Here is a 144,179-nt window from a genome sequence, read left to right on the forward strand (position 1 = left end):
AAAGAACACGCCGTACTCAGAAACTGGAGTAGATCTATAATTGGACTGAGCATGGGTGGAATAATCATTAACCGCTCCAGCGCTGACTAGAACCTGATGTACACAGAAATAAATCTGCTCTCTGCTATGAACACACAGCCGATTGTATCGGGGAAATAATTAAGACAGTTTGCAGCAAAAGATTAGGGGAGCTCTGTACGACAACATACACACACACACACACACACACACACACACACACACACACATACACACAAACAAACACATAGTTAAAGAAACAAAGCCCTATAGCAAACAGGGCTCGGCATGCCTTAACTCTACTGTTCGACCAGCGCACATGTTTTTTGTCGGCCGCCGAGTATACAACGCATACCGAGACGTTCCATCAAATCCCTCCCGCTCGAGGGTGTTTCCTAGTTCCCACTGTTGTGCAGTCTTCTGCGGTGCTCAGCGTTCTCAAATTCCCTTTCCTTACATAGAACCTCTGTATGTTCCTTCCACCATTCAACTTTCTCTTCTTTACTTGGTACTGGCTTGCCATCTTAGCATTTGATATTCATGTAAGTGCCTCCCTTTTGTTCAAATATCTCTTCAACTTCCTAGCAGGCAGCATCTATTTATTCATAGCCAAGCATGTTTCTACAGCTTTGCATTTTTCCTCTGACCATTCCTGCCTAACGACTGTGCAGTTTCAGTTAATCTCATATTGTAGACGTCTGTATTCTTTTTCGCTTGTTTCATGTGCTGCACCTTTTATTCAGTTAAATTGAGTATCTCTTCTGCTATCGAATCATTGCTGCTAGGCCTTGCCTTTTAACTTACTTGATACTCCACTGCCTTCACTAGTTCATCTCGTAAAGGTATCCACTGGTCTTCAGTTGTTTTCCTTTCCCGTGTTTCAGTAAAACGTTGCTTAATGCCCGTACTGAAACTTGTAACTACCAGCGGTTCTCTCAGCGTATCCAGGACATCTCTACTTACATTCCTATCTTTCTGCCATTTATTTAGTGTTAATCTACAGTTCATAACCAAAAGTTATCGTCTGTTAAACCATGCCCTCTTGTCTCCTGTTTCGGTAAATATCCTGCTACCGCTCTCTATGTCTAGTCCTCTCTTCTGTGTCTTTGTGCATTCCTTGCCTCCCCCCCCCCCCTCTAATTCCATTTTCTCTCCATTCTCGCTATCCACTTCCTCCTTCCTCCCCATCCCTATTTATGTAGATCTCCTCCTCTCCCTATTTATATCCATCTCCCCCCGTCTCTCGTTCGCCTCCCTTCTCCTATTCTTTCAATCTGTTCCTCGCCCCTCTCTCTGTTAGCCTCTTCCTGCTCCCCCATCTCACACTCTCCCTCATCCTCCCTCTCTTTGTCCACCTCCTTCTTTCCCTCATCTGCCAATCAACCCGTTACCACCCATTTCAAGCCCAATCGAAGATTGGTGGTCTTTACCCCACAGTCTTTCTTTCTAGTTAGTAACTAGCATGTGTTTGGTCTAAATCGAATTAGAGGCTAAGGAGTAGATGTTGAACATATGCTTACGGTGCATATTTTGTACACATATATGTCTGATTCTCTTCTCTGTCTTCGCAGTCTTTCGCGGCGGCATGTCTGAAGAAACTCTTCGCGGTTTTCAAGCCACGTCAACTGGAATAAAATTCTCGAGCACTTGAGGCAAATGTTCGAAGAAAATGGATATAGCAAGAGAGAGATTGCAAACGCTTTCAAGTGTCACCGAAGAAGGTCGCCTTCTGAATCGGCATAAGACACCAAGCCAGCTGCTTTCCTGCCATACTGTGGCATAACGAACAGCAAGTTAGGACGTGTGCTGCAGAGACATGGACTAAGACCAGTGTTCCCGCCTGCCCCCAGGGTACGAGATATGCTGCGTCGTGTTAAAGTCTACATAGCTCTTCGAGTGTCAGGTGTGTATGGTGTCCCTTCGGAGTGCAGCAGCATTATGTAAGTCCGACAATCCGCACAGTTGCAGAGCGTTGTTCTGAGTACAAGAGACATTTTAAACTGATGGAGCTTGACAAGTTGGCCAAATATGAGCATCGCCTGGAAAACGGACACAAGATACAGTTTGAAAGTACGAGAGTCTTGGCTCATGCGTCGACAAATTGTGATCACAGTATAAAACAGGTGGCTGAGATCGTAACGAGCGGCATCAATGTTAACAGGACCACGGTTACATAGCAGGGCGTGGGGACGGGCTTTGGATGTCAAAAGGAGGCAACGACGAAATGTGTGATTCTTTTAGGGAGGCGGAAGTGGCACTTTCAAACGTGGCGCCGGCCTCTTGCACCACCTGACGTCACTCTGTCCCCGGGTGGGCAGGGGCTGCTGTGAGCTGATCAACTCACCTTTCACGCACGCGTCGTTTCGTCCCTCTCTGATTTGTGCCAGAAGCGACAATCGTGGCTATATAAGCGGAGAACCGTGTCAGCCTCCACATTCCCCATCCCGTGGACCAAACCACCATTTATCTCAGGGTCAAGCTAGACCACAGACTTACATGTCTACCGCACATCCTTGAAATTCGAAATAGAGCTGTGTGGCGCCTACGGGCCCTCTATCTCTTCCTAAGCCGTAAGTCGACCATTCCTCCTTGCCACGCCAGTACGCTGTACTAGACCTGATACTGGTTCCGACCACTGCTGAAGTATGCGGCCGTGGTATGGAGGAAGCCCACGGTTTCTCCCATCGCCGCCCTCGAAAGGGAGTACAATGGTGCGCTGAAACTGGCACTGCGCCTCCCCAGAATGAACCCCTCCGATCAACTACACGAGGATGCGGGCCTCCTCCTGCTGCGGGACAGGTTCCGCAACACTGCTCGTGCCTTTTACGAGAAAGCGGGTCACTCAAGCTATTGACTTCGCAGTGATCTGAGTCCTCGGCTCACCACCGACAGACTACACGCTGGCCACACCTGTTGCGCGAGATACACTCCTTAACACCTGAGAATCAGCCTGCACATAAAATCCAAGGCCAATCCACAACAACCGCCCGGGGTGGCCGAGCGATTCTAGGCGCTACAGTATGGAACCGCGTGACCGCTACGGTCGCATCCTGCCCTGGACATGGATGTGTGTGATGTCCTTAGGTTAGTTAGGTTTAGGTAGTTCTAAGTTCTAGGGGACTGATGACCTTAGAAGTTAAGTCCCACTGTGCTCAGAGCCATTCGAGCCAATCCACAACGCCTTGTTCCACCTCACCATCCTACCAGGAAATGCTGGAATAGCACTTCGCTGTTTAGCCTGCCAAAGGACGGGCTCAGTTTGCTCGCCGAACCAAGCGAAGTGAAGCGGAGCGGCCCGGACAGTCAGCGGTCTCACGCCTGACAGCGATGGCGGGGATAGCCATCAAAAGCACGGGAATTTTATTGGAATTGACGCGGCTTCAAAACCGATATTATTTCACTCTCTGCTGTTTTCCACCATACGAATCCTGAGAGGCAGTTGCATTTATCTGGGTTTTCGGGCTCGTGGGTTGATCTTAGGCCCCAAATGACGGTGACACAATTATTTTCTTCCTGTAGTGCTCATCCTCAAGATCTGTTTGTTACACGGTAATTCACAAATAAGACACAAATTCACCTCATACTTTTAAAAGTATTCCACGAAAATAAACACAGTGAATACATACCAACAGGTCGTTTTCGAATGTTTTTAAGTCATCCTTTCTCAATCACCCCTGTCCCCAACCAATTCCACGGAATTTTCATACTGTGGCGCAACCGGTTTATAGCATTTCGTGACTTTAGTTAGATGGAACCGTGGTGTAGGGGTAGCGTCATTGATTCATAATCAAACACGTCTTCGGTCCCGGGTTCGATCCCCGCCACTGACTAAATTTTGATAAATAATCAGCATTGGCGGCCGAAGACTTCCGGCATAAGAAGTCAGCCTCATTCTACCAACGGCCTTGTCAAAGAGGGCGGAGGAGCGGATAGAGGTTCAGGGCACTCTCTTGTCCTAGGGGTGGGAAATTGCCCCTAAAGGCGGAAGAATCAGCAATGATCAACGACATGAGAATGCAGAAGGCAATGGAAACCACTGCATTAAAGACACGTAACGTGTATCCACAGGACATGTAATTGAAGAAGTGTCATGATGTTCTCTCCATTGGCAAAAGATTCCGGAGTAGTCCCCAATTCGGATCTCCGGGAGGGGACTGCCAAGGGGGAGGTTACCATGAGAAAAAGACTGAACAATCAACGAAAGGATAACGTTCTACGAGTCGGGACGTGGAATGTCAGAAGCTTGAACGTGGTAGGGAAACTAGAAAATCTGAAAAGGGAAATGCAAAGGCTCAACCTAGATATAGTATGGGTCAGTGAAGTGAAGTGGAAGGAAGACAAGGATTTCTGGTCAGCTGAGTATCGGGTAATATCAACAGCAGCAGAAAATGGTATAACAGGTGTAGGGTTCGTTATGAATAGGAAGGTAGGGCAGAGGGTGTGTTACTGTGAACAGTTCAATGACTGGGTTGTTCTAATCATAATAGACAACAGACCAACACCGACGACGATAGTTCAGGTATACATGCCGACGTCGCAAGCTGAAGGTGAACAGATATAGAAAGTGTATGAGGATACTGAAAGGGTAATGAAGAATGTAAAGAGGGACGAAAATCTAATAGTCATGGGCGATTGGAATGCAGTTGTAGGGGAAGGAGTAGAAGAAAAGGTTACTGGAGAATATGGGCTTGGTACAAGGAATGAAAGAGGAGAAAAACTAATTGAGTTCTGTAACAAGTTTCAGCTAGTAATAGCGAATACCCTGTTCAAGAATCACAAGAGGAGGAGGTATACTTGGAAAAGGCCGTGAGATGCGGCAAGATTGCAATTAGATTACATCATGGTCAGACACAGATTCCGAAATCAGATACTGGATTGTAAGGCGTACCCAGGAGCAGATATAGCCTCAGATCACAATATAGTAGTGGTAAAGAGTAGGCTGAAGTTCAAGACATTAGTCAGGAAGAATCAATACGCAAAGAAGTGGGATACGGAAGTACTAAGGAATGACGAGATACGTTTGAAGTTCTCTAACGCTATAGATACAGCAATAAGGAATAGCGCAGTAGGCAGTACAATTGAAGAGGAATGGACATCTCTAAAAAGGGCCATCACAGAAGTTGGGAAGGAAAACATAGGTACAAAAAAGGTAGCTGCGAAGAAACCATGGGTAACAAAAGAAATACTTCAGTTGATTGATGAAAGGAGGAAAACAAACATGTTCCGTGAAAATCAGGAATACAGATATACACGTCGCCGAGGAGTGAAATAAATTGGAAGTGCAGGGAAGCTAAGACGAAATGGCTGCAGGAAAAATATGAAGACATCGAAAAAGATATGATTTTCGGAAGGACAGACTCAGCATACAGGAAAGTCAAAACAACCTTTGGTGACATTAAAAGCAACGGTGGTAACATTAAGAGTGCAACGGGAATTCCACTGTTAAATGCAGAGGGGAGAGCAGATAGATGGAAAGAATACATTGAAAGCCCCTATGAGGGTGACGATTTGTCTGATGTGATAGAAGAAGAAACAGGAGTCGATTTAGAAGAGATAGGGGATCCAGTATTAGAATAGGAATTTAAAAGAGCTTTGGAGGACTTACGGTCAAGTAAGGCAGAAGGGATAGATAACATTCCATCAGAATTTCTAAAATCATTGGGGGAAGTGGCAACAAAACGACTATTCACGTTGGTGTGTAGAATATATGAGTCTGGCGACATACCATCTGACTTTCGGAAAAGCATCATCCACACAATTCCGAAAACGGCAAGAGCTGACAACTGCGAGAAATATCGCACAATCAGCTTAACAGCTCATGCATCGAAGCTGCTTACAAGAATAATATACAGAAGAATGCAAAAGAAAATTGAGAATGCGCCAGGTGACGATCAGTTTGGCTATAGGAAAAGTAAAGGGACGAGAGAGGCAATTCTGACGTTACGGCTAATAATCGAAGCAAGGCTAAAGAAAAATCAAGACACTTTCATAGGATCTGTCGACCTGGAAAAAGCGTTCGACAATATAAAATGGTGCAAGCTGTTCGAGGTTCTGAAAAAAGTAGGGCTAAACTATAGGGAGAGGCGGGTGATATACAATATGTACAACAACCAAGAGGGAATAATAAGAGTGGACGATCAAGATCGAAGTTCTCGTATTAAGAATAGTGTAAGACAAGGCTGTAGCCTTTCGCCCCTACTCTTCAATCTGTACATCGAGGAAGCAATGATGGAAATAAAAGAAAGGTTCAGGAGCGGAATTAATATACAAGGTGAAAGGATATCAATGATACGATTCGCTGATGACATTGCTATCCTGAGTGAAAGTGAAGAAGAATTAAATGATCTGCTGAACGGAATGAACAGTCTAATGAGTAAATCGGAGGAAGACGAAGGTAATGAGAAGTAGTAGAAATAAGAACAGCGAGAAACTTAACATCAGGATTGATGGTCACGAAGTCAATGAAGTTAAGGAATTCTGCTACCTAGGCAGTAAAATAACGAATGACGGACGGAGAAAGGAGGACATCAAAAGCAGACTCGCTATGGCAAAAAAGGCATTTCTGGACAAGAGAAGTCTACTAATGTCAAATACCGGCCTTAATTTGAGGAAGAAATTTCTGAGAATGTACGTCTGGAGTACAGCATTGTATGGTAGTGAAACATGGACTGTGGGAAAACCGGAACAGAAGAGAATCGAAGCACTTGAGATGTGGTGCTATAGACGAATGTTGAAAATATGGGTATTGATAAGGTAAGGAATGAGGAGGTTCTGCGCAGAATCGGAGAGGAAAGGAATATGTGGAAAACACTGATAAGGAGAAGGGACAGGATGATAGGACATCTGCTAAGACATGAGCGAATGACTTCCACGGTACTAGAGGGAGGTGTAGAGGGCAAAAACTGTAGAGGAAGACAGAGATTGGAATACGTCAAGAAAAGAATTGAGGACGTAGGTTGCGAGTGCTACTCTGAGAAGAAGAGGTTAGCACAGGAAAGGAATTCGTGGCGGGCCGCATCAAACCAGTCAGTAGACTGATGACCAAAAAAAAAAAAACAAAATTTAGATCAAAATTGTGTACAACTGTTGTGTGTAAAGTCGTGTGAGTGGCACTACATTGCATATCATTTATCAGATTTTACACAACTGTTACTTAAGATGGAAGCACTTTTCTCTAGCAAAGGGAACATTTAGTCACAAAATACTACCCGTGCACAACACTGACCTATGTCTCCTATTAAAATATGTTATTTAAATCGTCCGAAATAATTAGGCTTCATACATCAGCAAATAAGAAATTCATATTACGTAACGTGCTGTGAGCACTATTTTTAAAGATTCAATCTGAGTTGAATTCTGTCTTTTAAAGCAGATGCGGGACCACCAGTGCACATTTACTTCCATTCATTTATATCTAACACCATCTATGTTTGTAAAAATTCTCGATTCAAAACTACCGCGGAGATATTTTTGCTAAGATGGCGGCAGACATACGATAGTCAATTTGTCTATTGTTGTTCTCGATTCCTTTGATATCAAGTTAATATATTTAGATAAAAGTCTTTCAGCCTTTTGGTCTCTATTCTTTAGCATTTAAATTTATTCTGAATGAAAATCACTTCATATTTTTTATACCAGCTACTAGTAAACTCCGCTGTAAGTTACTAGCGCTAATTGCTGCGCTCCTAATTGCGGAGCTGAAAATTAACACTTAAAACATTAATTAGATTGGATTACAATTGAAATAAATACCAATCCACGTGTAGACAATATCGACTCTATTTTTCAAATAATAATTAACAATATAGTTACAGGATTCCTCTTTACAGACCTCACATGTCTCACGTCCGAACTCTTCATCGGTTAGCACAGGAAGAAGAATTGAACCACAATTATCACAGATAACCAAAAAGATTATATTTGTCGTTGTCTATGAATGTAGTTCTCTGTTAATAGTTTTAATGCATACAGAAATTAAATTATTACAGAAGTAATGATATAATTATCTTCATTTTTACACGATACAGTCTTTTTGATACGTAGTATCGATAATATTTGTTGAAGTCTGTACACTTAGTTCATTTTAACATCTTCTGGCTAGAACATTGTGTCGTGGATACTACAGTACAAATAACAATTCATGAGACTGGATGACTACAGTTTGGGTAATTTGCACTCCGTTTTAAGGAAGCCTACTCTGTCCAGTCACATTAAGGTGACCCCACGTCAAAAGCCTAATAAACTCATTTTGAGAGCTTAGTGCTGCGAGACGTGCAGGTTCTGGAAGGTACCGACAAGGACCAGCTGTGCTAGACTTCTTGGTTGGGCATCCAAGTCACAAACAGCACATTAGAGGTCGTCTCACAGATTCTCGATTTGATTTAACACCTAGGAGTTTGGTGGCCAAGGGTGTTAGATAAAATCATACTGCTGCTCTACAGTCCTCGCATGTATGCTGCGATCTGCGTGACACGTTACACTCTCCTGCTGTTAGGTGCCATCGAGCTGAGGAAAAGCACACTCCATGTAGAGGTAAACATGTTGTATGGGTATACTTATATGGATCCATTGTGCATTACAGAATGACAAGATCACCCATGGAATTCCACGAAAACTTTCTGCGTACCACAATGCTCGATCCTCCGACCTGAATTCTTTCGACGATTGTTATATGGTGTTTACTTTCTCTCCGATGAGGCATAAAACAAGATTAATCTGAAAAGGCCACCTGTCGGCACTCAGTAGACATTCTGTTGTGTTATTGGCGTCCAAATTCCAGTCTTCGTCGCTGATGAACAGCAGTCGAACCAGGCGCCTGCTAACGAGGCCCATACACGGCAACGTTCGCTGAACGGTCATTGACTAAACACTATTGGTAATCCCTTGGTTCACCTGGGCGGTCAGTTGCTCAACAGTTGTACGTACATTCGCCCGAATACATCTTTGCAGCAGTCGTTCACTACTCGTGTCATCTACGGCCCGTGGGGCATGAGAATTGCCTCGGGCCCGGATTTGGGTAACGCAGCTTTGCCACGCATGGCATTCCTCAACCAAAGCTGCACACTAACACCTTCGTAAATGCTTCCATCCTTGCCAGAAAGTCAATGATTAAGGCCTTTTGGATGATGCATAAATCAATTCGTTTCCTCATTACTGCACTGTTGCCCGCGTCCCCTGATATGCTTTACATACCGTCCACAGCTATTGCTGCCAACTGCAGTCTGTGGCGTTGAATGTGGGCGGAAGCTCAGATTAATGTAACTTGACTGTGTAGCTTTTCATGCATCTCAGTGTTTTTACGTCAAATTCCATGAACTGTGTTCCATACAATGATATAATTTTGGAGTTATAATCAGTGGTAAATGTGCATACAGTCCGCGAAATGTGTTGCGAATAGAGTTAGTAGTAAGGAAGTAATAAATTAATACATAATGGCAATTGCTGGCAAATTTAATGGGATATGTAGATACTATCTGAAAAGTGTTGCAAATACAGTTAGAAGTAAAGAAGTAAATAATTAAATTTTTTTGCATGATGTGGCACTTTTACTACGAGGGTGAGTCAAATAAAAACCCTAAATTTGTAATATCAAATCGAAATTTCGCGCCGTTATCCTGTAAGTTGGTAAGCGTGCTACAAACAGCATGCAGAATGGCCTGTAGGTGGCAGCATAGTGCAGATGCACACATACCGTGGCAGTATCAGAGTATAAAAATGGCAACCCCACATGCGACTTGCACCAGGGGAGAACAGCGTTCTGTTATTCGGTTTTTAAGTAGTGAAGGTGTGAAATCTATTGAAATTCATCGACGAATGAAGGTTCAGTACGGTGATGCTGTTTTCACAGCAGCAAGTCTATGAATGGAGTAGGAAGTTCGCGAATGGTGTGACTTCAATGGGGGATGCTCCTCGTCCAGGTCAGGCACAACGAGTTGTGACCCTACAGAACATTGCAGCAGTTGAAGCCATAGTGAAGGAAAACCGCCAAGTGACACTGAATGACATTGCAGCACGTTCATGCCGGTTGCTGTCAGCAGGTGTCCTTTTGCAACATGACAATGCAAGGCCACACACTGCCCGCACAACAGTTGCATCAATCACAGACCTGCATTTTGAGCGCTACGGTCGCAGGTTCGAATCCTGCCTCGAGCATGGATGTGTGTGATGTCCTTAGCTTAGTTAGGTTTAAGTGGTTCTAAGCTCAGAGCAATTTGAACCTTTTTTTTTTTGTTTCTTTTTTTTGTTTTGTTTCTTCCTCATCCACCATACTCTCCAGACCTTGCCCCAAGTGATTACCGTGTGATTGGACAGCTCAAAGACGCAATGGGAGGAAAGAAGTTCCTTTGTGATGAAGAGGTACGCCACACGGTGCATGAGTGGTTGCGCGGACTACCAAAAGAATTTTTTTACTAAGGAATTTATGCACTTTGTAAGCGCTGGAGGACTTGCATTGAGCGTGGAGGAAATTATGGTCAAAAGTGATACAGCTTTGTACGACTTCTGCTCAATAAATAATATTTAAAACATATTTAAGGTTTTCATTTCACTCGCCCTCGTATATGAAAAGTGGAAATGCAGTAAGCAATATTTTTTTTTTCTTTCATCATTGTGCTTGGTGTTAACAAGAAAAGTTCTGTAAAGGTTTGAAATTCTGTGTTGCAAGTAGCTAAGTGATCTCATTCTCAAATACTGAAGGAATACGTTCTGGGTATTTGCGCATAGTGAGTTACGCACATTTCCACCCCCACCGCAACCCCCACCCGAGGGGTAGATGCTTCTTATTTCCTCAGTGGTTCTTTCCAGATACCAAGTGACCCCTATTCCCAGTTTGCTTTAAATAGATCAAGTAATTTAAGAAGTGATGTTGATTACTACACCGTGCGTCGAAACCTTCAGAAAAGTTTATTATTTTTGGACTTTGTGCCTAACTGGTGGAATCGCTGGTTGTACAGAAGATGTTTGCCAGAGAGTCGTGCGGTCCGAATGTGGTCCGTGAAGCGGAGTGGCTCGGGCAGCGAAGCAGTCTTAAGTCAACTGCGGCACGTGGAAGGTGACGAGGGGGTTCAAATGGTTCAAATGGCTCTGAGCACTATGGGACTTAACTTCTGAGGTCATCAGTCCCCTAGAACTACTTAAACCTAACTAACCTAGGGACATCACACACATCCATGACCGAGGCAGGATTCGAACCTGCGACCGTAGCGATCGCGCGGTTCCAGACTAAAGCGCCTAGAACCACTCGGCCACCCTGGCCGGCGTGACGAGGGGGACCCCGTGCTGTGTGCTGGAAAATGACTTGGCCGCACCATGAGTGATAGCGCAGCTTAGTTGTAGCTGAGAGCCGTTGTTTGGAAAGCCGTAATTTGCTTAGGAGCTCCACTTTGGCATACAAGAGCGTTTCGGTTGCACAATACTTGTGATGCCCGAAGGAGATCTGCTGTTAATGCAACGGTTGGAGCCGTCACTATACTGACGTTGCTCCCTGGTTCAATTACAGTATCATTTCACTTGGAACTGAGTAACTTTATTACTGAGTACTTGTCCATCTGTGTGTTGTAGTTGTTCGTACAGCAAAACTGTAATAGAGTCTGCCCTTGTGGGTGCCGTTACTTCCAATATTTCGTGACTGGTCATTTGCTTTTAACTGTTCACGTTACAAGGTTGTCATTGAGTTTGCCCTACTGGGAGGCCATTATTTGTGTGCATGTGTGGGATCAGTGGAAAATGATTTATGTTTCAGGCCTTATACGCGAATACAATGATGTGTGTACTGTATTGCCGGGAAGTGTGCGGAAGACTGACGTGTGACGTAAAATAAGATTAAGGTTTTGCAAACGCACTGAGGTTGCAACGGATGCAGAGTTGTTCTCCACTTCATTAATTATCTTTTGTAATTTGTTCTGTACTCCTGTACAGTTATTGAGCAAATTGTAAGTTGTATCGCGACAAACTGGTGAGTACAAAACTTGTGACAAAAGGGTTCCACTGTAGTTTGGGTATTTCAAACGCTTTTATTGTACTGATGTGCAAAATTATGTTCACATGCATATAAATAGCAATGATAATAAAAAGGGTACATAAATAAAGAGATTAATAGAAATCAATTATTCTCGATTAATGCCCAAATTTCGTATTTTTATAGTTTCTTTCCTTTGAGTCTGTTTTAACGTGAACTTACTTCTGATGTCCTTGGTTATAATCATCTTCTTCCGCCATGAATATTTATTTGTTGACCATGTCTATAACAGTTCTTAATCGGGCTTCTTCTTCCGAAGGCAGGCTTGTGGACCTGACATTGAAATGATGCGCGGAGAAAAAGGAAATTTTCGTGGTTTTGCACAAATGATAATTATTATTCAGACAACACAAATGGCTACCACACACGTCTTACAAAAATACATCTTCTCCATCCGAGAACTAAAGACAGAGTCTCTCTATTAATGGACAAAAAAAAAATTGAATGGAATTTTGTATCATTTGTTAACAGCCTTCCGGCGTAGCAAAATATACCTTTATCGGCGCTGACAGCGGCCGCGCTAATGATTATTATCATTGGTTTTAAATTTTCGTCGTAGCTCGTTGGGGCTTTTCCTTATGTGCCTATACAAATGCCCCACACTGTACAGTGACATGCAATGAAGGCACACAGTGTTCTGTATACACTCGTACAGCTTAAATTTAAGTTTCGGCCGAAGGGGGTACAATGACCTTTATTTGTCGGCGTATTTCTCTTTGTACTTTTGGGTTGGATAAGTCAGCTTGTTTTGATCATACATTATCTTACAGAAAACACATAACTTACATATGGAATGATAATTTACCAATTGTTTACATGACGGCGCTGCTAAAAACGACTACATGTCATTTTGGCAACAGTGCCAGTCTGTGCACATGCGCGCTGTGGCGAAATAAATAAAAAAATTTAATGTATTGATTTTTTGAAAAGAGGAAAAATTATAGGTATAGAACAGTAACTTTCGAATTTTTGACAGGCTTTTTTATGGATTGTATTGACCGGCTTGAACGCGGACAAATTCAGTGCAGCGTTAATTTTGCCTATAATATAATTCACAATTCTGATTAATTACATTTTTGAATTCTACGTCAGTGTTGATTTAATCAGAGTTCTCTCCTTAGACGTAGAATTAGTCCTTCTGCCACAATATTAATTCATTAGTCGCCATCGATGTCCTTCTCTTTGTTGACCGTGTGTATCTTCCTGAGTCGACAGCGGTTCACTTCACGAAGACGCTGGAAACCAAGGAATACAATGCTATGTCGCTTTAAATAATTCTCGTAAAACTTAGATCCTTCTCACTATTTTTTATTCACAACACAGTAAGACTTGCTCTGCTCGTCGTACAAACCATAAATACTAACGAGATGGCTGCCTTGTAGCACACATCAAAAATTACGTCCATCCCCTACAAGTTAACAATCGAAAAGTGTCTCTTAACTTCTTCTTGGGGTATGAAACAAAAGAGAATCCAATATGAACGTTACAGAAATTATGTTCCACATCCCTCTCAATTTAATCTGTGGCGCATCCTTTAAGGTATTGTATATCTTTGCGTCGGAATGTATCATTACAACTGCCCCCCTACTGTATACTGTCACTAGAAAATTTTATTTGGTTGACAGGATACAGTAGTCGACCTTGCAATTGATAAGTTTGGGGGGGGTCTTTTATTTACAAACTTCATTTACACTGTCTCGTTTTCATGGCACTGTGAATTCTTTGGTATTACTGAGTGTGTGTCAGGTTTTTGGCATACTTATGCTAATATTTACAAACCTTAATCCTAATACACAAACTTTTGATTTCTACTAAGAAAACGACGTCACGCAGTAAAGTTTGTACAATAAAATATGCAATGAATACAACGTTATTTACACATGTTTCCTTCCTCATCAGAGGTGAAAATTAAGTCCTTGTATTGCTTTCTGTATTTATTCTGGGGCGACGAGCTTTGTTAGCTAGCCCCAGTGTTGAATATGGGTCGGCGATACGCGCGCCTGATTCTTTGGTCGTCCGTTAGCGGGCGACGTTGGTTGAATGCGTGCGCCAGTGCAGTAAATATACACAGACGTGCGGGTACCGTCTAGACTCAGTACGCGTGTGCTTTTTGTAGTTTCTTCCAGTACTTAGACTGGATACGACGAGATACATTGGAATATGGGCCCCGAAGAACACACCACACTATGTGCGAGGTGGAGGACGATCCCGTCGATGCAGCTACAGGTAAGAAGCGTACCATATCAAACTTGTTTGACATTGTCTTCTCTTATTGTGTCGCCATGGTCGTTTGACGATACAAGCTTCAATTTTCGATGTCACTTGTTTAGGCTCGCTGACACTTGCAACGTAGCACTACTTTCCACAATTTTAATTTCTATACACACCACTTTAACCGGGAGTATTACGATCGAAACTTTCTTTTTCACTACACTTTTTTCTTCGCATTAACCCCTTTTACCTATTGTACCGAGATTCATTCCCCTCAATACTTCTGGTCATTGTACATAAATATTCACAAATTTGTAAGTTACGGGACTTGGCATGAAATACAAAATACATCACATACAATGGAATAACATGCAACACATATAATACATTGTTTACATTAATTACAGGAAGAAACTATCGACGAAAATTGAAAAATTTTTTGAGCACTCATAGTGGCTTCTTTGTCTTGGATTTTACTGACACACACACCTTTTTCCATTAATCTGTTAGAAGGAACAAGTCCTTTGTTTTCATTCTTGAACTCGAGGGTAAGTAAAGGTTTACCTTACGTTACGTATTCTTCGTACGCAAGGACATGCATCAGCATGCAGAGAATACACCTGTAGCCGCTCCACTGAAGCTTGGGAAGGGAATTTTATAGCTTCTACTTAGGGTAATGGCAACGACTACGTGTATGCTACGGTTTTTACGTATAAAATCTGATAATGCACGAAATAATCAATTATATGCAGCATAACCCTAATATGTACAGTGTTTTGTGCTTAAGCACGTTCTGGTGTACTTGCAAATCATTACCCCTAATAAAATTTCCTACATTAACATGGACATATAAACATAAAATCTTGAAGTTCAGGGTGTAACTACCATTACTACGTACAGTGTTTCATAATAGCGGCACGCCCTTGTGTCCGTGTATCATCTTCAATTAAAGTGCGCTTATAGGCGTCTTGTGTTATCACGAGAAAAAATGTACAAACATTTTAATGCAACGGTTCTCATGAAAATCTACGTACACGAATAATCCGACTTTTATAGCTTCAGTGCAGCATAAAATTATGTATGACGTTTTTGTTCCTAATTCATTTTATAGACGATTCCTTTGCTTACAGGTCGTCGATCAAACTACTTACCTGTTTCTCGTACAGCGGCGATATCATTTTCATTCTTTGTGACTGTGAATCGTGATATGTATGAAAGATCTAATTTTGAAATGATTTATGATTACATGTTTCAAGTGTGTAAAGTAATTCATACCTTCCTTCTGCATACATGAGTGAAGCACCGTTAATGTTGCACTGTGTATCAGGTTTTTCGTATTTTCTCTTAAACTCGTAGAGTCTTACAGTTTTAATTAAGTTGTTTCTAGACGTTAGGTATACATGTTTATATCAGATTGTCTTAGAGTTTAATTTTCCTTATACACATCTATGTTGTTTAGGTTCCGTACATGTAGAGCTTCTTTCGCCTTTCACATATTCATACATACGTTTATACACACAAAAAATTTCTACCACTATAATATACACTTTGCTGGTGGAGCCCTTTTTCGGTACCCTGCACCATTCCCTCAATATTGCAAAAAATAATTCAGGGTCTGCTGAGCATCGTCCCCTCATACTAATAATACTTACAACCAAATATTTCTTCTTACATACATAACTGCCTTTCGGTCCATTAATGCGCAATCACTCCATATTTTCCTCCTGTACACTTTAGCTTTCGTACATGTACCCTCGTGTATAGCTTATATATTCTACAAAGTTGTTTGGTGAGTGCTTTAGGTGTTTCCTAACGTTAATTTGTTTCTCTCTCTATAAAGCCTAGGTACTTGTTTTGAGGGCGGTTCAGTTCATTACTCACGTTGCATAGATCTGTTTGTTATATTCCTATTTTAAAGCTTATGTAATTCTCTTCCTAAGTCACAAAAATTCACGCGTTTATCCTCTTGTTCATTCTGAAAATCGCTCGCTACTGTGTAATGTAAATGTATGCGTTATCTCTTTGCTTTCCTCTTTGCTGCTAGCCCTATATGTAATTGTGTGTTGTTCTCGTGTACATAGCCTTTCTTCCGGTTATATATCTGCATTATTTTTTTCTATTGTGCTATTTTCTTTCTCCTTTCATACAAGCTAAGATTTTACTGAATATAATATAAAATTACAATACCGTCCATGACCAGTATGTGCTTGTATGTTCAGTTTTATTACGTAGTTCCAGCTTATAATTAAATTTTCTTTCTTGTTTTTGAATGACTTTCGTCACTGTGTCTCATAGTAAGCGTGGTCTCAAAACTTTTTAACATTCCGCGCATGCGCGCTTATGTACCACGACTGGACTGTAGGCGCGGGGAAAACTCTGCATTGTTGGTAAACATTATTCGTGATAGCCGCCATCGTGTAATACGAGTCACGGATCGTCTGGACTCGACCGCGCATGCGCCTTCGCGCTTCGTATACACTCAGCTGATCGGACAGGGCAGGGGGAAGATTTCTCCCCGGCTCACTAACTACAGCGCGGCCAATGCCCTCGTCTTCCCATGCAGCTATCGCATGCTCATCAGCTGAGCGTTGGATTGCAACTTCGACGACTGGTTTGTTGCTCGTCTCAAGCGAACAAACTCTGACCTTCGCGCTAATTTGTCTTTGTTCCTCTCTCTTAAATAACTGAGTTAGACTACAAAAGTACCGTATGGTTTATTTTATAGTGTTAAGACTCACAGTAACACATGTTTCATTAGGTGTGCTTAACTATGCGTATTTAAGCTGGCATATGCCCCCAGTTGGTTACTAGTTTCGATGTTTAATTGAAACTTCAGTTATGTTTTCCAGTTTAATGCATGTTTTTCACTAACTGACTGTCTTTTTGGATGTACTTCTTAAACTACGAATACCGTACATAGTTCTTTTCTTCGTGTTCTCAAGTTTCTTAGGTTAATGAAAGCAATTTTACTATGTGATCCAAGGTTGTATAATTTCAGTTTTGCTAAAATAACATATAACCTTTAATGAAAAATTTCCTTGATATCCTTGTGAGGGTATAACCCTTTCACCTTGCCCGTTCGTGTGTTACCTAACAGATAACATCCTGGGTGAGGTTTGTCTATTATAATGAAAGGGCCATCATACAACAACTGCCAATTTTCGTTTAATGCCTTAATTTCAGAGGATTTTGGGTGGGTACGTAATAGTACTTCCTGTCCAATGTTAAATTCTATAACCTTTCTTACCTTTTTGTTGAACTGTTTTCTCCTTATTTCTGCTTGTTCTTCCATCTGTAGTAATGTTTGACGTACCTTTTCGTCTAGTGTTATTTCCTTTGTGGCTAATTTAGGTAAAGGTTTAGCCCATTCGTCAAGTTCTGTGCCTTGAAACATTAACTCTGTAGGTGTAAAGCCTGTTGAAGTATGAATTAAATTATTTACAATATCCTGAAATGGGGCTATGTATTCTACCCATTTTGTCTGTTTATTTGGTATATAAGTTCTTATAAAGCGATTAAATTCTTTAAAATTTCTCTCAATTGGGCTCGATTCTGGGTGAAATTTGGCTACTAATATATGTTTTACGTTTTTAGACTCGAGAAATGTTCTCCATCTATTACTGGTGACGATTATTGCATTATCAGTTAATATAATTTTCGGTTTTCCCACTAGTGGTATGCAGTCAACCATCATGCGTTTGATTATGGATCCCGACAGTACTGCTTTTATAGCATACATTTTTAAGTACTTTGTGAAGACATCATAAAATGCGATCACATATTTAACTCCTCCCCTAGCTCGTGGATATGGTCCTGCTGCGTCAACGGAAACTAGTTCTCTTGGTCTAGTTGGAATGATAGGGTGTAATACGTCCAAACAAGATCTATTGAGATGTTTAACCTTGTGGCATATTGTACACTTTTTTGTTATTTGTTCAATCCTGCGTCTGAGACTCGGGAAGTAACAATACGTTGATATTTTTGCTGTACATTTTGATACCCCGTAGTGTCCCCATACTCTGTGTGTGTGTCTTATCAAATTGTCTATGTATTCTTCCAGGATGCATACACACCAGGTGTTGGATTGTGGATTGCGCCTGTAGAAAAGAACATCGTTTGACAGTGTGTAATATTGTTTCAATGTACTATTGTCATATGCCTGCAGTTTTTGTATTGCTTGTCTCCATCTATTGTCTTCTTTTTGTAGTTTGCTCATGTCTTTACACATCTTTCTGTAATATTGTTGAAATGAGCCACCATGCATCAGAAAAACTCTAAAATCGGAAGTCTGCTCGATCAATTCATTGAAGTCGCTCAAGCCTTGTAACAAGCGCGAGAATGCTTCGGTAATTACATTCTGTTCACCCTTGATGTAAACTATCTCGAAATCAAATTCCTGGAGGAATAAACACCAATGTGCAACCCATTTTTGCAACAATTTACATGTGAGTAAAAACGATCATGCTTGATGGTCACAAAACTCGTGTATGCCTTCCCCAGAGATAGTATTGGAACCTGCGGAAAGCCCACACTACAGCTAACGCTTCAAGTTCAGTTGCCGAATAGGTTCTTTTACATCCCGTTAACGTTCTACTGGCAAAATTAATTATGTTTACCTTCTGTTCTTTATTATCATTTACTAATTGGAACAGACAAGAGCCTAGTCCCTGACATGAGGCGTACGTGCTCAAACAAAAGTTGTAGTTCAAAATGGGTGCGTTCATGAGTGCCTGTTTGAGTTTTACGAAATCTTCCTCCCATTTTTCTGTCCACAACCACGTGTGGTTTTTCCTTAAAAGGTTGAGTAGGGAATCACTATGCAGTAACTGTTTGGGCACGAATTTTCGAAAAAATGACGTGACACCCAGGAAAGCTTTCAATTATTTACGTGTTTCTGGTGAAGGGAAATATTTTATGGCATCAAGTTCTTTTTGTATCTGGTAAAATTACGCCTGGTGAAATAATGTGGCCTAAAAATTTTATTCGATCCCTTCCGAATTCGGACTTCTTAAAATTTGTTGTGACGTCATATTCTCCGAACTTTTGGAACACCTTGTGTACCAATTCTACATGCTCTTGTCAGGTCTCCGTGGCTATGAAGAGATCGTCTACATACAACGTCACTTTGCTAATCAGTTCTGGATCCAATACTCTGTCTAAAGCCTCTATAAATACCCCAGCACTCACGTTGAGTCCAAATGGCGGTACTTGGAACTGATAGCTTCTGCCAGCATGAATGGACGCAGTGAATTTTCTGCTATCACTATGTAGGACTATTTGCCAATACGAAGCCTTCATTTCAACGGATGTTAAATACTTCACTCCATGAAATTTAAGCAATTGCTCATCTAAGTTTCCGGCCTAGTGCGTATTGGTACGATGATCGTATTAATTTCCCGAGCATCAAGTACTAATCTGACTGATCCGTCAGGTTTGCTGACAGCTAGGATGGGACTGCAGTACGGTGAATGCGAAGGTTCTATCACCTTCCACAGAACCATTCTATCTATTTCTTTGCGAACCGCATCCTTCTTTGCCCATGGTATCGCATATGATTTATGGCAGTACGTTTTATGTGGGTAGACTTCCATTTTGTATTCATAATTTTTGATTATTGTCGGCTGTTTTCTAAAAATGTCTCGGTTTTCATAAATAAGATCTGCTAGTTCATTTTGTTGAGTTTCAGAAAGACATGTGGATTCTCCTACCTTCTCGTGGGCGGCCTGTTCGTTAATTATTTCCGTGTCTAATTGTTCGGGGAAAGGAATATCTATCAATAACACTTGTGGATAAACTAATTTTACTTCAGCTTGTTTTCGTAACTGGCCATTACGCTCTATTGTTGACTTTACAAGATTGACCTTCACACTACGACTGCCCACTTGGAAATAGCAAAGTCCACTGCCTATGTCGATGTTTACTTTATACTGCCGTAAAACTTCCATACCTAAAATACAATTGACGATTAATTTGTCAACGATTAAGAATGTACAGTTTATCGTGACATCGCTAATGGTAACAGGTATTTGCGTCTGCCACTTAATTCTTTTTGACTTATTACCTACAGCTGTCAAGATTTTACAATTTTCCGTTGGCAACACTGGTACTTTTAATGCTTTCGAAACTTCTTTAAATAAACTGTTAGAAATAATATTCGCAGATGCACCTGTATCTAAAATTACGTTGGTAATTATAGTTTCTATCTTTGCTCTTATTACAGCCTGCACAAGGTCACTTACATTGTTCAGTGCTCTCATCTCTTCTTCACATAGATCTTCTACGGTAGCATACGGGCTCATTCCGACCGATTGTTGTTTACCGGGGGGGGGGGGGGGGGGACAACGGCGTTGATTGATTACTGTCCGTTACCTCTACGAAGTGTACTGAGTGGTTATTCTGTCGCCAATTAGTTTCCGGACCGCTGCGTGCAACATTGCGGCCGGCCGTCGCTATTTCTCCTTGGTCGGTCATTCCTATTACAGTAAGTATTGTAATTTTCATTTGTGTACCGGGTTCATAACGCGGACCTTACCAATCATTCACGTGATTTCTATCATTTCCATACCAGCGTGGACCGTAATCTGTATTATATCTTCGGTCTTCACGTCTCTGTCGCGCCGAATGCCTCCGATTTCCGTAATTCCAGTTTCCATTATTTGGCCTTGTCGCATACGGATGCCAACGGTGTGGGTTTTGCCCACTGCCATTAAAATGATTCCCGTTACCGTTGTTTTGATTGGTTACGGAGTGTTCATTGCGATTACTTGTGCTCGGCACTTCTTCATATATTAGATCAATTGAGTCAAGCACGGAAAGAAAGTATTCAAGGTCGTTCTCCGGTATGGTTACCAATTTTTCGCGTAAATTCGCGGGTAGTATGCCTTTCAGAACATCTACGTGCGGTATTGGATTGTTCCAGTAGCACGTCTTATTCAAGTACTTTTCGAAATACTTCCTAAACCCGCCGTTTTATAAGTTGAACGGTTGTGGGTTGAATACCTCACGTCGCAGTCTTTCTTGGACCCCAGTAGACCAATATTTCTCCAAGAAATCCCGTTCAGATTATTCGTAGGTGATGCACTGTTCAGCCATGTCTGTGGCCCACAAAAGTGCGTCGCCTTGTGTGAAGCCTACTACATATCTAATCTTCTGTGCCTCAGTCCAGTTTCTTAGTAAGACATTTTTGAATGCTCTTGCGAATACGACTGGATGGGTTTTTCTGGATTCTGTGGAGAAAACTGGAAACTGTCTACGTTGTAACAGGCTCTCATCGACTAGAATCGTCGAGATGCAAGGAGGCACGCCTACTGCCTGTTGCAGCACCGCGTTTAGTGAATAGCCATTGTTTGCCTGCGCCGGTGCGTGCGCATACGCCGGACTGGGCGTGTGAAGTTCTGCGTTATTGACATCGCAATCTGGCACGGGCGAATAAGTGTCGCTCTGTCTGTTGCCTGACGTAGGCAAGTCATTTGAAACATTCAGTCTACCAGCAATTTCCTTGCGTATCCTTTCTTCGACTACTTTGATTTCATTAACTAATTTTTCAAAAAGTTTTGTTTCCCGGTCAGTTATTGATTCATTTACATTACCGGTTTCTGGAAGTTTCATTTATTTTGATAATGTCCGCCTTGATACGTCCAGTCTCCTGTTTCAGAAGACCGACTTCTTCGTTAACTTTATTAACTAGGTCAAGTATTTCTTCACATGCGGACTGTACTCTGGTTAAATTTAATTGAATAGCCTGTACGTTTTCATGTATTTCTTTTTGTACCGTTTTTGTTTGGTTGTGTGTCTCTACGATTTCTGACAGTTCCTGTTCCTGTTTGTTTGTAAGATCTGACAATTTCTTTTCTACATCATTTGCCAATACATTGTATACACTATTGACTGTTTTGATGTCTTTGTCTTCGATCTTTTGATCGATTTCATTGGTGAATTTATTTAAGCGTTGATCGAAATGTTTGTCCATATTTTCAAATTGCGTGTCACATTTGAAGACTGCTGTTGGAACCCAATTTCCATGTTTGACAATTTTGTGTTTGTCACTTTGTGGCTGATTTCTAGATTCGACACTTTTGTTGGTCGTTGTGTTGTGGCTGATTTCTAGATTCGACAGTTTTGTGTTCGTTGTGTTGTGACTGATCTTTAAATCAGATAATTCCTCGCTCACGTTTGACATCAGACCATATAATGCCTCAAGCGTAATTGACGAAACCTGTGTATTTGTATTTATGCCATTATTTGTAACCATTGTTACTCTACCACGGTCTGATTGAATCTAAACCGGGCTAGGTTCACTGATTTCACGCGAAATATATTCATCTGATCTGGTAATCGATGCTTCATCGACTGTGCACAAGGTTTCATTTGCAAGTGATTCGTTATTGTCAATCCCTGTGGAGTGCAATTAAATTGTATTTACTTTTACATTATGTTGTGCTGAAAAACTAATTGCGTCATCATTTACGTCACTGATGTCAGAATCGGTGACGTGTCAATGAACATTTGTCAAATTAAAATTCTCCGGTTCCATTGTGAAGATATTATTTTTATCTGGACTTTACTGTTAACTAAATCTTAAAATTCTCTCGCAGTTGAATTAATAAAGATATCTCGCGATTGTTATTTGTTGTGGGTCGGAAATTTACAAGATGACGCACTAGGTCTTCTAATTCTGCGATTGTTTAACATAAAGAAGTAATTATCAAAGTGTAATTGTGTGTTGCCACCAACCCTATCAGGATTTTAACATGGAAAGGGAAAGGTTCTGCTTCAAGTGGAGCTAAGCCAAGGTGCAGCCGCTGCACGCGTTTGCGCTTTCCTACCTTAATTCCGCCTGAGCTGCGTCACTCACGATTACGTTAGTTTTGTAAATCCTTGTCCTTGTTCCTTCTGCTTATTGTGTCATCCGTTTGTACAATTAATTTGTGATACCTTATTCGTCATTTTCCATGTGCGCCATGTAACAGAGAAACAGTAATTAGTACAAGCATATTTGTAGTACAACAATCAAGTACTTACTCTTTGTTCCACCAGCACTGTACCTGTCAGCGGTCGCCAGTGAGGCTTTATAAATTAAAAAATTAAATTTATGGATTTTTTAGAAAAGAGGAAAAAATTATGGATATGGAACTGTAACTTTCGAATTTTTGACAGGCTTTTTTATGGATTGTATTGGCCGGCTTGAATGCGGACAAATTCAGTGCTGCGTGAAATTTGCCAGTAATGTAATTTACAATTCTGATTAATTACATTTTTGAACTCTACGTCATTGTTAATTTAATCAGAGTTCTCACCTTAGACGTAGAATTAGTTCTTGTGCCACAATATTAATTCATTACTCGCCATCGATGTTCTTCTCTTTGTTGACCGTATGTATCTTCCTGAGTCGACATCGGTTCACTTTACGAAGACGGTGGAAACCAAGGAACACAATGCTACGTCGCTTTAAATAATTCTCGTAAAACTTAGATACTTCGCACTATTTTTTATTCACAACACAGTAAGACTTGCTCTGCTCGTCGCACAAACCATAAATACTAACAAGATGGCTGCCTTGCAGCACACACCAAAAATTACGTCCATCCCCTACAAGTTAACAATCGAAAAGTGTCTCTTAACTCCTTCTTGGAGTATGAAACAAAAGAGAATCCAATATGAACATTACAGAGATTATATTCTACTTCCCTCGCAATTTAATCTTTGGCGCAGCCTTTAACGTATTGTATATCTCTGCTTCGGAATGTGTCATTACAGCGCTAAATATGTTTGTTGACCTCGCAACAACCGTTAAATGTTCCACATATTATTGGGTACGCGCCTCCACTCGCACTTTCAGTGTCATTTTCACTGTGAGTGCCGTACTATCCGTAGAATAATATGCTGTGCCGTAGTCTTCTATTCTGAGTGCGGTGCATGTGCGTTTATTCTCCAAGAACCGATGCTGTGGCAGATAATTCACCTTTCATACAGCCCGGGAAGGATCTTCTCCGTCGTATCCACATTTTCAGTTGGGTACACACTGCACATCAACACCCGACGTCAAGGTCAGTGATGCTTGCTGATTAGTATATCAGACGTTGCGTAGCGTAACATCACAAAAAATGATTCGCAGCACTATTGCACACGTGTTTGTGTACCACTATATGTTTCGTCGTTAACTTTGGTGTGATAATCGCTTTTAGTCCTTGAGGTTTTTTTCCCTTTTAGATAGTTCTTCAAGATCATCATTTACATATGGCTCGATACACACACAAAATTCACATAAATATTTTGACATAACAATGCATATTACAATGGCTTACATCTAAGGCTGACACTCCACCCATTACTTGCATCAAACATAGAGAATTCTTAAATACTAAAACATTACAAAATTCCTTTTCAATTACAGTTACTGGTTAGTATAGTTTGTGAGCTCCAAAAAAATTTTCTTTGTACATAAATACAAAATATCCATTAGATTCTGTTGCCACATACGCATTTAATGCATCCGCATTTTATTTTCCGGTCATGCATGCATCAGCTTTGAGAGTTTCATATTTTCGGAGAAACATGGAAAAGCATTTACATCATGAATCTAAATTACGCGTTGCTAGCCTAACTACGCTTTGGCGCCGCCTCCTGTATTGGAGAAGGAATAAAGAATTCTACTCTACTGGTTTATGGATTACTAAGGAAATGCTGTTCGCCCTTTGTTATCACTTGTCAGGGAACTCCTGTTTTACGTGTAGCTTTGAGTTCGTAACGTAAAAGTCTTTGCATCACTTCATACTAATAACCTAGTCATTTGTTTGAGGTGCGGCCCGTTTATTCATTTGGGACCTATAGCACCCGTCGTAAATGTCTTTTTCTGCGCCGTGGCGATGCACTGGTCGCAGCAGTACAAAAAAACTTATAACTAACTTAAAAACTACTTGTGTTTCATAGCTCATAAGCTGCTCATATACTCGGTCATCACCTTCGCTGGCAGAGGTTTTTTCATAATTCATTCTTATTTGTTCATTTATATATTCACTTGCATTTTTATTCCTCTTATTCCTTTACCATGCTAAGAAAGTTATTTTGACATTTCCTACGGTATCCCATCCTTTTGTTAGCTAACAAGTCCTGTATGTTTCGTTGTAATGATTCCTTTTAATTCTAGTTACAATGTATATATTTTAGTATTGACGCAACTTCGCATGTTGATATAGTAAATATAGGTGTTAGTGTTATTATTTATTTTGAAATTGGGCTTAATACTTGTGCAGCTTCACGTTTCTATTTGGTTGTGCCGCGAATTAGCCTGTTGCGCTTGTGCAAGGTCAATGTCTCTTACCTAGTACTAACGCAAACATGCATTGTTGAGCGCGCACAGCTGACTCGTACGCTGCTCCAGTTTGCATTTCGCTTCGCGTGAAGCTGTGTTTTTTTCACTCCTTCCGAAACAAATATTTATCTTTGCTTGCAAAACAAGAAAATTACGCTACTCGTGAAAAGCTTTTAAGTCTTTGTAGGGGTGGAGATCTTTGTCTCTCCCTGTTCTTTCATATACCAACCTATAAGTTCCCGGATAAGGTATTTTCGCAATAATATATGGCCCTGAGTATAGTAATTGCCATTTTTTGTCCAACTTACCGATCTTTGTCGATTTGGGATGTGTTCTCAAGAGGACTCGTTGCCCTTCGAAAAAATGCTACCTCTTTTTCAGTTTTGTTGTACATTCTTTCTGTATTCTGCTCTATTCTCTAGTGTAATTACTGCTTGTTTGATTTTATCCTGTAAAGTTAACTCTTTAGTAGGAAAAATTTGGTATGGGTGATTCCCATTCGTCAGTTTGCTTTGTGTTAAACATAAGTTCATTAGGAGTGAAACCTGTGGAAGAGTGGGGGAGATTGTGTACTATTCGCATAAATGGAGTCACATATTCAATCCATCGTGAATGTTTATTATGAGAGTATGTCCTTATAAATCTACTGAATTCTTTAAACACCCTCTCCACGGGACTTGCATCTGGGTGGAAAAAACTTACCAAGGTGTGTTTAATGCCCTGTGTACTCATGAATTGTTTCCATTTTCTTCCTACGAAATAAGCTGCATTGTCTGTTAATATGACTTTGGGTTTCCCTACTCTTTGTAAACAATCCTCTTCAGTTCTCCTTATGATGCTACTGGCTGTAGTGGTTTTGATAGCATAAAGTTTGATGTATTTTGTGGAAATATCATAAAGAGCTATTAAATATGTCACCATATTTGGTCTAGGATATGGCCCTGCGATATCCAGAGAAACCATTTCCAGTAGAGCTTTGGTTAGTATGGGATGTACTTCTGTAAACTTTTACATACTGGTTGGTTTTGTTCTTTGGCAAATAGCACACTTTTTTAATATTTGTGAAACACGTCGTCGTAAATTAGGAAAGTAACAAAGTTTGGAAATCTTGTCTGTACATTTTGTTACTCCTTAGTGCCCCCATACTTCGTGTGTGTGTTTGATAACTTCGTCGATATTTTCCTGTGGAAGGCATACATACCAATGGTTAGAACTTTCGTGCTTCCGGTGGATTCAAACGGCTTCGTATAACTGATACCATTTACTTACCTTGTGGTTTGCATTCCGGTTAAGATTTAGTATTACCTTTTTCCACCTGTTGTCTTGCTGCTGTATTATTCCCATCTGTTTATAAATTTTTTTGTAGTCTGATTATTGTGTACTACTTTGCATCAGTAATGTACGGATTTCTGAATCGTGTTCAGACAGTTCACTGAACTCGTCTAGTCCCTGATAATGCATCTTCAATAACATTGTGACTGCCCTTTATGTATATTATTTCAAAATTGAATTCCTGCAGGTACAAACACCACCTCGCTAGTCTTCGGTGTAACAGTTTGCATGTTAAGAGATAAGAGAATGATTGGTGATCACAATAGACTTTACTGTTTTTGCCCCAAAGAAAATACTCATATTTCTTGAACCTCCAAATTACTGTTAAACTTTCCAGTTCTGATATGGAATATGATCTTTCTGCCTCTGATAAAGTTCTGCATGCAAAGCTAATGACTTTGGATACGGTTTTTTCTTCTTCTTCTTCTTCTTCTTCTTGTATATGGAAAAAACATCCCCCCAGCCCCTGAGACGAGGTGTCCGTGCTTAAACAAAAGTTCTTAGACATGTCAGAATGACTCAAAATGTTTGCTGACATTAAGGCATTTTTAATTTGGGTAAAGTCCTCTTGGCATCTCTCGTCCCATAACCAAAGCTTATTCTTTCTCAACAGGTTAAGTAGGGCATCGCTGTTCATAAGCTGTTGTGGTGTAAATTTTCGGAAAAAGGAAGTTAGTCCTAGATATGCTTTCAATTGTTTTGTGTTCCTTGGGGATGGGCAATTACGTATGGCATCTAGTTTATTTGGATCTGGTAATATACCCTGTTCTGATACGATATGTCCTTAAAATTTTACTTGTTCTTTGCCAAAGTTAAATTTCTTTAGATTTGCTGTTACTCCGTACTTTGTAAATCTCTGAAATACCTTTTCTATTATACTGATGTGTTCTGCCCAAGTTGATGTGGCTATTTACATACCGTCAACATAAATGGTAACTTTACTGAGCACTTCAGGTCCTAAGACCTTGTCCAAGGCTGATGTAAATACGCCTGCGCTAACGTTTAAGCCAAAGAACTTGAAATTCATAACTACTGCCACTGCAGACAGATGCTGTGTATTTTCTATTCTCCTACTGTAACTTTATTTGCCAGTAAGATATCTTTAGGTCAAGGCTGCTGAAATATTTGGTGTTATGAAATTTTAGCAATTGTTCATCTAAATTACCTGGTTTTGTTCTTACTGGTACTAGAATTTTGTTTATGCCTCTAACGTCTGAAACTAGTCGTACTGATCCATCAGGTTTGTTAACAGGTAATATTGGGCTGCAATATGGAGAAAATGGTGGCTGTATGATTCCCCATTCGCACATTCTATTAATTTCCTGTTTAGCTGCTTTACGCTTTGCCCACGGTATGGGGTAAGACATAACGGAAAATGTTTCATGAGGATAGACATTAAGTTTATGTTCATAATCTTTGATTACGCCTGGATTCTTATTAAAAACACTTGCATGTTTAAAAAGTAAGTCAGAAAGCTCTTGTCGTTGTGTAGCATCTAGAATATTTTATTCGTTCAATTTTTGTTCTACTAATTCCTGACTAACTTCAGTGTCGGACTCATGTTCGTTATCACATTTGTTCACAAAATACACGGTGGGATATGAATACTGCACAGTGACATGGGGTTCTGGGTTTACCTTGTCATACCTCTCCGGTGTCGTAATCACGCTGATAGAAAACCTTTGGTCCTTCACAAAGAAATGGCACTTACCATTACCTATGTCTATTTGAGTTTTTTAGGTTCTAAATGTGTCCATACCTATCAAGCAGTTGACTATAAGTTTGTCTACTATTAAAAAATTACACTGCACAGAAAATTGTTCAATATTCACGGTGATAAGAGCTTGGTGTTTCACTAATTTGGTTTTGCCGCCTGTAGTGGTTTGTACTTTGCAGTTTTGCATTGGCAGAACAGGAAATTTATTCCATCTTTTTAATTCAGTGGAAAATGCTTCAGACATTAAATTAGTCGTGGGCCCTGTATCAAGTATTAACTGTGTCTCTGTACAAATTATTTTCAGTCTGCCTACTGCCTGCACATGTTCCTCCAGTGTATTTTTCGCTGATTTTAATTCATGTTGGTGTAGATCGTCCTTTGTGTCTCATTGTTCATCGAATCGTACGAAACATGTTTGCAAATCTGGTTTTCCCCCATCGCTTATGAGGTCTATAGTATGGACTCAACTACGACTGATTCGGGTTTTCCTATGGTGTAGTCTGATCTACTTCGGTACACGGGACAGGTTCTGTCAGTTGTACTGTGTGATTGTTTCTCCAGAGTGTATCATTTCCAGTTCGCAACATGCCTTCTCGTGTGAACGTATGGATGTTGTGAAATGTTGCCGTACTGTGATTTTGCTGCGCAAAGGTTGGCTGCGGTACAGCGTGTTGTATGTTATTCTTGTTGCCGTGCGCCGGCCACAGATGCGGCTGGCTGTTTTCATTTGCACGCGGTGCGTAATTTTGAGAGTAGGGATTGAAATTAGCTTGTGGATCGTAATCGTTCCTGTTATACGGAAATTTTTGTTTAAATCTCTTGTTCCTACCATTTCCATTCCCGTATCCATTACCACGGTTAATGTATCCTTGCGGTTGAGGGCACAAGCTTTGCTGTGCGTTCATGTCTGGCTTTTCGTATTGACCATTCAAGTTACGTTGTTGCGGTGTTTGGCTGTCTGACGCCCTATTTAATACTACTGTCTCTTCATATATTAGTTCGATTGAATCTAAAATGTATAGAAAGTATTCTGTGTCGTGTTCAGGTGTAGGAATTAATTTTTCACGAATGTGTGGTGGCAAACAACTTCTTAAAATTTTAAAAACATCCATATGAGAAATAGGATTCGTCCAATAATGTGTTTTGTTGAGATACTTCTCAAAATATCTTCGCAGGCTACCATATTTGCCATTAAAAGGGGCGGGGTTAAGAACCTCTCGCCTAAGCCTCTCCTGTACGGCTTTTGACCAATATTTGTCAAGGAACGCCCGTTCAAATTGTAAATATGTGGTACAACGCTCAGCTTTCTCGGTCGCCCACGAAACTACATCGCCTTGCATATACCCAACAACATACCTGATTTTTTGTGCTTCCGTCCAATTTCTAGGAAACATGTCGCAAAGTACTAATAAACACAACAGGACTGATCTTCTTACATTCGCTCGTGAATGTTGGTAACTGAGAGTGTCTTAATAGACCTTCGTCAGCAAATATAGTGCACAAGCTGTGTTTGCATAGGTTTCATAATTATTTACATTTATCGCAGGTACTGGTTCTGGTGTCATGCCACGTAAACTTACACTTTGTGGTCTTTCATTACTATTGGCGTTGTTTGTAGTGATTGCAATGGTCCGTGTACATACATTACTTTGGTTTGCTGTGGCTGGCACTTTGTTTATGTGTACAACTTGTGTCTCTGTATCAGTTTCACCTAAGTATTTGCGTATCTGGTGCTCTGTAGCTTGCAGATTGGTGTTCACTTTGTAGATAATGTCATTTCCCTTTTGCTGAATAACCTTTTCAACTAGATAATTGATTAATTTACGTTCCTTCACTACCTTTTCCGCTACGGTACAGGTTTTATCTAACGTACCTGCTTCAGCTTGTGAAATTACGTCAGATAAACTTTTATTAATTTAGTCTCTTTCAAGTGATGTTACTTTTAAAGTGAGTTCATCTATTGCTGCTGGTATATTTTCGTAATCCTGGTGCAGTTTGTTTACTACGGTAGAGATGTTCTTTACTGTGGAAGTTAATTGTGTATGTGTAGCTTCCAGGTTCGTGTGCGTGTGTGTCTTTCATCGCTTTTATTTGCTGCTATACTATATCATTCTGCTCGTTAAATTTCACTTTCATCTCCTCTTAAAACTTGTTTTTGTTCTTGTTTTATGTGATTTCTGTCATGTGTCACTACGGTAAGTTTTTGTGACAAACTGTCAAATTTTGTTTTAATGTCTGTTCGCAAATTAGTGTTTATATTTTTTTATTTCTACACGCAAACTCGTGTTTATATATTGTATGCCTGCACGCAAATTGGTGCAGTTGGTGTTCATACTATCCAGTTTTTGAAGTATCACGGCAAATGCGTCATTTTGGTTGCTATTTAATGTACTTTGGGTGTTGACAACCTTGCTCTGCAAATGAATATTTGAACTTCGTGTGATGGGTGACGGTAAAGTGTCGTCAAAAATCATGTTATCTTCCCTTTCTATGTTTTCCTGTGCGAATAGAATGTTGTTCGCGGAGATACGTGATGCAGTGTCATTTATTGTCATCAACGTATCATCAAAGTTCGAGCTCGCCGGCCGGTGTGGCCGTGCGGTTCTAGGTACTTCAGTCTGGAACTACGTGACCACTACGGTCGCAGGTTAGAATCCTGCCTCGGGCATGGATGTGTGTGAAGTCCTTAGGTTAGTTAGGTTTAAGTAGTTCTAAGTTTTAGGGGACTGATGACCTCAGATGTTAAGTCCCATAGTGCTCAGAGCCATTTGAAAAATAAGTTAGAGCTCTGTGTAAGCTCACTAGCGTTTGTCATTTCGGTCATGTTCATCTCTGAACTATTTCATACCACCAGTTGTGGAAGACTTCAGATGTTCTATCCTGAAATTGTACGCCATCTTGGCTCACTGCGCTTTCGCCATTGCCAACAATAATGGGAACAGATTTTTGTGCCATCATGTCTGAATATTTCAATTAAAGTTTTTGGAAAACAAAGTTGAAATATATTATTTTCTGAATTTAAAAATACGATTTATGTGTCGTCAAGCGTTATTTAGCTACTTTTATGACCCACAAAATGTTAGGCTATGACACAGAAACTTTGTTCTTCTCTCTCTACTCATTACTTAAAATTTCTGAAAAATGCACTACAATGTATTTAGGAAAGGAAATTAAGGAAGGGTCTTCTAATTATTAAGCAGGAGACGCTACCAAACATAGCTAATCAAGCGGTTGCGTAGGGTCCTACCTCTGCTGCGATGAAACAAACATGGTATTTCCAAAATATCCCGCAATTTCCGGTTTCTTTTTGCTTCCTTTCTGAATTGGTTTTCTCCAGAAGAATTTTTGGTTCTGGCTATTTTGCTCCCAGTCGTGGTGTTGCACATGAAAATTTGAAACTACCTAGTACAGGCAAAAACAAATCTCATGCATTGTCATAAATAATTTTGGATAATTTACACAACTGGTTTCATGGCTTTCTCAATGTCCTGTCATGGTCGCCAGTTGTTCAAATTTATGTACATATACATACATATATACATATATATATATATATATATATATATATATATATATATATATATATATATATATATATAGCAATGATAATAAAAAGGTACATAAATAAAGAGATTAATAGAAATCAATTATTTTCAATTAATGCCCAAATTTTGGATTTTTATAATTTTTCTTTTGAGTCCGTTTTAATGTGAACTTACTTCTGATGTTATTGGTTATAATCATCTTCGTCCACCATGAATGTTTATCTGTTGACCGTGTCTATAGCAGTTCTTAATCGGGCTGCTTCTTCCGAAGGCAGGCCGCTTGTGGACCTGACATTGAGATGATGTGCGGAAGAAAAGAAAACTTTTGTGGTTTTGCACAAATGATAATTATTATTCAAACAACACAAATGGCTATGACACACATCTTACAAAAATACGTCTTCTCCGCTCGATAACTAAAGATAGTCTCTCTATTAATGGACATAAAGATTGAATCGAATTTTATATCATTTGTTATCCATCTTCAGGTGTAGCAAAATATATCCTTAACGGCGCATACAACGGCCTTATGCACCTATACACTGGATTTATCTGAATACTGTTTTTAGTTTTGAATTGCTAACTGTTTGTTATTATAAATTTGTTTAAAGGATACTACATACATTTTAAAATAGCCTCAGCCATTTTAAACTTTTGTCGCATATTGTTACCGAGCTTGAGTTGAAACATTTAATTGATTTGGGCTCAAAGACAATGTTTTGTAATAACTGTTTGGTAAGAATTGTTGTTAATAAATTTGTTTCAATGGATGTCTGAATTGATGTTATCCCGGCACCTTTCCGCTCTTTCACGGCAACTACCATAACAATCACACACAGCCCTTGCTGGGCTCGAAACCCGAACTAGTTCGTCAGGATGTAGACTGGGGACCTGTGTAGCGCCAGTAGACGTAATACAGTGAAGAGCCAAAGAAACTGGTACACCTGCCTAATACCGTGCAAGGCCCCCTCTAGCACGCAGACGTGCGGCAATGCGATGGTTAAGGACTCGACTAATGTCTGAAGTAGTGCTAGGGGGAACTGACACCATTGATCCTGCAGGGTTGTTCATAATTCCGTAAGAGTACGAGGGGGTGGAGGTCTCTTCTGAACAGCACGTTGCAAGGCATCTCCGATAAGCTCAATAATGTTCATGTCTGGAGAGTTTGGTGGCTAGCGGAAGTTTTTAAACTCAGAAGAGTGCTGGAATGGCCCAATTCCGTCGGTACGTGAATGGATGCTGGTGATCAGACGGGATGCTTACGTATGTGTCACCTGTCAGAGTCGTATCTAGACGTATTAGGGCTCTCCTCTCATATCACTCCAACTTCACACGCCTCACACATTACAGAGCCTCCAGGGTCCATGTATTCACGAAGCTGTCTCTACACCTGTACACGTCCATCAACTCGATAGAATTTGAAACGAGACTCGTCCGACTAGACAACATGTTTCCAGTCATCAACAGTCCATTGTCAGTGTTTATGGACCCAGACGAGTCGTAAGGCTTTGTGTCATGCAGTCAGCCAGGGTAAACGAATGGGCCTTCGGCTTCGAAACACCGTATCGACTATGTTTCGTTCAATGATTCGCACGTTGACACTTGTTGGTAGCCCAGCACTGCAATTACTAGCAATTTGCGGAAGGGTTGCACTTCTGTCACGTAGGACGATTCTCTTTAGTCGTCGTTGATCCCGTTCTTGCAGCGATCTCGGAGATTTGATGTTTTACTCGATTCCTGATATTCACGGTACACTCGTGAAATGGTCGTACAGGAAAATCCCACTTCATTGCTACCTCGGAGATGCTGTGTCCCATCGCTCGTGCGCCGACTTTAACTCCACGTTCAAACTCACTTAAACCTGATAACCGGCCATTGTAGCAGCAGTTAGCGATCTAACAACTGGGCCAGACACTTGCTGTCTTATATAGATGTTGCCGACCGCATCACCCTATTCTGCCTTTTTACGACTCTGTATTTGAATACGCATGCCTATACGAGTTTCTTTGGCGCTTCCGTGTAAAACCATAGTGAAAATTATTCCATTTATTACCTTAAATTTAAGTAACTGTTGTTTCTTCTGCGTCGACTGGCGGCTTCGTAACCCGGAGAAGAATCCGCTGAATCCAATAACGGACTCAGGGCTGCCGAGGTAGCTGTATCAGCTCGGAGTGATAATCGATGAGCAATCGATGACACCCCGATGCCGCGGTTCTGTCGCCTGCTCGCGAGGTAGACACGTGCCGTCGATAGCCTTGGTTGGAGAGGCGGTCCCAATGACGTGTGCGTTTTGATTCACAAGCAGTTTCCGAGATCGTCTTGAAGGGCAACAAATGCAAGATCAACATTAGAACAAGCTCACACACAAGACGTTACCATACCACAACCAGACACGTGAGTGAAAGCGGCATGAACGTAATCGATCCTACTAAGAGCGAAACGTTAGTGGGAGTGGAGTATTTATGGCGCCGAGGTGAGGCTCTGCTGTATATCGTCATTCGCAGTGACCGAAATGATTCTGCTCTTCAAGAGTCGACAGCGATCTTCAGTTCCGCTACATTTGCTTAAAGAATCTGTACAGGGACTTTAATGTTTTGTGAAACAACATTCTAGAAGTTGTTGCGTCCTACCTTGTGTCCCTTCTGAAATGTAACGGGAGTAACGAAGGTGGTTCGGTGTGAACTGTTCTAACCACTTTCTGCTGAGTCGGTTAGAGTTTCACTTCCTGACGCAGTAACGGTTTTGATATGTTCACGCTTCCTCCTGTCGGCTGCGACAGTCCAGAATGAATGAGTAACGTCGGATGTTCGAACTCTGAAAAAAAAATTAATTTTTATCCTAAGTTAGGTATAACTATGAACAGAGACGAGATAAAAGAAAATGTTTTAAGGGGGGTAGGACGTCAAGCGGGCCGACTTGGAGCAGGAGAGGCACCACAGGACATTTTAGTTTCTACTGTCTATACTTTTACAAATAAATTCATAAAAGTTTGTCATCATGACCAGGAAGGATTCAGGATTCACACTCATAGCAGTGGAAGTGCAAAAACATAACAAAATAAATTTTTTTATATATGAAGTTTCTTCAATTTTTCACTTACTGTTGGCTGCACTTGTTGTTATAGGTATATTTTTCTCCACAAGTAAGATAGATTCTTTGCTGAATTTAGCACAGCATACAAAAGATACTTACAGGTGTATGAAACTCTAGCATTTTCCAAATCTTTTAAAAACTGTGGTAAAAATTGTGATAATCAACTACAAAAATTGATTTTTTTCTAAACATAAAGTTTAAAACGTAACAGCTCATTCATTTTTTCATAAATTAAATAGATTCTAGAGTTTCAGACACCTGTAAGTATGGTTTGCATGCTGTGGAAAATTCATCGAACAGACACTCTTACTTATGAAGAAAAGTGTACCTATAGCAACAAATGCAGCCAATGGTAAGTGAAAAAATGATGAAATTTCACAAGTAAAAAAAATTATTTTGTTATGTTTTTGAACTTCCGCTGCTACAAGTGTCAATCCTGAATCCTTCCTGGTCATGCTGACAAAGTTTTAAGAATTTACTTGTAAAAGTATAGACAGTGGAAATTAAAATGTCCTGTGGTGCCTCTCCTGCTCCAAGTCGGCCCGTTTGACGTCCTATCCCCCTCAAATAAAAATTATAGGCCGCAAAGAGGGTCACGCATTGCTATTAATTGCCGTGATCTTGAACGTGATTTTCAAGGTTATGTGAAGGTCTAAGTGATTTTTTTAAAAATAGGATCCCTAATATTTGAATTGAAAATTTAAAAAGAGGGACAAATTTTACATATTGATACATTATAAAAGCTCATGACAAGGTTCAATGGATGTCAAACAAGCAAATCGGTTTTTAGTTCTAGAAGGGGTTAACTTGAAATAGAGGAGATATGCAGCAAAATCCAATGTTAGACACAAATTGGAAGGGGTATCCTGAGGAATGATAGGCGAGGAAATTCACTCGGCGACTTGTAAACCAATGATCGACGTTTCATTTATGTTTATTGTTTGTTGCAGATGTCAATATAAAATTTATAAGTCCCGATATGTTTATTTTTGCCAATTCACGCGTTAATTAAAATTTTAAATTCAGATCACTCTTCGCTCTTTTCAAATGCGACGTCACAAATATGGGTTTTCATGAAACAAAACTAAAGTTTCGAATGACGTTTGGTAATTAGCGTTAACTTCATGATTATTGGTAGTGATACATGACCCCTTACGCCCCTTCTGTTTTTTGTCTAACATTGTTCATTGCTGTGGGTCTCTTCTATTCGGAATTAATCTCTATTAAAATTAAAAACAGGGTTTCCTTCTTGACCTTCATTGAATCTTACCATGACGTTGAATAAAGTATCATTTAACACGTAAAATTTGCCACTCTTTTAAAATTTTGAATCAAATACTTGGGATCCCATTAAAAACATCGCTTCAACCTCCAAATCAGCTTAAAAAACGCATTCAAGGTCACAGCCACTAGTAGCAATGTGCGACCCTCTTTGCCACGTACAGCTGTAATAAGAGAGAGAGAGAGAGAGAGAGAGAGAGAGAGAGAGAGAGAGGTTTGATACCTGGCTCTTCTATGCAAAGAGCATTCTTCCAGCCAGCCGCTCTGGTGGAGCGGTTCTAGGCGCTTCAGTCCGGAACCACGCAGCTGCTACGGCCGCAGATTCGAATGCTGCCTTGAGCATGGATGTGTGTGATGCCCTTAGGTTAGTTAGGTTTAGGTAATTCTAAGTCTAGGACACTGATGGCCTCAGATATTGAGTCCCATAGTGGTTAGAGCCATTTTTTGATCATTCTTCCATGCTGTCAAACCAAATGTGCTCCAGTTCTGGTCCCAAGACTGGTGAAGAATTCATGTTGGAAGGCGTTCCCTTCCTGCACCAGCATCGTTTAAAACAGCTGGATAATCGTCGGTGCATGGAGATATGATGCAACACATCCTACACGTGCTTGGTGGCTATAAGCCGGTTTAACTAGCAGACTAGTCCTGCCCCTCGCCATGTGAGGGTAAGTAATTCACCCAGGTACGCTTAAGCACATGATCGTTTCATAGTCTGGATGTTATGGATAAGGGCGGCATAATGTTGCATGGGCGTACTGACCTTCAAATCGCTGAATGCGGTACACTCCCCAGTGAAACTATATTATTGTGACACGGTACTTCTTCCCTATAAATGTCTTTTCTGGTTCTGCATTCGGTCCTTGCTTCATTCTTAGAACGACAGAATATTCGGCAAATGGCTTGGCCAGCCCATTCCTCCGACGTAAATCCCATTGAGCACGTTTGGGATGCATTGGGAAGACGTACTGCTGCACGTCCACTTGTGTCGACGATGTCCCAGCAGCTGTCAGCCGCGGTGATAGAGGAGTGGAACACGCTACCACAAGAACTTCTTAGCGACCTTGTGGCTAGAGTGAAGCATCTTGGAGACCATGCAGTTCCATCCGTGGTGACCAGACATAGTATAAACGACAATATCCTGCCCTTTACAATGTCCAAGGGGCCATCAGAAACCACTAAAAGTGTATTTAAAACTGCGCTGTGTGTTACAGTGACAGGTGGGTTCGAGCTGTTTGGAGGTCATAGCCAGTCGCCTCTGCTTCTGCCATCGTCCAGCCGACCCACTATCTGGAAGGCCATGTATTATAGAAACCCTTACCTACAGCGAAGGTTTGGTTGATGATGCGCACTCACGAGGGCCCACTGGACCAACGCAGAACAATTTTCTTTGAGTAGAAGCGTTATTTCTGTTCGTATCAGTGCGCATTTCTTTCAGTTACCTGTAACAGGTCTTTCTATGTATGGTCCAAGTTTCATGGAGATGCAGTCACGCTTCGTGAGAAAGTTACTTTTGTCGTTAAGTTTTGCACAACTTTGTGGACCGTCGATGATTGTGAGTTCACGACGTTGTGATAATGGTTTCGTTGTTTTGACCAACTCCAACGCCGTTAATAAAATAACTCGCATCCCTTGTGAGGTTCGACTACGTATCTTAACAGTCTGCCTAAGTCTGAATATCCGAGTACCGCACTGTAGACACTCATTTCTGTCGGCAGAACCTGGTGAAGACTGCCGCCCCGCCTAACACTGCACTGGGAGAAACTACTCTGAGTGGAGACACAAAGTTAGAATATCTTACAGAGTTCGGCGATATTCTCCAGTATGTTGGGATCCACCTGCGACCACACACAGACTGTAGTATAAGCACAAATGAGGTCAGTGCCGTGGACACAGCGGTAATGACATTTGTATGGGGAGAGTTTCTACAAATAGAGCTGAAACCTTCGCAAAAACAGACAATGTCTGATGAGATACCGCAATCACTGGTTATACAATGTTACTTATAATCTGTCTTTTGCAATCAAGACGGATTATAAGTAACATAGCTGAAACAGACGTAAAATACAATACCTGACCAGCCTGTTACCAAATGATTTACAGTGAACGTAACAGCACATACGAAGCAACCGACTTTGAACATGAGATTATCATTGGCCCTTGACTCAGGGGTTATGGCACGTCGAGAGATATTTCAGACTAATTAGATTTTCGATATCAAAAGGGTCTACTGCGGCTCCTTAGTATTGCAGGGATAATATTTCCATACACGTAAACCTCCGCACAGGACTCCGTAAAACCTTAAAGAGTGATCAAAGGCGTACTGTGAGTTAGATTGATACCGGTTTTTATGTCGGTCATTGGGATCCCATTTCCGCCAGGACTGTGCTGAGATAAAGGCGCTGTACAATTCTCTACAGGCGACGGTCTACAACAGATTCAGTGCTGCAGATAACTTTTAGCCACTCGAAGTATATAGCAAGGCATTTTTTTTGTTTGAAGATGTAACATGTAGGAAGCGCAGCTTCGTGTAATGTCAACAAAAGACAGTGGAAACGGGGTACCATTTTACGAGTGATTTATCGCAGAGGAATTGTAGTTTTCTTTTCTACAGTCACTTGATTAATCTGCAGTTCATGCCTAAGTGACAGGAGTTTCATGGAAGTATTTTCAGACTGTTTCTCGACCGTTCCACTCTCCATTGGCACATACGAAAAAATGAACGTGTAATTCTTCCTGTTCAGGCACCTATCTTTCTTATTTCATTACAATGCTCATTTATTTCAATGTAGGCAGGAGTCAAAAAATTTTTTATATTTTCAGTGATGAAACTAAATGATCGAAATTCCGTGAAAATATGTCACAGCGACGAAAATCGCCTTCGTTTCAATGACGGCCATCCCCCTCACTTGCCATATTCGTTACATTCTCTCCCCTACTTCGCCATTAGACGAAACGAGTTGCCCTTCTTTGGTGTCTTTGATGCCACTCGTCAAACCTAAAAATTCTATACCGCGCGGGAGGACTCGAAAACAAGACGGACATACGTAGTTTTCTTCAATGGTTTGCTGCTTATTCGAGCGTTCTGCACAATAAGTCGCAGTCTTTTTTCGCCTTCCGCAAAACAGTTCATACGTGAGGGTTCCAATCTAGATTTTTCGTCCAAAGATGAGTCAATAAAAAAGCTGCAAACGCCAGAATGCCGCAGAGCGTTTTACATTTCGTGCCGATACGTATCTAGAAGGTGGCAGCTCACGTCACGTGGAAGGTAGCCGATACACAGCATTCTGTCGCGAACGCTTCACGATCAGGATGAGAGGTGAGCTATTAGTGTGTATCCGACTAGAACAACACATTTTTTGCGAGTCAAGGGACTGTCGAAAGAGTACGTCCATCGTGAGATTCGTCACGTGTGTGGTTAGAACTGTATTTCAAGGAAATCTGTATTCAACTGGATACAGGAATTCAAAAAAGAAGAAGAAAAGAATCCCAGAGATGGAGCGTCCTGGTCGCTCAATGATGGCACATTGTTTCCACGTCTAGTAACGTTTCGCTATCCCCAGGATACAAAAATCTCGTGGATTCAACAATTTAAGGAACCAAACAAACTTGTTATAACCGAAGAGGTCACCCGTTGGATGTGAACGCTGCAACAAGAATTTTGTGTTGGAGAATTTTAACTAGTTCTCGAAGGATGGGACAAGTGTTTACTTTTTACAAGGGCTTATAAGGAAAAGGAAAATAAATTTCAGGCTGGTACGCGTGTCCCTGAAGTCTTTATTCCAGTTTTCAAATTATTTATTGACTCATCTTCGTATATAACTGAATCGAAATCCTTTTAATTTATGTGAGTAATCGTGCATCCAAAAATTTACGGAATTTTTTTAGCACACAAAAATCCAGTCGTGCGCTGGCGTTCCGCTCAATAGGGGCCAAATTTGATTAGAAAGCTTTTGATGTTAACGTTGTCATTGGAATGTAAATGAAGTCCCATGCTTCTTGACAGAGCGTAGGGGATCGATGCGCAAGACCCGCACCGCCGTACTGGAAGTGGTTTACCGCTGCCTTCCTCCGACCGTAATGGGGATGAATGATGATGACGATGATGAAGACGACACAACATCCAGACATCCAGGGGCAGGTGAAAATCCGTGACTCCGCCGGGAATCGAACCCGGGACCCCTTGCTCGGGAAGCGAGAACGCTAAATATAGATATATCATCTGAACAGGAGACAGTATCTTACTCTCGTTCACTATTACGATTCACAAAAACGATGTTTTCTTAGTCCGTGCTGTCTTTGTGTCAACTGATGGTTTTATTCGAGGTACTTCGTAATGCTGAAAACAGTACACGTTCCAAAATCATAGTACGGATCAATGTCTGGGATACGGTCTTTAACTCGGAGGACTGCTTCTGTTTCATTTCGTGTTTGTAGATGTCAGCTGTATAACTATTCAGTCTTACGGTACAGGTATTGCGTTCAGAGAGAAATTACATATAATTGTTAAAAACGAAATTATTTCATTAGCATACTCCGAAAGGAACCTAACAGGTATACAATGGACCGAAAGACTTTCGCTTGTTAAGTGACTAAATTGAAACTCTCCAGTCAGATTACAACTGTGTGCTGGACTAGGATTCCAACTTGGCTTTCACGGGCAAGTGCTCCAGCAAATGAGCTACCGAAGTACGACTCAAGACCTTTCATTGGAGCTTCACTTCTGCCAGTACCTAACCTTCTACCTTGCAAACAACAAAGAAGTTCTACTAAAAACGCATGCCGGACTAGCACCCCTAGAAGAAAGAAAATTGGAAAGCTATGGCTTATCCAGGGATGATTCGAAGAACTTCTGTGAACTTTGCAAGTTTGGGGATGAAGTGCACTGCTAAACCTACAGGCTTTACGAAACATATGAAATTGTTGCGAATACGAACAGCCATTAATAGTATAAGGGAATGACAACAATGGTAATTTGTGCCATACCGGGACTCGAACCCGGATTCACGATTTAGGCGAGCTCTTTGGGTATACATGCAAGAATCACGGCCAGACCCTAACCTCCATACGTCGTCGCCCTGCGTCACAACATGTACTCGTACACGTATTATGTAATTTGCGTACAGGCGAGGACATTGTAATCGAAGGTCGCTGCCTGGTATCGACGGATACATGTGATATTAGCAGTGCCTGTATTGTTAAGAAGAATGATGCAATGTTCCTTCAGACGTGTTAGGCAGCGACTTTCAATTAAAATGTTCTCCTGTGTGAGGGACTTACATAATTTATGTAAGAGTACAGGTTGTGATGCAGGGGCGTAGGTATATGGAAGTCCAGGTCTGGTCGTGTGTTATGCACGGATAGCCAAAGCGGTTAAGGCGACTGTTCTCGTATCGCGGTATATCTGGGTTCAAGTGTCGGTCTGGCACAAATTTTCATTGTCCTTATTCCCTTATAGCATTGATGGTTGTTCGTGTTCACAACTGCGAATATCTATCACGTATGAACATGTTTCCTTTCATGTATTATTGTGGGAGTGAGGACCGCCTGAAGTTTCGTAAAGATATCAAATTATAAGTATGTTGGAAGCAGCTGAGGGCTCTCATTATGAAATACTAGATGAATATATTCGGAATAATTTGCAGGTACTGAGTTACGCTGCCCCAGTTTATAACTAATACTTGCCTTACTGTGTTACACTTTCGACATAAGTCTATGGATACTTTGTGGCAATATTTTAATTTCTAAAATTCGATCAACAATTATATAAAATACTGAAAATCTAATTTTTGTTGAAAATCTAATTTTTGTTGCCCTTGGAAGTAGTTAGATAGATTCTCCTTAGAGTTTTCAGTGACTGTTACCAGAGTAGTGGGAGAGGATAGGGATGGTAGATAAAAGTAATGCTACAATTTTATTCCTACTGTTGTGGAACGGCGGGTAGAAAATAAGTTATTATTTTATTTGTTGTTGCATGTATTTGTTACCGTTGTCAACACAGGCTCTCTAGCTGTGATGCCTGTAATTAGAGTTCACTGTGCCTACTCTGATGAAAATAAAAGTTGTTGATTATTGAAGTTCGTTACTCTGAGAATTTAGATGTCTGGGATTCATAGATTATGCTCTGTCCTATAACAATTTTCACTATAGTCTGAAAACGATATAATGTAAAATTCCAGACAAATGATTACCCAAATCAGCTATTGTACTATCAGAGCTGTTCATAGTTTATTCCGCAGATCCTATTAACCCTAGATAACGAAACTGTTCAATAATCGTTATCGATGGAAATGTTCAAAGTGAAAGCTTGGCAAAATTTTATGTTAATACTCATTAAACGCCACGCTAGTAATGATAGAAGGTCTGTCCTGTGGCGACACATGAAAATACGACATACGCAAACTGAGACTAAATCACTGGAGTCGTTCTGTAATTAACACTTTACCCCAATGCGAACTCATTGTTAAGTGCATATCGAGTTACGGCATCCAAGGCTGTTCCTGGCAACTGCACAAACGTGATGTGGCTTCCGACACAGAGTGCGCGCTGATGTAAATCTAGAAGAGAACTAGGGCCTTACTCTAGCTCGCACGCTCTTATTTATATAGCTGTGGTGCAGACCGCCAAAGGAGCAGCCGAAAATATATGCCTTACTGTCTGGCCGCTGGGCCAGCAAAACACCAGTTCAATTTATTAAATAATCAGTTGCTTCATTCGCTAAAGGCCAATGAAGCTCTCGATTTAATTGTGCACTCAGCACACAGGTAAGTATGTGTAATAAAACTGATGTGGATAGGTTAAATACTTTTGGCGAGAGAATTATTTTAGTCGTACTGCATGCAATAGATGAGCTCTGAACTTGCCCTTTGGAGAGACGCTACACCTATAGTTTTATAGCTACCTTTTTGAAACTTCTCACATCTTTGTTATTATGGCGTAACTCTATTCTACCTCAATCTAAACATCCTAGCTTTATCTAATCACTTACTTAATCAATCTTGCTTCCGAACTTTTAGGACACAAAAAAAGAAAATCACGAATTTCAACCAAAATATTACTTTGTGAGATCCAGCATGCTGTTTCCATTAAATTACAATGAAAAAGGAATCCCAATATAAATTTTGAAGTTTCTAGCTCCTTCCTGCTGCGCCGATGAATCTTACGTAAAACGTCCAAATTTCGAAAACTGTTTAAATTACTAAACTGAAACTTAACACATTATTATTTTAGCTTCACTCCTGACAATTCCGATTATTTGCTTTACATTTAAGGTATTGCGCAACATTCGTGACGTCATAGCTAGTTACAGGGGAGTAGGCTGGTTGCCCGCATCTCGTGGTCGTGATGTAGCGTTCTCGCTTCCCACGCCCGGGTTCCCGGGTTCGATTCCCGGCGGGGTCGAGGATTTTCTCTGCCTCGTGATGGCTGGGTGTTGTGTGATGTACTTAGGTTTGATAGGTTTAAGTAGTTCTAAGTTCTAGGGGACTGATGACCATAGATGTTAAGTCCCATAGTGCTCAGAGCTATTTTTTGACTAGGCTGGCACACAATGGAAAGCATATGAAATTTATACGGCGTGAGTAGCCTGCTTCCCTACACTGTCTACATTTTCAACGACACAGCTTGTTAACGTCATCCAGTTTATAACGAACCAACAGCTTTTTCACTCTTTTCGCCAAGGTGTGTTGTGTGCTGGTGCCAAACATTCAGCCCAAGTCTTCCGTTCTCTGCCCTACTCGCCCGCCTCCCTGTGGAGATAAGCGCGGGCAAATCTCGGTGGGATTGCGCTACCCGGAATAAACCTGGTCCTGCAGGAGGCCGCCGATTGAATTTTGCGAGCGGTCGGCGGCGCCGTTCTGGTCTTATTCCGGGTGCTAGAAAGGGGGCTACGGCTCTTCCAAGCAGGAGCAGAGTCAAGTCAAGTGGGAAGACTCACTGCCGATGGAAAGGTGCCCACTACCCTCTCATATGCCTCTCACCGCCTCGTCCATGAATATCCCTCGCCCACATTTTTTGTTCACATGGAATGCTACCTAAGAACACCCAAAAGGATATTTCACTCTACACCGATTTCTGGAAACTTATAAGAAATAAAATCTGTAGCCTGAACTGGTACTCGAACACGACACTGTCCATGAATAACACTTTATGCCTGCTGGGCAATCTTAGCTCACCATCACAGCTTCAGTTAAGCCTTTTGCTCTCTACTATTTCCCAAACTTTTTCCAATTTTTACCAGAAATTGTTTATGGTGGAATGTACGAGATTTCCATATCACACGAAAACTTATAAACAGGAACAAGGTAAAGACCACTTTCGAGATGGATATTGAAATTTGTATTATATGACATGAATAAAAGAGAAACGTTGTCAGTGATTTTTATTTAGTTCCTCGAAGCGTTTCCGGTGCTTACACCCCCAGCTTCAGGTGAATCAGTCGTCGTCACGAATAGTTTATTTCCCGAATGTAGTCATTCGTCGGCTTCACACTTTATTTTTAGATAGTAGGTGATAGTTTTTGTCTTAAGAAGGCGTAATAGGAACACCAACATCTACATTTACGTGATTACTCTGCTATTCACACTAAAGTGCGTGGCAGAGGGTTCATGCTGTCTCTCTACTGTTCCACTCTCGAACATCACGCGGGAAAAACGAGCACTTAAATTTTTCTGTGCGAGCCCTGATTTCTCTTATTTTATCGTGATGATCATTTATCCCTTTGTAGGTGGCTGCCAACAGAATGTTTTCGCCATCGGAGGAGAAAACTGGTGATTGAAATATCATGAGAAGACCCCGTCGCAACGAAAAACGCCTTTGTTTTAATGATTGCCACTCCAGTTCACGTATCATGTCTGTGACACTGTCCTCCATATTTCGCGATAATACAAAACGAGCTGCCCTTCTTTGTACTTTTTCGATGTCATCCGTCAGTCCCATCTGATGCGGATCTCACACCGCACAGCAATACTCCAGAATAGAGCGGACAAGCGTAGTGTAAGCAGTCTCTTTGGTAGATCTGATGCACCTTCTAAGTGTTCTGCCAATGAATCGCAGTCTTTGGTTTGCGCTACCCACAATATTATCTATGTGATCGTTCCAATATAGGTTATTTGTAATTGTAATCCCTAAGTATTTAGTTGAATTTACAGCCCTCAGATTTTTGTGACTTGTCGCGTAATCGAAACCAACAACGCCACTTACAAAACATTCCAGCAAAAGCACACCAGAGATCGTTAAGATACATATTTGTAACACTGCAAGCCGCCACTTGCTTTAATCATAGATATATATCTAAATAATGCTCAGTGTTATTATTTTTACATAAAGAAAAGTATTATCTTCTCAGTAACCTTCAAATCGTGAGATACGCCCTTAATTTCTATAGATGAATTAGTGAATTTACTTATGTCACATCCGTTGCTTACGCCTGTGGTCACTTTCAGAACTCAAATTCATAATCAAATTAATTAATTTAATAAGACTGAACCATAATTTGCTGGTGTACCGATGTACCGCCACAATCAGAATAAAAGTGAATGTGTGAGGGAATATGAATGAAAATTGTTGTGTATTTAAGTTTACAAAATAATGATAATTTTTTATTAACCCTTTTCTGTTTACAACTCGCTGATAACTATTACACAAAAATGACAAACACAAATCGAAAAGGGACACTGACTGATATAGCATACATTGGGGTGGAACCTATACAAATTATCCCCTGAATTAATCTCTTTTTCAACGCAATCTGACTTTGTTTACTTGAATCCACCATGAGGCCCAACTCTGTTCAAATGGAATCAACTAGTACCATGTACACCACAGACTTTGGTTTACCTGAGAACAGTGAAATGTGAGAATCTAAATGCTAAATGTGAGAATCGAAATGCTCAAATGTGTGTGAATTTCTAAGGGGCCAAACTGCTAAGGTCACTGTTCCCTAGACTTACACACTACTTAAATTGACTTCCGCTAAGGACAACACACACACACACACACACACACACACACACACACACACACACACACACACACACACACACACGCCCGAGAGAGGACTCCAACATCCGGCGGGAGGGGCCGCGCAGTCCGTGACAGGGGGCCTCAAACCGCGTGGAGTGAGTATCATTTAACATCCCTACGCCGGTGCAGCAGTATTTTTACCCTTTTACCTTGATTCACACTGCAGCAGTGAATGGAGCGCTGTGGTGTGGGAGTGGTACACTGCGGCAGGTGTAATGTTTGGCACGTCAACGAAAATATGCAAAATAGCAGGCTGGCTTTCTGATTATCAGAACGCAGGAAATTACCCCATTAGAGCCCTGAAATCCTGGCAGATTTCAGTGTGATGTGCACCAGTTCGCTGGTTTAGCCAAATCAATTTGACTCAGAGGCAAGACGGTGCGAACCAGAATTATCAAAAGTCAGATGGCTGACACAGGATGAATAAGTTCACCCTTCTGACACACGCTATGTCTGCGATGATATGCAGTTTCACTGTCCATACAGTTGGAAATTGCCACTGGCTCTTAGTCCACCACAACATACAGACCACAAGTCTCATCCACTAGAGAAAGACCCGAAGGGCGGACTAGGGGAAGACCAGAAGACAAAGAAAGCCAAGAATCGCTACCATTTTCCACCAAATCTAGGTACGGCAGCCGAATTAGCAATAACGAAACCACCTCTCCTCTACTCATTGAATCTCCTCTCTTGACTGTTCTGTGGGCCTGGTAGCCAATCCAGACACAGCACCAGAGTTCAAATCCTGGGGAAGTACCTCCACTTTGCTTATCCTGAGAGGAGTGAATCAGTAACTCCAAATCTCTTTTGTCTGAAAAAAGATTTTCGAATATAGAGGCGTCGTTCTCGCGGTAAGCGTGACCATGTTTTAGGAAAAAACATCTACTAATAACCTGGGCCACAGTCCTTCATTTACAAGGAGACCTAATCTTTGTTGGCTGATCATATCAAGTTTCAGAAAGAAGGCTGTTTAACTTTCCAGATAGTCGTTCCCACGAAATATATGTTTTTCCGCTCTATAAAAGAGCCTGGTGACTTAATGGCGTCAGGGGGTCACAGTCTTGCCTCCACTTAACACAAGCACCAGCTGCCTTGTCCACATTGTCCCAGCTTGTAACACGAGAATGTAGGAAGTTTTGTGACCTTCCCACCATTTGCATAAAGGCTGAGTTTACAGCAGTGTCTCTTAAATGGCTTCCTCTACCAACTTCCCGCCAACTGGCTGCCTTCACGATGCACTGCCCTTTGGGCCAAGTAAAATGTCTTGTAGACTGGCATACTTCTGTCCACCTCCAAATGGGATGGAGGAGAGGGCTTTGGCAAGTAGTCCCTCTGCAGGTACGATCCACTGAATACTGCTTCCCAGAATCACACACACAGCCAGGTTGCTGCACCCAGCATTTATGCCCCCCAATTAATCTCTCCCTGTCCTCTGACACCTCTACTATAGCCCATTGGGTGCTAGTTCTCTACAGATTATACGTGCAGGTATAAGAACATTCTGCCAAAAAACGTCCTCATATAAAAAGGTAACAAACCACACATACCAAATATAGTACTGGAGAACCCCGAGATCAGGACGTAAAATGTGAACATTAATCTGACTGACAATATTGTTAAAGCAAGAGAGTAGCATGCCCACTCTCAACAGTGAATAGCAGACATGATCATAAATCAAAACCAAACAGAATCCAGAGATCACACAGCATCACAGTGGCAATGCCTTTCAAGCTAATGAGCTTTAACAGCTCGTGTTGTAAACCAAAGATAAAGACAACATTCTTATGTGTGTTTAGGTCTCTACATCTATCTCACATGAATATAGCCTTATATTATATACAAAAATAGATGCTGATATATCTGTTTGAGATTAATAGACTTCGACACTGTATGACCCACTGTCATCAACGTTGCCACGTATATGCATCTTTTTTTGTGGAGTATGATTTTTGTGCTGTCTTCTTTGCTGTAACGCTTTACTAGATGGGAATTCAGCACATCGACTTCTACACCATTCATCCGAGCCGGCTGTTGTGGCCGAGCGGTTCTAGGCGCTTCAGTCCGGAACCACGCGACTGCTACGGTCGCAGTTAAAATCCTGCCTCGGGCATGGATGTGTGTGATGTCCTTAGATTAGTTAGGTTTAAGTAGTTCTAAGTTCTAGGGGACTGATGACCTCAGATGTTAAGTCCCATCGTGCTCAGAGCCATTTGAACCATTCAACCAATCGGTGTAAAGATTGGTGTACGTAATTATTTGAGCAGAGATAGAATTTTCCCACAATTCACATTGTTGAAACTCGCTAACGGGTGGCGCTGCAAGATACAAACGTCTATACTGCCCAGTCGATCGCAAAAATCATATCAACGCCACAATCCTTAGTAATAATAAATATTGATTGTGACTAAGATTACTACTTGGTGACTGAGTTTGAAATGGAATACCATTGTCTATTTGTTGAGTGCTGGACGTCGAAGTGAGTAACTATGATTTTTTTGTTTATAGGCTAATGATGTTGTATAGAATATTCAGATATAGCGATCATTCCTGTGGTTTTTTAATAAAAATGTATGTAGTTCATCTGAAATTTATACCAATAAAACAACAGAATCTGATCAGTATAACTACTATCAGTCTTCCACATTCTTCTGCAACGAATTATAGATTCTAGATCACATACAGATCAACCTTATAAGTATTGGGGGAATACTGATAAAACCGACAAACTGATGGGACAGATTTCTCACTGGAAATGGATGACCGAAGGTCCTATGAACTGGAGTCTAGAAATTGAGGGTGTGTGTGCAACGACAACAAATCGTCCCAGAACACAATACAGAGCTGCATCTCATACATGTCACAACCGGTGTTAAAGTACCCTGCATGAGATTTCAGCTGATAGGGACAGCAGCGGTTGTCATGCAGAATATACATAATAGTACTTCGGTTTACATCATGTTGGGGGCCCCTTTCCTGAAGCTTGTTCCAGGTTTCGTCTCAATATACTGTATAACCTGGCCCTCTAAATCTGGTACACGCACAGTCCGCCTACTCTCTTCACGTTCCTCTGTCTGGAAGGGCCCATTTTCACACAAACGCCCAAAAATGTTGTGTGATGTGATTGGTATCTGTGAGGGTACTTGTTTTGGTATAGTCATACTGCCTATAGACCGTTTCTATCTGCTTGGCCATACACGAACACCATCTCAGCTTCTTCCCAGCATGCACACCGGACAGTTCTGCTGCTTACAGTACACTATGTCAATCACACAGCCTGCAACACACAAGGAACATACGGTACGTGGTCCGAGGAACTGTCTTCCTCAGCGGCACGTACCGTGGCAACGATTCATTTCCGGACGCATGTTTATATGAACTTTTTTCCCTCCAGTTCCGTAACACATAACACCCCATTTATTTCGTGAACAGTTTCACATAACGCGGTTTTCAGCAAATGTTAGAGCGTCGAGGGGCGTGTATGTTTTTGTTAGGTTAATATTTTTACCGTTACTAAAAAACTAACATCTTGTAGCCGGCCGAAGTGGCCGTGCGGTTAAAGGCGCTGCAGTCTGGAACCGCGAGACCGCTACGGTCGCAGGTTCGAATCCTGCCTCGGGCATGGATGTTTGTGATGTCCTTAGGTTAGTTAGGTTTAACTAGTTCTAAGTTCTAGGGGACTAATGACCTCAGCAGTTGAGTCCCATAGTGTTCAGAGCCATTTGAACCATTTTTGAACATCTTGTAGTAAGTACGCTTTTTTAAGTGCCACCGTATACTCTTTATAACTGTACTCGAAAGCTGTTGAGAAGATGATTACAGTGATGTAGTGTTTCTTACTGTTGACTTTAAAACCTGTCGTAAAAGAATTCGAGAAGTTTGTTGGAATGTGAGGACACTGGCCGGAAACGGTATTTGCGGTGCGAACAATGCCAAGCAGGCGTCTTGGACTGGACTGTGTAGATGTATACTGTACGGCGGGCTTCCGCTACGAGAATAAAGCTTTGTTTCCCCTTGAACCAACTTATGACCTTCATTAGGTTCGCATTTGAATGTTGTATATGGAAATACGACATAGGCTAGAATTTAGTGTTTCACAAATGGTTTATGAAAACTATTTCACGTTTGAGTATCCTCCCAGATTTACGTGAGCTGAGTCAACAGGTCATTATTCAAAAATTAAGGGGTCTTACATGCTTCGAAAAGCAACTGCTCTATTAAATATCTCAATGTTAGAAGGAAGCTTTGACCCATTTTTTCTGTATGTGGCTGTGTGGTTCTTAGAGTTAAAATATATGCTGTCGGACAACTGTCTCTACCTACACGTCTCTAAATTATATCGTATGGGATATATTCGTTGAACTAAACACTTTATTAAAAATATATTGACCTCCTGTACACCGCAAAATAAATATTCTTCTTAACCAAACGTCGTTTCGTGCTGAACGTAAGTGCGTAATGACGGTGTTATTAGCTACGAGCAATAAACGCTGTCGACTTATTTGACACTGCATTGCTATTTCGTACACACGCAAATTAAAGAAACAATTTACTATCTAGGATTTGGTAACCACTCACATCACATAACCTAAACTCTGTCATCCAAAAACATAGCTTCTCCTTCATTTAAGATTGTGTTCGAACTGTTGGCCATGATTGAAAGGCACATTTTCAATCGCCGTTCGAAAGAACGATGAACAGATATTACAGTCGATGATACGCTAGAGCATGCAACGGCGATTCGACGACACATATCGTCTGGCGAAGCTGAGATTTCGTCATAATTTCTGAATTCTCCCCAAACGAGGAAATGAAGAGAAGTCAACACGGGGTGAGTGAGCTGCACAACCGTTGTGTTGCCGCCACATACACTGTCTAATATCATGTGGTACCTCTTCCAGAAGAACCGGCAGAACGTTCGTTAGAAAGTGCGCGTCAGAATGTCCATTTAGAACGTATGAGATGAAGTAAGGTCCCACAATGCTATTTTCTATGATGCCGCACCGAACGTTTACGCTCCACGGCCGTTGATGTTGCACCTGACGAAGCCAGTCTGGATTTTCGGATGTCCATTAGTGCATGTTAAGCAAATTTACTTTCGTGTGGTTAGTAAACATTCCTTTTCCGGTAAAGAGCACACCGTGGAAAAACTTAGGGTAGTCTCTCAGTTGCTGTTGGGCAATGCGACCAAATTCTGTACGACGTTCGAAATCACAATCGTCGAGTGCCTGATGTAGTAACAAATAATAAGGATGGACATTCTATTGATACAGGTATTCATTAGCGTTACAGCCACAACAGCTTCATCATGTTCTCTGTCATTTGAAGTCTCTTTTCTTGTCCTCCTTTTGACGTTCAAGCAACCTGCCTGAACTAGGTTCTTAATACTTCGTGCATTTGCCTGGTGCGTTGGATATTGGCGGTCGGGATAAATAGTCCTATTCTGCTGTACTGTTTTTACGGCATTTCTTTTACATTCACTGTATAAAAGTAGTGTAACCGACTTCTCCTCATTGGTGTCCATGTCTGCACGCAACGAATGTTGAAGCAGAAATGGGCGACCTGCGGTACAGACAGGTAAACAGGCAATTGTGTTGACATTCTGACACAAAGTAGTACGAGAGCTCTGCTTGGCGGTGTTGGCACCGAAAATGCCGATTCCGGCCACAATACTCTCAAATTCTGGGACATTTCTCGAATTTTTGCGAGAGATTTCAATGTCAACATTAACAAACGCTATATCACTGCAACTGTATGCTTCAGAGCTATAGTATACATTTATTAAAAGGATAGAGTTCAATTTTTATAAAATGTACTTATTTCAGTATCTCCGTTGATACCAGCGCTAAAAACATTAACCAAACAAAAGAATACGTGCCTCTCGAGGCCCTAACATTTGCCTGAAACTGTTCACGAAATAAAAGTGACACGCCTTACGGGACTCACCATATATGTACGAGGTGCGACAATAAAGTAGTGAGACTGATGTGAAAAACATGTTGCTTACCGTGCTAGTCAAGTTTAGTGTTGTCTCCTTCAAAGTAGTTCCCTTCTGATTGTACACACTTTTTCCAGCGCTTCTGCCACTGACGGTAACATTTCTGGAACCCATCTTCTGTATTATCCTCCAAGACCCTCGTCACAGCTTTTTGGATGTCTTGTGCTGTTTGATAATGGTGTCCCTTGACCGCCGTTTTGACTACTGGAAATAGAAAAAAGTCGCACAGAGGGATATTTAGAGAATAAGGAGGCTGTGGTAGTACTGAAATTTGTTTTGAGGTTAAAAATTTCTGTACTGACAGAGCAGTATGAGATGACGCATTATCGTGATGCAGAATTCAATTATCAGCAAAGTTGGCACGGACATGAAGAACTGTTTTACTAAGTATTTCTAAAATTTCTTTGTAGTAATATCGCTTAACTGTTTGTCCAGGAGGCACCCACTGTTTATGAAGAATTCCCTTGGAATCAAAGAAGCACACAAACACTTTTGACTTTGACAAGCGAGCTTTGTTTGGTCTGGGTGATCTCTTTGAGCACCATTGCGAACTTTGGCGTTTTGTCTCTGGATCGTACTGAAAAAAACCAACTTTCATCACCAGTGATAACACGTCTCAACAATTCTGGAATGATTTCCGTTTGCTCTAACAGATTGGCTGCCACATTTCTCCGTGTTTCTCGCTGTTGTGGTGTGAGATTTTTGGGGACCATTTTTGCACAAATCTTTCTCCTATCAAGATCTTCAGTTAGTATTAGACGAACAGTTTGTCGATTGATGTTCAGTTCTTCTGCAATAATTTTCACGGATAATCTTCGATCAGATCGTACGAGTTCACGCACCCTGGCCAAGTTGACATCCGTCCATGAGGTTGATGGTCGTCCATTGCGGTCTTCATCTTCAACATTCGTTCTGCCTTCACTAAACATCTTATTCCAACGAAAAACTTGAGCTCTTGGCATAATCTCCTCTATTCGTACCATAAGTTGTCGTCGCGTTTTCACCCAATTTAACACAAAAAGAAATGGCACACCATTGCGCAATATTATGTGGTTCCATTTCCATTAACTTATTACAGCACAACTCACGACTGAGCAGTTGCATCGATGTGCCGCTTGGACTAGAAGCAGCTTATAGACCAAGGTCAAAGATATTGTGCCTACACAAGCCTACAGGTTTGCCACGTCTTGCAAAGAAAATCAGTCCCATTACTTTATTGTCGCACCTTGTATGTATAAACATCTGCCGGGTTTCGTTAGATATAGAAGAAACATGTAAATAAATTTCAGTGTATTTGGTTTATAATGAATTGGTTTGATGATATAAGAACTGAATTACGATTTTCAAAGTTTCAGTCACTACAGAATGTGTGCAAAAACGTAAGGGACCAAACTTCTGAGGTCATCGGTCCCTAGACTTATACACTACTCAAACTAACTTACGCCAAGGACAACACACACACACCAGTGTGCCCGAGAGAGGACTCGATTCTCCGGCGGGAGAGGCTGCACACTCCGTTACATGACTCTTCAAACCGCGCAGTCAGTCCGCGCCGCTCAGTCACTACAGAGTAAATTGCAGTAAAAGTTAGTTTATATCGCTCAGTATGCTTGAGAAGTTTCTAAAACATTTGACTGACTCAGGCTCAGTTTCGTCACAAACTACGTGCTGTCCATGTCTGATGTTTGTCTGAAATGAATGAAAACGGGGCAGTAAGCATTTTATCCTGTAAATGGCCAAGTTAAGAAATTTGTCTAGGCAGTTATTTAACTGTATATGGCACCCTATTACATCACTTATTTCTAAAGAACGGAAACAGAAATGAGGGAAAATGGGATATGATTTCTCTTAAATGACATTCCGCATTAACGAAATGAGTTAAAATAATTCTCTATCCTCGCTCTCGTCACCCTCGTATTTGAAATATTTATTCAACATATTAGACGTGTGAACGAGAGTACGGGGCTAAAAAGAAATTTCTGTTAGATATCATTGAGCGTTTAGTTCCTTTAGGAGGTAAGAAAAGAGAGATTCTAGCCTCACACAGCAGTTAATCCCAGCCCTAAAACATTACAATTTACAAATAAATGCCAACAACAAAACAGTTAGTGCTCGCGCCATTATCCTGTAAGTTGGTAAGCGTGCTACAAACAGTGTGCAGAATGGCTTGTAGGTGGCAGCATAGTGCAGATGCACACATACCGTCGCAGTATCAGTATCAAGATGGCGGCCGTATGAAACGCATTACGCCCAATGTGTTAGGTAGTGCCCGTTATATTAAAGGGCAGATATATCTCTCGGGGAATCAAGTTATGGGTTTTAAACCGGTTTTACAACACGCTCTTACAAACACATGTGAAAGCAGTTCTCTGCAAAAGAAATGAGGGTGCTTGCAGGATATACGAGAGAAAACAGTACGTAAGATACCTGGAGCACTACAAGACCCTATGAGTGGAGGATAGTGAATCTTAAAAAATGTTCAACATATGACATAATGGAAGGAACTGACGTTGTAGAAAGTATAAACGCAAAATGTTTAAGTTTATAACTTACACAGAGAGTCCACAAGATGAATAATCCAGATTGTACTAACAGAATCCACAGAAGGAAGAACGTTGTCAGGACAGTGAAGAACGAAATTTATGGATGAAGAGAGAATGAGCCCAAAACATGAGACACTAGTTAGAGAGGACCCAGTAACTTATCAACTCGGCAGATTACTGTTGGTCATCAACGACGAGCTTTCGTAACTTGTAAATGTTGTAAAGAGGAACTAGTTTCATAGTAATAATTGTAATTTGCAGCCCTCTCTTAGTTTTATGAGTGAAACTGTAGCTAAGTCATATCATCCAAAATATTACATTAATAAGGTTTACAAACGATAATCCCACTCCAAACTGTAAATCCTATCTTTTGTGTAATGAATACTTTTTGTCCAAATGAGGAGTTAACGTCGAATATTATACTGTACGATATCAGTGAATGAAAATATGCATAATTTTCTAACGAACGCTGTGCCTTCGAAGTAGGTAATTTTTTTTATGGTAAAACTAACTGAACGTATACTTATTGGAGGTGAGCTGTATGATTTTCCCAGTTTAACTTTTCATCAACATGCATCCGCAAGAACATAAGTCTACTCAGTCTATTATTTTTTGTTGGTTGAAAGAATCTAGTGTATTTTGGAAGGCAAGTAATTGTATGAACTGTGTTTTTTTTCTAAGCTTAAAAATAGTCAATTCTTTAAGAGTACTTAATGACCACAATTACGTAACTCACTGTTCCTTGTCGGTGTTGCTCAGCTTAGTCTATTATCAAGAGACCAGGATACACAAGCGAAACTTTCGCTTTTATGGTTCTCACAGTATTACTAATACGTGTAGTCTCTGAGATAAGAGTAGTTGTGTGAATGAATAGAAAATATCTTTAAAAATGAAATGAACGACGTGAAATAATGTTTATGAATTTGCGATATATCCTTGTACATACATTTCCATACACTTAATTCTGAACAAAATGTTTTTAGAGATGATTGCAGTATCTATTTCTAAAAGATATTTGACATTGAAAGTAATATTTATGTACTTTTGGTTTCTCATTTTCTTTAAGGAATACAGTGATGTGGAAGGCGTAGTATGCCGTTAACAGAGCCTGTTATGTTGATTGTGCGAATGGAGCGGTCTATTGCCTGTCGAATCTCTGGAACAGTACTTAACCGAATGCCACGAAGTGGTTCCTTCATCTCTGGACTCAAAAAAGTCACTAGGACTTACGTCCTGGGAGTATTATGGGTGGTACAGTACTTCCCAGTCCCATCGACCGAACAGAGCAGCCACTGCTTGCGCTGTATGCGCCCGCGCATTGTCGTGCAAAATGATGAGTGGGTTGCCACTGTCCTGTACGGCAATGCCGGTTCCCCGCACGCCTCTTGAAGACCTTGAAGACACTGTCGTGCTGTACGACCTCTGGGGCATTCAATCTTGATCCAACTCCGTTGTTCCTCTTTCGACAACATAGTGACACTGTTACGTTAGACCACTCGCTCACAAGTGACTGTGTTTCCCTCGATCGCGCGCCCGCCGGTGACGTAGGACGGGCGAGTCCATTTGCTCGGAGGTAAGTTACGTATGTCAACAACGTGTGCTATCAGCGACAATAGTAGATTCCATTGCATAGTGTCTCCACAGCAGTCTTGCCACTGTTTAAGTTCCAACCTACGTATTAACTGATTTAGCTGCCGTTGAAAACGCAACGAACAATTATCCGCGAGAAAGGACGGTATCTGATAAATACAATGTAGTAAATAAATCCGAAATGTATGGATTAGAAGGTAGTGTTCGCTTCTTACACGGTATATCACTACACCCACAGTAACTCTAAATGTATTTAGAGATTTTAATTGCACTTCATACTTCATGTAAGCACGTTAGGTAGTAACAGCAATAGGTAAATCACAATTCAAAGCGACGACGGCCAGACATATTTGATTACCGCATTGGTCACGGTTATTATCTGTGACTATGCTGTATACAAATTATCCAGTTAGTGAGTACATTAGAACAAACAAAATGGTGTTTGTAATACGATAATATGAAAAGGGAGTCCCTTACTTGTGATTAATACGTGAGTTTCGTAAAATGTAAGTATGAAGCTGGACATCCATGATACCTTTCTGCCTGTTGTTGCTGATGTTGTGGTCTGCATTCCAGAGACTGGTCTGATGCAGTTCTCGATGCTACTCTATCCTGTGCAAGCTTCTTCATCTCCCAGTACCTAGTGCAACCTACATCCTTCAGAATCTGCTTAGTGTATTCATATCTTGATCTTGCTCTACGATTTTTACCCTCCACGCTACCCTCCAATACTGAAGTGGTGATACTTTGATGCCTCAGAACATGTCCTACCAACCGATCCCTTCGTCTAGTCAAGTTGTGCCACGAATTTCTCTTTTCCCCAATTCTATTCAGTACCTCCTCATTAGTTACGTGCTCTACCCATCTATTCTTCAGCATTCTTCTGTAGCACCACATTTCTAAAGCTTCTATAGTCATCTTGTCTAAACTATTTATCGTCCATGTATCAATTCCATACAAGGCTACACTCCACACACATAATTTCAGAAAACACTTCCTGACACTTACATCTACACTCGATGTTAACAAATTTTCTTCAGAAACGCTTTCCTTGCCATTGCCAGTCTACATTTTATATCCTCTCTACTTCGACCATCATCAGTCATTTTGGTCCCCAAATAGCAAAACTCGTCTACTACTTTAAGTATCTCATTTCCTAATCTAATTCCTTCAGCATCACCGGATTTAATTCTACGATATTCCATAATCCTCGTTTTATTTGTGAATTACAATGTCATCGGCAAACATCAAAGTGTTTATTTCTTCTTCATGGATTTTAATTCCTACTCCGAATTAGTCTTTTCATTCCATTACTGCTTGCTCAGTACACAGATTCAATAACATCGGGGATAGGCTACAACCCTGTCTCACTCCCTTCCCAATCACTGCTTCCCTTTCGTGCCTCTCGACTCTTACAACTGCCATCTGGTTTCTGTACAAATTGTAAATAGCCTTTCGCTCCCTGTATTTTACCCCTGCCACCTTCAGAACTTGAAAGAGAGTATTCCGGTCAACATTGTCAAAAGCTTTCTCTAAGTCTACAAATGCTAGAAATGTAGGTTTGCCTTTCCTTAATCTATTTTCTAAGATAAGTCGTAGGGTCAGTATTGCCTTACGTCTTCCAACATTTCTACGGAATCCAAACTGATCTTCACCAAGGTCGGCTTCTACCAGAACAGACACACATTATATTATTTAATGACATATAAACAAATTTCACTGAACCTGGTACCAGCTAAACAAGCGTATGCAAGTGACAAGCTTTTCTTTGTTCTAAATTCATAAAACATTTAACTTTTTATGTATACAGAAATTTCAGCTACTTAGTTGTTTTACATAATTAATACATTTGAATTCAGTTTCCTCTGAACATTTTCCACAAACCATCTTCTTACAAACACTGCACTTGGAAATAGTTTTTTACATTTGCAGAATTTGAGAAATTTACATTTACGGCGCTTGCATGGCATTTCGTCTTATTCTTCATTTTCAGCCTTTTCATACTTGTCTGTAGTCATACGAGGAAAGCTACTCTTCACATACTCAAAGCGTAGTTCATCTGCAATCTGCTGAATAAAATGTCTTCTTTTGATCTACTTCCCAGTAAAAACACTAAATACCACATATGCATGTGTTTTTGCTAGGTAAAGGGTATTGTAGATGGAGTGCATTGGCCATCTTCTTCAGGAAGCCTTGACTCAATACTACCTCTCTATTTTGTCTAGTATCTCAACCGCAAACTTTTTGTTGTAACAATATGCAGTTTGTGGAGTTTTTTCCTCATTTGTATTTATAGTAACACGCGGATGAAGAGAAGACATTACTGGCACACTTCTTGCTTTCTTTTCCTGATAGACCGTCAAGCAAATATTATGTTTTAGAACTTTTGTAGAATACAGAGGACTCTTCAAGGGGTGGAGTATTTCTCTTCTTGCTCTATTTACTGTTCCTACTATGGAGGTTGATTTTTCTTTCAATTTTTTGGCTAGTTTGAGTGAAATGAAGAAATTGTCTGTAGTGACATTTCTGACTTTGCCGAGAAATGGTTCCATAACATGCATCACTACATAATCTGGAGCCCTTTCGTCTTAGGACTGTGCAGTATCCTTACCAAGATATGGAAAACAATTGAATATATACTTGCTTTCAACATATACGGCTAACCTATATTTTTGCTCACACTTGTCAGGCTTCGAAGCCATGCATTGTGTGAATGGGCACCTGGTTTTATTTCGGAAGAGCTGTCCTCTATTGTTATGTCACCTCCATGTTTTTAACGCACTGTAAAATTTTCTATGAATTTGTTCCAGACAGCAGAAACAATGCAAAATTATCATTTTGTAATCGTACAGAGCGTGTAGACTTCTCGTCTAACCTCAGGAATCTCATAATCTCTCAGAATCTATTTCTACTCATGGTTTGAACACAAAATGGTCGGCCCCAGGAATCTGACCATAAGCTGTGAAGGTCTGTACTTCGGCAACTACTCACACCACGAGCATAAATAATAGCAATAAATGCTTCTAGTTCTTCGTGGTCATTGATCAGCTGTCATTTCCTATCACTCCGGATCCCTCTGTTATAGTACATTTCAAGATACGTTTGGTTATATAATTGACTATGAACAAGTGCCAACTTGATAAAAGTTCATCACTTACATTTCTTTTTGCATGTGGTGTAGGTCCGGGAGATTCTCTCAAAATATTAATTAGGAAGAAGCACACCTTGAGAATTAGGCACTGCTTCTAGTCAGACTGTCCCATTAGGAGTAACTTCTTTATGTCTTTCATTAGACGATGAAGAAGCAGCCACTTGTTCTACATTCCGAGGAACAGGATCATCTCCTCTTCTGTTACATGATTCTTCTCGATCTGTAGAGCACCAATAATAGAACAAATGTAAGAAAGTCACCATAAAATCTAAGTTAAGTACACTAACATTATATGTACATAAGAATATCATGATTATAAATTAGCATAATAATAATGATATACTTACTAGACTGCAAAGTTTCATTATCTGTATCTGAAGAATCAGAATCATTAGTATTAGATGCTTTGTTTTCTTTCAATGTCTGCAGTGAAAACCCTTCCTCTGAATCGTCAGAAAAAAGTTCGCCACTCTGTGAATCACACTCTTTGTAACTCTGCGGGATCTCTTCATCTTGTAAGTACCCTTTCCGATTCATTTCAATCTTCAGCTCACAATCACCTGTGAAAGACTGATTCTTTCAAGCGAATTACGAACAATGATGAACCGAGTCCAATGTTGTCATTTCATTTGGCAATATTATGAACGAAAGTAAATTACTGCACTACAGATTAAAGTAGCCGAGGCTTTAGAATGCATGAGATAATGTATGGCATAACTATAAACAAAATTGTAGCTTTTTTCTAAAGAGGTCAATATGACTCCTCTGGCTGTTAAAGGTAAAACTGGAGAAAAGTGATAATCAATTAGGCGAAATGCACTGTTTTTAAATATAATGTAAGTACATGCCAAATAAATGAATGACACGAAAGTAAATGTCGCTTGAATCATTCTTCAAAACATACCTAGCACTTAAAAATCGAAAATAGTAAAAAAAGGGTTCAAATGGCTCTAAGCACTATGGGACTTAACATCTGAGGTCATCAGTCCCCTAGAACTTAGAACTACTTCAACCTAAGTAACCTAAGTACATCACACACATCCATGCCCGAGGCAGGATTCGAACCTGCGACCATAGCGCGGTTCCGGACTGAAGTGCCTAGAACCGCTCGGCCACAGCTGCTGGCTTCGAAAAGAGTCATTTTGACCCCTCTGGGCGTTCGAATGTTAACAGCAGCAGCAATGGAAAAGGCTCACACCGCGGAATCTGTCAGAAGTCTTACAGAAACCCAGGTTTCCATAACTCTCACACACAGTTGCTTTTGCCGCCCACCAACGGGAGGAAGGCCGCATTTCCTCGGAGGAACACTCCGCTCGGCGATTATCTCGCTCTCGTCGGCGGACGCGGAAAGAGCCGTGCTGCGCCCATCCCCGCCCACACCTGCCGGATCGCCACTAAAAGCTTCCTGGCTGCCAGGTGAGCGGAAAACCACGCCCTTTCAGCATTACACCCACACCCGGAGTCGAGCACAACTTTCTCCTGGCTTGAGAAACACTCGTAGCGTACCAGCGTTTGTATCGTTTACGAACACAATGTTTCTCTTTGTCATATCACTCAAAAACATGAGGGTAGCAGATCACTTCGTTTATCTCGTACGGAATTTATGCTCTGACCAAGAACTCACGGTGAAATTAATATACGGAGCAACTAAATGCGGCAAGATTCAGAATGAAGTACGATAGTCTGCGTATTGTCACCTTATTTATTAACTTTGTATGCAAAGCAAATTACGAGGAATGTAGGGATGGATGAGGAAGAAACCGGAATTAAAATATCTAAGATAAGTATTAGTAACTTTAGGTATACCATCTCACTGATAGAAAGTGCAAAGGATGTTCGAATGCCGAATTTGAAAAAAGAACAAACGAAAATCATGATTCTGCGCCTACAGGAGGAGAAACAATGGACGTAGTTTCTATGTTGAGTTACCTTGGATACCAGACATCCGGATGTGATGGTACAGAATGATGGAATCACCATCAAAGCGAATAGAAACTTGAGAAAGTCAAAAACATTTTGAATAATCATTTTTTAAATGTTTTAGAGAAAATAGGATCTAAATGTTTATTAGAAGAAGCAAGGCAGTTAATGGAAGAGGCCTTACCAACGCCATTTGATACAATTCAAATTCCACCCACATCTCCTTCTGAAATTACGAAGATAATAAACTCTCTCAAGAATAAAAGCTCACATGAAATTGATGACATTTCCAGTAGGATAATAAAAGCTTCTTCCCAAGAAATAAGTGGCATTCCTAGTCACATACGTAATAGCTCTCTGAAGCAGGGTATTTTCCAAGGTAGACCGAAGTATGCCATTGTTAAACCACTGCATAAAAAAGGGATACGTCTGATCTCAACAACTACCGCCCAATCTCTCTTCTGACTACCTTATCCAAAATTCTTGAAAAAGTAATGTATTGTAGAGTAGCTTCACACCTTTGTAAAAATAAAGCTTTAACAAAATGTAAGTTTGGTTTCCAGAAGGGTTTTTCAACGGAAAATTCTATATATACTTTCAGTAATGAAATATTAAATGCTCTGAGTACCCCGAAGTCACCCATTGGGATTTTTTGTGATTTATCAATGGCTTTTGATCGTGTAAATCATGGAATACTTCTAGATTAGCTCAAGTACTGTGGTATGAATGGGACGCTCAAATGGTTTAAATCATACCTAACCGGAAGAGTGCAGAAAGTTGAAATAAGTAGTTCTCAAAATATACAGAAAACTGGTGATTTCTGGAACTGGGGAACAATAAAGATTGGGGTGCCGCAAGGTTTGGTATTGGGTCCTCTGCTGTTCTTAATATATATTAGTGACTTGCCATTCTATATTCACGAAGATGCAAAGCTGGTACTTTTTGCCGATGATACAAGTATAGCTATCAAACCCAACAGACAAGAATTAACTGTTGAAATTGTAAACGATGTTTTTCAGAAAATCATTAAGTGGTTCTCTGCAAATGGGGTCTCATTAAACTTTGACAAAACACAATATATACAGTTCCACACAGTAAATGGAATGACACCATTAATAAATATTGACTTCGATCATAAATGGACAGCTAACGTAGAATAATCAAAATTTCTAGATGTATGCATTGATGAGGGATTGAACTGGAAAAATCACACTGAGGATCTGCTGAAACGTTTGAGTTCAGCTACTTATGCTATTAGGGTCACTGCAAATTTTGGCGATATACATCTTAGTAAATTAGCTTATCACGCCTATTTACATTATCTGCTTTGGTATGGCATCATATTCTGGGGTAACTCATCATTGAGTAAAAGAGTGTTCATTGCACAAATGCGTGTAATCAGAATAATTGCTGGAGCTCATCCAAGATCATCCTGCAGACACTTATTTAAAGAGCTAGAGATCTTCACTGTAGCTTCACTATATATATAATATATATATATATATATACACACCCGTAAAGGCTACTTCGACTCAGACCACCACCTACTATACTACAGATCAGGATTCGTCTTTTGCCCAAGAAAAAGCTCCAGAACAACAAAATTGTTAGACCAGATCCAGAATACGTTACTTTAAACCAGACACAAATATTACACCAAATTAAAATGGAGAAAACGACAGACTGGACACAACTTTCACGAAGAATCCGAGAGGCCATGAAACTAGCAAAAGCACCACGCACACGGAAACACCGTTGGTGGAACCACACATGTGACCAAGCTATTGACCAACGAATCAGTGCATGGAAAAAACTTATTAGCCATAAATCCCAAGAGAATTGGATGAACTTCTTGAAAACACAGAAGCAATCAAGCAAAATCATTCACAGTGAAAAACGACAGTATGACAAACGGCGACTGACAGGGATCGAATCGGACTTCATGAAGAACAATACAAGAAACTTCTACAGAACGTTCAGAGAAAATGACTGGATATCAACCACCCAACTTGTGCTTCAGAAGACCGGATGGAACCCTAGAAACCAATACCAAAAACAATTGTGATATTCTGGCAAAGTACTTTGAAACACTGCTCAACACGGACCCCCCTATGGAAGAAATGATGACAGAAACGAGCACATACAATCCAGATAGTGAACCTCCAACTCTAGAAGAAGTTATAGAAATAATCAAGTCACTCAAGAATCGTAGAGCACCAGGAGAAGATGGCATCATCGCGGAAATCTGGAAGTTGCAAGACCCAGAACTCACCAAAGACATCCACAGGATCTTGGAAGACATCTGGAAGACCATGAAAATTTCTGACGACTGGAAAACTGCCCTGATACACCCACTACACAAAAAAGTGACAAGACTGACCCGAACAACTACAGAGGAATATCTCTACTGCCGGTCACATACAAGATCCACTCTAAAGCTTTACTGAACAGACTAGAATGCCAGACCGACCACTTGATTGGGGAATACCTATCAGGATTCCGTAAAGGGCGGTCTTGTGCGGAACAAATTTGGAACCTGAAAATGATTTTACAACACAAACAGAACCTGATCATTACCTTTGTTGACTTCAAAAAGGCGTACGACTCTATCGACCGGAAAACTCTCTTCAAAATTCTAGCAGAATACAAAGTGGATAACAGAACACGGGCTATCATAGAGCAAACTTTAACCAACACGACCTCCAAAGTAATGTTCTGCGAGGAACTATCAGAGCCCTTTGAAATTCGCACAGGTGTCCGACAAGGCGATGGCCTCTCACCTCTCCTTTTCAATCTGGTGTTAGATAAGGACATAAAAGAATGGGAAACATCACAACAGGGGATAACCTTAGGAAACCTACAGATTAAATGCCTGGCTTTTGCAGACGATTTGGCGATTGTCACGAAAGGTATAAAGGAAACAAAAGACGCTATTGAAAAACTGCACGAAATCGCTTCCAAAATTGGACTACAGATCTCTTACGAAAAGACACAGTTTATGAGCACAAAGAAACTCTCATCTCTGAACACGAAGTATGGCACGATTTACAAAACGGCAAACTTCAAATACCTCGGTGAAACACTACAAATGAGTGGACATAACAGAGACTCAAACGAAGGAAGAAAGAGTAAACTGGACAAGGCATACAAAGTAGTGTGGAATCATTACAGCAAGACGTCTATCTCACAAAAAGCCAAATTACGCCATTACGACATGGTGGTGCTCCCCGAAGCACTATATGCATCAGAGACCACACTAATCCTAGGGCATACACGTATCAGACAATTAGAAAATGTAGAACGGAAAATACTTAGGAAAATATTTGGCGCAACCAACAACAATGGAATATGGATCAAGAAACCTACAGAGGAACTGTACAAACATACGGAGACAATCACAGAAAAGATTAGAAAACGCAGACTACAATTCTATGGACACCTATACAGAATGCCATCACACAGGCTGACCAAACAGACCACTAGAAACAACAAACGGGTGGCAGAGGTAGAAAACGACCTGAACCAACTCAACATAACAGCAGACACAATAAACGACAGAATAAAATTCAGAAACATCATTAAGAAAAGTAAACTACATGAGATACAATGTGACAAACGAACAGGCATAAAATGGACCGAAGAACGCAAGCAAGATCACAGCCAGAAGATGAAAGAAATATGGGCAACCAAAAAGGCAATCAAGATGAAGCCGAAGACACAATGCCGACAAAAAGCATGGACGGAGGACCGGAAACAGAAACACAGCGAGCGAAAGAGGGAAGTTTGGGCAGCAAGGAAGGCAGCAAAAGGAACTGACCATGCAGTTTAGTCCAAATGCGCTCTTTAAGGGCAAAACACCAATAATAATAATATTAATAATATATATATATATATACTTATGAAATTTGTAATTAACAATCCGAACGAATTCAAAAGTAATAGTAGTGTACATGGCTATAACACTAGGAGAAAGGATGATCTTCACCATTCAAGGTTAAATCTAACTCCGTCTCAGAAGGGGGTAAATTATGCTGCCACAAAAGTCTTTAGTCACTTACCTAATAACATCAAAAGTCTGACAGATAGACATGTTGTTGTTGTTGTCCTCAGTCCTGAGACTGGTTTGATGCAGCTCTCCATGCTACTCTATTCTGTGCAGGCCTCTTCATCTCCCAGTCCTTACTACAACCTACATCCTTCTGAATCTGCTTAGTGTATTCATCTCTTGGTCTCCCTCTACAATTTTTACCTTCCACGCTGCCCTCCAATACTAAATTTGTGATCCCTTGATGCCTCAGAAATGTCCTACCAACCGGTCCCTTCTTCTTGTCAAGTTCTGCCACAAACTCCTCTTCTTCCAAATCCTATTCAATACCTCCTCATTAGTTATGTGATCTACCCATCTAATCTTCAGCATTCTTCTGTAGCACCACATTTCGAAAGCTTCTATTCTTTTTTTGTCTGAACTATTTATCGTCCATGTTTCCCTTCCATACATGGCTACATTCCATACAAATACTTTCAGAAACGACTTCCTGACACTTAAATCTACACTCGACGTTAACAAATTTCTCTTCTTCGGTAACGCTTTCCTTGCCATTGCCAGTCTACATTTTATATCCTCTCTACTTCGACCATCATCAGTTATTTTGCTCCCCAAATAGCAAAACTCCTTTACTACTTTAAGCGTCTCATTTCCTAATCTAACTCCCACAGCATCACCCGACTTAATTCGACTACATTCCATTATCCTCGTTTTGCTTTTGTTGATGTTCATCTTATATCCTCCTTTCAAGACACTGTCCAGTCCGTTCAACTACTCTTCCAAGTCCTTTGTTGTCTCTGACAGAATTACAATGTCATCGGCCAACCTCAAAGTTTTTATTTCTTCTCTATGGACTTTAATACCCACTCCGAATATTTCTTTTGTTTCCTTTACTGCTTGCTCAATATACAGATTGAATAACATCGGGGACAGGCTACAGCCCTGTCTCACTCTCTTCCAAACCGCTGCTTCCCTTTCATGCCCCTCGACTCTTATAACTGCCATCTGGTTTCTGTACAAATTGTAAATAGCCTTTCGCTCCCTATATTTTACCCCTTCCACCTTCAGAATTTGAAAGAGAGTATTCCAGTCAACATTGTCAAAAGCTTTCTCTAAGTCTACAAATGCTAGAAATGTAGGTTTGCCTTTCCTTAATCTATTTTCTAAGATAAGTCGTAGGGTCAGTATTGCCTCACGTCTTCCAACATTTCTACGGAATCCAAACTGATCTTCAACAAGGTCGGCTTCTACCAGTTTTTCCATTCGTCTGTAAAGAATTCGCGGTAGTATTTTGCAGCTGTGACTTATCAAACTGATAGCTCGGTAATTTTCACATCTGTCAACACCTGTTTTTTTTGGAATCGGAATTATTATATTCTTCTTGAAGTCTGAGGGTATTTCGCCTGTCTCATACATCTTGCTCACCAGATGGTAGAGTTTTGTCAGGACTGGCTCTCCCAAGGCCGTCAGTAGTTCCAATAGAATGTAGTCTACTCCCAGGGCCTTGCTTCGACTCAGGTTTTTCAGTGCTCTGTCAAACTCTTCACGCAGTATCGTATCTCCCATTTCATCTTCTTCTACATCCTGTTCCATTCCCATAATATTGTCCTCAAGTACTTCGCCCTTGTATAGACCCTCTATATACTCCTTCCACCTTTCTGCTTTCCCTTCTTTGCTTAGAACTGGGTTTCCATCTGAACTCTTGATATTAATACAAGTGGCTCTCTTTTCTCCAAAGGTCTCTTTAATTTTCCTGTAGGCAGTATCTATCTTACCCCTAGTGAGATAAGCCTCTAAATCCTTACATTTGTCCTCTAGCCATCCGTGCTTAGCCATTTTGCACTTCTTATCGATCTCATTTTTGAGACGTTTGTATTCCTTTTTGACTGTTTCATTTACTGCACTTTTATATTTTCTCCTTTCCTCAATTAAATTCAATATTTCTTCTGTTACCCAAGGATTTCTACTAGCCCTCGTCTTTTTACCAACTTGATCGTCTGCTGCCTTCACTACTTCATCCCTCAGAGCTACCCACTCTTCTTCTACTGTATTTCTTTATCCCATTCCTATCAATTGATCCCTTATGCTCTCCCTGAAACTCTGTACAACCTCTGGCTTATTCAGTTCATCCAGGTCCCATCTCCTCAAATTCCCACCTTTTTGCAGTTTCTTCTGTTTTAATCTACAGATAGGCATATAGCATTTAAAAGGAAATTAAAAGAATTTCTTAATGGCAACTCCTTTTAATCATTAGATGAATTTTTGGATATAGTAAGTTAGTAGTTTCCTCAACCCCCCCCCACCCCTCTCTAAATAAATATATAAATATATATATATATAAAGTGCCATGTAATATTTTGTGTAATGTAATATCTTGTATAGACACCTTTTATTAACCTGACACGTTCCACGTCATTACAAAGTGTCGTAATCATGATCTATGGAACAAGTACTAATGTAATGTAATGCTGGACGTAGCTACGAAATCAACAGACGCTTGGTAGAAAGGCAAACTCCCTCACTGACAAAGTTTTAAGGACTAAAGACATAACATTAATAACAAAGATCCGTGTAGCAATGGCTATTATCTTTCCATATATGATGTACGGATATGGCAACTTGACCATAAGAAGAGTTGAACGGCATAGAATAGCCTCTTTTTAACCCTGGTGTTGGAGGACAATCATTAAAGTTGCATGGACTACAAAGAGAACAAATTAGCGTTGTAACAAATACAGCCTGATTATTCCTAAATACTGATGATACTAAAACAAACCGAGCAGGGCGCCGCAGTGGTCAGCACACTGGACTGGCATTTGGGAGGACGACGGTTCAAATCCGGGTCTGGCCACCATGATTCAGGTTGAAAGCTCCCCCTTAGTAATCGGCCAATGGGACTGTAATGTAAGTGACCGTGGTCGCACGTACCTAATGAAATTTTACAGTTGGTAAGGCTATCGTTACCGAAGGAAAATAACGCCGGTTAGTTGGAGGAAAGTGTACAACAGACTCTTCTCAAGAAAGACTCTAAAATTTGGAAATTTGTGGTAAGTTGCTATGTGATCAAACTGCTGAGGTCATTGGTCCCTATGCTTACACACTATTTAATCTAACTTGAACTAATTTACTCTATAGACAACACACATACACATACCCATGCCAGAGGAAGGACTACCCCACGCGGCCTATTCTAAATTTAAGCTAAGTAAATGTACATCTACATCTTCATTTATACTCCGCAAGCCACCCAACGGTGTGTGGTGGAGGGCACCCCACGTGCCACTGTCATTACCTCCCTTTCCTGTTCCAGTAGCGTATGGTTCGCGGGAAGAACGAGTGCCGGAAAGCCTCCGTGCTCGTTCGAATTTCTCTAATTTTACATTCGTGATCTGCTCGGGAGGTATAAGTAGGGGGAAGCAATATATTCGATACCTCATCCAGAAACGTTCCCTCTCGAAACTTGTACAGCAAGTTACACCGCGATGCAGAGCGCCTCTCCTGCAGAGTCTGCCACGTGAGTTTGCTAAACATCTCCGTAACGCTATCACGCTTACCAAATAACCCTGTGACGAAACGCGCCGCTCTTCTTTGGATCTTCTCCATCTCCTCTGTCAACCCAACCTGGTACGGATCCAACACTGATGAGCAATACTCAAGTATAGGTAGAACGAGTGTCTTGTAAGCCACCTCCTTTGTTGATGGACTACATTTTCTAAGGACTCTCCCAATGAATCTCAACCTGGCACCCGCCTTACCAACAATTAGTTTTATATGATCATTCCACTTCAAATCGTTCCGTACGCATACTCGCAGATATTTTACAGAAGTAACTGCTATCAGTGTTTGTACCGCTATCATATAATCATACAGTAAAGGATCCTTCTTTCTATGTATTCGCAATACATTACATTTGTCTATATTAAGGGTCAGTTGCCACTCCTGGACCATGTGCCTATCCGCTGCAGATCTTCCTGCATTTTGCTGCAATTTTCTAATGCTGCAAATTCTCTTTATACTACAGCATCATCCGCGAAAAGCCGCACGGAACTTCCGACACTATCTTCTAGGTCATTTATATATATTGTGAAAAGCAATGGTCCCATAACACTCCCCTGTGGCATGCCAGAGGTTACTTTAACGTCTGTAGACGTCTCTCCATTGAGAACAACGTGCTGTGTTCTGTTTGCTAAAAACTCTTCAATCCAGCCACACAGCTGGTCTGATATTCCGTAGGCTCTTACTTTGTTTATCAGGCAAAATGGTTCAAATGGCTCTGAGCACTATGGGATTCAACTGCTGTAGTCATAAGTCCCCTAGAACTTAGCACTACTTAAACCTAACTAACCTAAGGACATCACACACATCCATGCCCGAGGCAGGATTCGAACCTGCGACCGTAGCGGTCGTGCGGTTCCAGACTGGAGCGCCTTTAACCGCTCGGCCACTCCGGCCGGCTTATCAGGCAACAGTGCGGAACTATATCGAACGCCTTCCGGAAGTCAAGGAAAATGGCATCTACCTGAGAGCCTGTATCTAATATTTTCCGGGTCTCATGAACAAATAAAGCGAGTTGGGTCTCACACGATCGCTGTTTCCGGAATCCATGTTGATTCCTACAGAATAGATTCTGGGTTTCCAGAAATGACATGATACGCGAGCAAAAAACATGTTATAAAATTCTACAACACATCGGTCAGAGATATAGGCCTATAGTTTTGCGCATCTCCTTGACGACCCTTCTTGAAAACTGGAACTACCTGTGCTCTTTTCCAATCATTTGGAACCTTCCGTTCCTCTAGAGACTTGCGGCACACGGCTGTTAGAAGGGGGGCAAGTTCTTTCGCGTACTCTGTGTAGAATCGAATTGGTATCCAGTCAGGTCCAGTGGACTTTCCTCTGTTGAGTGGTTTCGGTTGCTTTTCTATTCCTTGGACACTTATTTCGATGTCAGCTATTTTTTCGTTCGTGCGAGAATTTAGAGAAGGAACTGCAGTGCGGTCTTCCTCTGTGAAACAGCTTTGGAAAAATGAGTTTAGTATTTCAGCTTTACGCGTGTCATCCCCTCTTTCAATGCCATCATCATCCCAGAGTGTCTGTTCGATCCACTTACTGATTTAAGTTAAGACCGGAACTCCCTAGGATTTTCTGTCAAGTCGATACATAGAATTTTACTTTCGAATTCACTGAACGCTTCACGCATAGCCCTCCTTACGCTAACTTTGACATCGTTTAGCTTCTGTTTGTCTGAGAGGTTTTGGCTGCGTTTAAATTTGCAGTGAGGCTCTCTTTGCTCTCGCAGTAGTTTCCTAACTTTCTTGTTGAACCACAGTGGGTTTTTCCCTCCCTCTCAGTTTTACTCGGCACCTACATGTCTAAAATGCATTCTACGATTGCCTTGAACTTTTTCCATCAACACTCAACATTGTCAGTGTCGGAACAGAAATTTTCGTTTTGATCTGTTAGGTGGTCTGAAATCGGCCTCCTATTACTCTTGCTAAACAGATAAACCTTCCTCCCTTTTTTTGTATTCCTATTTACTTCCCTATTCAGGGATGCTGCAACGGCCTTATGATCACTTGTTCCCTGTTCTGCGCTTACAGAATCAAAAAGTTCGAGTCTGTTTGTTATCAGTAGGTCCAAGATGTTATCTCCACGAGTCGGTTCTCTGTTTAAGGTAATTTACTGATGATAATTTTGAAATGGGTGGAATATAGTGCAATCGCTCACGAACCGCACAGGGGAAAAATCACTGATTATCTAAGAAAAATGGATAATTAAACGGTCGACAGCTCGCTAGGGCAATGAATCTCCAGAGGATGTGAGAAAGATAATGGGAACGACGGTTAAACAAATAATCACTGGCGTGGAAACAGAAAATAGAAGTTTGTCACACTTATTCACAGCACAACAGTTCACGAGAAAATAACGAATCAGGAATCACTGGCTTTGCAGTTGCTCATTCTGAAATACTAACTTTTCAAACTAACGTTAAATGATATTGCTGATTAAATAAATGATTAGCTTAGCTTAAACTTTGTTATGAAAAAAAAATAACTTTCAGTAAACTCAGTGTAACGTAATGCAAAATTTAGAAAAGGCAAGCAATTTATTTTCGATTATTGAAAGAATGAGCTCAATTTACTTTAAGCAAATGGGCAAGAACAATAAAATACGTACCAATCCAGCAGAAGTCACTCGTTTAGCTAAGTACAGAATAAATGAATCAGCGCACTTTTAATTTGTGCTATTTCTTTAGTTATTAGTTTTGCCAGTGAAATTGTACTTCACTTTAAGTAACCTCTGTCATGCAAAAATTTAGTCTGAAACTGGGCAGAACCAAATATACAAAACTGCCGGTAAATATTTAATAAATTTTCATATTCTTAAGACACTCGGTGATTGTATGGAAAGGAAAGGGACCCTACTTGGAAATAATGTCTGAGGGAAGTGACAACACACGTGCGCTACAAGTTTTAACTATTGCAAATTAATATTCAAGTTATTCATATTTTGTGAAAGAGATGTTGCTGGGAAAAGCCTGTACATTACTATATTTGTCGCTTAACAATCACACGATGTTGTAGCTGTGCGGACGACCAAGAATGTAGCCGACGACAATGTTGATCTGCCGTTGTTGTTGCTGTTGCTGCTGCTGTTCGATGAGAAGAACATGGAGTTGTCTCCAGAGCGACGGATGATTATGCGACAGGCAGTAGATGGAATAGCAGCTTCCTCCACCTGTCCACACATACCATGCTCTCAATAATCGCGGTCTAACAAATCAGACGCGTCTACGTTGGCTCGAGAATAGCTGCACACCGCGGAGGCGGGAGCGCCTAACAAATACTTCCGCACTCTTTCATAACTCAAGCCACTCTGCCCTCTGTGCCGTCAACGCGACTGAGACTCTCCATACGCAAAGATAAAGAAGGGCACAGCTACTACCATTTTGTCGTTTCTATCGATACATTCCAAAAAAATTCCCTTGGCTGTTACCCAGCAATGTACATCATTTTCATTGCAACTACAGTCAATTATATACAGTCAAAATTAAACACACTAGTTCATCGATTATGTATTAAATATAATATAGCCCGCAGCACCAGAATCAAAAGCACAGTGCAAGTTATCAACGCATACTAAATGGCCAAAATTTTGGATGGTGTAGAAGGTATTTTATCTGCATTTTTGGTGTTTCAAGGTTTTTCGTGATTTTCCTAAATCGCTCCAGGCAAATAATAGTGCCTTTGAATAGGCACAACCACTTTCATTCCCCCATCCATGAGACATTCCGAGCTGTGTCTAATAACGTCTGTTATAAGATGGCAAGAACTATGCCCCTTACATGAAGTCATTAAAGATCACCGAATTCACATTGAGCGAACAGTAGGGCTGAACAAAAATGACTGACAAGGCACAATGCATCTTGTAGAGGGTATAGTATGGACTTATTGGAATAATTAATGTTGGGTGATGGTTTTAAAGTAATTCACGCGACATGAAAACTTTGTTGAAACGCGTCGATTTACAGGAGGCTAGTTTATCCCAGGGAAGTATCCCAGGGAAGTATTCGAGGTGACCGCGGCCGGGTAGCGGCGCGCGGCTGGGGAGCGGCGAAGTAAAGCGACAGTAGGCAGCTTAGGGCGGCTCAAGCTCTGAGAAAGCGGTAACGGGGCGCGGCCTCCAGCTGCCTTCAGATGAGTGACAGTGAGGGGGTGGTTGACCCCACGCTGGTGTACCGGGAAGCAGACAGAGAACTTGTACGCCTGTTGATAAATGTCTGTCGTCCTGTTTGCAGTGAAACATGCGAGAAAGCCGCACAAAGCTACAGTGGAGCGGTCAACAGATGCCGAAATATGCGTGTTCGTGACTATATCAACTTCACACTGAATTCACGGTCCGCAGAGTCTGAAGTAAATCAGGTGAAGAGCGACCTCTGATGGGAAAGCAGGACCAAGGTATTTGGAGTACTCTCCTGGTGTTTTATGCAGATGCTAACCTTGATGATGGGTGGCCTGGGAGGAGCTAAATAGCTTAAGTTGAGAGGAAGGGAAATTTTGTGGGAATTTGTTCACTTCCCAGAGCAGGTATTGGTCGGCTCTGGGAAGCGACGCATAATTAACGCGACTTGCACTGCAATTGGCGTAAGTGATTTTGCTGGAGGGGAAACAGAGGCGAAGAGTGGACTGGCTGAAGTCTCCGTATAGGTTTTCCGTTCCCAGCTTGTGTAGAGTGCGGACGTGGCGTTCTTTACTCAGCTTTCCTGAGAGAGACTGAGCATCACTGCAGTTTATGACTTAGCAAACGGAACAATTGAGCTTGGAGATAGAAAGTTTTCGTTGAGCTATGTACTGAGCAAGATAGCAAGGAGTGAATAGACGAGCGCAGCCTTGCATCACTACAAGGCTGGCCGACGTCCGCACAACGACGCCGCCCTGCAAGGCTGAATTCGGTGATGTTGCGCCCGCTCTAGCTTGAGTTAGGCCACTGATTAATTGGTTGGATCACGTCAGCAAAGTTTCCACGAGGCTTTCATGGGCCGTGTATTGTAGAATTCTTCTCGCACTTCGCATTACGCCTGTGTCAGTCAATAGGAATTAATTTTGATTTATAGCGCTTTACTCCACGTAAACGCAATTTATTACCACTGCCTGTTAGGAGAGTCATGTAATGTGATGATTGAAGGTCGTGAGTTAAAATAAATTTGTGCTAATCGACTGCATCTGTTTTCAATCAAGTAGTTGAAATCCCAAGTCACTGACTTAATTTTATGTTCAACATTTGTATTTGGTGTTCAATAGCTGAATATAACATCAATGTGCACCCCTTTTTAATTAAAAGGGATCATTCTGAATCAGTTAATGTCAACACTGCCACCACAGTTCAATCAGGAGTCACAGGGTCTCATTACTTTCTTTGCGTTATCCGATATTTCGGCAGTTTTGCATTCTCTGTTGATCTGTTAATCCATTAGCTAGGGAAAACACACGCCAAAACCAGATAAGTGACGGGTGGGGTGTTACACTATGTAGATGGGAGCTAAAGCGTATTATTCCTTCGTTTTATACTGAAACAAAAACTGACCTACATTGGGCTCATCACGTGAAGATATGATTGACTCGAAAAGACATTAATACTGGGGAGGCTCGAAGTCACAAGAAGAAGAGGGTGACAAAGGATGAGATGAGTCGGTGGCATCATGGCAGTAATGGATTCCAACCTGGAAAGTCTGCGGGAGATTGTGCAGCACAGAGGAAATTTGCGTATTTTGGTTCATGGGGTCACGGAAAGTCACAATCCACTAAACGACTAGAGAGAGAGAGAGAGAGAGAGAGAGAGAGAGAGAGAGAGACATCGATCAAATAACATTCTCAACATTGGGTCCGAAAGCCTCGATCATGAGTAATGGAAATCTTTGGCCTAATCTTTGCGCACGATAACGTTATTATCACGGACACTAGAACATTGTAAATGGAGACGGGCTTGAAACATTAGGGATAGAGTAATCCGGTTTCCTTAAATGGGTGACCACTCAGACACATCTGATGTTATGCCCTACAAGCACGGGGATCAGTATATTTAATGACGGTAGGCCTAGATCGCACGTCCCCTTGTTTCTTATTCTCTTGATGCTGCAACTACTAATTAAAATTTCAATAAGATACTTAAACAGCTGTAGGGTGAGGGAGAATGCACATGTTGAGGACCACTTATACCTGGCAAAGATGCACGAACATTCTACCACCGAAAATTTTAACAAAGGCTGCGCAGTTCATACTCTGGTTTGTTGACACGAAAGACGTAAATTGCCACCAGTACTTCAACCACAGTGGTCTGTTCGCAGTATATTAAAACCTATTATACTGCTGTTCGGTCACTTTCCACTTACTATCATCACAAACAGTTAAAAACCACTGTTGAGATAATTAGGCCTAGTTTTTAAAGCCGGCACAGTTTCTTGTAATTAACATTAGTTCATCCTAACGTTGCCATCAATCATTTTTGTGAGTGTCAGCAGAACTGTATTGCGTTGTCGTGGCTGTGTATGTCCGAAAACGTACGCGAACGACAGTGTATCCACTCGTGAATTTTAGTTACACATAGTTTATAAATCTGTCACAATTAGAAAATTCTCTGAATTACGATTAAGCCCACGTTGTTGATCCCGTAACCACCTTGGATCCAGAATAAGATTTTCACCCTGCAGCGGAGTGTGGGATGATATGAAAGTTCCTAGCAGATTAAAACTGTGTGCCGGACCGAGACTCGAACTCGGGACCTTTCCTTTTCGCGAGTTCGAGTCTCGGTCACGCACACAGCTTTGATCTGCCAGGAAGTCTCATAGCAGCGCACATTTCGATGCAGAGTGAAAATCTCATTCTGAGAACATCCCCCAGGCTCTGGCTAAGCCTTGTCTCCGCAACATCCTTTCTTCCAGGAGTTCTACTGCTGCAAGGTTCGCAGAAGAACGTCTGTGAAGTTTGGAAGGTAGGAGACGACGTACGGGCAGAATTCAAGCTTTGAGGACGGATCGTGAGCCGTGCTTCGGTACCTCAGGTGGTAGAGCACTTCACCCCCCCCCCCCTCCCCTCAAAGGCATAGGTCCCGAGTTCGAGTCTCGGTCCGGCACACAGGAAGTTTCATCCTGGACCTACCTAAATTGTTATCTCAACAACATGACACATGAAAGTGGAAAGTAGCTACAGCTATCATAATAATTTACACATTTGCTGCTCAACACTGACATAAAATGCACAGACAACGCAACAGTTGCCGTTTGCGTAGGCCAGACGTTCAGCTGTACTCGTGACGCCCAAATCGAAATTTCAAACTCGTCTCTCTAAAGCCACACATCCACAGCCCGACTGGTAGACCGATGGCACTGCGACTTCCTGACGGATCATATGATGGTCGTTCAATAAGTAATGCCCCACATGTTTTTTTCTCAGCCATATTTATTTTTTAGAGTCAGAGTTTGGTGACAATATACATCAATATGTCTTGTCCATGTCCTACTTTTCTACGTAGTCTCCGTTACGTTCTGTGGCCGTACACCAACGTTGTCGAAGAGCATCTATTCCATGCGGCGAAGCCATGTTTTCACTGCATGACTGACTCTCTCGTTATTTCCTAAGTGTGTTCCCTGTAGAGAATTTTGAAGTGGCCAAAGAGATGGAAGTCCGAGGGTGTCAGGTCTGGACTGTCGGGTGAATAAGGCAATGATATCCAGTGGCTGTGACAGGATGTCCAGAATGTGGCTGACCATGAAGCTGTTTTTGTGCATTTCCTGACGCTGTAGCTTTCTTTACCCATTGCCGAACTGTATTCCTATCAACTGCTGCATCGCTATACACTGCACACGAACGCTTATGGATGTTCACCACGGTTTCTTTCTCTGCACACAGGAATTCCATGACAGCACGCTGCATGTAACGTGAGTCGTTTGTAGACTGGCGCACAGAACAAACATGAAATGTGAATCACCAACAAGGACGTTTGTCGGTGCATATTAATGGCTTATTCTTCAAAAATGTGGGGCATTACTTATTGAACGACCTTCTTACTTGCCCATACTGATAGTGTGTGGGACGGCAGGTAGCGGTCGGACGCAAATCGACGCACTTAGACCACTGATCTAACAGCTATAAAATCTCCCACGTGAAGGCGAACGGATCAGGGTAGACTCGTCTCGCAAGCTGGCTGGCTGACTATTCGTCCTATGTATTGCGTCTTTAGCACATGGGTCAGTTCGCAGACGAAATTCTCGGAAAAGAGAGCAGGGCACTCGCATTGCATCTATTTAATATTACAGAAACAACCCACGCCTATACCATCAGTCAGAATAAATATTTTTGGACAATTTTTTTTAAAAAAAGCTTGCCAATATTGAAACGCTGGAATGAGCTGCTTGTAGCCAAATACCGCCAAGTTACTACTGTCGCTTGTCGACTAGAACTGCCTTGTACCATTGCTGTATTTTGTTTTTCTATCCTTTCTCATATCAACCTAATAAAGACTTCTTGTCCGTTGTGGGCATATGTTGAAAGTGTAAGAAATTTTTCAATTAATTAGCTACAACCAGGAGCTTATTTGGGCTTTTACGTTTCCATGATGGCAATTCAAGGTAACTGGCATCCCATCTTCAAATGATTACATCCATTTACGCGTCATGGATATCATTTCTTTACTAACGGCGTTGCAGAATTTTCCAGTGGAAGTTATTAGGTAGCAGGACTTGACGTCCTCACAGATTCTGAGTGGAATTATGTAACTCTGCAGCCCGTTAGACCTGTAGTGACCGAAAGGTCACATTCGATTAAATTTGTTCTTCCTACACTGGATTTCAGTACACCCTGCAATTTACTACTTGTCCTGTACATCAGCCTGAAATGTGAATAGTGGTATTGAAAATGGGTGCTTGGTTTGTGAAACAAGGCTGCAAGTTTACGTAAATAAAAAGTATGGTTTATATGTCAACTGAGGTGAGTGTTAGTTTCTGTGCAGTTACCTTTACACTAATATTAATTTAGTTAAAACATCAATACGCGACCCTTGTAACATCCATTTATAACGTAAAATATGATTCTGAAGCCTGTGCCGACAGGTACATGGCATGGAATTCTCAAGCTGAGGTTACGTTGACTTTTCAATGCTTTGATTTGATGTTTCTAGCTTTTTCTGCTTTCAGGGCCTTCTGTAAATAAAAACTTATTCTTGCAGAGGACAATATGGCATTTTATTTTGTAGAAAAGAACAGAAGTGAGTTGTAAAACATTAGTGAACTTGGTAAGATTTTGTTTTGTTTCAGGCTATGGCTACCTATTACAGAAGAAGTCTCACAGACAAATAAATTCAGACTAACTAGAGCATTTTCCATATGATATTGATACAGCATCTGAATATACTGATTACAGTTAAGATGAATCAATGGGTACTATTCTGCACAATAATAATGCAAAATCTAATCAGACTTGTGCTAGTGAGCTCTCTCCGTCTTCAGGCTACTAGTGGCCCATCGGGACCATCCGACCGCCGTGTCGCCGGCCGCGGTGGTCTAGCGGTTCTAGGCGCGCAGTCCGGAACCGCGCGACTGCTACGGTCGCAGGTTCGAATCCTGCCTTGGGCATGGATGTGTGTGATGTCCTTAGGTTAGTTAGGTTTAAGTAGCTCTAAGTTCTAGGGGACTGATGACCACAGATGTTAAGTAAGTTCCATAGTGCTCAGAGCCATTTGAACCATTTTTTTTTTTTACCGCCGTGTCATCCTCAGATGAGGGTGCGGATTGGAGGGGCGTGTGGTCAGCACACGGTTCTCCCGGTCGTTACGATGATTTTCTGTGACCGGAGCCGCTACTATTCGGTCGAGTACCTCCTCAATTGGCATCACGATGCTGAGTGCACCTCGAAAAACGGCAACAGCGCGTGGCGGCTGGATGGTCACCCATCCAAATGCCATCCACACCCGACAGCACCTAACTTGGTGATCTGACGGGGAGCGGTGTATCCACTGCGGCAAGGCCATTGCTAGACTTGTGCAAGTACTTCACAAAAAGTTACAGAACTATAACTAAGTGCTAATGAGAGAGAGGCGGATAATGAAGAAAATACTGAATATGGATCTCTTCAGGTATGTGCTAGTACTTCACAGAATATGGGTGGGTAATCCTGCCGCTCATTTTCTTTCAAATTGTCATGGAAATGAAGTATGTATTGTATCCACAACCCTGAAAGATGGAACAAAGGTTGCAGTGGGGGCATTGACAGTTGTATAAGATTGAAGTGAACACATGGGTGACGTTGATAAAGCTGACATCGTGAGGTCCGTCTATGAAACAGAAAGAAAGTCTAAAGAAAGTATTGGTGCAGACTGTTACATGGCGAATACCCGGTGAACATCATTGGCCAGCATGTGTAGTGCCAACAGTAAAATTCGGAGGCGGTGGTGTTATGGTGTGGTCACGTTTTTCATGGAGGGGGCTTGTACGCCTTGTTGTTTTGCGTGGAACTATCACAGCACAGGCCTACATTGATGTTTTAAGCGCCTTCTTGCTTCCCACTGTTGAAGAACAATTCTGTTATGGCGACTGCATGTTTCAACACGATACAGCACCTGTTCATAATGCACTGCCTGTGGCAGAGTGGTTACACGACAACAGCATGCCTGGAATGGATTGTCCTGCAGAGAGTCCTGACATGAATCCTATAGAAAACCTTTGGGATGTTTTGGAGTGCCGACTTCGTGCCAGGCCTCACCCACCGACATCGATAACTCTCCTCAGTGCAGCACTCGCCAAGAAGCCTTCCAGCACCTGATTGAACGTATGCCTGCGAGAGTGGAAGTTGTCATCAAGGCTAAGGGTGGTCCAACACCATACTGAATTCCAGCGTTACCGATGGAGGATGCTATGGACTTTTAAGTCATTTTGAGACAGGTGTCCGGATACTTTTGATCACATAGTGTACTTGCACGGTGTAGAGAAAAACTCAGCTGGGACAATGAATGTCATTCTGTGGTGTATAGCAATGAGTGTCGCTTCTGTTTGTGGTGATCAGAACGATGGTCACTCATCCGTAGACGACCTGACGAAAGGTCACAGGGAGCGTTTGTTTTCGGCAATCATAACTCTCCAGCTTCACGACACACATGCGGGGAGCTATTGATTATGGCACCTGGACTGATTTGGGAATTGTTCAAAAGGGGTGAATACTGGCCAGTAATCGGTAACCACGGTAAACAATGGTATCATAATCTTGTTGACCAGGGTACCAGATAGCATGTTCCAGCATGATAGTGCAAGACGCCGTACTGCATTTCATGTCACAAACTCCCGTTTGAATGAAAGGATCGTTGTCTGACTTGCACAATCACCTTATGTTTTTTCCCTACAGAGCATATCCGTTATCGGATGGAAAGAACACTTACAAGATGTAACGTGTCTACTATAGAGACTGCAGATATCAAGTTGTTCCGTCCTGTTCTAGAGTACTGCTGAATAGAATGAGACCCTTACCAGATGAGACTGATGGACAACGTCGAAGGCGTGCATAAGAGGGTTCTCGTTTATTATTACTATGAAATAAAAGAGAACGTGGTGCACATGATGGTTGAGTAGGCACAGCAGTCATTAAAACAATGACACTTTTCGTCACGGCGACATCTTATCACGGAATTCCAATTAACAGAATTCTCCTCAGGATGCCGAAATAGTTTACTGAGTCCCGCATATATAGGGAGGAATGCCATTCGTAACAGAATAAGAGTAATCAGAGCTCGCACAGAAAGTGTTGTGTGTTCACTTTTCCCACGTGTTATTGGAGAATGGACCGGTAGAGAAATAATGTGAAAGTGGTCCTGTGAACACTCCGCCAAGCACTTAAGTGTGAAGTGGCGAGTAACATTGTAGATGAAGATGTAGAAGTGTTACACGTTCATACCGGCCTCCAGTGAGCAATCGTCATTAACTGGGGCTGGAGCTGCATGTATTTCAGGCAGATTTCGAAAATCCTCGACATGATATTCGCAAGCGTTTTACTTCCAAGCCACAACGAACACTATAGTATTTCAACGTATATTCACTGATTGCGAATTCTGTGATGTTAGCTGTATTAGGTATACACTACCTATTAGTGGCAGGGCATCGAACCTGGTCGCCTTAACTACTTTGGCTATCCGTGCGCGCCTCCTGGAGCGACCCAAACCTGCATATTCCACATTTTTACGTCTCCTAAAGACCAGAATATTACTGGGATTGCTTTAATAGGGAGATAGAAACAACAACGTGTTGAACATTATAGCGATGGATGCATTACTGAAGGAATAAACAGTGTAAAAATAAACTATGAAATACTAGACAATTTTCTTTCGTTTGCCGATCTAACCTCAAGCCGAAGTTAGTAACTGACACTGATTCCTAATGGAATTGAACTGACAAAATTACGTGAATATCGGGCTCCTGATTTATAGGGTAACACTTGCCATTTCTGTATTATATTAATAAGTTTTATTTCCTTTCCTGCTATTAATAACTGAAATATACAGACGGCATAAATAATAAGTAATATTGTAAATTAGTGGGCTCGTGAATAACCCAGAATGAAACCAATAGATGTTACTAAAAGTGTAACCGATACCTTATTAGTAAGTATGCATAAAAATTTAATTATTAAGTGGTGCCATAGTTTTTATTAGAGAATTATCTAGAAAATAATATTTCTCTCAAAAAGTTATTAAGTAAAGTTGGGGAATAATGATTGCTAGAAAAGCAGATTTACTACATGCTTTAGTTCCTATGTGGAGTCTTATACGTATTTCAGCAATACACTAATAAAAATCAATACAGAAGATAATTACTCTCTTACAAAAAGACGTAAGAAATACACTAAGTAAGTGAGACAGAAGAAGGGGAAGAGTAGAGTCGCTGGGTCTGATGTGAACGCCTCATGATGGCCTGCCTGCTGTTTGTTCTCGAGTTCTTTGAACGAAGATTGATTGATAGAATTTATGACGTTTTGCCAGCAGCGTGGCTGACAAGGTCAAAAAATTCACCCTCCATTACCGCCCACCATCAGCGCTGCTGAATCGTCAGAAAAACAAACTTCGGTTGAATGAGCCATGCCAACAGGCGGTACTTCACGTAAGGCTGGCTGAGGGTTCCCTTATCTTCGAAGTTGAGGCCATTAGAGACGTCTCGTGAACTCACTAGTAGAGGTGTGTGACGAGGAGTCAGCTGTGATCTTAAAATGAATGGTGCTGAACTTGGCTAGATTGTTCAGAGTAATTAAGGGAAACCTGATCTCGTTATAACTGAAAGGAAGGTTTTGATTTACAAAGCCAAGTAATGTTAGTAGGGATACTGGTACGCAGTACATAAGGACGAAGGCAACTTTCGCATGATTTGTCAAGTAGCAATGCTAGATGAATGTTGGGCCATACATTGAAAGAAATACTACTGTATAGTACAATATAGAAGGAAACTGAAAGAAATACCCAATAAGACAAACAGAAATGACACTTTTATTCAATGAAACTAATTACACTGACGTCACCTCGTTTATTATGTTTACGGGACGTAAAAATACGTTTTTGTCACATATTTTGACAAATTGACAATTCTGTGAGCAATCTCCGTACGTAGAATCATTGCACTGTTCAGCTGACAATAATATTTAATTTTAAAAATGAACATATTTGGTTAGAATGAAACAGCAAGTTTACTGTTACCTGTCGCAACTTAGTATCTGAAAGGGTACTGCGAGAATATATATAGATTAAGGGGTAAACCTTGCAGTAAGCGGAGTGAGCGAAAAAAAAGAAAAAAAAAAACGCGAAAAGTTTGTGCACCACCCTCCCGACTAGCATAAGTTCTGATTTTGTGATCGGAAACTTGTATTTCAATATTATTTTGATAAAAGGAGATCGCTAATTGCAGCCAACAGTAGAACGAAATTCAAAGTAAATCTCCACTCTCAGGGAAGCTAGCTCGACTGACGGAGTGTCGCTTACCCTCACTTACCACAATTTGTCAAAACGCCTCGAGGGATCGTTTCAGTTGAACATCTCCAAAGTTGTAAAGGGAACCCGCAGTCAGCGAAACCCGCTCATTATCGCTTCATTCAATTGAAGGCGATTAGGCAGGTGTTTCGAGCCAGACAGAACACCACCGTCTCCGCAGCATCGGTTTGGATCTTTATTCATACACTGCTATCCCCCATCCCTCTCCCACTCTCCTCCCCTCCCCCTCCCCCCCACCCCAACTCCAATGTCAACGTGATATGCGGAGGAGACTGTAAAGGAAACACCTGGAGTACAACCAGGTCAATAGCATTGCGTTGTTTTCATCGACTGGTACAGAATTTGTTTGACGTCGGAAGTGGTCGTAGAGGCGATTGAAGGTCGCTATGTATCAATGCTCACCTCTGGTTGGAAGGCCAACGGGTTCTGCAGGAAGAAGGGTCGTGTTTTGGGTCAAGATTTTGTACGGACCTCGGACATCTCTAGTTACTATCGAGAGTAATTTGAAGGCAATATCGGTTAGTGTCTTTGAAACTACCGTACAACCTTTCAGTCAACATTTCAGCGACGATTTCGACGTTCAAGAAATTAATCCGCGAGTGCCCCGCACCTGCCCTGTGGACCTCTTCCTCAAGAAACAACAATCAAGTGAGTGGAATGGCTTACGGTATCAAGGTCCCGATTGCCCTTGCTTGTGACCGCTTTAAACTTGCAGGAAATTGTCGCAGATACTCTTCTTACACTAGAATTCAAAAATCTTAGCAGTAATCCACGCGCTTTCAAATCGAAACTCAAAGGTTTCCTCATGGGTCACTCTTTCCCTTCTGTGTAGGAGTTCCTTGGAAAATGAATCTGATTCTTGTAGTACTGTTGGTTGCGTTTACGTAAACCTGTGGCCTGACTTTCTTCGGTTTCATACACATTTTATTTTTATCTGTTATTTCTTTTATGTTGTAATTTCATGTACTGACACTTTCTATGACTTTGGAGAGTTGCTCCCGAATTTGGTCCTACGGAACTTGACGTGTAAATAAAAATAAAATAACACACAGTGACGTCAGGGTGACAGAAGTGGGGCGGTATAACGCATATTTTGATAAAACCACAAAGGCGAACTCCTGTGCCTCACTATGTACTCTATTGATATTTCAATTAAAATACTTGCAAACTTGTGATAACAGCATTGAGTGGATAATAAACAAATATATCTTATACTTGTGTTGTAAAAAGGCAAAGTATTTTTGAAAATTAACATCTGTAAACGTTTGACATTGTCGTTATTTTTGTTTTACGAACATGTAATTATGTCATCTATGAAAAAAGCGAAATTAAATTGCTTCCTTGTCTCCTTTCTGGCACCAGCACGATACAGATGTAAGTGCAACCGTTGTAACTTTATACCACCAATAATTGGGCCAGTATACTTAGAAAATGTGTTTTATTTCCTATAAGGATCAGTCTTCCAGTTCCCCTTTTTTAATTACATAACGCAAGTGATATCTGGCAGTTTAAATTAGATTGGAAATGACTTCCATGCTGACACACAAATCGAGCGCTATAACCGTTCTTTCCTTAGTTAATGTTTTGACAGTCAAACCTCCGTCTTAATCCGAAGTTCGATTAACTTCTTACAAAATAATTTCCTTTGTATGAACATTAACTTCTTAAACTTATTTCTCACCAAGCTAACGGTTAACCAGCTGTAATCATTTTGGCCTGAATTTAATTTTCATTTAAACTAGTCAAGCCTTTGAACTTTATTAAAATTCAAAATAATCAATATTTACAACAATTTCGATTGAAAATGAAAACTGATGTATCTTCCACTTTTTTAATACTTTCTAAGTGGATCCTTTTATTTGAGACTCAGTGATATACGTGTACAACAAACTTCAACGGCATTGAGCGACATCATCTTAACCACCTTGTGGACAGCATACCAAGGGGATTCGAAGCATGTTACATTGCACGGGCTAGATGAACACGGCATTGAATGTTACCCAGTATCAAATTTGTGTTTAGAAGATTTAAACTTCCGAGAAGATTGCCTCTATTTTTATCGCTGTATTTATTTATAGAAATAACCGTTTTACTAGTTTTATATGCCTTAATGTTTTATTCACTGCCTCCTATAACAGTGTTGGCGTGACTAGGCTAGGACAAAGGTGGCAATTTCCTCGTGGACAAGATACTTCCGTAAGGGGGAAAAAATAGAAAATGAGAAATAACGACGTTCCGTTTGCTGAGATGGTGACTGACTTTTTGTAAGATATTATTTTTTTAAGTTTTTAAGACAATTATAAGCTTTTTCGGCCTTCAAAGGCCATCTTGAGATGCTATGGGCGACATCTGATGAAGAGGTGTTCATGCGTTGACAACTGTGATTCTATCCCAATAAGTGTCTTTTCGTTTTTTTCTTGATAACTGTTGTTATACATGGGAAGGAGGTAAAGTGTTCAAGTAAGGCTTTATTTGCTGACTCTTAATTTCGGCTACTGTTCCAGTATTGAATTCGAGTCCACATTCTTGAGACACTGTAGAAGTTCGGACTGATCATTGAGTGGTATAACATTATGTGGCCTTTCAGATGTTCGCGGTGTTGCTTCAGTTCGATTAGCCGATTCTTGATCTCACTGATCAACAATATATACAGTATTAGCTACAAAGACATCTTCTTTGACGACATTTCTATCAAATGTTCACAAGACTATTGCTTTAAAACCGTTTAGTGCCATGTGCATACAAAGTGATCTTGGGTCTGCAGTACCCAAAAGTTCTGCAATGTTAATTTATTATAACACCGTCAGGATTTGTCCGTAACCACGAAGGTGCCGCTCCGCTGTAGCTGTCTCTAGTGTTCGAAAGAACCATCTGTCCATCGCTGAAGAGTCGTGTGAGCCGGAAACGACTGCATGGTTATTCCGTAATCACGAGCCAGTTGAACTGTTCTGAAATTTTGGTGTGTGTGCCATGCCCATCCAATAAAAACAGAATTTGTCTCTCGTCGCTTTTTTCTACTGTTGTACATTTCGGAAAAGTTGTAGCCATCGGAAAAACTGTCCTCATGTTATTCTTCAATTTTTCGAGGATTCAAAAGCTGCGTTCAGTGGAGCCCCCCCCCCCCCCCCCAACCCCCATTTATAATACATCATTCATTCTCTTGAGCTTAAATATTAACATCTCAGGTAAGAATTCGCCTGCTGCTTTCGTTGCACATATACCTGCTGCATTCGTTCCACATACACACATCGCCGTAGGACCCCTTTCGCCGCTTGTGGTTTCGGGCAAATACCTTAGACCGTTGGTTAACTGTGAATAATACGGATTAATCCACTTCATACATTTGGTGAGCAGTAATCTTATGTTCATCTAGTATTTCCTTATATCCGTCAAATAACTCATTAACTCTATTAATTAAACCACTGCCTTCGTGCCATTGATATTCTTTCGGGAACTCGTAAGGCCAAAGTAGGTTGATCTTCCACAAATCATCAATACCATTTTCTACTGGCTGTCTTTATGGAAGCCGTGCTTTAGCTGATATTTCTCAGTGTTAGACAAGTTTCCTTAATTCAGCAAGAGTTATTCCGAAGAAACTAGACTCAGAATTAATTGCATGCTGTCCTAATTCGTCTTCCGTCTCTACTGTCATATGATTAGGTCGTCAAAATTTTCATGTTTTATTTGAACACTTCAAATGATGATGCATTATAGACTTTGGTAAATATCTTCTACACGCTTCATTAAATCAAATTTCACCAATCCGATGTTTCAATAAAGCTTCGCCTTATCGTCTCCCTTCCATTTATTGTACGCTTTCTTCATCATATTGATCAGGTGAAACAAACAATCTTTAGTTGGTCTGTCATTCTCATAAACGCCTAACTAGTACCGGTACGATTAAGGAATTCTCCACAGGTAAAACTTGAGCGGTGAGACCCACAGTTTCTAATCAGAACTGCAGGCGTAGCCACAAAATTTTGTACCGTTTGATTATGCTTAAATGAATGGCACTGTACCACGTAAGAGGACATGATAAACTGAACTAAACCCCACCCTGAACAGGCCATGGAGGCCAAGGGTACTGACTGGCCACCGTGTCATCCTCAACTCAGGGGTATCATTACTGGATACGGATTGGACGGGCATGTGGTCAGCACACCGGTCTCCCGGCTGTGTGTCAGTTTCCGAGGCCGGAGCCGCTACTTCTCAATCAAGTAGCTCCTCAGTTCGCCTCACAAGGGCTGAGTGCACCCCGCGTGCCTAGAGCTAGCCCAGCCCGACAGTGCTTAACTTCGGTGATCTGACGGGAACCGGTGTTACCACTGCGGCAAGGCCGTTGGATAAGTGGACATAAAACAAAACTATTATTTATATCATCAAATTGTTCTCTGATATTGCTTACGGATGGATGACAGAATGTAATAAAGACACTCAAACAAGATTACTTATTATTTTTCTTTTGAACATTTTTGGGAGGTGACTACCAACAGTCGTCAAATAATGTATAAAATGCATGTTTGACCATAAGATGCTTTGTTATTTCAAACCCAAATATTGACAAGTTTCAACCACACACCATCTTCATGGATTAGGTTTAAAACAGTTTAGGCAACAACATCACATTTATCATTAAATAAATAATGGTAGCATCTCATGTGCAGAGCATGAGACGTGGCCATTATTTATGTAATGACAGATATGAAGTTGTGGTTTAAATTGTTTTAACTCTAATTCTGCATGTTGCCCCATGACTGAAACTGGTCGATATTTGGGTTTTAAATAACAAAGCAGCTTACGGTCAAAGATGTAATTTATAAACTATTTCTCCGTCAGGGCACTTGGTTTTGCTCACTTGTTTTTGCTTATTTCCATGATTATTAGTTCCATTTACTTTTGTGTCGTGGCCGAGAAAGCCACACCAGTAAACATGCACCAAGTATCAAGAATAAATGAAATAATTTACTCTCAATAATGGAATAAAAAAAGACAGTCATTCGTAGTAGGATTCCAGTCCACCGATAGTAGCTGACTTAGCACTGAGAGTGTTCTAACAAGGGCGACTTCGGCGCATTCCTATTTAGTGGAAAGTGCTAGGGCTCACGGAGGGTGCAGGAGAGAGCTCAAGGGAAGGCTAAAGCTCGTAGCCGATCGGAGGTAGCGCGGCTGTTGTAGACGATACGGTGAGATGGGCTCCGTGCGACGGTCCTCTATCACTGCCGGCTGATTCTGAAGCACTCACGGGCCACTGGGGCGGCCGGCGTGGAGAAACACGAAAGAGACGTGAAGACTGGGGACGCGGGTGAATGCGGAGGGGTCGACGGGTCGGTGTGGAACACTTGGGGGAGGCGGCGAACAAAGACACCGATGCGACTCATTGTGACGGACTGCACTGAGGTAAAGGGTGCTCCCACTGAGAACCAGCAACTGCCACCGGTGCTCGGAGTTTCCCGATGCGAATATGTGGTCGGCTGGGCGGCGTCCTTTGTAGCCGAGCGGTGGAAGTATAATACTGAGGTGGTTGGCGGACACCAGATCTGCGGAGAAAGAAACGGTACCCGTGATGGCAGTGCTAATTGCGGTGCCTCTCGCACCTCTAGTGGTAGAGGTGAAGCTGGTGCTACGTGTTGCCGTAGCGACTGCGGGATGTGTCGTTGAAAACCATCACGACGCTTTAATGTCGTGGTCGTACTGTTGGTGCCGCATCTATGGCGGTGGGGTTGCCCGAGGCCTGGAGAGTTGGCAGCCCGCAGCACACTTCTGCGCTGCATAATGACGGTTCCCAGGGGCTACAATTAATTATCTGATGTGTCGACAGAAGTGCCGACACAGTGTTATTTTGAGGGGGCCGATAGGCACGCAATCTAACGCAGACGGGCGTGAATTCTGGAACAGGATAACTATTGAATGGTAGCAAGAAAGGTACGTAGCTGCTTTATACTTAACTTTTAATTATTGTGTATACATCGTTCTTCTTGAGACATTTATACTATAACTCTCAAAGTAGGTAAGGCTAATGGCGCCTTGCTAGGTTGTAGCCATGGACTTAGCAGAAGGCTATTCTAACTGTCTCTCGGCAAATGAGAGGAAGGCTTCGTCCGTATTGTCGCTAGCAATGTCGTCGTACAACTGGGCGAGTGCTCGTCCGTATCTCGAGACCTGCCTTGTGGTGGCGCTCGGTCTGCGATCACACAGTGGCGACACGCGGGTCCGACATGTACTAAATGGACCGCGGCCGATTTAAACTACCACCTAGCAAGTGTGGTGTCTGGCGGTGACACCACATTCCTCCCCCGCAAATCGGCGAACGGTCGTGTTATAAAGCTTCCGCCCGCCGTGGGGTGGACCCCATGTTGACGTATGCGATGAGGTGGGGAGCCTAACAACAGGCGAGGCTGTGCCACCCGCACCCGGCCATTCGGTCCGAGGGGAGCTAGGAAACGCCTGAAAACCTAGTCCAGGGTGCACGTCAACATGCGGTGTATGCGCCCGTAAAGAGACAGGAGGGGCCGAAGGGTCGACCTCCATTGCGTCGGGGTAGCCGACGCGCGATGACGTCATGTGGTCCGGAGCGGGCGGGAGTTCCATGACGGAGGACAGCTGGTCACGGGACGCGATCGGCGGCGCGTGACGCAGGGAGGCGCTTGGCGGCTGCAGCGAAGCGACGAATGCGGGCGGCGCCGGCGGGAGAACAGGCGGCGGCGGCGGCGGCGGCGGCGGCTGCTGCGGCGGCGCGTCGCCATGGGGCAAAATGGAAGGCATCGTCGGCAACACCTGGGGATGAAGCGAGCCAGTAGATGGGTCCCCAGGGCGCTGACCGGACGGCACCGTCGCTGAAAGCAGACGGGGAGCGGCAGAACCCGTGCGACGACAGAGGCGCAGCTGATTGAGATGCCGACGCACCTCACCAGAGGCCCCTAAAACCAAATACATCGCGCGGCCGAGGCAGCGAAGAATGCGCCCTGCGAGCCAACGCCGTGAACCTCGCTAGTTGCGATAAAATACAACGTCGCCTGGAGCAAAAGCAGGAGTCTGCCGCTGCACAGGAACCTGATGCGGCGGATGCAGCAAAGACATAAAGGTGCGATGCGGACGACCATGGAGCAACTCAGCCGGCGAGCGACCATCTCGGGGCTGAGAGCGATACGATGACAAAAAGAGCAACAACGCGTCCTCCCGAGAATGCGACTCTTTCAATTTCAACGTATGTGACTTGAAAGTCCGGACCAATCGTTCAGCGGCACCGTTTGACTGAGGCGAAAACGGCGCGGATGTCAGATGTTGAATACCATTGGCCGGGCAGAATGACTGAAATTCTGCGGACATGAATTGTGGGCCATTGTCGGAAACAAGAGTCTGCGGAAGACCTTCAATGCAAAAGATAGCAGACAACGCTTGGATGGTGGCGGAGGACGTCGTGGAAGACATCCGGACAACAAAAGGAAAATTACTGAAGGCATCGACCAGAACCAACCATCGAGCATTCCAGAATGGACCAGCAAAATCAATGTGCAAGCTTTGCCAAGGGGAAGTGGCTTTTGGCCATGCAAAGACTTTCCACGGCGGTGCGGATTGTTGTTCGGCACACGCCATGCAAGATGAACACATATTCGTAATCGCAGCATCGATTCCGAACCAAGTACAGTGCTGACGAGCAAGTTGTTTCGTTCGCACTATACCCCAATGTCCTTGGAGAAGAAGCCGTAAAACAGAGGACTGTAACGAACGTGGGACCACGACTCTGGACTGATCATTATCAGAACGCAACAACAAAACACCACGTCGAACAAAAAGTCTCTCCTTGTGAGCAAAAAATCGGCGAACCAACGGATCCTCGATCCGAGACTTTGACAAAGGCCATTGCGTAGCAACAAAACGCAAAAGAGTAGCAAGGACAGGGTCAGCAGCTGTGGCGGTAGCTACACGACGAAAGTCAATCGGAAACGATTCGACCACTTCATCCGTTTCTGAATCAATGAACATGCAAGCAAGTTCGGAAGAATCGAATGCGTTATCCTCAGCAACAGGCAAACGGGACAACGCATCAGCGTTGCCGTGCTTAGCAGTGGACCGATACAAGATATCGTAGCGGTACTGCGAGAGGAAAATAGACCAGCGAATGAATTTCTGCGCTGTACGTGGAGGTACAGGCTTGGTCGGGTGAAAAAGCGATGTCAAAGGTTTGTGGTCTGTGATGATGGTAAAGTGACGACCATACAAGAAATCATGGAACTTAGTAACACCAAACACGAGAGCCAAAGCTTCTTACTCTATCTGGGAATAATTTCTTTGCGCAGACGAGAGCAATTTGGACGCAAAGGCAATAGGGCGATCATGCGAGCCAACTGTGTGCGCAAGCACAGCACCGATCCCGAAATCCGATGCATCTACCATCAACAAAAAGGGGTTTCTGGGGATCGAATGGCGTAAGGCAAGTATTAAAAAGCAACGCCGATTTCAACTGGTGAAAGGCGCTCTCGCATTCCGTCGTCCAGACGAACGGAACACCGGTACGGCGTAAGCGATGAAGCGAAGCTGAAATCGAAAAGGCATTGAGCACATTCACTCACACCTTGCGACTCTAAATCGTTTAATGTTCTTGCGACCGCATCACGCAATGCGTGGGGAACATTGCGCGCTCTGAAAAATGTCGGTTGCGCGTTGACTTTCAGTTCCAAATGTGCTTCATAGTTTTTAGCGCAACCTAAGCCCGGTGCAAAAATGTCTGCAAATTCGTCACACAGACGAGAAACACTGTCTGAAGGCACAGTCTGATTCACTGATAGGACCTGATTTACAATAGACATGTTAAACAATTGAAATAAATCTAAGCCAAACAAGTTCACTGCAGAAGAAGAACGAAGAACGTAAAATGACACAAGTTTTGTTTGTCCCTTGTATGTGGCAAGAAGGCTGCACTGTCCTAACACAGGTATATTCTGTCCTGAATAACTATGTAACTTAACATTTGCGGCACGCAACGGAGGTGCGCCCAGTTGTTTGTACGTGTCGTGATTGAGCAATGAAACTGCAGCTCCGGTATCGAGCTGGAATGGTATGACCTTGCCATTAAAGTCCAAATCTACAAAAAGTTTATTGTCCTGCTGACGACAAGAGCGACTGTTTTGTGCAATTTGAACAGACACTTGTACAGAATCACTGGCTTATTGACGTGATTTCCGGCGACGTCGACGTACAGTTTGTGTGGGACGAACACAGTCACTGTAAGAGAAAGTGGCAATGGACGAATCGGAATTAACTACATGAATGTCCGTTGGCGAAGGTCCACGATCCTGAGTGTCCTTGGTTCGATTCTGGCGCGAAGCAAAGGGCCTGGAATGATTGGGATTGTCTGATCGGAGCTTTTTCTGGCAAACACTTTGAACATGTCCTTTCCTATTACAGAAAAAGGAAATAGCTTGGCGTGACGGGCAATGTTCACGTGAATGTCTAGTAGCACACCGCGGGCATGATTTCACTGCATTTGTGGGCTGGCGCGGCACACCTGGTTTAGAGCGCGGTGGCAGCTGCTTCGACGTGCGCGAGGGCAATTTACCGGGCCGCGCAGCTCGTCCGGCGGGCCGGTTAATGTTACACACTGCTGGCGAAGTTTCAAAAGATTCCTGAGCGCAGTCAAGTGTGTCTTGTCTATCCAATATGTCTATCACATGTTGAAGGGAGGGATTAACTAGTTTCAAAATGTGCTCCCGTATGCGAACATCAGAAACGTTCTGTGCAATTGCATCACGTACCATTGTATCTGAATAAGAAAGGCCACAGTCACAGTCAAAGGCACAGTCCCTAGTAAGTCCTTGCAATGTTGCTACCCACTCCCTATTAGTTTGACCGGCCGTACGTTTTGTACGAAAAAACGTATACCGTTTTGCAACCACATTAACTGTTTCTTTGAATTAGGCATCTAAAGCAGACAAAATTTCCTCGTAGGACAGAGGTGCTACGTCGCGTCGGGGAAACAATTTCACTATCACACGGTAGGTGGACACACCAACACAAGAAAGCAAAAACCGCTGCCGCTCATTACCTTGAATTCTGTAGGCGGCTAGATGGAAGGCGAACTGGCGGGACCACTCGGTCCACGACTCGTGCCCCGGGTCGTAGTGCCTAAAAGGCGGTGCAACTGCGAGTTGTGGCTGCGGTAGCGGTGAAGCGGCGGCTGCCGCATCGGTTTGAATGGCACGTTGACCCTGGACGAGCTGTCCAAGGGCATCCAATAACGCCTGCGTCTGCTGATTCTGCAAGCGATAAAATTCGGACAGTACATCTGGCGAAGCCATGACACAAGTAAATGTAAGCAATCAGAAAGAACACTTTTCCTTCAAGCCTCGTCGCCAAATGATGTGTCGACAGAAGTGCCGACACAGTGTTATTTTGAGGGGGCCGATAGGCACGCGATCTAACGCAGACGGGCGTGAATTCTGGAACAGGATAACTATTGAATGGTAGCAAGAAAAGTACGTAGCTGCTTTATACTTAACTTTTAATTATTGTGTATACATCGTTCTTCTTGAGACATTTATACTATAACTCTCAAAGTAGGTAAGGCTAATGGCGCCTTGCTAGGTTGTAGCCATGGACTTAGCAGAAGGCTATTCTAACTGTCTCTCGGCAAATGAGAGGAAGGCTTCGTCCGTATTGTCGCTAGCAATGTCGTCGTACAACTGGGCGAGTGCTCGTCCGTATCTCGAGACCTGCCTTGTGGTGGCGCTCGGTCTGCGATCACACAGTGGCGACACGCAGGTCCGACATGTACTAAATGGACCGCGGCCGATTTGAACTACCACCTAGCAAGTGTGGTGTCTGGCGGTGACACCACATTATCCTTTGTAACGCCACTTCCTCGGACGAAGAATGAAAAAAGAAAAAATAGCAACCAATACCACTAAAATTTCCCCAAAACAAGTTCAAAATTCCATGAAAAGTGAACAAATAACCAAAGTTCCATTTAACACTATTATTTGGATAATAACCAGTAATTGAAACAAGAACCTTATGCTTAGTAATTTATCAACTTACAAAAGAAAGATAGAATCTCAGTAAATTCAAATTCAAAATCATAGTAAATCGCAAAATTATTATAATTAAAATTAGCAAAGTAGAACCAACGATCTCAAAGATTATTTCGTGTGAGTACTCTTTGAGAATCGTGAGTAATGGCTAAGGAAAATATGATCTATTGTCACCTCGTTACGAGAGTTAGCCGAAGCTGGTCAGACCTGTTTCAATACTCGTATATGTAGGCTCGGTTAGATTGTTCTTCAAGGTTTGATAATTGCGATCTACCATGACGCAGTGAAACGAAACACTGACTTCAACTATAACATCGTTTAGAATTCAGACAGAGGACTACCTTATATTAGACTGAAGTGAACTTTTTAATTAGATAACTCGAACTCAACTGTAGTTAGGCATTGCACAGTGATACACAATTAACTTCATTCGTAATTGCAAATGGACTCTGGAACTTGGCAATAGTTTTATAGCAGATAATTTATAAATTCCACTTCCCCCACCTCCACCACGTGGGAGAGCTTCTTCCTCACGGCCTTGTTAGGAAGTAATTGTTATTGTGAAATAAACCACCCTTTCGTGCATTTGTGATTCCAAATTACAAAATTGTTTAGAGACATAACTGTGATCTTTCACGTGCTGCGATAATATTTGACTGAAGAGCTCCGTGCATATATAGAATCTCTTTGACGTTAGGAAGCAATCGCAATGTTACGACTGATTAGAGACTTGAAATTACAACCAAACTATGGGGAAGTAGGTGTCGGTGGAACTGAATTGTATTATCATTAATATTTTAATAGCAGTTGTTAAACCCTCGAATGTAAACGAGGTAATTACGACGGGTAGCTTAATATTGGTCAAAATTAATGAAGTAAATATCACGCACACGTCGAGAGTTCAGTTCAGCACTGTTTTTTGTTGCGTCGTCTTTACCTAATAACAGTATCATCGCCCTACCGACTATCGCCGAGTTTTAGCTAGGGCCGATCTATACTAATCTATCAACTACCAACTAGAAAAACCGGTGACGTTACACCTTTCATAAAATAAGGCGCCACTTGCTGAACGTATGCGAATGTAACCTGCCTCTCAGAAAGAAGTGTATAATTGTATTCCATAGTGAGATGTCATTATCAGGAAAGGAGATAATAGTACTAACGTGTTTTTTACATAAAAAATGTTTAATACAAAAAACTTTTACTGCCTAGACTGCAGTTTACATCATAGAATTGCGTTTTGATTTGCCTCGTGTAAATTGTGGGGAAGGCACTACAAGTTTTTTTCATCATAGCTTTTTAATTTTAATAAACTGGATTCTTTAGGTTTACATCCTCTATAAATGATAGCTCGGGTCCACATTCCTTACTCGTTTCCCAACCCAGCTAATATGAACATCAAATACGACAACAGATGAGAAGAAAGTTATTAATGAGATTGCAGGAAGACGCTAGCGTATGTCTCACTACTTACACTCTGAAAGAGGCATCCGCCTGCAGTAATTAAAAGTCGTTTAAGACTGGTTTCTGCGAGCTATTTTAGTGTTAGAGTAAGCAGAGACGAGGTAATTGTAATCAGCATAGCAGTTGGCTCCTTTTAATAGGATATCGTTAGGTAACTCGATGCTCCTCTTAAGAAGACATGGAAGAAGCACAGTCATATCTTACTGTAATAACAGTGTTCCTGATCTGGTGTAATGTTTTCGTGACCGCATTCTTAGATAGTCTTGTCCCTCCAAGAGCAGAGTGACCTTTTACGTCTCTCCCACAATGAAGGCCACCTTAAAATAACATTTATAGGAGACAATCTGCCTTGGATGGTCACTTAAATACTGTTTTAGAACCTGCCTAGCTTCCATCACACTTTGAGTTAGGCGGAACGCATGATGGCGGACAACTGGCTGATTAATGGTGTAGTTACGCCTGAGCTAAATGTGATGGCACCCGTTGCAAGGCGACAGCTTTTAGACTTGCCTGAACCAGGCGAGAGATAACAGTTCGTTGAATGACTACGGATTTACGATTCCACCAGATTAACCGACGCCAGAGAATCATGAGAATTTTCGTGGTGAAGTTAAGGTACTTTGAGACTGTTCCAATGGTAAGGCAACCAGCCAATATTTGATCATGCCTCATAGGCTAATGCCGAGACAAGAGCTCACACTGTCCAATAATATGTTGCGTAGAACTTTCTGAGGTCATGAGACGGGAGGAGGGAAGCCAAATGGAAAATTCTCTCTCTTGGAATATGCCAGCAGATAATCATGAGCCGGCCGGGGTGGCCGAGCGGTTCTAGAATCTACAGTCTGGAAACGCGCGACCGCTACGGTCGCAGGTTCGAATCCTGCCTCGGGCATGGATGTTTGTTATGTCCTTAGGTTAGTTAGGTTTAAGTAGTTCCAAATTCTAGGGGACTGATGACCCCAGAAGTTAAGTGTCATAGTGCTCAGAGCCATTTTTTTGATAATCATGAGGCCTGGTTGGCTGCAGCGGGCTGTTGATGGAATTACTTTTAGTGAGACGCCTTCATTAGGGAAACGAAAAATACGGAATGAATTCTGTTTTGGATAGCAGTAGGTGTCGTTCACAGTTCTAACTTGCAGCAAAATGGTAAGTGCCCTCGCTGCGGTGCTAGGATTTATGACATTAGCCACGTGCCTAGTGCAGGAATGTTGTGAGTGTCGTAGAGAGCGCTGTCTACTGTGGACTACATTGCTTCCGCCTGGTACTGGGAGACATGCAAAATCTCCTGCCGACAGGCAGCAAAAGGCGACGCACCAGCAATTGCAGTGCGTGCAGTTAGTCCAATACAGTACTCTGAAGATTAGTAGCCGCTGCCCACTGTAAACGAGGACAATTAAGAGAGAGACCCCACATTACAATTGCTTACAGTGACAATAAAATTAAGGTGACGAAAGTCATGGGACGCCTCCCAATATCGTGTCGGGCCTAGTATTGCCTAGCGCAGTGCAGCAACCCGATGTGACATGGACGTAACAGGTCGCTGGAAGGCTTCTGCAGAAATATTGAGTCATGCTACCTCTATAGCGAAAATGTTGCCTCTGCAGGATTTTGTATACGAAACGACTCCTCGATTACGTCCCGTAAATGTTCGATGGGATTAATGACGTGCGATTTGGGTGGCCATACCATTCGCTTAAACTGTTCAGAATGTTCTTCAAACCAATCTCGAACAATTGTGGCCTAGTGACATGGCACATGACTATTCATAAAAATTCCTTCGTTGTTTGGAAACGTGAAGTCCATGAACGGCTGAAAGTGGTCTGCAGAAAGCAGAAGAGAACCATTTCCAGTTAGTAAGCGGTTCAGTTGGACCAGGGCCCATACCATTATGGTGCCACCACCAGCTTGTACAATGCCTTGTTGACATCTTGAGTCCATGCTTTTGTGAGGTCTGCACCATACTCGAACCTTAACACCAGCTCTTACCAACTGAAATCGGGTTTCATCTGACAAGACCTCTGTCATCCAGTCGGCTAGTGTACAACCGATACGGTGATGAACCCAGGAGAGACGCTGCAGGCGACGACGTGCTGTTAGCAAAGGAACTCGCCCCGGTCGTCTGCTGCCATACCCAGTTAACGCCAAATTTCGTCGCACTGTCCACCGGATACGTTAGTCGTACGTCCCACATATATCTCTGCCATTATTTCACGCAATGTCGCTTGTATGTTAGCATTGACAACTCTACGCAAACGCCACTGCTTTTGGTCGAGAAGTGAAGGACATGGGGCAGTGCATTGTCCATGGTCTACATCTACATCTACATTTATACTCCGCAAGCCACCCAACGGTGTGTGGCGGAGGGAAGGTAAGGGGTAAAGAATGAAATGTGGTATTCTCGACACACTATTGACACTGTAGGTCTCGCAAGACTGTAATCCGACTACTATTCCGAGTTCAAAGTTCGCTAATTCCCGTCGTGAGGCCGTAATCACCACGGAAACCTTATCGCATGAATCATCACAGTGCAAGGGTCCCCTCCGCCTTTTTTTTCCTTTATTGAATTGCAATTCCCCCCGAAGGGGGCGGGCTGGCAGCAGCTTAGCACGCTGCTCTGCAGCCTACAGACTTTTTAAAAACGCAAGAAGAAAAGAAACAAGAGAAACAGGTGATAAAACGGTGACTTAAATTGTAAAACGGCGGAAAATTGTGGAAAGTTAAAACGTAAAGCAAAGGGGTCGGCAATGTTAATAAAATACACAGGAATCAGACGAGTAACACAGTGGACACACAATTTAAAAGAAAAAAAACATGGCGACAGTCTGGTTTCTGTTCGCAAGAGATAAAAAATCACACCCAGCGACAGTATGATCGCCGTTCGCAACACTTACCAAAAGACACACAGCACGGAACACTCACTGTAAAACACTGCGCGAAAATGTCGGCACGAAGATGACACTCCCTAGCCAAGGGCACTTGGGGCGGGGGGGACCTGGATGAGGAGGAAAAGAAGGAGGGAGGAGAGGAAAAAACGAAAAAGTGGTGGGGGGGACCAAAGGAGGGAGAGGACTCATAAGGGGGGGGGGGGGGGGGAGAGGGGCAGGGCAGACGCGAGAGGGAATGGGAAAAGGCAGAGGAGGGAAATGCAAAAGGACTCGGGGGACCGCTCCGTCATTGCGCTGCCCTTTTATTCCTTGTGTACGCGGTACTACCGCCATCTATATATGTGCACATCGCTGCGCCACGACTTTCGTCGCCTCAGTGTATAAACTGGCGTGTGCTATGTATGCTGCTCGGTATACTGGACGACATCATCCAAGTGTCCGGACCGTTCGCCGGATAGTTACGTTATATAAGGAAACAGGAAGTGTTCAGCCACATGTGAAGCGTCAACCACCACCTGCAACAAATGATGATGCCCAAGTAGGTGTTTTAGCTGCTGTCGCGGCTAATCCGCACATCAGTAGCAGACAAATTGCGCGAGAATCGGGAATCTCAAAAACGTTGTTGTTGAGAGTGCTACATCAACATCGATTCCACCCGTATCATACTTCTATGCACCAGGAATTGCATGGCGACGACTTTGAACGTCGTGTTCTACCACTGGGTACAAGAGAAATCACGGCACGACGACAGACTTTTGGCACGCGTGCTATTTAGCGACGAAGCGTCATTCACCAACAACGGTAACGTATACCGGCATAATATGCACTATTGAGCAACGGAAAATTTACGATGGCTGCGACAAGTGCAACAACAGCGACCTTGGCGCGTTAATGTACGGAGCGGCATTATGGGAGGAAGGATAATTGGCCCCCATTTTATCGATGACAATCTAAATGGTGCAATGTATGCTGATTTCCTAAGTAACGTTCTACCGACGTTACTAAAAGATGTTTCACTGCATGACAAAATGGCGGTGTACTTCCAACATGATGGATGTCAGCTACGTTGATCGCGTGCGGTTGAAGCGGTATTGAATAGCATATTTCATGACAGGTGGATTGGTCGTCGAAGCACGTTCACCGGATCTTACGTCCCCGGAGTTCTTTCTGTGGGGAAAGTTGAAGGATATTTACTTTCGTGATCCACCGACAACGCCTGACAACATGCGTCAGCGCATTGTCAATGCATGTGCGAACATTACGGAAGGCGAACTACTCGCTGTTGAGACGAATGTCGTTACACGTATTACCAAATGCATTGAGGTTAACGGACATCATTTTGAACATTTATTGCATTAATGTGGTATTTACAGGTAATCACGCTGTAACAGCATGCGTTCTCAGAAATGATAAGTTAACAAAGGTTCATTTATCACATTGAAACAACAGAAATAAAATGTTCAAACGTACCTTCGTTCTGTATTTTAATTTAAAAAACCTACCTGTTTGCAGCTGTTCGTCTAAAACTATGAGCCATATGTTTGTGACTTTTCCAGCGCCATCTATCACAAAGCGAAAAAAGTGGTCCAACTAAAACATTCACATTTCTTTACGTACTACACGAATATGTAATAAAAATGGGGGTTCCTGTTTAAAAAAACGCAGTTGATATCCGTTTGACCTATGTCAGCGCCATCTAGCGGGCCAACCATAGCGCCATCTGGTTTCCCCCTTCAAGCTGGACAAGTTTCGTTCTTTGTAGTTTTTTCGTTTGACGCCTATTTCGTGAGATATTTGGTCCGGTCACGATCAATGGACCATCCTGTATGTAAGCCGTATGTAAACTGAATGAGCTACAAACCAAAAACAACGCCATAGCTAAATTAACGAGTTGCTTTGTGGCACGGATAATGTTTTGATACATCGTTAAATATTTGTATGAAACAAAGTAAGATATAAGCTCTTCTATTTATTAATTCAATTATCTTCAACCTTTTATTTCGGGAAATGGTGGCGTACAGACGTATGCTTGGATCCGTCGTACCACCATTGTTAAAAAGGCGTATTTCAACCGTTCATTAAAAGTATTATAAAAGTCATCAGAAAAAGAAAGATTTATTTGCACGGTTATAAGTTCAAATCCTATCTGTTCATCGTTTCGCTCGCCGCCGAGATCCTGCATCAAGAGGTTCGGTGCAGACAAGAACAAATAACGCGGTATGTGGAGGAGCGTTCCTGCATCGAAATTGTCACACTCAATGCTAAACACAATAGAAATAACGTGACGGTATTGACTCGGACTTGACACGCAGCTCTTGAACTTAGTTTACTTATACGAAAAATTTTGTGCTTCGCGTGACAGATCAATAGTTTCAATGGTTGCGGTGATTATTTGGTACCGCACGCTACTGGAAGCAGCAGTACGTAATGAAAATTATGTAATGATATTAAAGGTCTGTTGATATTGATACCAGTTATTGTTCACCAACGATTGTGCACAAATTCATAAATTACCTTCAAAATTTTTTCAACTATTCTTTCCAATCGATTTTTCTAATTACTCAAGCAATTATTAATACATTTCCATTTCTACATCATTATTCAAACATACTAATAATAAATGTTATTTATTACCTCTTACTGTGTTGTCACATTTCTGTTATAGTGCCTCCCCATCAGGCAAGCGTTCAATAAACCACATCAGGCAAGCGTTTAATAATCATAGCGTGCAGTGTCCACCTTTAGCGAAACACAGGGAAACATTTTCCTGTTATTGGGGATGTTCGGTCAGAATTAATATTTTGAATTTTCACATGTTATGAAATGAGAAGGGGCGATTTGTTTTAATTGGTGAAAAACTTCTACAGCGAAGATCGCACAAATACTTCTTTGTTTTATTTATGGGGTCTTGGCTATAAAAAGTTTTTAAGCGTGAATTAATAGTAGCATTTTGTTCCAACACACACGAGAGATCCAAAAGAAAAAAATAACTCTCTGCCCTGCAGTTTACTGAGTTCAGAAGGATAGAGATAAAGATTTATAAACTGAACGAACGTGAAATATTTATTTTTGGAAGCTGAATGACCGTTAGGTGTACACAAGAACGATGCAAAATTCATTCAAGTAACTTTTGTTTTATGGACGTTAAGCTGCGGTTCAAGGCATGTTTCTATGCGTAATGTTTTGTCTCCTGATTCTGTAGCATCACCAGAGAGTATAAAGCCTCATATATAAGTTTTAAACTAAAACTCAGCATGTCGAACTTATTAAACTCTCAGAGTCATGCCGACGTGTGTTACTGAACTTGTACTCAAGAATAATTGGCACTGTTTTGTTTATTTACCACCAAGGCCCACAAATTGTATAATTTCCATTCTTCAAAAGCACAAAAACAAAGCGAATAGGAAAGAAGATGGACTGAAGTATCACAGTTTGTTAGCGTTAGTGCTAAATAAGGCAAACAGTGCCAACTCTTCCTCGCTAAAACATTAACAACACACATCGGCAGAGACATTGGTCCGATCATGTACGGATACGCATAGAAATTTCGTCTTTCTGAACTTCAACTTGGTAACTACGATCTGAGTCTTCAGGGCCTCAAATGATGCCTAAAACATTAGGAAACGATACGTTAACCACCAAAACCACGATCAAATGACTATGCAATAAAAATACTCACGGTTACAATTACCAGCCTTGAAACACTGGACTGAATTGGACTAGATAATTTAAGTAATAAAATAATTTGCATCACCCCACCTCATAAATTTCAATAGACGTTTACAGTTTTACTTGAATATTCATACTTATCTACTTCATTGAAATTAACAATTCGTGCTTTGTAATAGAGAATTAAATGTTAATTCATTTTTTATACAATTAATAAGTGCTGCAGCAAATTTATTCTTAATACCTTATATTCTAATCGTAAAAAAGATTGCCTTACCTATAGGCAGAGCGTCTGTTCAACAATTTGGTTTTGTATTTAATTAAAATGTACCTTGCGTAGTGTGCAGTATTTACTATGTGCAATGTGACAGGGCGAGTAGCAGCTTCACGCATGGACAGATTACAGAAAAATATTTGAGATTGTATTTCACTTCACTAAAATATTAAAAAAAATCTTTTCTCTCGTTTGTAAGATTCAGAGACATCAACCGCACTGGAAGAGCCTTCTAGCAGCCACAATGATCTACGTTAGTTACACCTCCACATGGATTCAGATGTAGGTAATGAAAACTGGTATACAAAGCAAAGGGTGATCCTGAAATTGAGCCCTTGCTGTTGGTTCTTTCAAACAACTTTACTAATCTCAAGAAAAAGGGTATTCATCAATCTGCTGACATCAATGGCTGCTCCAATCTGATCTCAATTTCTTACAAAATCTGTGCCACATAAATAACATGAATTTTCTGAGAAATTATATCAAATAAAATACCCAATGCATAACAAGGAATCTAAACTAGTGATAGATATGACAATGAAGTTTTCATTCTGCGGCTGAGCTTGCGCTCGTATGGAACTTCCGTGAAGATGAAAACTGTCTGTCAGAGATTCGAACACGGAAACTTTGCCTTTCGCAAGAGAGCTGTGAGGACGGATTGTGTGTCGTGCTTGAACAGATCGGAGAGCAAAAATTTGTTTCGGGAAGCACCCCCCAAAATGTGACTTGCGTGTCTCCGCAATACCTTTTCTTCCAGAAGTGCTAGTCACGCAAGTTTCGGAGGAGAATTTCTGTGAATCTTGTAAGGCATGAGATGAGCTTCTGGTGGAAGTAAAGCTGTGAGGACGGGTCGTGTGTCGTGCTTGGGTGACTCAGTTGGAGGTATCTGTTTACGGCAGGCGAAAAAAAAAATGTTCAAATGTGTGTGAAATCTTATGGGACTTAACTGTTAAGATCATCAGTCCCTAAGCTTACACCCTACTTAACCTAAATTACCCTAAGGACAAAAACACACACCCATGTCCGAGGGAGGACTCGAACCTCCGCCGGAACCAGCCGCACAGCCCATGACTGCAGCGCCTAAGACCGCTCGGCTAATCCTGCGCGGCACGGTAGGCGAACTCTTTGGACACTACTCAGATACGAGTGCCGAGATATGTGGGGAGTGGGGGAGTAATCTTGGTGGGAAGACAGATATCTAACGCATGTTAGACATAATACGGACCTAACGATGACTCCCATATCTGTAAGGACACTCTTAAATGCACGACCAAAGTATTTCCACGTAGAGAATTTTTGGCGAAGTGTGGTAAAACCAAGCTTTCATGAAACGATCGGTATTCACTTATAGATAGCTATTCGAACGGTCTATGTGAAGATGATGAACACAGACGAAAATGAGTCACAGCTTCAGTGGGAGGAATATTTAAATTCAGCGCCATCTGAAAGTGGGAGAGGTACAGTAGATATGGTGGGATTTGGGATCAGGAACCTAGGATTCTATGCACTTCGTTTGAAGTGACTCCAGCACAAACAAACTAGGTTCTAAGCCTGTACTGCTTGGTCCTGATTAACACAGTAGAGCCATGGGCGAGTTTCCCTTTCCTAAATGGTGTTCGACAGGTTAAGACCGACCTCCGGGACGTGTCCCCTCAGATATCAACGTCTGCATATGAAGAGCGATCATAATGTATGAAATTCAGCTCCAAATGTGTTCAGATTGTGGTTAGGAAAGAAGGAGTTGGCATCACGCAAACCTTGACAGTGACAATGACTTACGTTCCAGTAGTAAGGGGACAGGAATAAAATCACTAAAAGCGAAGGAGGATCTAGGAGAGATGACTACAGCGAAACAAGTCACACCAATTGTTACGAAACAGATAAAGGCGACTCAATCACGCCCCGTAAACCAGTGAGCGAGCGGAATATATCAGAGTGATCGCTGTTGAAAATCTCCGGCGACAGGAGGTGGACGACGCGATATCGCCGGAACCGAACGTTATAATGATGTGGGCAAACAGCGACGTTTATCACGAAAATAGGAAAAGAATAACAGACAGCGCCCCCACACGCAGACTAAAGGCGAGGGAGCTAGATGAAAGAGCAGAGAGGACTGTCGGACGGCCACCAAGACGTAATCCACCAGGCACCTCGTCCGGCAGCTACCCTTGAATCGACCGAGAAACGGAACCAACCCAACAAATACACAGAAGAGTACAGGACACAAGAAACTACACTACCCATGCAGCGGCGAAGTAGTGCAACAGCTTAGAGCTGCCTCAGGAAAGCAGGCAACTGGGCAGATGATGCAGAACATGATGCACCGGGTGAAGACATGAATGAAGAAATTATGACGATAGGTGTCGGGACGGGGAGGCGCACGATGTCAAGTGTCACAAGGACAGGGCAATGAGAAATCTTCAACAGCGGCGACAGGAAAGGACAGAGACACCCTGATTCCGCTCAGAGAAAGAGTCCATTACAATCGCACAACATAAGCAACTGGTTAGCTGCCTGCAACTTCAGACTTCATTTAACATACCGTACGCCGCAGAGATACATGTAGTCTTACTGTAACAGGTGTCGCAAAGTAAATCTCCAGAAGATTTGTGGATATACGGCCTACACTCCTCCAGGAACTGTGCAAGACGTTATGATAGCAGTACTTAAAAAGGAATGAGTATTGGCGAAGGGTACAGAGTACCTGGCAACCGCCCGAGGTATTGTGCTCGCCATACAGGACACAAGCTTCGTCAACGTCTATGCAACCTCAGGCTATGGAGAAAGACGTAAACGGGCGGAATGATCCCATTATTAGTTGTCAATTACGAGCACATTATCTTCGGAGGTGAGTATAATTGCGACCGGTTTCCGAAAGACCAGACGCCACATTTTAATAACTGCCCAGACATAATAACTGTAACACGGGACCTGCGTTTTAATGATACATGATAGGGCGTAAACGGCGATCAACCAGGATTCATATATGTCACGAACCACTCAACCAGCCGATTTGACCGCATTTACGTGACGCTAGCCTTAAGTGACATAACTTTGCAGACAGAAACATGGCTGACCTCTTTTATGACCACGCGGTGTTCATTTATACATACAAAAGACGTACCGTTGGAGCAGATACTGGAAGTTCAGTGTCTCTCATTTTGACGAACCATAATGGCGTGAAATATTTGACAGTATATGGGCAGCTTGTTAAAGAAAGCTTCCGCAGTATGCCTCAGCACTAGATTGGTGGTTAAACTGTGCAAAACCAGCGATAACGAAGGCCCTAATGACGTACTAACATCTGAGGATGGAGTGGTGCAACCACACGGTGTATTGTATTGTATGTTAACCGAGAGCCTAGAAACGACGTATAGGCTACGTCCCGCAGCCGCAGTGGTCCACAACCCCACAACGACTACCGCAGTCCACTTCACCCTTCCACCGCCCCACATCGAACCACTCATTCATTGTTATTGTGCGATTCGGTTCCCCCGTTGGACCCCCCACCCCCTCCCCCAGGGAACGTCTCACACCAGACGAGCGCAACCGCTATGTCTGCGTGGTTGAGTAATGGTTGTGTACGCATACGTGGAGAACGCCCACATAGTGTAGCTGAGGTAGAATAAGGGAACCAGCCCGCATTCGCCGAGGCAGATGGAAAACTGCCTAAAAACGATCCACAGACTGGCCGGCTCACAGGACCTCGACACAAGTCCGCCGGGTGGATGCGTGACGGGGACCAGGCGCTCCTTCCCAATTCAGACACCCGTGCCTTAGACCGCACGGCTAACTGGGCAGGCATCACACGGTGCACTTCTATTTCCAGGTTCTATGTGACTTTTCCGGCCCGACACGTTGGTCGTCGACAATTAGCAGGAAATACGACGGGCAAAGACCACGACTACGGCTTTAACACGTAGAAAATTAGAAAAACGCCGGACTATTCTATATGAACTACTAACGACAGATGGACGGCTCCTGTTGCAACAGCGAAAGACTGAAGCTGAGCTGTTGAGATGTTATGAGACGTTTTACGCCGCTACACCTCTAGACCGGACTGCGGAACTGTTGTTGGAAAGGGTCCACAAGTTTGACCAGGCCGAGGAAATAAGTTTGCTGACTTGACGAAAGAAGAAGTGGGTGATGCACTGACCAAACATCCAGAGAACAGTTCACCCCGACCAGATGGTATACCGACGAAATTCTATGACACATTTAAACGTCAGGTAATTAACTTTTCATAACTGGGATTCACAGCCATGTAAAATTTCTAGAAAGACATTATGTTTACGCCAGTGACTGTTAAACTTTACATTTCGACTATTGCAATTTCGGCCATAGGCCATTATCAAGTGCAGATGTATAAAGTAGACATGGCTTAAGGTCAAACCATCTGCTTTTGATAAAGACCTAAGGCCGAAATTGCGATAATGGAAATAAAAGGTTTAACAGTCACTGGCGTAAACATGATCTCTTTCACTAACGTTAGGTGTTACAGAAACTAATGTTCATATGGCAGGAATTAATGGACCGAGACAAGGACATCCGGCAAAATATTAGCCAGGGCATGATTGTAACGGTTCCTAAAACGCCGCCGGCCGAGGTGGCCGAGCGGTTCTAGGCGCTTCAGTCCGGAACCACGCAGCTGCTACTGTTGCAGGTTCGAATCCTGCCTCGGGCATGGATGTATGTGATGTCCTTAGGTTAGTTAGGTTAAGTAGGTCTAAGTTCTAGGGGACTGATGCCCTCAGCTGTTAAGACCCATAGTGCTTGGGGCCATTTGAACCTAAAACGCCAACGGCTAAATCGACACTACATTACCGCCCGTTAACCCTCTTAAATAGTCACTGCAAGCTACTTGCTAGGAATATAGCTGGAACATAGTGACCATCCCGGAAGAAACGACTGTCGGTAAAGACTGCCACATTCACGATACCCTGTGTGAATATCGAGACACAATCGCTATAATAGCCAGCTGTCCCACATCTTAGCCATGGTTACGCTCGATTTTGACAAAACTTTTCACACGGTAAACCACGAGTATTTACTGAAGATGATGCTGGCAATGAACTTCCTACAACGTTTCGTGACAATCGTCGCCCGTCTTCTGCGAAACACGCTATCCACAATACTGATAAACGGTCGATTGGTGGAGCCGATAACAATCAATTGTTCAGTTACACAAGGCTGTCCGATGTCGATGGCATTATTTACAGTAGCCATCAAAATGGTTCAAATGGCTCTGAGCACTATGGGACTTAACATCTGAGGTCATCAGTCCCCTAGGACTTAGAACTACTTAAACCTAACTAACCTAAGGACATCACACACACCCATGCCCGAGGCAGGATTCGAACCTGCGACTGTAGCAGTCGAGCGGTTCCGGACTGAAGCGCCTAGAACCGCCCAGTAGCCATCGAGCCACTGCTAACTGTGTTGAATAGACACTTGCGAGGGGTCATGTATGGGGTCATAAGTTGGTCTGGCATGCCTATGCGTATGATGTATTCTTGTCAAAACCTTGCTGAGGTACAAACGGCGACAGGTATAGCAGAGCAGTATGGGAAGCGGCTATAGTGCATCTGAAGTCCAGTTTACTGACTGGCAGCGGAGTACGGGTTCCCATTCAAGGAAAGATAATCGCTATCATCAAGTGCCTGGGTGGGAAATTCGCTCGAGGCAGTCGACACACCGATGCTATTAATTACAAAGATTTAGTAAATAATGTACGCACCTCTACATGTGAACATACTTTCCAATCCCTGGGCGAACTAAAAAGGGTGGGCTTGGTGAAACTCCATCCCACATCTAAAGTAAACAACATGGCACGAGTGCTCCCACTATCCGTCCCCCACCTTTCCAATAGCAAAGAGATTACTAGCAACCTCCGGGCTCTTTGTCAGCCGCCACTGCATTTTCTAGATTAGATACTCCACACATACTCTTTCAATTCCCGCACACGCACAAATCTGACCGACGTACATGTGGAGACAGGGCTCTGTATACATGCTCCTCATACAAAAAGTGTAAACATTCGCCGAACAGTATGGCCGCCTGTTTATTAAGCGAAATGAAGGCGGCCAACTTTGAAGCGATGACGGACGTTCATCTTGCCTGAGACTCAACTAGCCACAATTCGAGCTGTGCACAAGAATCTGATCATCGCACACACCAAAATGATAAAAAATATAAGTACCAGGAGTCTATTCGGAAATCAGATGGAAAAGTGTCCACCACCCACATCTGCCAACGAGTGCGGGGGCCTTGTGGTTGTATGTGGGCAACAGAAACCTCCTCACCAATTCACGACTTCATGCTATACACTGGACGGACTCTCATCCCTGTGCAGCCCGTCGCTTGAAAGATACTGATGAACACCAGTCTTAATGTGGAATGGAGCACGAAATATAGATTGGGGATAGTAACCTCTTGGAATTTCTCCAATGTACAGGGTGATTATAATTAAACTTTCAAAGTGATGTAGAAATAACACCACTGGTCAGAATGACGTCAAATTTCAGCGGCATATTATCGGAGAAGGGGGAAAATGTATAGCAGCAGAAAAAAATAGTGTGAAAATTGATCACTAGATGGCGCAGTATGTTTCAAAATACGTAAATGAAAACACCTGTCATGTGCACGACCTACTGAAGTTGGTGTAAACCCATCGGGCACACGCCTTTTCCTCCTTCCGCGTCTGCGACGTTCACCATGGCTGTCTCAATTCAGGATCGTGCTCTGCTTGTAAAGCTGCATAACAAGAGTGATGACTGTGCACACGTCGCTCTGCGGAAGTTTCTGACATTGAAGGGTTTGAGAAAAGGCAATGGTCCGATGACTGCCGTCGGTCTGGAGGAAATGATTTGGAAATTCGAAAAGAGAGGTTCTTTTGGTGTGCCACAACGTAGAGGGTGGAAACGAATTGATTCGACGTCAGCGGAAGCAGCGGCCACAATAATGCAGGGGGAGGCGAGTGGTGGTGTTCAAACGTGTAGTGCACGGAGACTTGCACGGACATTGGACATATCCGGGAGCACGATGTGTAAAATCCTACGAAACATCCTTCATTGCTATCAATTTAGAATTACCCATGTGCACGAGTTGCACCTGTTGACCTGCCAGGAAGAGAGACCTTTGATTTAGAATTTCTAGCTCGCATGGGAGTGGACAATAATTAGCCATGGAAGATTTAGTGGACAAACGAAGCCCACTTCCATCTGACAGGATATGTCAACACACTTAACTGTCGAAGATGGGCAACGGAAAATCCACACTCAAATCAACCAGTACCACTTCATCCTGAGGAGGTAGCTATGAGGTGCGGGTTTACGGCATCATTTATCATAGGCCCAAATTTTTTTGAAGTGACAGATGCTTCCGGTCCTGTTACCTGTACCGTCATTGGTAAGCGCTATGAATGTCTTTTCCGCAACCACCTCATTCCAGCCCTCCAACAGCGTGGATGTGTGGATGGGATCATTTTTATGCAAGATGGCACAACTCCGCACATTGTAAATCCAGTTAAACAGCTGCTGAAACACCATTTCGGAAATGCTAGAATTGGCAGCCGCCATTTCCCTGTAGCCTGGCTGTCCCGATCTCATTACCTTAATCCGTGTGACTCCTGGCTGTGGAGCTATCTGAAATATGTTGTGTTCAGTGTTCTGACTGCAAATGTAGGTGCATTAAAGGCACGCATTGCGCAACACATTCTAAACGTGACCCCGGAAACACATCGATCAGTTGTGGAACATGCTGCTTCTCGATTTCAACTTGCAGAAAACGGTGGTCACCATATTGGACATGTTTTGGCCAGTCACACGGAAATTAGTAATCAGATATGATTTTGATTGATGCTTTTTATGCGGTCTTTAGCCTCAGGACAATTAAAAACCGATGTGAGTGATGTTTTTTATGCGGTTTTTGGCCGCAGCCTGATTAAAAATCGTTTTCATTTATGCTTTTTATGTTTTTTTGGCCTGAGTACAATTAAAAACATGTGAGCGATGCTTTTTATGCGGCTTTTCGCCTCAGGACGATAAAAACAGATTATTCCCATCCGATGCGATGTGACCTTGCCGTGGTGGATGGGCTTACGTAGCTAATAGTATGACACCTGTACACCCATGCACACTGAGTAGTACAATTTGTTTAACGTACATCTTAGGCGTTGTTGTATGATTCATTTGTCATTTGTAGTCGACCACTATTAATGCTTACAGTGCCATCTATTGCTACATTTTTTAACTATTTATTCGTCTGCCAAACGTTATCCCCTCCTCCGATAATATTGCGTTGCAATTTGACGTCATTCTGACCAGTGTTGTTCTTTGTACAGCAGTTTGAAAGTTTAACGTTAATTATAATCACCGTGTATACACACTAACGCCATCACCTTTGATAGCCTGTTATGTCTGTTATAAGACCCTTTGCACTAACTCAAAGAGAATCGCGGTCAGTTGGTTCTCTCCAAAACGGAGCGTAGTTTTGGAAACTTCTGGACATACCTGGGAACAGAGCATTATCGACTTCAATGAACTCCACATTGCTGGAATCCATACAGAATATGGATCACCCAGCGAACTGGAGAGCGGGGAGTTAGAGAAGATGGTTGATGAAAGAATAAGAAGGAGAACGACAGAGTGAACGACGGAAATACAACGGACTGAAGAGAAAGCTGCCTGAGAAGATGAACTTTACTTCTTCGCCGACCGCTGAGAAAAATCCGACCAGACATAAAAAAAAATCAACCAGCGAACTTATCAGTGCCAGTAGAGATGACGACTCGGATGGTTTCGGTTAGAAAGGTGGCACAAATTCAGTGATGCAGTCCCATATTTCTTTTATGTTACTTTATATTACACGTTTCATCTTTAATAATTGGGATGCTGTCAGACCTTACAGCAAAATAAATAAGTAAATAAATAAGCATAACAACTAAAACAATATTCGTAGAGCACTTGCGCACGAAAGATAAAGTTCCAGAATTTGACTCTTGGTCCGGCACGCAGTTTTAATCTGCTAGGTTTGATATCAGAGCAAACTCCGCTGCGGGGAGTTGCCAATACGTCCCCCAGGCTGTGGCTTGGCCATGTCTCCGATATAATATTTCTTCGAGATTTGCTATTCCTGCAGGTGTGGGAGAACTTCTGTGAAGTACGGAAGCTATGTGATGAGGTACTGTGTGGCTGTCTGGCTGTGAGGATGGGTCGCGAGTCGTGTCTGGGGAGCTCTGGTGGTCACAGGAGGAGCTGGATGATCAGTGTGTTCTTTCAGAGATGTAGAACCCATGCGTTCTCGTAGATCTGTCGTACCAGTGCCCTCGTGAGAGCTGTAACATCCTTGTCCTCGCTGTACGTCACGTAACCTATCTTTTGCCAATGGCAAGACTCCATCAAATTTGGTCAAGAGAAATGTTCGTAACAAAAATTCTAAACTCCCTTCATAGAACAAGCTTCACCAAGCTGCTAATGACATGTGTCTCCAGAAGCAAAGTTCCTGCTACTTAAGTGTAAAACTCCTACTCTTCGCACATGTTTTTTCTGGAGTCCATCCATGGCTCTGCTGCATCATTAATCCTGTGAAATCGGCATGCTGTCTCCCACTCTCTGGTATTTTTCTTTTTTCTGGGACCAGCAACGGGTGTTTCTCCCATGTTTTCTATGACACCAGAAGCCATGCGCCCTGGATGAAAAAGGTATCTGCCTGATGACATCCTACCCCCCACAAACAGAGGAAAGAGATTATAAAAGGAACTAACCTATTTCTCTTCCCAAGGCAATGACAGAGATCCTTATCTGCAAGTGGCGTCTCACTCTCCGCTTTCTAGGGAGGCTGCCAGCAGTGGCAAACCAAATTTTTTAGACGATTCTCTGATCAAACATCATTGGTTTGTAAAAAGTGGACAGTATTCTGCACAGGGTCAAGTTTTCATCAGGACTTACAACACCAGAATTTTAAGTTGAAGACAATGGACTCTCATACCTTGCTAACCATTTTCAAGGGATTTCTGCGACCTCCGGTGGTCAGCACCTACCCTAATCATAAGAGATGTCAGCAGCGTACCTGTGCTACACGAGGCTCTCCGACCCTCAGCAGCACTTCTTTAGAACCGACCGTCCAGGACGACCCTTGAGTCACTGACACCCCCCCCCCCCCTTTCCATGTCTCGACGATTTTATAGCGGTCGGGTCCAGAGTTCAGGAATGTCGGCTACACTGGCTCACCGCTCCCTGCTAGCCATGAGCTCTTCCTGACACTCGACACCCCACGCCCCAGTCGCAGTGTGCCCGCACAGTCAGATGGGTTGGCGACCTGCTCAGCGGAGGGGCTCGGAAGATCTGTGAATGAGCTACTGTAGCTCAATACGCGACCCAGTTTTGAAGCTGTAGAGGGAATTCCCTTGCAATAGCTGCCCAGTGTGGAGAGAATATTAAAATGGGAATTGATGGCTTAATCGTTACAATGACAGACGTCGCTCGTAAAAGGCACTCATATATTTAATCGATACAAGAAGGTTTCACATGCGGAAACTGAGTTAAACAAATGAGATGAAATCGGACGAGTCAGTCCGTAACAGACCGACATCTTTGAAGTTTGCGTACTAGTAGTAGTAGTAGTAGTAGTAGCTTTTTTCATACTTAGATCTCTTTTTACAAGAATATACGTCATGTCAAAGTATTTACAATTTAGCCGAATTTAAAATATGCTATTTATGATACACATACATTTAAAGACTTCTTGTTAGAGACAATCATTGGATTTACTCTTGGTATACAACACTTTTTTCTACAAATAACTTATTAAATAATGTAATACAGTCTGTTCGCTCATATCTCACTAACAGTCACTGCACACACAATACACACATTCTTTCATAACACTCCACTCACTACACACACAAACACACACACACACACACACACACACTGGTGATTTCTGGGCCATTTTCTGTCCAAAACTTCCCATTGGCTACCCTGGAAAACCGAGTCAGCATCCCTCCATAACGAGTGAGATGCTGAGCTCAGAAAGAGGAAGAGGTGTTAGTATTGTGCTATGCATGGCTTGGGGGTACTTTTTCTAGAAAAGGAAAAAAGGAAAAAAAACATAATGTGACTGTGTTATGTGAAATGTTGGATGTTTTATAATCATTATTATTATTTATTTGTAAAACATTTTTTTATCAAAACCCTACCCTATTTTATCTAAGTAATCCTTCAATGTATAAAATTTATTATATAACAGGTACTTTTTAGCTGCCTTTTTAAATAATTATATTTTTGCAATTTCTTTAATCTCTTTTGGTAATTTATTGTACAGTTTTATTCCTTGGTAGAAAACGCTGTTTTGAGTTTAATGTTTATTTTTTCTTGGTAAAAGTAATTTTAGTCTATCTCTTATTGCATAGTCATGGACAGAACTGTTTATGCAGTAATTACCAATGTTATTTTTGATGTGTACAACTGACTGGTAAATCTATTCACGCAGAGCAGTTAAAATCCCCAGTGTTTTGAACAGATCTTTACAATCGGCTCGACTGCTATTTTTGGTTATTATTCTAATGGCTCTTTTCTGGAGTTTGAAAATCATGTTCATATTTTTTGCATTTGTACCTCAAAAAAGAATGCCACAGCTGAGAATTGAGTGTACATATGAATAGTATGTAACTAAAGGACACTGCATATTGCACACTGATGATAGGATTCGAAGGGCATAACATGCTGATGACATTCTCTTTGCAAGTATCTTTGTGTGTTCACACCACTTCAACTGGGTATCAATATTTATTCCTAGAAATTTTGCATTTTTTACACAGTGTATAATGGTGCCTTCTACATTTAATTTAACAGTGTCATTTTCCCTCTTGAAAATGAAATTCATGGCATTAGTTTTCTTTATGTTCAATGTCACTTTACTGCTTATTGACCAGTCGTAAATTTCCTTCAGAGTTTCATTTGCTTTCTCTGCAAGGAGTTGCCGGCCAGTGTGGCCGTGCGGTTCTAGGCGCTTCAGTCCGAAACCGCGTGACCGCTATGGTCGCAGGTTCGAATCCTGCCTCGGGCATGGATGTGTGTGATGTCTTTAGGTTAGTTAGGTTTAAGTAGTTCTAGGTTCTAGGGGACTGATGACCTCAGATGTTAAGTCCCATAGTGCTCAGAGCTATTTCCATTTTCTGCAAGGAGTTTTCTTCTTCCCTCAGTGACTATGATATTACTGTCATTATAGAAGAAAATTTTTTCACCATGAGTAACACTGCTGGGAAATTCATTGATGTATATCAGGAATAGTATTGGTCCTAATATGCTACCTTGTGGAACACCTATATTAATGCATTTAGGATCTGATAAGTGTTTTACTAATTGTTGATATCTATTTGGAGTATGTATTATCTCTACTCTTTGCACCCTATCTGCTAGGTATGTTCGAAACCAGTCATTCGCTACCCCTCTTATTGCTAGTACTTCTAATTTATTTAATAGAATCTTGTGGTCGACTTTATCAAAGTCCTTCGAAGGATCCAAATGTATGCCTGTGACGCACTCATCCTTGTCAAGAGCATCAAGTACCATTTTTGTGAATTATACTATGGCTGACTCCGTATTTTTGCCACTTTGGAAACCAAACTGTGATGCGCTTGAAAGATTGTATTTTGTTCAGGTAATTCATTAATCTGTCTTTCATAATTGCTTCTATTATTTTTGAGAATGGTGACAGGAGGGAAATGGGCTGGTAATTTCCTATGTCTTCTGCATTACCTTTCTTAAGCAAAGGTACAACTCTTGCCTGTTTTAACTGCTCTGGTTTATGTTATTAATTTAAATTTTTGACTCAAGTGGCAGGGGAGCAGCTAGGCAATGGTGTAAGTAGTGTGTGTGTACGTCAGGAAGATGGGGAATGGATGTGAGGGGTGATGTATGACCGACGTTTCACTGGGAATGACTGCGATTGGGGTAGCCACACACGAGAGAGAGGAGTACGCACTTTATGTACTTGGCCTCGGGCCCCCAACACTGTATTTATGCACCTCAATACAATACATTGAGAGGCATTTAATGAATTAGTAACCAGTAGCAATATGGAGAAAAAACAATCAGATGTAAATATTTCAGGTTATTTCGTATTATTATCAAAGTTGCAGGATGGTGACGGTGATAAATTTGAAGTTGATGAACCAATAACAACACATAAGAATGATGAGACCATTAGGAGCGACTGTAGCCATTCAGGAGATAAGGAAATTCCATGATGGTTTCTACCAAATGTAACTCAAGTAGATTAGAATGGGAAGTCTAACAGCATGAGATCAGAATGAGAACTAAAGGCAAAATAGTTCCAACTTTCGTCCGACCATGCTGATTTAGGTTTTCCGCAATTTCCCTAAATCGCTTCAGGCAAATTTCAGGATGGTTCCTTTGAAAGGGCACGGCCGATTTCCTTTCCCATCCTTCCATATTCCGAGCATGTGCTCCGTCTCTAATGACCTCGTTGTCGAAGAGACGTTAAACACAAAACTCCTCCTATTCTAACAACATGATATTAGAATGCCGATTAAAATGCCGGCTGGAGTGGCCGCGCGGTTCTAGGCGCTACAGTCTGGAGCCGGCCGAGTGACCGCTACGGTCGCAGGTTCGAACCCTGCCTCGGCTATGTCCTTAGGTTAGTTAGGTTTAATTAGTTCTAGGCGACTGATGATCTCAGAAGTTAAGTCGCATAGTGCTCAGAGCCATTTGAACCGACTAAAATGTAGCTGCCTAAGGTCAGAGAGAGAATTAAAGTCTGAAGATCGTCAGTTATGAAACGATCATACACAACAATCAAGAAACAGTAACTACTTGCCGAGAAAACAATGTTAAGTTGAAGTTGGAAGTATCTGTAGATTTGTCTGTAGAGCACAAGCGAAAGAATAAGTTGTAAAACGGCAGAAATAAAGAGAGAAAAAGTCGAAGCTATTTGTTTTGTTGGTGAAGAGTTTTCAAAACTAAAAGGCTTTTGAGAGACTGTGTGCAAAAATCATTGTATAGCAATTGAGAACATGTGTAGTAGTTTGTTAACTAAAATCAGAGGCGACTGAACCGATTGAACCAGTGGGCAAAAATGGCTTGAGGGTTACGTTAATGAATGGAAATCCTGTTTAGAGACTTATCTGTGTAATAGCACGTCGTGTAGACTGTTGTACTGAGGCAAAAAGTAGAGCCTTTCAGTTAAAGCTACCAGTCGCGCCTAATTTTCTGAAAGAAAAAATCATGAGCTGTGCATGCCTAAGATATCCAGTTGTAAACTGTTACCTGCAATTTGCTAACTGAGATAGCGTATGACTTTCAAGTAATATAGTGGAAGGGCATGCTTAGAAGGATCCCAGTACAGGACTAGTACAACGTCCATTGTGTTTCACGTCTCAATAATTGCACCTTTTCAGGAGGCTAACAACGTTTCGAACGATGTAAAGTTCTTTCAGGTTCATGAGACACATCCCGGAGGCCCTAGTAGCGCGAAACAGTAGAATTTATCAGGAATCTACTTTTTCCATTCCTACCTACTGCTCTAGTTCTAAAAATCTACCTAGCATTATTATGTGGCCTCAGTTATGCAATTTCAGATCTTTTAGACTATGTTTTTATATCTAAACAGCTGTAAAGTTTTAATTAACTATGGTCGGACTTTGTAATTCTTGCTACACACAATAGATATATGCATGTGAAACGATGAAATGCCTTCAGTTTCGAATTATTGGTTAAACAGTGAGATATAACGGTAATAATGAGTTTGCGCTGTGAGCAATCGGAATTATTCGTGAATGACTAAAGGGGTACAATTTGGCTGTTTCATTATTGGCTGCTGTAGCGTAGTCGAGTTTTAGCATCGATTCTATTTCCCTATGACGCTACTGCGCGTTCGACTGTAGTATTATTACAGTTGCTCCAGTTTCCCGACCGTGTCCGAGTATTTATGACGGCTATTGTGCATCCGGGTATTACGCTTGCGAAACAAGCGCGAGCTTACGTGCTTGCTCACACACACACATACACACACACAACGTTTACAAGTATGAGGGACGAGTGTAGGGTGAATGTAGAAAGGGACAGAGAAAAGATGAAGGGAAGCAGTAGTAGTGGTGGCAGGGATTTACTAAATTGGAGTGGTGTAAGACAGCAAATCAGAACATACCGAACTAGGGAATTCCGGATATTCAGTATGTCACTTACATTCTACATAGGGCTCTGCGCTTGCTTTCCAGGCAAAAATACTGTGCATGATACCAAACACGATACAGTTTGTAATATGTTTGTTGCTCTTCAAGCTACTCTACCCTGTGCAAACACCTTCGTCTCCGAAATAATACTGCAACTTACATCCTTCTGAATCTACTTAAATGTATTCAGCTCTTGGTCCCTTCCACGATTTTTATTACCCACAGCTGGCTCCAACAGGCCACTGCTTCACTTTCGTTCCCCTCGACTCTTATAACTGCCATCTGGTTTTCGTACAAGTTGTAAATAGCTTTTCGCTCCCTGTATTTTAGACTTGCTACCTTCAGAATTTCAAGGAGAGTATTCCAATCACAGTTGTCAAAAGCTTTCTCTAAGTCTACAAATGCTATAAATGTAGTTTTGTCATTCCTTAACCTATCTTCAAAGAGAAGTCGTAGGGTCAGTATTGCCTCACGTGTTCTCACATTTCTCTGAAATCCAAAATGTTCTCCCCCAAGGTCGCCTTCTACCTATTTTTTCCATCTTCAGCACCTTCCGCAAGGAACTTTTGTTAGTGCTTTGCAGCCATGACTTACTAAACTTGTAGTTCGCTAATATTTACACCCGCCAGCACCTGCTTTCTTTGAAATGGGAATTATTACATTCGTCTTGAAGTCTGAGGGTATTTCGCCTGTATCACACATCTTGCTCACCAGAGGGAATAGTTTGGTCACTACGGGCTCTCCAAAGGCTATCAGTAGTCGTGATGAAGTGTCATATATTCCAGTGGGCTAGTTTCTACATAGGCCTTTCAGTGCTCTGTCAAATTGTTCTCGCAGTATTCCATTGCTGGAAAATTCATTTCTAGTTCGTCTGCATTGTATGGACCCTCTACATACTCCTTCCAACTTCCAGCTTTTCCTTCATCGCTTAGCACTGGTTTACCATCTGAGCGCTTCATACTTATAAAGTTGCTTCTGTTTTCTCCAAGGACCTCTTCAATTTTCCTGTAAACAGTAACTCTCTTTCCCCCTGTGAAATGTGCTTCTAAATCCTTGCATCTAACCTCTAGCTATTCCTGCTTAGCCCTATTTCCCTTCTTGTCAGTTTAATTTTTTGGATGTTTCTATTTCCTTTTGCCGACTTCAGTTGCTGCATTTATATATTTTCTCCTTTCTTCAGTTAAATTCAATATCGCCTCTAATATCCAAGGATTTCTACTAGGTTTTGTCTTAACTATTGGATCCTTTGCTACATTCATTGTTTCCTCTCTAAGTTGGTAGGAAATGTTCTGAGGCATCAGAGGATCACAAATTTAGCATTGGAGGGCAGCGTGAAGGGTAAAAATCGTAGAGGGAGACCAAGAAATGAATACACTAAGCAGATTCAGAAGGCTGTAGGTTGCAGTATGTACTGGGAGATGAAGAAGCTTGCACAGGATAGAGTAGCATGGAGAGCTGTATCAAACCAGTCTCAGGACTGAAGACCACAACAACAACAAGTGCTTTGTTCTTCTACTGTGTTCCTTTCCCCTGTCCTTGTCAATCGTCGGCTTATGCTTCCCCCCCCCCCTCCCCCGAAACCCTCAACAACCTCTAGCTCATTCAAATTATCCAGGCCTCGTCTCCTTAATGTCCTATCTTTTTGCAGATTCTTCAGTTTTAGTCTCTAATTCTTAACCAATAAATTGTGATCAGAGTCCACATCTGCACCGGGAAACGTCTTACAGTTTGAAATCTGGTATCCAAATCTACTTCTTACAATTACATAATCAGTCTGGAACAGTCCCGTGTCTCCAGACCTCTTCTACCAACCTTCTTTCATTCCTTTTCCTCCAGTCCATATTCACTGTTACTTTTGCCTCTCTTCCCCGTCCTACTGTCGAATACCAGTGCCCTATCACCACGAAATTTTCGTCTCCTTTAAGTGTCTGAATAATTTACCTCATCATACATTTCTCTAACTCTTCATCATCTGCGGAGTTAGTTAGCATATAAACCTGTGCTACTGTGGTGGGTGTGGGTTTCGTGTCTACCTGGGCTAAGATAATGCGTTCACTATGCTTTTCATAGTAGCTTATCCGCATTCCTATTTTCTTATTTATTATTGAATCAATTCCTGCATTAGCCCTAATAGATTTTACATTTACAGCTCTGTATTCACCTGACCAGAAATACTGTTCCTCCTGGCTCCAAACTTCACTAATTTCCGTCGGCCGATGTGACCGTGCGGTTCTAAGCGCTTCAGTTTGGAACCGTGTGCCCACTACGGTCGCAGGTTCGAATCCCGCCTCGGGCATGGATGTGTGTTATGTCCTTAGGTTAGTTAGGTGTAAGTAGTTCAAAGTTCTAGGGGACTGATGACCTCAGAAGTTAAGTCCCATAGTGCTCAGAGCCATTTGAAACATTTTTTTCACTAATTTCCACTATATCTAAATTCAACCCAAACATAAACATTTTCTGACCTACCTGCTCGATTAAGGAATATAACATTCCACTCTTCGATCCATAGAACGCGAGTTTTATTTATCCTGATGACGATGACCTCGATGCTCTCATCATTCAGCAGTACAGTAGGGCTACGTGTCATCGGTAAAAATAACGGCTGTAGTTTCCCCTAGTTTTCAGCCGTTCGCTGGACCAACATACCAATGCCACTTTTTCTGAAATTATAATGTCAGATCAGTCAGTCATCCAGACTGTTGCCCTGCAACTACAGAAAAGGTTGCTGCCCCCCTTCAGGAACTACACGTTTGTTGTATTGGTCTACAGAAAGCTTAGCAGAAAAATAATTATATCGCACAGACATTGATCAAAGCATCACTCAATCTGCTATGCTAGTAATCTGAAGTTGAAATGGCTTAATTACATGGCTTCCTGAGAGTTTGTTAGGAACTTCTAACCTCTAACACGGTTGTAGGATTGTGCTATTTGACGTTTCCAGATAAGTGCATTTCAATCATAACACCCACATGAGTGCGTCTTAGTGCATCTAGTGGTGACGGCATAAAAAAGTGAATGAATGTGGCAGCGTGGAGGCCCTTCTAGCATCATCTTGCCATCGTCATCATCAACATTATCTATTCGACATCCACTACTGGCTGACTTGCAATATAGACTTTAGCACCGCAGCATGTATCCTCGTGTCTTGTCTCATTTATCTTCCTTCTAGTGGGTTCTCGTCTCGGCCTTCTCTTACTCCTCCAGATCCAGCAAAGAATCCCCTTCAAGTTTCTACTATTAATGCACCTGCATGCATGTCCATCTCAGATCCGTTTCAATTTCTTTAGGGTCATAATCATAAGAAGGTCTCCACTTTGTTTCCTAATTCATGTGTTTGTTTTTCTGTCTGCTCTGATAATTTCCAACATGCATATCTCCACCACCTGTCCAGCAAGCCTTAGCTGCAGCAGTTAGCACCCTGGACGCCCATTCGGGAGGACGACGGTTGGAACCTGCGTCCAGCCATCAAGATTTAGGTTTTCCGTGATTTCCTTAAATCTCTCCTGGTTCCTTTGAAAGGGCAAGGCCGATTTCCTTCCACATTCTTGACACAGTCGAGCTCGTGCTTCGTCTCTAATGACCTCGATGTCGACGGGACGTTAAACCATTCTTCCTTCCTTCCTTCAGCAAGACTTAGTTTCGAGTGGTTTTCATATTAGAAGTCAGTATCACACCGCCATAAGACAAAAGTTATAATCCACACCGGTATTAGATATCCCTCTTCAGTCTAAACAAAGGCAGTTTTGACAACATTGTTTAGTTTAGCAAAATCATTCCTGGTTTCTTATATTCTCCTATTTATTTCTTTTTCCGTCCATAACGTCGTAGTGTTCACCTTGTAAGTAGGCTGTTTAGGTTTTTATGTGGGTAAATCCACGTAGCGCTCTGAATGAAAATCACTGACTGTGCTGTCTGCAGTCTGTGGCTGGTTTGCATTGTTGGAATATTTACTATTGTAGTATTGGGCTGTTGGATGTGAACAGAGCGTAGCGTTGTGCAGTTGGAGGTGAGCCGCCAGCAGTGGTGGATGTGGGGAGAGAGATGGCAGAGTTTTGAGAGCGGATGATCTGGACGTGTGTCCACCAGAGACTGTAAATTTGTATGACTGGATATCATGGACTGATTTTTTATATATATATATATATATATATATATATATATATATATATATAAAATAACTTTTGAACACTATTAAGGTAGATACATTGTTTGCCTCTATCAAAATCTTTCATTTGCTAACTATGCCTATCAGTAGTTAGTGTCTTTAGTAGTTAGAACCTTTTATTTAGCTGGCAGTATTGGCGCTCGCTGTATTGCAGTAGTTCGAGTAACAAAGATTTTTGTGAGGTAAGTGATTCATGAAAGGTATAGGTTATTGTTAGTCAGAGCCATTCTTTTTTAGGGATTATTGAAAGTCAGGTTACATTGCGCTAAAAATATTGTGTGTCAAGTTATTGATGATCACAATAAGTAAAGAGAGAAATGTCTGATTACGTTCAGTTTTGCTCAGCTGTTTGAAAATCAAATAACGTAAGGGGTTTATCAGCACAATCATTCATAAATTTATCTAAGGGGAGGAAAAACTCTCATAAACAAATTCTACGATTTGATTCTTATTTTCTAATCCAGAATGTTCACTAAGGAACGCTTCACTTCTAGCCAGCTCTGTAATAAAATTTTGATATATATTCTTACTTCATTTTTAAATTATGGCATTCACATTTTATGTGCTGCAGTCTTCTTTTGAAATTACAAAAACTACTCCCAACACATGGAAACCTATTCGAAGTTACAACATGATCATGTAGTTAGGAACAAACATATTCGACTCAAATTTAAAAGCGCTGCCATGGAACAAATCTTGTCGATGCAATATATTATCCTGATACATACCAATAATCCGTAAGTGAAATCAGATCAACCAGACGTATTATCAAAAACAAGCCACAGCCGAAAAAACATTCTGGAATACAATTTTTGGGATCTAATACAAATTTTTATTTTACAGACTGGTAAAATGTTAGGAAATGCGAGAAATTCAGTCAGTTGCAAGCAATACATGTTCCATGGTAAAAGAACTTTTGTTTCAAGGTGTAATGCGAATCACGGCCGACGAAACGTGACTTAGCCGCCTACATGTTACTTAACTATTTGTAATGATGATATAAAGTGAACATGCATCTGCAGTTTTTCCGGCGGTATTTTGTGTGTGGAACATACACACCGATCAGCCAGAACGTTATGACCACCTTCCTAATGGTCGGTATGTCCACCTTTGGCAAGGATAATAGGGCGAGCAGAATCCTGACATCACATTCAGTCACATCCCAGATGTCTACCCATGGGTTCATATCTCCCCTGTTGTGAGGGGGGGGGGGGGGGGTGGCGCAGCACATCAGTTGTAACTCTGTAACTCGCCATTGTGTTCCTTGAACAACTCCATTGCGCTACTGGGCTTGTGACATGGCACATTATCTTGTTGAACAATGCCACTGCTTTCGGGATACGTGATCACCATGAAGGCTCTGCCACTGCGCCGACTTCCAGTACCGATGGTCATGTGCCTATTTCAGTCATAGATTCCGATTTCGTGATATTAACAGTGGCACATGCATGGGTCGTCGGCTGCGGAGGCCCATCGTTTAGTGTGTGTTCAGACACTTTTGTATGCTGCCCAGCATTAATTTCTGTTTTTAGTTCCGACGTAGTTCGCCGCCTGTCCTGTTTCACCAGTGCGCCCAGCCTACAACGTCCAACATCTGTAATGAGGAGTGGGTTTCGCCACATGTTGAAGACACTACAGCACTCCTCCAACACCATACAAGTCGAGCAATTTCGGAAATCCTCGTTTCGAGCCTACAGTGTGACTGAATTGTTTTATACATCGTCGTCAGTTGGGCCAGGGAGTCAGAGTGTGCTGCGCCGAAGGTGGTGTGGCGGAAACGTGGTGGCAAACGATCAGCTGTTGAGCGGCCGCAGGATTTTCCCACACGCTGCAAGGGCCCCCATGAGGGAGTAATGGTAACCAACACGGACTAACGAGTGAAATATTAGCCTCAAAATAGTGTCTGTTCACATAAATATTAGACATTTCTTGCCGGATTCCAAGAAATTTCTAAAAGCGGCAGTTGCTCTATCCTCCAAAAAATGTATCGTCAATTCACACGACTTAGGGTTTAAGAACTACTATTGTTTGATAATTTGATATTTCTAACTTAAAATTATCTACATATCAGTTAAGCAAATGAATGCACATCCACGTATGGTACTGACATCAATTACTCCGTAAGATAGATTGTTGATGCAGTAATTGCAAATATCTATTATTAAATAAATTATTATTTATTGCCGTTGAAACATTGTATGGTGGCAGAATAAGTGGTCAAATTCGCACCTTACATGAGAGGTTTATACACTGCAATGAGAAGGTGAATATGACACCTAACGTAATTCGGTGGTTATGAGAACATTCGCCTATAGTATGTAACGAAGACAGTCCATCGATGGTAACACACCGTTCCAATGCAATGCATGTCTTTGAGTGGAAGGTGGAACAGGCAATGCGAGTCGTTTTTAGTTTGAAAAGCATGGCTGACAATAGCATAACGAAGGCGTGCTGCAGGGGTTACGATGGGAACCACTTAAAGGGGTGGCAGGAGGAACAGCAGCGACCCCGACCAGGTGATTCAGGAGGGAGGACCACGTGTAGCGGCACATCTTCACAAAGGACAGAGAAAAAGCTTTAGAAAGCTGTGTTTCGGAATTCCAACGGGACATGAACAAAAACTAGTAACGCATTTCGATCACGTGTCCAGCGAGTGCGACACACGGAGAGGGAAATGTTCTTTACACATCTAGAACGGGCACAAAACGTCCGAATGGCGGAAACTATCTAGGAAGGAGAAAAATACTGAAGTTTCGACACAGTTTGATAGAAGGGACATCGCAATTGGTAGAGACAGTTTCCACAAAATAAGAGGAATGCTCCTATTGGTCGAAAAAGGCCGTGATGTGAAGAACGCATGAGCCCAAGTGGGGGAGGAAGTTTTGCTATGAGTAGCACAAGAGAGGAATTTTTGGGGACTCTTCTCTGAACTGGCATCAAGTGCAGAACAGAGCACTTAAAGCTCTGTACGATGCTGAGAAGAAATTTGTGTGGACACTGCCTTCACAGCGGCTGCAATCCAACTAGACATTAGCTGTAGCGACGTTTAGCTCCAACTGTGGAGAAACGAATCAGCCAGATTAGTTAACTGCTCTTGCAAGAACTGAAAGGGCACTATAATATGCACGCTGCTCTAACCATGGGCGTGTATATCGCCACATACTAAGACTAGGACTGAGTACATGTTTTCTTGCATAACGAGAAAAATAGGGAAAGTTTCTGCTGGAAAACTCAGCAAAGGCCAGATTAGTTTTGTAGGAATTTCAGTGGGAGAGAGCGGCCTTGCACTCAGCACCTTGTCGCAGCTTAAGGTAAATGACACGTGCAGAGGTGTAAACTTTGTTGGTTGACCAGCTTACGTTCACTGTATACTCGAGCGGCCTTGGGTAATCATGCGCACAAATCTGTCGCATAACTAACCATCCACCATAGATTTTATGGTCATCCTAAATAGTAGCAAACTTTGAACCGGAATCTAACCAACATCATAATATATGTGTAGGAACAATTTAGTAAAGAAACTACCAATTAAACTTTAATATTATTGTGCTAAGGATTAATGTTCTTTCAGAGAGTTGATATTTAATAGTGTTGTGTATAGTATTATTTAACTTTTTGATGTTGGAGAGATGTGTTACGTATTGCGCTGTCGTTATGTTGTCGAGTTGAAAACTGTGTAAAAGCTGTAATTTTTATGCTAAAATCTGCGATATTAAACTTGTCATTTCAATTTACATAGTTGTTCTCAGTTCTATAATAAGCATCCACGTTACATTATTTATATCACTTACTCTATGAGACAGGTTGGCAATGCTATAATTACACATATAAATTATTAAATAAATTATAATTTAGTGATGCTGCAACACTGACCAAAACAATTCTCCAGAGGTACATGAATTAATTGTAGGAGCTAGTTCCTTCTACAGTTAAGTTCCATGCAGCAATTATTGCTGTAAATTGATTTTGCTATACACTGATCAGCCAGAAGATTATGACCACCGACCTACTATCGACATAAATCTGTCCAAGCGATAGCTGCGTCACCTGATGAGGACCGACAGCTAGTCAGAAACACGCACGGTACATGTGGCCACAGTGAGTGTGCTATCCAGGTCTAGAATGTGGAAGGCGTGCGATCACCTGAGTTTGACCGAGGGCAGATTATGATGGCCCAGAGACATGGCGCGATCATTTCTTAAACTGCACGACTTATCGGGTGTTCGAGGAGTGCTGTAGTGAGCGTCCCCAACACATGGCGAAACCAAGGGGAAACTTCATCCACACGTCGGAGATTGGTCGACCGTCCCTCATTACAGATATCAGACAGCAAAGGCTGGATAGGCTGGGCAGACTGGTGAAACAGGGTGGGCGGCGAACTGTGGCGGCATTAACATCAGACTTTAATGCTGGGCAGAATATAAAGGTGTTGGAAAACACAGTGCTCCGAACCCTCCGAAACGATAGCCCTCCGCAGCTGACGACCCATGCATATGCTAATGATAAAACTACGATATGGGCAACTACGACAGAAATAGGTACGTGACCATCGGCACTGGACGTTGGCGCTGTGGCAGAGTATTGCGTGGTCTGATTGATCCCGATACCTTCATCATCGTGCCGATGGATGGAAACAAGCTGGTGGCGACTTCATTATACTCTGGGCAACATTCACGTGGACATTGATGGGTCTAGTGGAGCTCGTGCCAGCCGCATGACGGCCAAAGAATATCATATACTAGCTGCGGAACACGTACACCCCTTCATGACAGTCATGTTTCCTGCCGGCAGTATCGTTTTTCAACAAGATCATGCACCATGTCACCAGGTTAAGAGTGTGATGGAGTGGGTTTGAAGATCACAGTGGCCAGTTACAATTGATGTTATGGCGACCAAGCCCGCCAGCTATGAAACCTATCAAACACATCTGGGACGTGACTGAATGTGGCGTCAAAGCTCATCATTCCCTACCCGGAAATTGTGCAAATTAAGTAACTTGTGTGTGCAGATGCGGTGCCAACTCCCTCTAGCGACCTACCAAGGCCTCACTGCTTTCAAGCAACGACGCGTTGCCGCTGTTGTCGGTGCCAAAAGTGCCCATAACGGCTATTAGTTAGGTGGTCATAATATTTTAACTGATAACGTAGTTGTCAATGTAAACTATTTCGTTAGACCAGAATCCTACTCAGGATTACTCATTAATTCGTCATGTGCTGGGCCATTATCTCATTACAAATGTAAATTATGTAATTTTTGTCAGAATCTTACAGCTATTTTGAATAATGAATGTAATGTACATCGGGTTGACAGAAGTCATGAGATACCTCCTAATCTCGTGTCGGTCATCCTTTTGCCCATCGTCGTGATGAAAACTGACGTCGTGTGCACTCAAAAATTCAATGGAAGTCCGTTATAAAAATATTGAGCCATGTGGCCTCTATAGCCGTCCATACTTACGAAAGTGTTTCCAGTGTAAGATTTATTTGCAAGAAATGACCTCTCGATTTGGTCTCATAAGTTTCCGATGGGGTTCATGTTGGGCGATGTTGGTGGCCTGATCATTCCCTCAAATTATCCGTAATATTCTTAGAACCAGTCATGAACAATTGTGGCTCGATGACACACCGCGTTGCCATCCATAAAATTCCAGTTCTTTGGCTGAAAATGGTCTCGAAGTAGTCGAAGTAGCCGAGTATAGCCATTCCCAGTCAATGATCTGTTCGTTACTAGAGGACCCAGTCCATTCTATGTAAACGCAGCCCATACCATTAAGGAGCCACCACCAGTCTACACATTTCTTCGTTGACAAATTGGATCCATGGCTTACTGGAGGTCTACACCACACTCTAACCTTACCATAGATCTTACCAACTGAAATGTAAACACATGTGACCAGGTCACAGTTTTCCAGTCGTCTAGGTTCCAAGTGATATGGTCATGAGCCCAGGAGAAGCGCTGCAGGGATGTGCAGTGTTATCAAAGGCACTCGTGACGGTGTCTGATGCCATAGCACATTAACGCCAAATTTCGCAGCCATATTCTAACAGATACGTTTGTCATACGCCGCACATTGATTTCTGCGGTTATTTTTCGCAGTGTTGCTTGTCTGTTAGCTCTAACAACTCTACACAAACGCCACTGCTCTCGGTAATTAAGTGAAGACTGTCGGCTACTGCTTTGAGTGTCAAATGTTGTATTCTCATCACACTATTGACACTGTGGATTTCGGAATACTGAATTTCTTTACGATTTCCGAAACTGAATGTCCTATGCGTCTAGCTCCAACTACCATGTCGCGTTACAAGTCTGTTGATTCCCATTGTGCGGCCATAATCATTCGGAAACTTTTTCACATGAATCATCCGAGTAGAAACGACATTGTCGTCAATGTCGTACCATTTTATATCTTGTGTACGTGATACTACTGCCATCTTTATATGTGGGTTTGTGGGTTTCGCTATCTCATGAGTTTCGTCAACCTCAGTGTAGATACCTAAGAAATTATGACTATATTTATTACATATATGTAAATTAAACGCAGTATGAAAAATTGTATTATGATACAGTGGCACATTGAAAGCTTGTGTGTTCTATACAGCAGTAGGTAACCTGACAGAGACCCTTAAATAAGCAGGCACAGCGAGTCTCGATGCTTCTTTGACTACTGTCGATTCACTGAGGTGTTTTTTAGGTGGTATGATTGGTGAGATTCTGGGGATCAGAGTCCTGCCACGTGCATAAATTTTGGTCAGCGCTGAATTTTTAAAGACTCCGTGTGAGAAACGGTAGTGCTTCTCTGGATGATAGTCCTTGATGAAGTTATTTTTGCGGGTTTGAATACAACTAGTCATTCGTAGCTCGTGATGACAATAGTGACTTATTTGCAGTACGAACTTCGACGATAATTAGTGCCTGTCGCACTGCTTACTATTCGTCGTTTTATTTATTTTCATCAGTGACTGAGGAACTTTTATTCATAATAGAACTGTGTTGCCGCAGTTCGTATATGACTTCTTTGGGGTCTCTTTACTTGAAATAAACACTGGAAGTTAGTATTTAATTCAATGCATTTCGCCAATGTTACTTACCCATTGGGACATATTTTCCTCCATAATTATTACATAACTGTGTAGTTTGCGTAATTGCTTGGTTATCAAGATAATTATTTGACCATCTACTTTGCATCTACGTGAGATTTGTGTTGTACGGTCCAAAAGACGACAGTGTGCATTCGAACCCCTGCTGAGAAACGAGCCACAAAATTTTCCAGGCTACATGCTTACCAAGTTGGAGAGTGGCTATTAGGTTTATTTTAAGTTATCGCACACCGCATCAAATTAAAAGTGAGACATACCTTCCATGTACCGTCGCAAATTGTAAAAATAAAAAATAATTAGAATTTTACTCAATATAAAATTCTGTACCTGGCGAATCAACAAATTATACAAAATAGCTTTAATATAATATATAACACTTAAATGAATAGAGTACGAAATGTATACAAATGCAAAGCAAAATTCAAGCTCATGCCTGACAACAACAAAACTGAAGAAAATTACTAAGAATGCTTATGGTAGCCTCTAATGCACAGTCATTCATGTGGTTATAATACCAGGCACTAGACTGGTGTATAGACAAAAATATGTATTCCTATGCACATTATCCTCTAGTAACAACACTCTCCCCTACCATATTCTGGATTCTGGCCTCTGTGTTGATTAGACATATGTGCAGAACCTGTGTGAACACTTTTGGTGCCACATATGTCCAAAATCCTGTCAACGAATTTATCCACACATAATAATATCAATCACGGTAAAGCCACTTTGTCATTGTATATAGACCGCATAATCTGTGTATCTTGGTGCTATCTATGAAAGGAAAAGCAGAAGTTAGATGAATGTGAAACAATCATTATCACGGAATTACAAAAACAGGGATGTAAAAAATGTTAAAGACATACTACTCTCAATAAGGGACAACTTCAATAAATTGCTGCCTATATCAATGAGATACAAAGTGATTCTGTATCTATAGTGGTAAAGAAATCAAACAGTTTCTTTACAGTAATGAAATAAATCAGCATAAAAGATATAAGCTGCTCTAATCGGAGTACATAAATAATTATAAATGAAGAAATATTATCTTACAAGGCAGTTTATCTCCAAAGTGCCATGTAACATATTTAATAATTTAATATGCACATCCCCACGGCCATTAACAGTTCCTTAAAGCTGCATCAGACTCGCAGAAAATATTCACTACTGTGAATTATTGCTCAGCTAATTACTTCTCTTGCACCTTTACATTTATTATCAGAAGGGGTGGCCTGCTATTTTCTACAGACTTGGGGTTTTACTTAGCTGGCTCGCACAACATGGAAAAATACTGAAAATGCCCAGGGAGTCATAAATGTGTTCAGTGCTAAAAGCAGCCTCCAGAGCAGGTAGAAGTCATAGAATTCGCTGCATCCCATCTCGCACAGGAAGAATTCTAGGAGCAGCCTGAATGCTGAAAATTGCGTTGTGCAAGAAACTACAAGAAAGCTTTTCAAGGAAGATAAAACCTAAGCCAGGTGTAGCCTTCAAAACAGTAAAATTTTCCCTGTGACCATGCTATGAAAAAATGTTTGTTTAAAATTCCCATAATTATTAGTTGACAATAATTATTTCTGTTGAGAGTGCACTTTCCCGAGCATGTCTATATGTGAGCATTTCAGTTGGTCATGATTAGAAACTAGTCATGTAGTTGGAGATATTTTCTGGCGTCCTGCCCTTGCCAGACCATCATTGGTTAATCATGACATAATCTGCAAGGCGTTTGTTAAACTCCTTTAAATTTATTGTTGTGCGAAACTCAAAGCACCTGCTGCAATTGGCTGGGGAGATTACTACACAGCACAGGCAGAGTATCCCGTATGAAATCATGATAACGTGCTCCATTGAGCGTAGGTGGAAGAACATACTGACGAAACTAAAATGAACTCTAACATGGAAATTAAGCGTATCCGGATACATGTCCACATAACATCCTTTCTTTATTTGTGTGTGAGGAATGTTTCCTGAAGTTTGGCCGTACCTATTTGTAACACCTCTATAAGTGGTACTATATGGTTCTAGAATCCTTTTCAAGACCTAAACATCTATGATATATATAAGCAGATTGAAACCGCAAATGAAAATTTCTACCAAGGCAGGGATACGAACACTGGTCTCCTACTGACTAGGCAGATGTGCTAACCACGAAGCCACCCAGGCACAGTGGCTTTGCACAACTGCAAGACCTACCCTAGCACGCTTCCCTCCTCACTCCAAATTCCGGTTCATACCTCGTGTTCCCACTAAACTCGATCAGTTTGAGGCTCTCCATCAGTACTGTGTTGGAGTAGGTCTTCAGCATGGAACGAAACGGGGGATCCTACGTGAAACACAGGCATTGGTGCTTTAATCAAAGGTACTTTTATGGTTCCGGGGACCTTTTCAAGCCTTAAACACGTATGATGTATGTATGTAGACTGAAGTGAGTAAGTGCTAGCCCTAGTAAAAGTTTTCATTATTCGCTTCAGCCTGCATATATCCAAAACACGGTAAAGGTGATAAGGAAATTGGGCTTTATAATGAAAAAATAAATGAAGAAACACAAATGCACGTTCCTCTCACGAGAGGCTACGTATTGTAGTGGCAGCGAAAATATTAGGTTGGTGCATAAGTTCGTAGGGTTTTTCCATAAGTTTAATTAACACAACATACACACGTAACAGAGACTTTAGTTATCAGTAATATATTCTGCTTCACTATTTACGACAGTCTACCAACACTGAGGTCACTTTTCGATTCCACGACTGTAGAAATCACGTGATTATGAGGCGAAGAAATCATCGAGCCATGTGCGGAGCGCATTTCCATCCGAAATGGACGTTCCTTGAAAGAGAATGGAAGAGGTGAGGGTGCAAGATCAGGTGAATAAGGTGGGTGCGGTATGGGTTCCTACCCCAACTCCTGTGTAGTGTTTTTTGTCGGTCTAGCTGACTGCGGGCAGGCGTTGTCGCGTGGTAGCGTCACTTCACGCAGTTTTCCTGGTCGTTGCTCTTCGATAGCGTCTGAAAGACGTCTGTTGTTGACGATAAATGTCACATCGGGAAAGCAGTTCCTAGTACATCACAAAGTTACTCTTCCACCAGAGGCGTGATATTACACTACTGTCCATTAAAATTGCTACACCTAGAAGAAATGCAGATGATAAACGGGTATTCACTGGACAAATATATTATACTAGAACTGGCATGTGATTACATTTTCACGCAATTTGGGTGCATAGAGCCTGAGAAATCAGGCCGGCCGGGGTGGCCGAGCGGTTCTAAGCGCTACAGTCTGGAACCGCGCGACCGCTACGGTCGCAGGTTCGAATCCTGCCTCGGGCATGGATGTGTGTGTTGTCCTTAGGTTAGTTTGGTTTAAGTAGTTCTAAGTTCTAGGGATGCTCAGAGCCATTTGAACCATTTTTTTGAGAAATCAGTATCCAGAACAACGACCTCAGGCCGTAATAACGGCCTTGATACGCCTGTGCATCCAGTCAATCAGAGCTTGGATGGCGTGTACAGGTACAGCTGCCCATGCAGATTCAACACGATACCACAGTTCATCAAGAGTAGTGACTGGCGTATTGTGACGAACCAGTTGCTCGGCCACCATTGACCACACGTTTTCAGTTGGTGAGAGATCTGGAGAATGTGCCGGCCAGGGCAGCCGTCCAACATTTTCAGTATCCAGAAAGGCCCGTACAGGACCTGCAACATGAGGTCGTGCATTACCCTGCTGAAATGTAGGGTTTCGCAGGGATCGAATGAAGGGTAGAGCCACGGGTCGTAACACATCTGAAATGTAACGTCCACTATTCAGAGTGCCGTCAATGCGAACAAGAGGTGACCGAGACGTGTAACCAATGGCACCTCATCCCATCACGCCGGGTGCTACGGCAGTATGGCGATGACGAATACACGCTTCCAATGTGCGTTCACCACGATGTCGGCAATCACGGATGCAAGCATCATGATGCTGTAAACAGAACCTGGATTCGTCAGAAAAAATTACGTTTTCCCATTCGTGCACCCAGGTTCGTCAATGAGTACACCATCTCAGGTGCTCCTGTCTCTGATGCAGCGTCAAGGGTAACCGCAGCCATGGTCTCTGAGCTGATAGTCCATGCTGCTGCAAACGTTATGGAACTGTTCGTGCAGATGGTTGTTGTCTTGCAAACGTCCCCATCTGTTGACTAAGCGATCGAGAGGTGGCTGCACGATCCGTTACAGCCATGGGCATAAGATGCCTGTCATCCAGCACGGCGTTCCGTATTACCCTCATGAACCCACCGGTTCCATATTCTGCTAACAGTCATTGGATCTCGACCAACGCGAGCAGCAATGTCGCGATACGATAAACCGCAATTGCGATAGGCTGCAATCCGACCTTTATCAAAGTCGGAAACGTGATGGTACGCATTTCTACTCGTTACACGAGGTATCACAACAACGTTTCAGCAGGCAACGCCGGTCAACTGCTGTTTGTGTACGAGAAATCGGTTGGAAACTTTCCTCATGTCAGCACGTTGTAGGTGTCGCCAACGGCGCCAACTTTGTGTGAATGCTCTGAAAAGCTAATCATTTGCATGTCACGGCATCTTCTTCTTGTCGGTTAAATTTCGCGTGTGTAGCACGTCATCTTTGTGGTGTAGCAATTTTAACGGCCAGTAGGGTATCTCTTGTGGATCCGTGTAGGTCTTCGTGTGGAGAGTTTCAGCTTTGTTTGGGTTCTATCATTTTTATTTCCTTATATTGGCATAAAGCCATTATTTGTCGTCACCAGTGACAACACAGAACAAGAAAGGTCGATGTTGTTCACGAGCCAGTTGATAACGAGCAAGCAGTGATGCACATAAGTCGGCCCACCGAATTTTTTTTTCGTTTTGGCTTAGAAATGAGGTGGCCATACAGCCGATTTTTAACCTTGCTAATTGCATGGAAATTTTGCACGGTGGTGGCATGATCACAGACCATAACACTTGCCGTTTGTCGAGTACACTCAAGTGTATCACTGTGGATTAATGCATTTACACGATTTTATCAAACCCCGTACGTCTTCCTGAATGTGGAGAGTCACTAATGTCAAAACGATATTCCTTAAGACGAGAAAACCATTTTTTTGCCGTGTTCTGTACAGGGTATTATCCCCATACACGACGCAAATGTTTCGGGCTGCTTTCGCTGCTGACAATCCTCTGCTGAACTCAAACAGAAGAACATGTTAGAAATGATCAGATTTCTCTACTTGGAACTCTATTTTCTAGCGTCTACAGCTCCACTCAGTAGCTCCAAATGAACAAGTGACAATATGTAAACTCACATAGCAACAGTGAAACGACAGTTGATAAATAAATCTATAGTAACCGGAATATCAATAGGAGAAACTAAAATTCTACAGGATTAACACAGTAGCCTAATATGAAGATTATTGTAACGATTGTGGCCCATGGACGATCTGTGCAAAACATTGCGATGATTCGTGACAGTTGGTTGTTAGTGGGGTGTTGTCGGTTCTTCGCCATTCCTAAGAACTGGGCATAGAATGTTCACCAGTACGACGAATTCTCACTTATGATCTCGGTTACCACTTTTTCACAATTCAGTCAGAGCAGCAGCAAAAATAACCCGATCAAAAGGAAAGGCATCAGTTTGGTTTCTGAGAAGACGGCAGGAAGACGTCGGTTTTGTGGGGAACGTCATCTCTAATGATGAGGCGCACTTCCATGCAAATGGATTTACAAATAAACAGAAGTGCCCTATCTGGAGGTCATAAAATCCTCGTATGGTTCAAGAGAGGGACATGCATCCGCAACTTCTGACCGTTTGTGGTGGACTTTGGGGTAGTGCGTGAGGCGCGGTGTGCGGGCACAACAGACCCTTGTTGTTTTGAAGAAGAGGACGCAAAAACACGGAAAGTTAATGAAAATGTAATCCATGTTACCATAAATAATTTTTGTGACCTTTTTTTTAATGGAATCGAGGTTTAAGAGTAGTGGTTTCAAAAATGGTTCAAATGGCTCTGAGCACTATGGGACTTAACTTCTAAGGTCATCAGTCCCCTAGAACTTAGAACTACTTAAACCTAACTAACCTAAGGACATCACACAACACCCAGCCATCGCGAGGCAGAGAAAATCCCTGACCTCGCCGGGAATCGAACCCGGGAACCCGGGCGTGGGAAGCGAGAACGCTACCGCACGACCACGAGATGCGGGCTAGTGGTTTCAGCAGGATGTTGTACCACTCACAATTTCCGCAAAACACCTGAACTGCATCGCGTCATCTCTCGTAATAGTAATTAACAATGACGAAAAAGGTCATGAGTCGTAACCTCTTGCCATTTTTTCTTTGGGGTTATATTAAATAATTAGTGTATATCAACTACCTCCGAAAGATCCACTAGTTAGAGAAGGAAATTCGATGCGTCTTTGGGGAAATGCAAGACGAGAAAGAGAGGAAGTCACAGAGAATTTGATGGACAAAAAACTAGCATGCCAGTGCAGTAGGGGACCTCATTGCCGGACATCTTTCTGCAAACGGTACCCAACATCGGAAGGTGTGATAAACATGTTTACGCATATTGCTAAGTTACCAAAAAATAAATGTAATGATTTAATATCTAAAACCATGCGCCCTTTTTGAAAGACCCTATAAAATGCAGACGTCATTAATAATTAATAAAAAAGAGAAATTAGTTAACTTCAAATATAAATTTAAATGCTAGAAAAAGCTGGATGAAATGTAGCTTTGTATGGAAGTGAAACGTGTTTGTAAACAGACCTGACATGAAAGGGACCGCTGCTTTTGAAAAGGGGTACTCCAGAAGAATGCTCAGTATTAGTTGAGTAGATCTGAGCTTTATCCAAAATGAAGTTTCACGCTGCCTCGGACTGTGCGCTGATTTGAAACTTCCAGGAAGATTACACCTATGTATTATAACGGGGCTGGAGCTTGGGACATTTGCCTTTCGTGGTTAAGCGCTCAAACGACTTTCTTTTTTTTTCGCAACGTCCACGACTCTGTTGCGGGTATGTGCATCCTATTGGCTCTGTTTTTTGCGGAATTGCTGTTCCTGTGATTTTTTCCTCTTTCGGTGAGCCGAGTGAGCTATCCAAACACGGCTAATGACACGCCCTCATAGTTTTGCCATAATGGATAGAACAGGTATTGGCGTGAGTTTCTGCTAGTTGGATTTCTCAGTCGTGCTTGGATAGCTCAGTCGTTAGAGCATTTACCTGGGAAAGGGACGATTCCAGTTTCCAACCCGGTCCGACACACACTTTTAAAAGGATAGGAATTTTCGAAACATATTTTGTGGCTCAACTTTACTAAAAGAGCGGGTCGGTCGATACCACATATCACGCGAATCAAGGAGTAGTCAGTTTGGAAAGAAGAAAGAAAAGCAGGTTTTAACGTCCCGTCAGCATCGAGGTCGTTAGAGACGGAGCACAAGCTCGGAATTTGTAAGGAAGCTTTCAAAGGAACCGTCCCTGCATTTGCCTCGAGCGAGGTAGAAAAGTCACGGAAAACGTGAAACACATTGGCTGGACAGGGACTTGCACTGCCGTCCTCCCGAAAGCGATTGCAGCGTGCTAACTATTGCGCCATATCGCTGTGTTTGGTAACAGGAAATGATGTGTGTAAAGACAGGGGTATAAATACACTGCTGGCCACCGTAAATGCAACACCCTGAAGGAAGCATCCGAATGAAGTGAAATTTACACCATGGGTTTGCAGCGATGAGATACGCAACTGATTAGAATTTCAGCGCAGACGCACATCACGCGCGCCTGTGGCGCCACCTCATAGCGCCATTTAAGGCTTGGCGATTTCGACGAGTGTACGTTCGGCACGTGTGTTTACCTTGTGGTTGTTTCACAAGACGATCAGTTATGCCTCGTAGACAACAGCGAACATCTTTTGATCAAGTATCCGAGTTCGACAGAGGAAGGATAGTGGCTTACCGAGATAGTGGATTATCATACAGAGAAATCGCTAGTCGTGTTGGACGAAACCAAACAACTGTAATGCGGATATGTGACCGTTGGATGCAGGAGGGTACGACAGACCGACGTGGTCGATCGCATTCACCTCGGTGCACCACTGCACGTGCTGATAGGCAAATTGTGCGCATGGCAGTGACGGATCGCTCAGCGACATCCCGAACCATAGCACAGCACATTGCGTCTGTAACGCATCATCCAGTGTCTGCGCGTACCATGCGACGCCGTTTACAGCAGAGTGGTCTGTCCGCAAGACGTCCATTGCTTCGTCTACCATTGACGCCGAACCACAGACGTCTCCGTCGCCAATGGTGTGATGGCAGACGGATGTGGACGGCAGAATGGAATGACGTTGTCTTTACTGACGAGGCACGCTTCTGTCTGCAGCACCACGATGGTCGGATTCGAGTGTGGAGACACCGTGGAGAGAGGATGCTGGGCAGCTGCATTATGCACCGCCACACTGGTCTTGCACCGGGTATTATGGTATGGGGCGGTATTGGATATTACTCTCGCACGCCTCTAGTACGCATTGCCGGTGCTTTAAATAGCCAGCGCTACATATCCGAGGTGCTGGAACCAGTTGTCCTTCCTTACCTTCAGGGCTCGGCCACAGCCATATTTCAACAGGATAATGCGCGACCACACGTGGCACGCATTGTCCAAAGGTTCTTCGTCAATAACCAGATTGAATTGCTTCCCTGGCCGGCTCGCTGTCCGGATCTTTCGCCGATAGAAAACATGTGGTCCATGGTTGCTCAACGAGTGACCCAGATTACATCCCCAGCTGCCACACCAGATGATCATTGGCAACGTGTGGAAGCTGCTTGGGCTGCTGTACCCCAGGAACACATCCAACGTCTCTTTGACTCAATGCCGAGACGTGTGGCAGCGGTGATCTCCAACAATGGCGACTACTCTGGCTACTGATTCTGGCAGGAACCACATGTCACAGACGTCTGTAAACGTAATCATTTGATACTTGGTCAACATGTTATCTACAAAATAAATCTTGTTGTGGTACCTCTTGTCTTTCTTGGTGTAGCATTTACGGTGGCCAGCAGTGTAGTAGAGGGAGACGAAGACTTGGCTACATTAAGCAGTTTCAAATGGAATACGTCGCAGTAGTTATTCAGGGATGATGAAGCTAGCACAGAATAACCTAGCGTGGAAAGCTGCATCAGTTCATTCCTCGGACTAACGACCACAATAACTGCAACAAATTATTATAATTTGATAACTTTTCGATGGTATTGAGGCAAAATCATACAGTAATGTTCAAAGATGTGAACCCTATTTCACTGGATGTTATTATAATCATCTTCTGTACTACCTAGATTTCGTCTTTGCTGCCAATATCAAGTACAATACTACTTTACCATTGTACTTGATAATGGCATAATAGCCGAAATTAAGAGTGTATAGGAGATAAAGAAAAGTTCGGAGTAGGTATTAAATCCATGGAGAAGAAATAAAAACTTTGAGGTTCGCCGATGTCATTGTAATTCTGTCAGAGACAGCAAAGGACTTGGAAGAGCAGTTGAACGGAATGGACAGTGTCTTGAAATGAGGGTATAAGATGAACATCAACAAAAGCAAAACGAGGATAATGGAATGTAGTCGAATTAAGTCAGGTGATGCCGAGGGAATTAGATTAGGAAATGAGACACTTAAAGTAGAAAAGGATTTTTGCTATTTGGGGAGCAAAATAACTCATGATGGTCGAAGTAGAGAGAATATAAAAGGTAGACTGGCAATGGCAAGGAAAGCGTTTCTGAAGAAGAAAAATTTGTTAACATCGAGTATAGGTTTAAATGTCAGGAAGTCGTTTCTGAAAGCATTTGTATGGAGTGTAGCCACGTATGAAAGTGAAACGTGGACGATAAATAGTTTAGACAAGAAGAGAATAGAAGCTTTCGGAATGTGGTGCTACAGAGGAATGCTGAAGATTAGATGGGTAGATCACATAACTAATGAGGAGGTATTGAATAGAATTGGGGAGAAGAGGAGCTTGTGGCACAACTTGACTAGAAGGGATCGGTTGGTAGGACATGGTCTGAGACATCGAGGGATCACGAATTTAGTATTGGAGGGCAACGTGGAGGGTAAAAATCGTAGAGGGAGACCAAGAGATGAACACACTAAGCCGATTCAGAAGGATGTAGGCTGCAGTAGATACTGGGAGATGAAGGTAGCACAGGATAGTGTAACATGGAGAGCTGCATCAACCCAACCTGAGGACTGAAGACCACAACAACAACAAGGAAATAAATATAGTAATACACAGTTAAATGGTGGTTTACTCTTTTTAACATTATAAGGTAATTCTTCGTTTGTATTGCCAGTTTCCTTTTCTGTCTTACGGACACAGTACGCTCGACGCAGAGAAAATTAATAGCTGTCGTACTACATTTAAAGTGTGCCCATTGAAAATAATTTTATTCATGTTCTGTCATTTATAACTGCGACCTGCTCTTTTCTATAGTGAGGGCATGACTCCATAAAAGCCAGAGGAAGTTGTTTAACATCTTAAGGCTTTAGTTGAGTGTGTTAAGCCATGTTTGCAAACTTAATTAGTCTTTGTCAAACAGCGGCTTAAACTTCGTAGTTGGGACATAAATTTCTGTTCTGGGCGATCTCTAGTGTACTTTTTATACATAGCACACTTTGCGGTATTTATGGAGTCTGTATCCGCTTATGAATTTTCATCAGTTCGCTCAAACTCGCCGCCCGCAGTGCTTTTAGGCGGGAATATATATTAACACGGATCCGGGCCCTTTGGAACGCGCCCAGTTTTTCACCGCGATTCCGGTCGGCGCCGTAATTCCTTTCACCTCGCGGCCGGACAGGCTCGCTCCCTTCCGTAATGGTGTGGCGGGAGGGAGGGAGGGAGGACTGAGTTACGGCGCTGCCTACCTGGCAGACCATCACACAGGAGGGGCGGACGCCGAACCTTCACCCCCTGCTAGAACTCACGTCGCGTGCGCGAAAACGCCGCAGTGTTTTCCCATGTATGCCAGCGGTGTTCCGACACGCAAAAAAAAATATCACGGAGATTACACTGCCTGTGGCGAGAGTGACTACCAGTTTTCGGCAGAGATCCGCTGTGCCATTGTCATGTGTGAATGCCGCTACCGCGCCGTAGCCTGTGACGTCACTGGTGCCCAGTTCCGCACATTTATAGCAATGTATGGTGAGCAAGACGTATGAGACAGGCGAAATACCCTCAGACTTCAAGAAGAATATAGTAAATCCAATCCCAAAGAAAGCAGATGTTGAGAGATGTGAAAATTACCGAACTATCAGTTTAATAAGACACAGTTGCAAAATACGAGTACTAACGCGAATTCTTTACAGACGAATGGAAAAACTGGTAGAAGCCGACCTCGGTGAATATCAGTTTGGATTCCGCAGAAACGTTGGAACACGTGAGGCAATACTGACCTTACGACTTATCTTAGAAGCTAGATTAAGAAAAGGCAAACCAACGTTTCTAGCATTTGCAGTCTTAGAGAACGCTTTTGACAATGTTGACTGGAATACTCTCTTTCAAATTCTGAAGGTGGCTGGGGTAAAATACAGGGAGCGAAAGGCTATTTACAATTTGTACAGAAAGCAGATGGCAGTTATAAGAGTCGAGGGGTATGAAATGGAAGCAGTGGTTGGGAAGGGAGTTAGACAGGGTTGTAGCCTATCCCCGATGTAATTCAATCTGTATATTGAGCAAGCTGTGAAGGAAACAAAAGAAAAATTCGGAGTAGGTATTAAAATCCATGGAGAAGAAATTAAAACTTTGAGGTTGGCCGATGACATTGTAGTTCTGTCAGAGACAGGAAAGGACTTGGAAGAGCAGTTGAACGGAATGGACAGTGTGTTGAAAGGAGGATATAAAATGAACATCAACAAAAGCAAAACGAGGATAATGGAATGCAGTCGAATTAAGTCGGGTGATGCTGAGGGAATTAGATTAGCAAATGAGACACTTAAAGTAGTAAAGGAGTTTTGCTATTTGGGGAGCAAAATAACTGATGATGGTCGAAGGAGAGAGGATATAAAATGTAGACTGGCAATGGCAAGGAAAGCGTGTCTGAAGAAGAGAAATTTGTTAACATCGAGTATAGATTGAAGTGTCAGGAAGTCGTTTCTGAAAGTATTTGTATGGAGTGTAGCCATGTATGGATGTGAAACATGGACGATAAATAGTTTAGACAAGAAGAGAATAGAAGCTTTCGAAATGTGGTGCTACAGAAGAATGTTGAAGATTAGATGGGTAGATCACATAACTAATGAGGAGGTTTTGAATAGAATTGGGGAGAAGAGGAGTTTGTTGCACAACTTGACAAGAAGAAGGGCCAGTTGGTAGGACATGTTCTGAGGCATGAAGGGATCACAAATTTAGCATTGGAGGGCAGCGTGGAGGGTAAAAATCGTAGAGGGAGACCAAGAGATGAATACACTAAGCAGATTCAGAAGGATGTAGGTTGCAGTAAGTACTGGGAGATGAAGAAGCTTGCACAGGATAGAGCAGCATGGAGAGCTACATCAAACCTGTCTCAGGACTGAAGACGACAAGAACAACAACAACAACAACAACAACATGGTGCCGCGACCGCCGAGTCTGCTTCGCCTACCCAATCACAGGGTCCTAGCACGTACTTCCTTCAGACTGTTGTCCGATATTTTGATCTCTATTGCTTCATTTATTACACTGTCCCAGCAGCCGTTGCTCCGTTTAATAATAGAAGTATAGTCGAATGTAATTCGTTGTTCGTTTTCCAGTACATGCTCCGCTGCAGCGTATGCGCAAACACCTTTCATGTTCTATGCGACGCTGTTCAATAGTGCGGACAGTCTGACCGACATAAATCTGCCCAGACCCTGACGCTGTTTTCTACCAATATATATCAGATGTTCGGAGACCTACATCGTTTTTCACATGCTTCCTTAGTTGCTGGAAGTTTGAAGACTGTCGATTGTATGTTTCTTCAGGAACCCGCTGATCTTCCCTGATATTGAGCTACAAAATGGTGGAAACGTCCAAGGTGCTACTCCAGGTGGGTGTAAAAATGAATGTGCGCAACGGAAAATAATGGCTCTGAGCACTATGCGACTTAACTTCTGAGGTCATCAGTCGCCTAGAACTTAGAACTAATTAAACCTAACTAACGTAAGGACATCACACATGGAAAGGAGACGACAGGGTATATTAGTCAGAGGAATGCCTTCTGCAGTCCTAGTGTTTGAAAGAGTTAATTTGTGGCTGGAGTTCTTCCATCGTCACAGACGAGTACGAGAACCATCACTTCGATGCACCGGACGCAGTACACATGGTGATATCGCAAATTGCTTCGGCTTATTAGGGCTATAAAGATAAACAGCTGTGATCACGTTAGTTTATTTCCACTGAGGTTCCACACCACCGTAGATCATCTTTGAAAGTAGTGGCTTTTAGTATTTGGTACGTATATGATGTCAGTTATTTCGCGTTAGTGATACTAGACCACGCAGTCATAATAAGGGGCAGAGTTGGGCAATTGATTAACAATTTTAGTTAGGAAATATAGACAATTGTACTTAAAGGGTTGTTTTGAATCTATAATTAATATACACTCCTGGAAATTGAAATAAGAACACCGTGAATTCATTGTCCCTGGAAGGGGAAACTTTATTGACACATTCCTGGGGTCAGATACATCACATGATCACACTGACAGAACCACAGGCACATAGACACAGGCAACAGAGCATGCACAATGTCGGCACTAGTACAGTGTATATCCACCTTTCGCAGCAATGCAGGCTGCTATTCTCCCATGGAGACGATCGTAGAGATGCTGGATGTAGTCCTGTGGAACGGCTTGCCATGCCATTTCCACCTGGCGCCTCAGTTGGACCAGCGTTCGTGCTGGACGTGCAGACCGCGTGAGACGACGCTTCATCCAGTCCCAAACATGCTCAATGGGGGACAGATCCGGAGATCTTCCTGGCCAGGGTAGTTGACTTACACCTTCTAGAGCACGTTGGGTGGCACGGGATACATGCGGACGTGCATTGCCCTGTTGGAACAGCAAGTTCCCTTGCCGGTCTAGGAATGGTAGAACGATGGGTTCGACGACGGTTTGGATGTACCGTGCACTATTCAGTGTCCCCTCGACGATCACCAGTGGTGTACGTCCAGTGTAGGAGATCGCTCCCCACACCATGATGCCGGGTGTTGGCCCTGTGTGCCTCGGTCGTATGCAGTCCTGATTGTGGCGCTCACCTGCACGGCGCCAAACACGCATACGACCATCATTGGCACCAAGGCAGAAGCGACTCTCATCGCTGAAGACGACACGTCTCCATTCGTCCCTCCATTCACGCCTGTCGCGAAACCACTGGAGGCGGGCTGCACGATGTTGGGGCGTGAGCGGAAGACGGCCTAACGGTGTGCGGGACCGTAGCCCAGCTTCATGGAGACGGTTGCGAATGGTCCTCGCCGATACCCCAGGAGCAACAGTGTCCCTAATTTGCTGGGAAGTGGCGGTGCGGACCCCTACGGCACTGCGTAGGATCCTACGGTCTTGGCGTGCATCCGTGCGTCGCTGCGGTCCGGTCCCAGGTCGACGGGCACGTGCACCTTCCGCCGACCACTGGCGACAACATCGATGTACTATGGAGACCTCACGCCCCACGTGTTGAGCAATTCGGCGGTACGTCCACCCGGCCTCCCGCATGCCCACTATACGCCCTCGCTCAAAGTCTGTCAACTGCACATACCGTTCACGTCCACGCTGTCGCGGCATGCTACCAGTGTTAAAGACTGCGATGGAGCTCCGTATGCCACGGCAAACTGGCTGACACTGACGGCGGCGGTGCACAAATGCTGCGCAGCTAGCGTTATTCGACGGCCAACACCGCGGTTCCTGGTGTGTCCGCTGTGCCGTGCGTGTGATCATTGCTTGTACAGCCCTCTCGCAGTGTCCGGAGCAAGTATGGTGGGTCTGACACACCGGTGTCAATGTGTTCTTTTTTCCATTTCCAGGAGTGTATATTGAATAACAACATTTATCATTTACTGGTATTAGTTGCTTTCATCATTGATTTATGTTTAGATTGTAATTTATTTGTAAAAAGGAGCAT

Source organism: Schistocerca piceifrons, chromosome 6 (genome assembly GCF_021461385.2).
Source record: "Schistocerca piceifrons isolate TAMUIC-IGC-003096 chromosome 6, iqSchPice1.1, whole genome shotgun sequence".
NCBI classification, from domain to species: Eukaryota; Metazoa; Arthropoda; class Insecta; order Orthoptera; family Acrididae; genus Schistocerca; species Schistocerca piceifrons.